This window comes from Vitis vinifera, chromosome 13 (assembly GCF_030704535.1).
Source record: "Vitis vinifera cultivar Pinot Noir 40024 chromosome 13, ASM3070453v1".
Classification (NCBI taxonomy): domain Eukaryota; kingdom Viridiplantae; phylum Streptophyta; class Magnoliopsida; order Vitales; family Vitaceae; genus Vitis; species Vitis vinifera.
Genome location: NC_081817.1, coordinates 24,256,530 through 24,400,708, shown reverse-complemented (window position 1 = coordinate 24,400,708; position 144,179 = coordinate 24,256,530). Strand labels below are relative to the sequence as shown.

General features: G+C 34.4%; 10 protein-coding genes and 1 pseudogene across 21 annotated transcripts in view; 3 read left to right on the top strand and 8 right to left on the bottom strand.

Moving 5' to 3' along the window:
• LOC100248068 (protein LNK2) overlaps window positions 1-48,722 on the top strand; it is a 56,699-nt gene extending 7,977 nt beyond the window's left edge. Inside the window, exons 2-9 of one of the 3 annotated variants that reach the window (XR_002031514.2) lie at window positions 26,398-26,704; window positions 26,837-26,966; window positions 27,425-27,734; window positions 27,837-27,926; window positions 29,435-30,163; window positions 30,250-30,407; window positions 31,329-31,795; window positions 47,922-48,030. Coding sequence is in view for 1 of the 3 variants with exons in the window: in XM_002269785.5 (XP_002269821.2) it covers window positions 26,398-26,704; window positions 26,837-26,966; window positions 27,425-27,734; window positions 27,837-27,926; window positions 29,435-30,163; window positions 30,250-30,407; window positions 47,922-48,288 (2,091 nt within the window). In the remaining 2 variants the exon portion in view is untranslated. Of the gene's footprint in view, window positions 1-26,397; window positions 26,705-26,836; window positions 26,967-27,424; window positions 27,735-27,836; window positions 27,927-29,434; window positions 30,164-30,249; window positions 30,408-31,322; window positions 31,796-47,921; window positions 48,314-48,409 lie in introns of those variants that run through there. The other 2 variants (XR_787324.3, XM_002269785.5) reach the window with 2 other exon arrangements.
• A 15,078-nt stretch (window positions 48,723-63,800) lies between these two features.
• On the bottom strand, window positions 63,801-67,415 carry LOC100253197 (putative disease resistance protein RGA3). Its single transcript, XM_002269743.5, has one exon. It carries the CDS (start codon window positions 67,260-67,262, stop codon window positions 63,987-63,989), a length of 3,276 nt encoding a protein of 1,091 aa, XP_002269779.2. The 5' UTR covers window positions 67,263-67,415; the 3' UTR covers window positions 63,801-63,986.
• A 4,395-nt stretch (window positions 67,416-71,810) lies between these two features.
• Window positions 71,811-75,609, bottom strand: LOC100853082 (putative disease resistance protein RGA3). Its single transcript, XM_010660873.3, has one exon. The coding sequence runs from the start codon at window positions 75,469-75,471 to the stop codon at window positions 72,307-72,309; it is 3,165 nt and encodes a 1,054-aa protein (XP_010659175.1). The 5' UTR covers window positions 75,472-75,609; the 3' UTR covers window positions 71,811-72,306.
• A 1,655-nt stretch (window positions 75,610-77,264) lies between these two features.
• On the bottom strand, window positions 77,265-84,505 carry LOC100258335 (DNA-directed RNA polymerase V subunit 5C). Of its 3 annotated transcripts, none has more exons than XM_059741530.1 (5): window positions 84,416-84,505; window positions 83,199-83,474; window positions 79,597-79,770; window positions 77,991-78,104; window positions 77,265-77,538 (listed from the first exon to the last, which is right to left on the bottom strand). In XM_059741530.1, exons 1-5 carry the CDS (start codon window positions 84,437-84,439, stop codon window positions 77,413-77,415), a joined length of 714 nt encoding a protein of 237 aa, XP_059597513.1. In that variant the 5' UTR covers window positions 84,440-84,505; the 3' UTR covers window positions 77,265-77,412. The 3 variants fall into 3 exon arrangements, with proteins under 3 accessions (XP_059597513.1, XP_059597515.1, XP_059597514.1); XM_059741532.1 differs by having other exon boundaries at window positions 79,597-79,704; XM_059741531.1 differs by having other exon boundaries at window positions 84,344-84,458.
• Window positions 84,267-88,744, bottom strand: LOC100263478 (putative disease resistance RPP13-like protein 1). The gene has a single exon (XM_010660870.3). It carries the CDS (start codon window positions 88,398-88,400, stop codon window positions 85,590-85,592), a length of 2,811 nt encoding a protein of 936 aa, XP_010659172.3. The 5' UTR covers window positions 88,401-88,744; the 3' UTR covers window positions 84,267-85,589.
• LOC132252605 (putative disease resistance protein At3g14460) lies at window positions 84,439-85,467 on the bottom strand. Its single transcript, XM_059741995.1, has one exon. The coding sequence runs from the start codon at window positions 85,465-85,467 to the stop codon at window positions 84,439-84,441; it is 1,029 nt and encodes a 342-aa protein (XP_059597978.1).
• A 4,771-nt stretch (window positions 88,745-93,515) lies between the features above and the next one.
• Window positions 93,516-102,956, top strand: LOC109123748 (uncharacterized; annotated as a pseudogene).
• LOC109123749 (putative disease resistance protein At3g14460) lies at window positions 102,847-106,152 on the bottom strand. Its single transcript, XM_059741528.1, has 2 exons — window positions 104,207-106,152; window positions 102,847-103,105 (listed from the first exon to the last, which is right to left on the bottom strand). Exon 1 carries the CDS (start codon window positions 106,015-106,017, stop codon window positions 104,230-104,232), a length of 1,788 nt encoding a protein of 595 aa, XP_059597511.1. The 5' UTR covers window positions 106,018-106,152; the 3' UTR covers window positions 102,847-103,105; window positions 104,207-104,229.
• On the bottom strand, window positions 106,152-108,266 carry LOC109123747 (putative disease resistance RPP13-like protein 1). Its single transcript, XM_059741529.1, has 2 exons — window positions 107,884-108,266; window positions 106,152-106,296 (listed from the first exon to the last, which is right to left on the bottom strand). The coding sequence occupies exons 1-2, from the start codon at window positions 108,193-108,195 to the stop codon at window positions 106,156-106,158; spliced, it is 453 nt and encodes a 150-aa protein (XP_059597512.1). The 5' UTR covers window positions 108,196-108,266; the 3' UTR covers window positions 106,152-106,155.
• Window positions 108,267-125,256: 16,990 nt separating this feature from the next.
• On the top strand, window positions 125,257-129,669 carry LOC100256604 (F-box protein SKIP5). Of its 3 annotated transcripts, none has more exons than XM_002269483.5 (5): window positions 125,257-125,512; window positions 127,286-127,430; window positions 127,515-127,593; window positions 128,664-128,722; window positions 129,165-129,669. In XM_002269483.5, exons 1-5 carry the CDS (start codon window positions 125,380-125,382, stop codon window positions 129,511-129,513), a joined length of 765 nt encoding a protein of 254 aa, XP_002269519.1. In that variant the 5' UTR covers window positions 125,257-125,379; the 3' UTR covers window positions 129,514-129,669. The 3 variants fall into 3 exon arrangements, with proteins under 3 accessions (XP_002269519.1, XP_010659170.1, XP_019080144.1); XM_010660868.3 differs by having other exon boundaries at window positions 127,255-127,430; XM_019224599.2 differs by having other exon boundaries at window positions 127,183-127,430.
• A 3,221-nt stretch (window positions 129,670-132,890) lies between these two features.
• On the bottom strand, window positions 132,891-143,652 carry LOC100256712 (uncharacterized). Of its 6 annotated transcripts, XM_059741773.1 has the most exons (12): window positions 143,552-143,607; window positions 143,316-143,366; window positions 142,393-142,464; window positions 142,135-142,289; window positions 139,869-140,156; window positions 139,465-139,594; window positions 136,465-136,572; window positions 136,244-136,346; window positions 136,033-136,158; window positions 134,413-134,606; window positions 133,847-133,974; window positions 132,891-133,254 (listed from the first exon to the last, which is right to left on the bottom strand). In XM_059741773.1, the coding sequence occupies exons 3-11, from the start codon at window positions 142,443-142,445 to the stop codon at window positions 133,878-133,880; spliced, it is 1,254 nt and encodes a 417-aa protein (XP_059597756.1). In that variant the 5' UTR covers window positions 142,446-142,464; window positions 143,316-143,366; window positions 143,552-143,607; the 3' UTR covers window positions 132,891-133,254; window positions 133,847-133,877. The 6 variants fall into 6 exon arrangements, with proteins under 6 accessions (XP_059597756.1, XP_002272876.2, XP_059597757.1 ...); XM_002272840.3 differs by lacking the exon at window positions 143,316-143,366 and having other exon boundaries at window positions 143,552-143,652; XM_059741774.1 differs by lacking the exon at window positions 143,316-143,366 and having other exon boundaries at window positions 133,858-133,974; window positions 143,552-143,652.
• Window positions 143,653-144,179: the final 527 nt, after the last annotated feature.

The window sequence follows — 144,179 nt, the reverse complement described above, 5'->3', positions numbered from 1 at the left end:
CCATTTGAGTGTGTCTCGTAGATGCTAAGAATGACTTGATGCCACAGAGCTGTACTCTCCCTAGGATACCTCCACAACCATTTCCCTAAAAGAGCGCGATTCCTTAAAGGAATATTCCCAATCCCCAAACCCCTTTTTACCCTTGGCTTACACACTGCATCCCAACTAACAAGATGATGTCTTTTACCTTCCCCAAGCCCTGACCAAAGAAAGTCCCTTTGCATCCTCTCAACTTTTGCAGCCATTAAAGCAGGAATCTTAAACAGAGAAAGAAAGTAGCTAGGGATATGGGATAGGCATGAGTGTAGGAGAGTTATCCTACCGCCTAAAGATAAGTAAGCCTTTTGCCACCCGTCTAATCTCCTAGAGATTCTCCCAATCACTGGATCCCAGAATCCACAAGCAGTTGGATTCCCTCCCAAAGGAAGACCCAGATAAAGTATAGTCCAATCTAAAGCCTTGCAGTCAAGCAACAAGGCTAACCTAAAGAGATGATTCTGATCAAGGTTGATGCCAAAAAGATTACTCTTGTCAAGATTGACCTTAAGCCCAGAAACTTGACCAAACACTAACAATAAACTCTTAAGAGTTTGCAATTCTTCCTCACTAGAGCTAGCAAAGAGGATGGTATCGTCTGCGAATTGCAGATGGGACACCCTACACCTATTTCTACCTACCCTGAAGCCCTCCAGCAAACTTCTTTCCTCAGCTTTCAACAACATTCTACTCAACACATCTGCAACAATAGTGAACAGGAAAGGGGATAAAGGGTCACCTTGCCTTAAACCTCTAGATGCCTTGACCCACCCTTTAGCATTACCATTCACTAGAATAGCATAAGAGACCGCTAAAGATAGTAATATGCCTTGGGGATTCTCCACAGCCATTTGCTAATAAGGCCCCCACAGCACCCAACAACTTTCCATCTCAATAGATGGTCTCTACTCTCTCTATCCCTTCTAGTATCCAAAAATTATGCAGTTTCAATGGGCAGACCACATTCTATCAGTTGTTTATTTGAAATCTCAGCACCTCTATGAAATCTAGCAATTATATCAGATCTAGGGTGATGGTCTCTATGCCCTTTATTCCTTTGAGCATCCAAAAAGTATGAAGTTTCCTTGGACAGACTACATTCTATCAGCAGTTTTTTTGAAATCTCAGCATCACTATGGAACCAATAGCAAGTGCATCAAATCTGAGATGACTAAAGCTTCTGTTCTATGCTTATTGGACTTCAGGAAAGTTTTTGGTGGCATGCACTGCATTACACATGAGCATTCTAGCTGTTCCTAACCTAAAACAAAATTCAGTGGCTCACTTTAATGGGAACTCAATGACACCAAAAAGGAGATAGGCCACATTCCATCAGCGGCTTATTAGAAATCTCAGGACTACTATGATAATGATTTCTTGTGTATCATATCTAAGATGATCAAATCTCCTGTTCTACACTTGCTGGACTTCTAGAAAGTGTTGGGTGGCAATCAATGCATCACAAACGAACATTGGAGCTATTATTAAGCTGAAAACTCAATGATACAACAAAGAGACGCTCCATATATAGTGCTAAGTTCTATGCAGCTGTGAAGGGCTCAAAAAATTTTACCTTGTCCACAGAAATTTTATATATATTCTCCTCAAGAATCTTTGTATTCAACTCCCGAGCACTTTATATCATACAAAGCATGGAGCTTGTGTTGTCTATCTGTTGTTCTAAATTACGAGTTATTTTGGAACATGCTGTGGGCTATGTTGGGTATGTGAATGAATATTCATATGCTCATCTCCAAACTGATGTTTATTGGAAGTTGTTAACCGTAGTCATGACACTCTCTTCCATGTGCCTTCTGAGTGACTCACCAGCAACTTGGGCCAACATCTTGGCATTGTTTTAATAACCATACTCCTGGTGGTTCTCCTTTTGAAATTGCATGTGGATTGAAGCTCATGATGCTTTGCTAATCTTGTGTTTTACTCTTTCTTGGTTAGTGATAGCTGTGATTATTTTGCCTTGCATGTACAAAGTGTACATGAGTGTGAACGCTTTTTACCAGTAGATCATTTTGATACTTAATGAGAAAGATTATGCCATGTGTTCAATTCACCAGGTCCTTTAAAATTGGGTGGAGTTAATGAGATTAATCCTTAATGTATAAATATATGGAAGGTGGCGCCTACTAGTGAGGGGTGTATTTATTAATTTATATTTTTATATCTTGTCATGGTTCAAAGTATCAATTGATTCTAAGAGGACTTGGCCTAGTCATATTTGAAATAATTGTACTTGATGCAAGTTTAAAAATTGATTTGAATTTTTCTACAAATTGATCAAGACAACCAATCAAGGTTGAGTCACACTGAGAGTTGCAACACCAAAACAAAACTGAGAAAATATAAGGATTTCTGTAGTTCTTAGAGATTTGCTGTAGTAATTAAAAAAAAAAAGGGGGGAAGTGTGATTGGATTATGATGGATAGTAAAGAAAGAAAATATTTGAGGGGAAACTCATTTTTCCTGACTTTTTAAAAACCATACTTGCTACTCGAGTTCCACCTACAACACTTCCATGATTAAAACATGAGATTTGGTGTTTGATGTTGCTACCAAAAGCTTGAAGCAGGAGTAAAAAAGTCTCCCTGTAGCACATCTCTTCTCAAATCTTCTCTTCTCAAACAAGTGAAATGAAAAAAAAAAAAAAAAAGGGAATGAATGTTTTAATAGTTGGATAGGTAGTGGCGAGTCGGTACGGATCTGGGTCTAAGTATTAGGTATTGGACATAGGAGATATTTAATAGAAAAAGAATAATGGATATGAGTTAGTGATAATGAGTACTTATGATATATTAATATAAAATGGGTAGTATATGTGTTTAATGTTTGATACAAAATGGATAATAAATATGCATAATTGTTATTAAGCTCAATTGGCTTTCCGTTTGTAATTTAAAAGGGTTGGACAACAATGAGTGGAGCTTTGTTCAGAATTGATGTATATCCTTAAGTAGACTAAACTTTTTGTATAGATCTCCTTGTATGGTGGAGTTTATTCATACTTTGATCAACTTCTTGTATTTTATGGGGAGGACCCCTCATCCTTCTTGTGTTCTTTTTATCTATAATTAATACATCTTCATTTGTTTATAAAAAAATAAAATAAGTTTGGATAATGTTTTAATACAAAATTAGTAATTGACTCATGTTTGGGTCCATTACATCTATTTAATAAATAATTGTAGGTTATTGTTTTCTAATTTTCTTATTTCTTAATATTTAAATTGTATTAAACTTAATTGAGTTGATTTTAGCATGAACTTCTACTTTGATGTTTTTAGCATAAATTTATGTTAGAAAGAGGACCCCTCATCCTTCTCGTGTTCTTTTTATTTATAATTAATACGTCTTTGTTTTTTATAAAAAAATAAAAATAAATTTGGATAATGTTTTAATACAAAATGGGTAATTGGCCCATGTTTGGGTTGATTATATTTATTTAAATAATTATAGGTTATTGTTTTCTAATTTTCTTATTCCTAAATATTTAAATTGTATTAAACTTAATTGAGTTGTTTTTAACATGAACTTTTACTTTGTTGTTTTTAGCATAAATTTATGTTAGAAATTCTACAATTATTTAAAAATTAAAACCAAAGTCATAATTAGTTTTAAAAGATTATGATTGGTTAATGTTAAAAATGGTTTGGTAACTTAGGTATTTTTGTATTTGGAGGATTCTTGATATCTCTCCTAATACATGAGATTCTTAATATTTTCTAATTATCTAGGATTCATGGTACTTCTAATATTCCATATTTCCTTTATATATATAGTTGTAAATCAAACACTTATAAAGGGAAGAAAAGTTGAATTTTGTTTGTTTCACAAGATAAGAATATCACTAGAACTTATTGCGGAAAGCTGTTAGAGATACATGTTCACAAGATAAGGATATTCCTACTACTTAAAATTTGTATACAAAGAATTTTAAAAACAAACATTATGGAAGATCTCTACATGAGTATTTCATTTTGCTTAGATAGATGTAGGAGAGGTTGAATATAAATCAACATCCCTTGAAGACTCAAAGAAGGGGATTACAATTTCAAGTTTTTCCATTGGTTGGCTAGTGGAAGGAGGAATAGGAAGTTCATCTAGTTCTTGGTGAATGTGGAAGGGACAACTTTAGATGATATTGAAAGTATCTTTGAGGAGATCTTGAGTTTTTTTAAAAAGTTAAATTCCAATCTCACTGATGATTTTTAAAGGTTAGAAGGACTGGATTGATCTCCAATTTCATGAGAGAGTGTTAATCGATTGAATGGGTTTGTGGTTGATTTTTTTTTTTTACCTAAAATGCTTGATTAGTTGATGGAAATGATTTGTAATTTAAGGCAGATGCAAAATGAATTATTGAAATATTGCACAAAAAATGGATTAAACAAAAACATACTTATTAGTTATATATTTACTTAGTAATGACATTAACATTGATACTACTAGTTGCAACTACTATTATAGATAGAATAATTATTTATTTATTTATTAATATTGTGATAAACTTGAGTGCAATTGAATGGATGAACAATTACTTGACATTGTTCATTGATAAAGACTTGTAATAACATTGATAATAAGGCGGCCATTGTGCAACACTTGAAAATATTGAAACTCATAAAGAATGGGTATAAATGTGTTTGATACAAGTAATATTTAAGTCTTTTTATTTGGTATTGCTTAAAATTTTTCTTCCATCAGCAAAAGTTTTGTTTTCTTTACCTTGAGATGATGTAGACATTTTATCATCTTCAAGTTTACAAGATTTTCTAGTTTATCCTAAAAAGGCAACAAATTGTAGGAAGATGCTTGAACATGAGTACGTTTGTGATTTTTTACATAGTTCAAATTTAAAGTGTGAGCAAGTCAGGACTTAAATACTAGGATATGGTCCTTTCATAGCACTTCAACATGCTTATTGTTACCTTAAAGAGGAAGAGAGTCGTCCTAAGGTTTTTTTTTTTCACTAAAAAGGCCTAATAGATCTTTTCATTAATTAAAAAGATCAAGAAAGAGGAGACATCCTTCCATAATGTACGAACTTAGATCAAGACAAGGGAATGGATACCTTTACATGGATCCATTCTCTTGAACAAACAAGAAAAATTATAAAAAATGAAACAACATTCAAAACAAACATTAGATAGACTTAAGGAGGAGCATGATCTCTAACAAAAGATACCAATTGCTTTGCTCCTTTTTCAACTAGCCCATCTACCACCTAATTAGCTAAGCAAGGAACCCATCAAATGGAGCATCCTAACCTTGTAAAGATGTTGAATATTTGGCACAACCACCCATCAAGTCTCCATAAACCTCCTTCTCTTTTAGCCACCTATGATATAACAGTAGCAAAATCCTCCTCCACCACAAAACTAGACAAACCCAAAGCTTTGCTTATATAAGGCTCTAGAAGTTCTATAACCTTGATGTTAATAGCAAAACTATCACCTTCAGGTTTAGAGTATGCTTTGATTACTGAACCTTGATGATCCCTAAGTAGATCACCAATCCCACATTGTCCTAAGGTGCCTAAAGAACATCCATCAAAGTTAAATTTAACTACTCCTTCAATTGATGCCAACCAAACTTGTGAGGTTTTTTTTACCAACCTCCTTAACTTGCATATAAACCACAAATCTAAGAATATAAGGCTCAAGTGGTGTCTCTGAAGACCCTACTAGTATAGGCAAAAACAAAGGAAGAAGAGTAAAATAAGTCCCAAACTACATCCGTTGTCCTTCTAGTATCTTATAAAATCCTCACATTCCTTTCCCCTTAAATTTGCCAAATCATACTAAGGCTTGCAATGCCCTATACAATCTTTTCTTTTGCATGATTCCCAAAACCTTTGAAGGAAAATGGTCATCATCTCCACTATCGAATATAGCGGTATCTAATCTATTCCTACAAGATTGAATAGTCTGTGCTTTCCTTGCACATAATAAACCACTCTACATTTAGAGTCCTAAGAGGCCTTTATTTATGGAGCATGTCATTAGTATTAATCCTCTTACTATCCACAAGCTAATGTAAAAGCCTTTACTTTAGAGGGGGTTATAGATTTCCAAATGAATATAGCTAGATTGAAAGGAATAAAAGAGTATGAATGTGAAAGGGCTTTGAAGAAAAACTAACTTAGAACAATCTTGATGAGATCAAAAGACCAAACCCTCACATTAGGGTAGGGAAGTGATAGATACACGTGCTTTAGAAGACATTAAACAAGCTAATTCCTCAAATTCATGATTCCTGAGAGTTCGGCGAAAGTTAAAATTTTAAGATGAGGGGAATGAAGGTACAAAAATTGTGGAAATAGAGAAGTCTCTTTACCTCACCATTGTAAAAAAGATTCAGGTATTGACTACAGAATGGTGAATGTTAGCATTTCATTGTAGCACACCTATGGATCACTTAGATCTATAATTTGTGTCCATTAAAGGTAATCAAAATGGGGATATTGGATATTGAGGTGTCAAGGAATATGTGCTTACTCGTGATAATCAAAATAAACTTGTGTTATGAACATTGGCTCGACCTAAGCATACAAGGATAAATGTTCGAATTTATATCTAGAGTTTCAACCTCTACATGCAACTCAACCTTCCAAAGGTACTTTTCCTTTGAGAACCAATTGCTAATGGTGTTTTTTCTTCCCTATCATTTGATCATAGATCTAAAAGGTTAGTCAATCTACCTTAGAGATTGTGTTATCTATAAAAGAGTATGAGCGACTCCATAGCTATCGTGCACAACTAGAATAAACCACTTCTACATCTTCCTTTGCACATTTAGGTATTAAACGTGTACTCTTAGTTCTTTTGTATTTTTTCAACCTATTGGATCATTAAGTGAAGAGCCACTTATCAATGATAAGTATGCTCTTATTTTCTTAGTGTTTTATTTGGTTTGTTTAGGGTGAACTTGGAGTTTGAAATGGTTCATTATTTTCGATTTTTGATTGGCCTCTTACCTACTTGGGTCTTCCTTTGAGGGGGTAATCCTGGAGTGGCTTCTTTTTGGGATCTAGAGTTAGATAGGATTTTGTGTCAGTTAGATGGATGGAAGAAAGCTTTTATATCTTTAGGAGGTGGAAAAACCCTTGTGCAATCATGTTTATCATTTATTCCCACTTTTTTCCTTTCGATTTTTAAGGTCCCAATTACATATAAGATTGATAAATTGTAAAGAGATTTTCTTTGGTTGGGTCTTGGGGAAAAGAAAAGAGATCACCTAGTTGGTTGGGATGATGTGTGCAAACCAAAAAATGATGGAGGATTTTTGTTATGGAGAATCTCCTTGAGGAATAAAGCCCTTTTAGGTAAGTGATTGTGGAGGTTTCCTAAAGAGAGTAATACTTTTTGGTGTAAGGTCATTTTAACTATTTATGAGTTGCACTCTAATGTTGGGGTGATGAAGTTTGAGACGATTCGCTAATACGATATGTACCCAACATGCTTTTTACGGGTTTGAGTTGAGTATAAATGGATTTGGGTCAAATTCATGTCAACCTACATAACCCTTTTAATAAGTAAGTGATTTTTGGGTCAACCTGCATAATAGGAATTTGACCGAATTGACCCATCTAATAATCTTGCTATTAACTTAATTATATTTTTAAACTATTTAACCTATATTTGACTCATTTTAAATTTGTTTTTAAATAAATAGATCGATTAAGTCATAAATATGTTTGGTTGAAACATTAGTCATATAGACATATATAAGACCTAAATCAACTTGATTATTAAATAGGAGGACCTGATTATTAAATGGGTTGAATGGGCTACACAACGTGTTGCCTATTTAATAATTAGGTAATATTTGGGTTTATGTTTTGACATTATTATTATTTGTGTTGGGTTTGGGCTGAGCAATGTAATAGAATACCTAGGCTTTGACATGACACAAACATGACCCATCAACATGAATTGCCACCCCTACTCCAATGGTTGGGATGCTAACACTATTGTTAGGTGGTTGCATCCCTACCCTTGGAAAACTATTTTTCAAGTTTTTAATGATTTTTCTATATTTACTTAGTACTTGTTGGGAGATGGTACTAAAATTTGTTTTTGGGAGGATATCAGTTGGGCGAATGACCTTTCAAGCTTCAATTTCCAAATCTTTTCTGAGTTGTAAGGTGTGGAAATGTGCATGTATCATCATCTGTAGATCGATCATCTACCCGTCCATCTTGGAATTTTAATTTTCATCAAAACTTTTCTGATTCAAAGATTGAGGACCTAAATAGCTTCTTCTCTTTTTGCTACATGTGTACCTATCACCTTTCTTTTTAGATGAAAGGGTTTGGTCTTTGACTCCCTCATAACTTTTCTTTATGAGCTTTTTCTATAAAAATCTCTCAATCTATCTAGTTTATCTTATCTTGACTCCTCTTGCTCTTACTAAGTTAATCTATAATTCAAAAGTTCCACTAAAGGTTAGAGCTTTGCTTGACTTGTGGCTAATAAGAAGGTTAATACCAACAACTTGCTTTAATTGAGGAGACCCTAAAAGCTATCAACCTGAACCAATGTGTTATGTGCTCAAAGAGTAGTGAATTGTCTGATTATCTTTTTCTACATTGTCCCATTGCACTAGAACTTTGGCATAAATTGTTCTACATAGTCAATCTTGAGTGTATTCCTCCTAGAGGCATAACAAAGATGTTGGGAATCTCCTTTAAGGGCATTGGCGGTCTACTCAAAGGAAAGACTCTTTGATAGGAGGTGGTCTTATGTTTGATATAGTTCATATGGTTGACAAATAATGCAAGGATATTTGAGGATAGATAGAGATTTATGGATGCCATTTGGGATCATATTTTTCTCTCCCTCTTGGTCCTTTGTTACCGAGCCTGTTGTGGATATTCCTCTGAATATTTTAATGCTAGATTGGAAGAGGACATGCTACTTGAATAATTCAAAGAAGAAAGTTATGACTCCCTTCAGTAGGTTCAATTAAGTTAAACTTTAATGAATGTTCTTTAGGTAATTTTGGACAGACAGGTATTGGAGGAGTGATTAGAGATTCTTCAAGTACAATGTTGAGAGCTTACTTTAAGCATGTAGGAGTAGGGTTGGCCATTGAGGCATAAATGGCATTAGTGGAGGGTTTACTGTAGACTAAAGCTTTATGTTGATCTAAGCTAATTATAGAGGGAGATTTTTTTGTTGTAATATCTTAGGTGTCTAATAAGGAGAGAAGCTCATGGAAGTTTTACAACTGGATGTACAAAATCATAGAGGTTGCTAGTGTAAAAATGTTGTTTCTTTAGGGTCTTAAGAGTTTTGTTACCTAATTAAAGGAAGGTAATATGTAAAAGCATGGTAGCTCTTGTATGGTAATTAGGAGTTGTTAAGGGACAATTTTTTTTTATTTTTTTTTATTTTTTTTAGTGTAGACAATTCTTGTCTAAGGTTGCATTTGATAATATGAATAACCTTCCACATTCAACTCATGATCCTATTGTAATGAAGATTGAGATTTCAAGTGCAAGTTCAACATTAAATCAACCTAAGCGTACAAGGATAAATGTTAGGATTTACATATAGAGTTTTGACCTCTATGTGTCCCTAAGCCTTCTAAGGACACTCATCCGTTGAGATCATAACACCATAACATGAGAAGATGCTAAAAAACTAATTGAATTTTCTTATGTGTTTGAAGGATGAGACATACCTTTTACAAATGGGCCCATTGCTTTCATATATGGAGAAAGATTAAGATAGGGTTCCTAACTTGATATGATCATGTAGTGATTGTCGTGGCCTTTGCAAACTATGAAACAAACATTTACAAGGAGTGAGCTAAGAAGAAAGTGAGTGAGCCCCATCGAGCGGTGTAGTTGTGAGTGCTAGGTGGTTTGGAGAATACTTAAAGGATGAGACCTTAGAATGAGAATTCGATCACACCCAAGTGAGTGAGCTTTAAATCCTAATAGCGGAGAATGCAATGTTGTGAAGAAGAATCGTATCAAACTTAGAACATACGAGGAAGTGTTGACCATCATTGGCATAAAAATAACAGGCATGACATTGAATCAACCTAAGTAAACAAGGGTAAATGTTAAGATTTACACCTAGAGTTTCGACCTCTATGTGTTGCTAAGCCTTTTAGGGGTGCTCATCCTTTGAGAACCTATTGTTGTTGTTTTTTTTTTTTTTTTTTGATAACCAAGGAACCTTCCTTGGGCAAACCCTTAGGACTCATTCTTTCCTATTACTTGATTCTAGATCCCAGGTTGATCAATCTACCTTAAAGATTATTCACAAAGTGAAGGGTCATTTAAGTTACAATTGATAACTTTTTATGCATATTTATTTTGTAATACATTGTTGTTGTGTTTAATGTGCATTTTTAGGTTCTTAATGCATAGTGTTTCAATATTGTAATATGAAATTGGGCATGAAACAAAAAAGATAAAACACTACAAAAACATAAACCATAAAATGGAGGTTGCTTATCTTATATTTTTTTCCTTCAATACAAGCAGATTTATAAGCTAAGTTTTGTAACCACAACCCTTTATTTTAGGAAAGAAATTATCTAAATTAAATAAAGAGAATCGAGGATATTCAAACCATATCACAACTAGCAATTAGAAATAAAACCAGGTGACAAAATATCCTATATTTAGAAAACAAACCAAATCTTGGATTTTATCCTTATCCTTTGAATAAGGAGGATATGCGATTCTCTACACTCCCCCCTAAGTTATACTAAACACATTGAATAGACCTAGCTTGTCAACCAACTTCTCAAATACTAGCTTGAATGATCCCTTAGTCATAAAATCCCCAGTTTGTTGTGATAAAGGCATATAAACAACACAAATGCTCCCTTCTTCGATCTTTTCCTTGATAAAGTGGAGGTCCACCTCTACATGTTTTGTTTAATTATGATGAATTGGGTTATGAGAGATGGCAATAACAACCTTATTGTCACAGTAAACTTTCATATGCTCATTTGTCATAAATTTCAATTCATCAAACAATATCTTCAACCAAAGTACCTCACAAATCCCATGTGCTAAAGCTCTAAATTTTGCCTCAACACTATTTTTAGCCACCACTATTTATTTCTTACTCCTCCAAGTCACTAAATTCCACACACAAAGGTGCAATATCCGATTGTTCACATCTTGTCTTTCATTGATCCTACCTAATCTGCATCTATAAAAGCCTCAACACTCCTCTCTTCACTTTTCTTGAAGAATAGACCTTGTCCTGGAGTCCTTTTGAGGTGTCTCAAAATCTAAGACATGGCTTCCATGTGTTCTTCACAAGGAGAATGCATATACTGGTTCATGAAACTTACTACAATGGCAATATCTAGTATGGGAAAGATAGATAAGGTTTCCTACTAAATGTTGGTATCGACCTTTATCAACTAGTGCACTTTTAGACTATTCCCTTAGCTTCAAATTAGGATTTATGGGGGCGTATCTGTAGGCTTAGACCCTAACATGCTTGTCTCCTTCAAGAGATCTAAGACATACGTCCTTTGAGAAATTGAAATACCGTTTCTATTTCTTGCTACTTGCACACTAAGAAAATATCTTAATAAGCCTAGATCTTTAATTTCAAATTCTACCGCAAGAATATTTTTGAGTCTTTCCATCTCAACAATGTCATCACTAGTCAAGATTATATCATGAACTAGATTATGAGTCTTACCCCCTTGCTGACAAATAGACTTCATGAATCTACCAAGCCAAACTCGTGGGGACTGTTTTAGTCCATAAAGAGATTTTTTGAGCTTGCAAACCTTTCCATGAATTCTAACCTCGTCGAATCCCGGTGGCAATTTATAGACTTCTTCCTCTAACTCACCATTCAAGACTGAATTTTTGACATCAAGTTGTTGGAGTTTCCCATCGAAATTTGTTGCCAAGGATAGGAGTACTTAAACAACATTTAGCTTTGCCATTGGTGCAAACGTCTCTTGATAGTCAACTCCATACGTTTGAGAAAAACCTTTCACCACTAGCCTCGTTTTATAGTGCTTAGTGGATTCATGACTTATATTTAACAGTGAAAACCCATTTGCAGCCAACGGGAGATTTTTCCCTCAACATCTCCACAACATCCCAAATTCTATTCTTCTCCAGACATAACATTTCTTCTCTTATTGCATTTCTCCATTTTGATATTGATAAAGCTTCCTATATAGTTTTTGAAACTTCTATTTTTGCTAGATTAGTTACAAGAGCTTGAATAGATGGTGACGAGTGATTGTAGACCACAAACTTGGAGCTTGGATGTTAAGTACAAGATCGGGTTCCTTTCCTGAGAGCTATAGGAACATTAAGATCATCACCTCGAGAAGTAACTCGTGGGTTAGAAGTTTGAGTGCCTGATATTGGTTTAAAATCATGGTTTTGTAAGAGGTTCATTAGGTGCTCCACTTTTTGGGTATTCTTTTGTCTTGAATAAACAAGTAGCTTGGGAGATTGGAGTTGCAAGTCTCCCGTCATTGAACCCTTGTTCATGGTCATAGTAGTTTCGACAAAGGGTGTTTGTGGTTGTTCAAACTTAGGTGGTAGTGTTTGCGGATGTTCAGGCTTAGGTGGTAGTGTTTGTGGTTGTTTAGGCTCGGGTAAAGCAACTATAGGAGCAATGATACCCCATATATTTCTGTTCTCACTAACTTCTCCCCCTAAGGGAAATTTTTGGTGAAAAAAGGTCGATTTTCAAAGAATGTCACATCCATAGAAGTGTAATATTTGCATGTTTCTGGTAACATTTATAACCTTTTTGTGTGGGAAAGTATCCTAAGAAAATACATTTTCAAGCTTTAGGGTCAAGTTTGCTCCTATCATTATCGTGGTTGTGTACAAAGGAAGTACAACCAAAGACTCTTAATGGAAGTGGAGAGATAAATTAGATGTGAGGATAGGTTTTGAGGAAACAAGTTAACAATGTTTCACAATTGAGGATCCAAGTTGGCATTTTATTTATTAGATAACAGGCAGTAAGAACAACATCCCTCTAAAGGTATTTTGGTACATTATTTGTGAACATAATGGCTCTAGCTATTTCTAGAAGCTGATGATTCTTTCTTTCACCAATACCATTTTGTTGTGGGGTTATTATGCAAGAGCTTTGATGAATAATGCATTTCTCATAGAGAAAACTTTTGAGAATAGATTTGATTTAAAATATTATTTTCTATTGCTTGTTATGAGAATTTTAATGTTTGCATTGTATTAAGTGTTAATCATGGAATAAAAATTTTTGAATGCTTGTTTTGCTTCTGAGTTTTTTTTCAAGAGACATATCTAACAAACCCGAGTGTGACAAACATGCTTGGCTAATTGACAAAATTCACATTGAAAGAAATCTCCATTATGAAATGGTGATGTAAACAAAGTTTGTAAATATGAAAAACTTGGGTGGCCTAGTCTACGATGCCATAAAATTATTTCTTGTTCTCTAGAAAGAGACTCACAACTCACAATTTGAGCTTGTTTATTCAATTCAGCTTCCTTCTCAAAATAGTATTGCCCCTCATGTTCTTTAGCATTGTCAATCGTCTTCCTTGAAGTCAGGTCTTGAAACACATAAGAACACTCAAAGAAATGAGCACCACACTTTAAATCTCTAGTCAACTTACTAATAGAGAGAAGGTTGCTAGACATATTTGGAACATGCAAAACAAAAGGTAGTTCAATTTTAGGACTAATTCTAATTGTTCTAGTTCTTGCCACTGATGAAAGAGATTCATCTGCTATTTTAACTTTGAAATTTCCTGAATAAGGACTGTATGAAGCTTATCATGTAATTTGTGACTCTAGAGTCTATCACCCACGGTTTCGGATCATTGTTGTAACTACTAAGGACTGAGAAAAAATTACCTCTCTGTGCTAGTAATGAAGTATTGGTGTCCTGTGATGGTTTGAGTAGCTTGTAAAGCTGCTCCATTTGCTCTTTAGTAAGCGAGAATTGTGTACCTTCTCTAGAAACATTCTGCTTTGAACTAGGACTAGATTGGTTGGAGATCTCGGCCGAAATTTGAAAACCAAACGGATCTTGAGTGGTGGAATAATACAGGTAAGATTCCTTAATATCTTCTTCCATTGAGTTAACAATCCAAACCATAACCATAGAGTTTTGTGCATCCCATGTCCCAAAAGAGGGATCTCTTGGATCGGGTTTTTTCATTGAACCATCTACATAGCCAAGGTGGCCTTGTCCTCTTATCACCATTAAAGCAGACCAAGACCATTGAAGGAAGTTTTGATTATTCATTTTTGTGGTTGTGATTTGAAGGGAAGAATTATTCAAACCATATTACAACTAGCAATTAGAAATAAAATTAGGTAACAAAATCTCCTATATTTAGAAAATAAACCAAATCTTGGATTTTATCCTTATTCAAGGAATAAGGAGGATTCGAGATTCTCTACATTATATATATATATGGTTTTTGGATGCATAAATGTGGGCTTTTTGTCAGTAGCAAAATCATACTTGTTTTGCATGAAAACATAGCTTCATTGATTGAGCCAATGTGTTTGGTCAATCGAAGTATGAAATTTGCAAAAGGTGGCTTTTAAAAGCTTGGTTGATCTAGATATAACCTTGGATTTATCAAGGTGAGTGTTTGTTCAAATCTAAAGTTTTTTTAAGCTTGAAAACATTGAAGTTCAATCTTAGATCGATCAAAGCTTAGGTTCTTTTTTGAAAAAATTGATCAAATTGTTGGATTTATCAAGCCCTACATTTGGATCTATTCAACCATGTGCTTTTTCAATAGTAAAATTCTTTTCAGGTCCTTTGTGGCATGGATCTTTTTTTCTTTTTCTTTTTTTTTTTTTTGTGAAAAATTAAGGTAGGTCATATCTTAGTGGTTTTTGAGTATAAAATGCTATTTTCTTGAAGAAAAGTTTAGAGATTTAATTTAGAGCATAGAGTTTCTTGTATTGTATTTTTGCTCTTATTCATCTTTGTCAAAACTAGCACAACATTCTCATTGTAAATGTATTGAAATCTTAATGACCCCAATTCTCTCAAGTTGCAACTGTTTATCATATTGATGTTGTGATCTATGTGGGGAGACCTTGTCCCTTGAAGGAATTCAATGATGCTGAAGCTACTTGCCTTAAGGAAGTTCAAGGTTTACCTACTAAAGTGCAGATAGGGAAAGATTCAGGCTTTGTCAAGGGTGACAAAGTGGTTGAGGTCTAGTGCAAGAACCATGAAAGGATCTAAGGATTGGATTGGGGAGTAGATTGTTTGGTAGATCTTTGTACTTGATATATATTTTAATGGATTTGTTCAGCAGCTTTAAGCTTGTGCTTTTTTGTCTTGTGAAGGTTTCCATGTAAAATCTAGCTTTAAATAGTTTAGTTAATTGTATTGGGATCAATATATTACACCAGACTAATAATTAAAAGTTGGTAGCTTTAAAATTTGGGGGCACTACCTATTTACCACCCTAGGTAGTTACATTTATCAAGAACTGGTTTTTTGGGAGTATTTTTTGGGCTAAACTGCAATGGTGGGATGTTAATACTTAGGCTATGTGGTCATATCATTATCCTTGGAAGGCTGTTGCACTAGTTTTTGCTTTTTATTTTCTTTGTCCCAATTTTTCTTGCTTTATGCACTTTTTTGTTGTTCATGGCACCAAGATTCATTTCAAGAAGATACTAGTGGGGAGATCAACCTTTGCTCTTTCAATTTCCTGATCTTTATCTGATTTCCAGATCAAGAATTTTGACTATTCCAGTTCTTAGGAATTTTAATTTCTATTATAACCTATTGGACCATTAAATTGATGATCTGTCCTTGTTGCTGCTCTTGTTGTTGCATGTTTATCTCTTGCCTTTTTTTCCTGAAAACTGTGTATGGTCCTTTTCCTCTTCTGGGTTATTTTCCTTTCATCCCCTTTTTCTAGCTTTGTCTAGTTTATTGACTCTAGTCTCATTTCACCTGGCACCATTCAGAGAGCTAAACCTTTGTCTAAAGCTAAGGCCTTCACATGATTGGTGGCAAGCAAAAAGGTCAACACCAAGGACATGTTGTAGCTTAGAAGGCCTTACAGGGGATTGAACTATGAGTGGCGTATTTGTCCTTCATTGCATAGTGGCATTAAGATTAGGGTTCCTCCTACATCTGCGATTGATATGTTGATGATTTCACTGCAGGGTTTTGGAAGGACTAGCAGGAGCAAAAGTTCTTTAGAGAGTACCTACATTTACATCCTGGTTTTGGTGATTTGGTTAGAGATAAATGGCAGAATGTTTGACAATAAGTGGAGACTAGATGAGTCATTATGGGGCTTCATTTACTTTCTTTCTTCTCTTTGGGTGTTATTTGAGTTTTGGGTACCTTGGTTGGTTTGATTATGTCAGATTGGAGGTCCAAGTGCCATTCCAGTAGAAAAATAGACTCAGTAGCTGTGTGGATACCTCATTCACCAGGTCATCTCAAGTTTAACATTGATGGAGTCATTTGGGACTATAGTAGGAGGCTGGTTAGTGCTTTTCCCAAACCTATAGGGGTAGGTTGGCTATTGGGGCAGAGTTGTTGACATTATTTACAGTCTCATCTTAGTTTCTTTGATAGGTTTTAATGATGTCTTAGTAGAAGATGATTTAATCTTGGTTTTCAACTGGGTTTCTCCGAAAAATGAAGTCTTTGGAAGTGGGATAACTGGATGCACAAATTTTTCTCTCTTTTCCAAGCTGAGTTGTTCTTTCAGTTGTATCTGTCACTGGGCCAACCAAACAGTGGATAGACTAGCTAAGCCAGGTGTGTATCATAAGATATACTTGAGGGAATTTTTACCTCCCCAAGCTCTGTATTATAGTTTTAGCATCAGTCTTCAGTTGGTTTTTCAGGTTGCAGTTGTCTTGTTTATGTTTCAATGGCATCTTGGGGTTTCAGTTGATACTCTTGGTTTTTGTTTCTGAAGGATTGCTTGTTCTTGTTCCTTTTGATCATGATTATGTGAATTTCTGTTTTTTCTATAAAGAAAAGGATGATAGCTCCTAAAATAAATTGGAACTTAGGAAAGGAACCAGAAGATTGCAATTGGGTGTTTAAAATGAAAAACAACTCATATGATGTTAGTAAGACATAAATTCAGATTGGTAGCTAGAGGGTCTATACAAACTTTTTTTTTTTTTTTTGATAAGTAAACAAGATATGCATTAGAAAAGGCTAAACGCCACAAAGCATACAGGGAGTATACAAGATAGCTAAAGCCTCAAAAAAGAAAAAGGACCACAAAGAAGCTACCTCCCCTTAAGTGGAAGCTATCCACTCCAAAAAACCTATGAGGGAGAAATACTCCTCACCTAAATACACTTTGGCCCAGTTCCACAAGTTACAGACAAAAGAATTCTTTAATTTCTGAATATTCAACTCACCCCCCCTAAAGGCTAACCTATTCCTCTCCTTCCAAACCGTCCAAAAAATACATAACGGAATGGATTTCCAAATCTTTTTCCTTTTCTTCCCTACAAATGAGCCCCTCCAGGATATTAAAGTCTCCTTTACAGTTTCTGGGAGGACCCACTTAACATCTATCAACCCAAAAATAATATCCCATAGGGCTCTAGTTACTATACAGTGTAAAAGAATATGATTTACATTCTCTTCTTCACAACCACACAAATAGCAGCAATTAGGGAGTTGCACCCCTCTTAACTGGAGTCTATCCAGAGTAAGCACCTTCCCCCACGTAGCCTCCCAAGCAAAAAAAACAGACTTTAGTTGGCACCCTATCCACCCATATTCTCCTTGCGGGAAATACTGTGGCATTAGGCTTGTCTAGCAGCCTGTAAGCTTCTTTGATTTTAAAATTACCATTTCTTCCCTGCCTCCACACAACTGAATCATCCTCCAAAGAGGGCCTTTGACCCCTCAAAGTATGAAGCAGCTCCCCAACCATATCCATCTCCCAATCATTGAAGTCCCTCACAAAAACAAGCTTCCAATCTCCTTGGCCCGAATCATGATCCCACATCTCCTCAATCGTAGCATCCCTATTCACGGCAAGGACAAAGAGTTGATTTTGGAACCCTTCCCAACTATAAATGCCAAATTTTCCCAGCACCAATCAGATTCCTTCATGATCTCCTTCCAAACCCCTACTCCAGCCGCCCCACGGGCCTTCTTTGGCCTCCAACCATAATCCTCTTGCCCATATTTTGTAGTGATCACTTGTTTCCAAAAGTTATTCTTTTCACAAGCAAACCTCCAAATCCACTTGCCTAGCAAGGCTCTATTTAGAGTGGCTATTCTCCTTAATCCTAGCCCTCCCTTGTGTTTTTCTGTACAGACCGCATCCCATTTAACTAGATGAACTTTTCCTTCCAAGTTTCCTCCCCCCCAAAGGAAATCTCTTTGGGTTTTTTCCACTCTTTTAGCAACAGACTTGGGCATTCGGAAAATGGACATTTGGTAAATTGGCAAGCTAGCCAAGGTGCTTTTTATGAGAGTGATTCTCCCCCCTTTGGATATGTACTGTCTCTTCCAAAGCGCAAGTCTCCTCCTAATCCTCTCTTCCACTCCATCCCACATAGAAGTAGCCCTATTGGGGACCCCTAAGGGGAGGCCCAAATAATGAGAGGGCAAAGACCCCACCCTGCACCCTAACTCAGCTGCCAACTCAAGAGTATCCTCCACTTCTCCAACTGGAATGATTTCGCTTTTGGCTAGATTAATCCGAAGACCCGAAGCCGCTTCAAACCAAAAGAGAATCCAGCTTAGGTGAGAAACTTGCTCTTTGCTCGCCTCACAAAACACAATTGTGTCATCAGCAAAAAATAGGTGGGAGATGTTCAAGGATGTTCTACTACCGCCCCGGATATTGCACCCTGAAAGATAACCCCCCTCCACCGCTCTCCTGATAAGGATGTCCAGAACCTCCATGCCCATAACAAAGAGGTAAGGGGATAGGGGGTCCCCTTGACGAAGCCCTCTAGTGCTAGGAAAGAACCCAGCTGGCACTCCATTAACAAGAATAGAAAATTTAGCAGAGGAGACGCAACTCCACATCCATCCCATCCACTTGGTCCCAAAGCCCATTTTTTGAAGGACCTTCATTAAGAAATTCCAATTGATGCTATCATAAGCTTTTTCTATATCCAATTTGCAAATAAGACCCTTTTCTTTCCTCTTCTGCCACGAGTCTATCACCTCATTAGCAATTAAAGACGCATCCAGAATTTGTCTTCCCATTACAAAGGCATTCTGAGCAATAGACACTACCTTACCAATCACTTTTTTAAGCCTATTAGCTAAGACTTTAGCCAAAAGTTTATAGAGCCCCCCCACCAGGCTGATAGGTCTAAAGTCTCCAAGATTCTCCGCCCCGCTTTTCTTAGGAATCAACACCAAGAAGGTGTTGTTAAGGCTCTTAACAAAGGAATTATGCTCATGAAATTCTTTAAACATCTCCATGATCTCCTCTTTGGTGAAATCCCATGCGTTTTGCCAAAAGGCAACAGTAAAACCATCCGGGCCAGGGGCTTTATCCCCATTCATCTCCATCAACGCCGAGTGAATCTCAATCTCTGCAAATGTTAAGAAACCTTTAGTCTAGTTGCCAAGATGACTTATATATGTGCTTTGTTATCATTGGCTACTGGTCTAGGTTGGCTTCCTTACTAGATGGATGTAAAAATGCTTTCCTACTTGGTAATCTTACGAGGAATTGCATGATATACTACCCTGGTCTGGTATCAATTTTGTACTTTCTTTTCCTTGTTTTATTTTTCTTGGTAGAAAATCTTTCCCTTTAAAAAGTTTCTGAAGGGATTTAGAATATTAGGCATCTCTATAGGAGAGTTGTAGGATTCTATTAATCAGTCGATAAATAATGAGAATTCTCTTACATTTTTGTGCCCTTGTTGTGGTGAGGCTTCATCTTTAGACAAGACTTGGAGAAGAGGATGAGAAACCTAATTAATTCCTCCATCAAAACCTGATGGACACCCTTTTTCTTCTTTTTTATTCTATTTTTTTTGCTACTTGCTCGTGTATAATCAGTCTTTCTTTAACCTTAGTCTTGAGCCTCTAAATCCTAACTTTTTATCAATAGCTTTTCAAGCTATTTGAGCAAAGATTTCTTTATCCCTCATCACAGACTCAAATACTCTACTGAGATATTCTTTATACCTCTCTGTGGTGCCATGAGAAGGATTAAAGAAAACCTATTTACCATCAATAACAATGGTGCTTTGCCCTGTATATCATTTTCTGAGAACTCATTCCTGCACATGTAGCTCCATCCCAGTAAGGAATTTCGAAGCTTATTTGTAGGAGAAATGTTAAAAAAAAGTGAGCATAACAATCAATGAATGAGAAACAAGCAAACTAAATTGGTCTGATCAAAAAAAAAAAAAAAAAAAAAAAAATTGATCTGCTTCTCCTAGGTTGGGGGACAGCTAGGGTAGGGTACCATATAGTGTGACCACACTAGCTCTACTGTGGGTTATTTGTTTGGTGATGAAATGCCAGTATCTTTGAGAATAGGTAAAAGGCCTTTTAAAGTTAGTATGGGATGTGATACATTCTCCTTATCTTTCTATACCAATTTCTTCAGAGTTGTTGGGCTCCCCATTGGGTTTATGTTGGATTAGGAGGCAACATGTTTAAGAGAATTGGAGATCTGTAGCAGTGCACTCTCATTGAGTTCCTCCTGAAGCTTAACTTTGATGGTTATTCTCTTGAGAATTAGAACAATTAGGTATCAGCTGAGTAATAAGGAAGGATTGGTTGAAGCTTTCTTCATGCCTGCTGGAATCTGAGGTATTAGATGGAAGGGTTGACCTAGGCAAATTCAATAAGCCTCACTAACATGTTCATGGAGAATGGGTCTTCAACAGTTATCTCCTAGGTAAGAGAAAAAAGGCCCTTGAGTTGTGTCATTGGTTTTGCCATTGCACAGGATTTCAGATCTGTCTACATATTTGGGGGGCTCGTTTTTGTGGGTTACATGTTTTGCCAATCAATCATCAGATTCTTTAGCTGCCTGTGGAGCTATTAGTTTACAAGCTTTTGCAGTGGATTTCAAGCCTCTCTGAGTTGTATCATTGCTGAAAGTATTGGGCTATCGTAAAGATTCCTTTAGGCAGTTCTTTCATGCATTCTTTTATTTTGGTTCGAAAGATAACTCATCATTCTTGTACTTTTCTGCTTTGATGCCATGAAAGTATTGTTTCTGATCAAGAAAGAGAAACAAATTCTATTGTTTGTAGATAACCCTGTCTTTATTGATGAATGTTGTGTTATAATTTAGTCATTTCTTTGTTGTTGATACACATGAATAAGTTTTTTCAATGGAGAAATAATCATATTTGGAGCATTAAGAAAAGTAGTTAACCAAGCAAGTTAAAGTTAAGGTAGGAGAATTCGGAAATGCCATTTTATGGAGGGGTATTGGCAAAAATCCAGGACCCAATAAAACCCTAGATGTGCTTGTGCAAATAAATTTTATTGTGAAAGAACAATTTTTTATTTTTTTAATCAGAAACTAACATTTTCATTCATTAATCAATTGATAGATATGAGAAGGATAAACAATCTTTCAAAGATGTATACAAGATGTTAGAAAGTAACCAAGAAATATAACCACAAAAACTAGCCACCCCTCCCGCATATATACTAGAGAAAAAACATTGGACACTCTCAAGGGGGAAGGAGATCTCCAACAAAGGAGGCCATAGGCTTTCCTCCTTGTTTGGCTAATTGATCTGCAACTTGGTTAGCTAAATGAGTAATCTAAGAGAAATAACAACCTAACTCATCTACAATATCTATGATTTTGCGCATCCAATTGTTAAACTTTCATGAAGAACCACTTTCCTTATTATTCACCAAAGATATTACAATAGCAAAGTCTCCCTCTATAATTAGATTGGATAGAGATAAAGCTTTTGCCTACATCAAACCCTGTATTCACAAGACTTAACAATGATTGGGAAATGGAAGAGGTGGAAACTTTTTTCAGTAGGTTACATGGTCATGCGCTTAGAAGGGGTGATGAGGATGTCATGTTTTGGAGGGTTTCAAAGAAAGGTTTCTTTACAGTTAAGTCTTTCTTCTCATCCCTAGTTCTATGCATCGGTAGAGAGTTCCCTTCAAGCTTAGTTTGGAATCCTTGGGTTCCAAAGAGAGTCAACTTTTTTGCTTGGGAGGCTATGTGGGGAAGAATTCTAACTATGGATCAACTAAAAAGGAGGGGTTGGGTCTTACCAAGTAGGTGCTATTTGTGTAAAGTGGATGAAGAATCAGCAAATCATGTGCTTATTCATTGTCCTAAGGTAGCTATGATTTGACACCTTATTTTTGCTCTTTTTGGTGTCCATTGGGTTTTGCCCAATTCTATCAAGGAAACCATTCTTGGTTGGAACGGCACCTTTGTTGGAAAGAAAAGAAAAAAGGCGTGGAATGCAACCCCTTTATATTTATTTTGGACTTTATGGAAGGAAAGAAATAGAAGAATCTTTGAAGATACTGAATTAGCGGATCAAGCTATTTTACGGTCTTTTTTGTATACGTTTTCAGATTGGGTTAGGGTGCATGTAGATTGTACTTCATGGTCCATTTTCGATTTCATTGATTGGTTGGGTTGTAAGTAAGGGTTTTCTTTTTCTTTTTTTTGCTTTTTTCTTCTCCCTTTGGCCTTGTTGCCTTGTATACTTCGTGTATACTTTCAGGTGTACTTCAGGCTTTCTTAATACAATTGCTTTTACTCATCAAAAAAAAAAAAAAAAAAAACCCTCCTATAATGCTAATATCTCTACCTTAATGGCTAACCCAATTTTAGCATGCTTAGAGAAAGCTCTCAATACTATACCAAAATGATTTCTAATCACACCACCAATACCTATTTGTCCAAGGCAACCCATCGGACATCCGTCAAGGTTTAACTTCATCAAACCTACTAGAGTGGGTAACCAGTCAATCATTACCTTTTGATTCAAACTGTTTGAGTAGCAAGGACTCTTTCAATCTAAAATTAAAAGATACAATGGAATATTTGCAAAAGGCTTGGTGATTGAGGCCCATAGGGAAGAGAAAAAGAAAATCAAGTCTCAAATAGCATCCACAAATCTCCATCTTTACAACCTTCATCTTGATCTTTGCAAAATTAACTTGAACATCAAACTTTCTCTTTGGACATTCTTTAGATCAATGCCCAAATTCTGCACATCTATAGCACTTTGTAAAAAATTTTCCTTGAGCATTGTTGTGTGTTTGAATTGTTTTTCCACATGTGCCATTTGTTCTTGCAGGGATTGTTCTCTATCCTCCTTGAGTAATATTATTTGTTTTACTAGCTATTGCACTAGTACATTTAGGTCTAGATTTCTGGGAAGAACCTCGATTAAATTGGGCTTCAACTTTGACAGCAAGTTGGTAAGCATCATTAACCTTGTATGGATACTAAAGTCTCACTTGATCCTGAATGGCCAATTTGAAATCATTGATGTAACAACTAACTTGTTGGGTTGTAGTTTCAACCATATTGCTTCTCAATGTCAATTTGATAGAAATCTTGCATATACTACTTCATAGTCTTGTAATGTTGCTACAAATTTTGCCCCCTTTGATACAATGGTTGCTCATAGTTTCACTGTAAAAAGTCCTTGAGGCCTGACTCAAGTGGTAAAAATGGTTGGGGAGGGCTTTTGGGAGGTTCCAAGTTCAAGTCCTAATGAGGACACAAATTTACCTATTTAAAAAAAAAAAGTCTCAAGGAAAAAATTGTGTTCTCAACTTATCCTTCATCTTGCTCCAATATCTGTTTTTTTCCATTACCCCTCATTTTTCTATCATTTTGATAATGTTTCCACCAAGTCGGAGCTGGTCCTTTCAACTTAGCTCTAAGAAGCTTAACTTTCCTCTCCTTTGTTACTTCTTTCCAGTCAAAATAGCTTTCAATGTTGTCAGGCTAGTCCACAAACTCTTCTGGTTCCATCTCCCCATCAAATTCTGAAATTTGAACTTGTACACCATATTCCTTTGAATTTTGTAGAGCTTGTATAATGCAATCTTTTGACTAAACTTCTCTAATTTACAAAAGTTGACTACTCCTATATGTACATATAATATAGCTAGGAAATCTCTAGAATCTCGACAATATTTCAGCCGAGATATTCAACTTTCCAACACATGTCATACAACACTATAATCATATCTATTTCCATTATAGTTCCTCACTCAACTATGAGTAATTTTTGGTGCTATAACACCTCATTCAATATGTTTTAGATGCTTTTTATAATCACAAGCTCATTAATAACGATTGACTTATCTTCATTATACTGTCAATGATAGCACTTGAATAATAATGAAAAATCATTAGTTTAGTCATTCTCATAATTATAAACTGAACACTAGACATCTATCAAAACATAATCAAAGTGCTGGAAAGCCAAGTATGTTTTGAATCCATTATTGCCACTTCAATCATGTCCTTTTGGGATTTGTTGTTTGTCTTTTAAATCTTCAATCTCACCATAGAGTGGAATCTCATAGGTATTTCTACTAATATTCTCTATATATGACTAAATTTACTTCTTCTTACCAACATTTTCGAAATAGAATTGGATTGGTTAATTAGATCGGTCAAACTATCAAGTGGTTAACCTTCTGGTTCGATTTGGTTATTGGGCCAGCAATGGACTAATTGATTGCCAGTCAAATCGATGAATCAACAGGCCCAGTCCGTTTTGAAAGAATCAAACAAACTCTTAAATTTTCTTTTTCACTAGGTGTTGGGGGGATTTGACAGTAGGACCTTTTTTTTATTGAAAAAAGAGGGAGAACCAACCAATGAGCTAAGCTATTGTTTTGTTATATTGCTAACTTAAGTTAATAAAATACAATGTTAGTTACTTGCTTCAGAATGACACTACTTATAAAAATTTAGAATAAAAGGCTATATATATTAATTTCTAATATAATAATTGATGGAAATAATATAGGTAAAATGTCATAAGAATTTTTAGGATAATAAAATAATTGAATGTATAACTATTAAAATGTGGATAAAGTTAAATAATAATTTTTTTTTTCATTCTTGGATATATGATATCTTTTCTTTACAATTAAATGTTATAGTTCTATTATTTAAGAAAATTAAAATATTAATATATTTATATTTTATCTTTATCGTGATTTAATCTATTAACGTTAAAGATAAATAAATCTTTAGTTATAAATATATATAAATAACTTCTTGAAATTATTTTTTAATAATACTAATATATAAATTATATATTTATAATGTCAAATTGATATCGCTATTTGATTGTGGTTGAGTCATTGATTCAACCAATCAACCATGATTAGGTAACTTTTCTAGTTCAATGATCCGTTTGGTTTTGAAAACAATGTTTCTTACTTATATCTTAGTTATTTCTGAATTTATAGAAACTGCAGCTACATTTATTGAAGACCTCTGATGATGCATCTTTGATATAAAACGTGTTTTGATTGCTTAGCCATTCGCTTTTTCAAGGTTAAAAAGGTCCATTTTCAGTTTGGGAAGAAGTTAACGACTTTCCTACTCCAGTTTAGATTTTTTCTTTTTTAAGCTTTTTAATATGCAATACGAAGAATGAATTCCGTATTCCTGAGTTATGATCTATTTGGAAACACTTTATGACTTTTGGCCTTTCCTCTCAAAGTAAGTAAAGTAGTAAGACTATGGAATTTTAAATAGGATCTATATACTATGGCACCACCTTAACTAAATATTTTGCAAATAAAATTTAAAATGTCAACTGTGACCCAAAATTTATGCCTGAACTAAAGTTTCTATATTCTTACTCCTGTCAATTTATTAAGGGCACATATGGGATGTTCTTTGGCATTAAATTGTGCCACATATTAAGTCATTTTGCATATAAATGCATCCAGAATAGGGTCATTACAAAGAATAGTCACATAATTAGAAACATTGAAATCAGGGATCCACATTTCCCTTACATCCTATGCCACCAGTTGCAGTGATGGTTCCCATTTTATTTATACATCAACTCTACATGATATATTTGAAAGTTGAAATGCATGTAAGACACAATGGAGCCATGAAAAATGGGAGTTTCTATCATTCCCTACACTTTTGCAATTGGTTTCTTTACTCTAATGCTCCTGTATAGCATGTTGTTCTGCTCTATCTTTTTCTATCATACACGCTCTCACACACATACACACGCTCACGCACATCCCAGGAACATAGGACTGAGTTGACAGGGTTATTATTTTGTGGACTTATTCTTGTTAACTGGTCAAAGATTCTCTATTTAATTGGTCTCTTTTCTTTTTATCTCATGTTATGGTGATGCTTCATATGTTGTTTTATTTTCAGCTTGCAAATATAATATGGGGTGATGCTGGCGAGAGTGATGACCATACTGTACCTTATCCTAATGAAAATGAAAAAAAACCTCCAGCTACATTTGGGGTTAATAACAAGGACTGGAATCAGGAAGTCACTGACGTTAAGCCCACTGAGCAGACAGCATCTGGGGCTAAAATCCAATTCCATGGGAACAAGCAGGAGCATAGTACCAACCTGGACATAAATGAAGGACTTCCTGGGACAGGATTTTCCATGGGCTCATGGTCTGATTTGTCTTCATCAAATGCTGCCAAAACTAATCAGGACTCCATGGGTACTAAAATCTCAAGCAATTTCATTGAAATTATTGAATATGATACATCAAGATGTGGCACAACTGCCAGATCATCAGGTAGTGTATTATGTTGAATATTGCTGTCAGTTCTAATGATAATTTTTGTTACAGCTGAGACAACTCAACTTGATAAAGATCCTGAGATTTTTCGAAACCAGCATGATGAAAATGAGCAAGGTGATTTTGTTGACTATGGCTGGGCTAACATTGGAAGCTTTGATGATCTTGATAGAATATTTAGGTAGTGCACGTTATCCATATCCTTCTCCCTACACCTACTTTAACATCATCTTGGCAAAACCCTTGTATTGAAACTTTCTATTTGTGTGATCATTCAGAAAAAGGTTAATTTAATCTTGTTCTCCATATGTTAGACCTTGTCATGAAAAGCACGAGGGACCTTTATAATTTGCACAATGTTTTATTTAAAACCAATTTACCCTTGAACATAACCCCTTAAAACAGAAACTTGGGACAGTAGCTTTTGGCCGTATAAATACTGCTGTCTATTTCTCATATTTTGTAAAATAATATTTAAACCTGAATAATAGAAGTTTCAACAGGATTAAATTTGTCAAGTTTGAGAGAGATTGTGTAACTTGTAAAAGTTTTGTCATCCTTTCCTGTCAATAAGTCTTGTTTAGCAATAAACAAAGGTATCCGTGTGAACTAATATCCTCACAAGTGATGATTTTGCAGCAATGATGCTCCAGTGTTTGGAAATGCTAGTCTTGGTAATGCAGATGAACTATGGTCATCTTCAACTAATAGCCCTGTGAAATCTTTTCCATTATCTGTGGACTCACCAAGTTTGGGCTTAGGAGCTCTGAGGAATACATCAGAGCATTTTGAAATCAAAACAGAGCATGTAGAACATGAAGATCAGTCCTCTACCCCTGCTTATGGGATAATGAATCATCCCTCATCTCATGGTCAACAAAATACATGTGCAACCATGGATCAAGTAGAATATGGTGGAGGTAAAAGTAAGCCCATAATGAAGGACCAGGTATGAACTGAAAATGTACTATATGATTAGTGCTTAAAGTTTCTTTCATGTATTTAAATCAGTAGAGCAAAGAAAATAATAAGTTTTTTATTGGTTCTACAGATAGCATTTGACATAGTTGGAAAGACCACAACATTAAACTCTCAGTATGCTGCTGAAAATGCTGCAACCCCGAATAAATTTGCAAACAAGGTACTTAATCTTTTTCAATCTCTAACCATCCAGTTACCCAACATACCAGAAACAGGTAATGGGCCTGGATTAATATTTTGATGAAAATGAATGATCTATTGTTGCCTCTTGCTCCCCAAAAAGAGTACCTGGGAAATTGGAAAATTCAGGATTCACACTATGGAAGTAAAGCTGTCTGTATATTGAGAATAATTTTTGATACCTAATAGGGATGATTTTATCAGGGTTTTTTTCTTTTTTGTTTCTGTGTATATCACAATAATCATGTTATCAATGAATTTATTTAAAATAGCTACAAATAACCATTTGGGAGGTCTTCCAATCAACTGGCAGAGAGACTAGCCAAATCAAGTGCTTCCTTTCAGAAACCTTTTAGGGGTCATTTCAATGACTTGAGAAACTTGTGTTGGTTTTTTCCTTTCTCTTTGTATCCATTGCCTTGTTGCTTGAAGGATTCATTCTCCCCCTTGCACTCTCTACCCTTGTAGCAGAGTTCATTTTTCATATTTAAAAGGGAAAAATGGCCTGCCAGGACAGGTCCTGATATGCTTTTTAAATAATGATAGGACCTGTTCCTGAACTACCACTACCTGGCATGTTGATGCACATGGCATATAGGACATGTTTTTTTCAAAGAAATATGAAATTTTCATCATCCAAACTGTTGGACCATTTATTGTGCCAATCATTTATGAAAGCATTGCCTCCTTAGTAACAAACAAGATATTCTCTAAACTGCATTGTTCCATTAAATGATTTTAACCATTTATGGAAACCTGATGCGAATCATTTTGAGGATAATATGTGTCAAAAGTAGTTGTACATGTCATATTTACTTACTCAAATGCTCTTGCATCTTAAAGCCTTGCCCTGGCATGGAAATGCCTTTTGTTTTCAAATAATATTGCATGGTTAACAAGGGACTGTTGCTTTAGATTATTTTTGAAGAAAAGCTAAATTCTGGATATTCAAGTACACTAATGGGATAGTCTCCAAATTAAACCTATAATAGTCTAAACTAACTTGGACTCTCTGCAAAGTGCATGTCTGTCACAATGATCTTGACTGCCTCAACCAGTCAGTATCTGGAATACTGTAAAAAAACAGGAAAAAACAACGGTGAGTTGGAGGGAAATGGAATGCAATTTTCTGTTTGAACTCCACCTGCAGATGATGTGTAATTCAATTTTGCATATCAAAAGTTCACAGATTGTTTCCAGTTTGGGATTAACATCCAAGAAAGAAATTAATTGTGCTTTCATTTGAAGCATATATACACACACCATATAAAATAAGGCTGTAAGAATTTTTGGACTGAATATGGTTTTATTTGTGATCGAGTATCAACTTTTTGGATATCAATTATCAGGCATATAATAAGGCTTAGGATTTCTTTTGCTTGAGCTTCGAATATATCTTTGCAGAAAAATGAAGTGAATAGGACATAATGTGTGAATTCTTTTTTGGAAGACCAGAGTATTGTTCTAGTTGTTTCTTTGTATGTACAGGCAAATGGGCAAAAGAAATTGTTGAAATCTCAGAAAAAATTGGAGGAAAAGAATGAAGGAAAGTTGTTGCAGAACTTGTATGGTACTTGGTGTCCACCTGGAAATCAATTCCAACAATATGAGATTCAATTTGCGCCTACTTCAGTGCAAACTTGTCCCTCTTCAGTCCTCAGTCAACAAAGGCAGCTTCAAGGGCATGAATCTTTGCATTATCAGCATATTTCCAGTCCATTCACAGCTTCTTCTGCTTATACGGATCTTTCAAATAAAACTCCTGTCATGCCTGCTTTGCCACATACCCATAGTGGACAGGATAAGCATCAACAACTGCTTTCTAGTTATGAAGTACCCCACGATAATGCAAATCCTCTAAATAAATCACTGGATGCTCCAGTAAAGCCTCTGACCATGACACCTCAGGAAAAAGTTGAAAAATTAAGGAGGCGGCAGCAAATCCGAGCAATGCTTGCTATTCAGAAACAGCAGCAGCAGTTTAACCATCAAGTGTCATGCACCAATCCTTCCATCACTCATAGATGTTCCCAGGAAAACCAAAATATGCATATGGAGAGTGCTGATGGTGAAATTGAGGAAAATCTAAGTGCTCTTTCTTCTCTTGATCCGAACTCACCTATGGGACAGGATGATTCCATTACAATCTCTATGAAAATTGATGCATATTCAGCAGAGGACACAATACTTAGCCGGCTTCAAGATATTGTCTTAAAGGTATGTTTGACTTGCAAGTGCAATCTCTCCATGGTGGAATATGTTCACTTCTACAATCTTACCTTCAAATCAATGTTTTTGTGCAGTTGGACATCAGAATAAGACTTTGTATTCGTGATAGTTTGTTTCGACTGTCTCAAAGTGCAATGCAAAGGCATTTTTCTTGTGACACAAGCAGCACCAACCAAAATAGCAGGGATGACCATGAGTTCGTGGCTAAAGAAGAAATCAATAGTCATAACAGGTTTGTAAACCTAACTGCACTTTTTCCTTACATTGTTTACATATGCAAATTAGACAATTTTTTTGTATCTTATGTATAAAAAAGTTCAGTGCAGAAACTGTTATAATTTCTCTTGGTAAAAATTACATTGTGATTAGATTGTCAATAGCTTAAAAAGTTAGTGCTGAGAATCCGAAATCAAATTTGATCATACAGTTTGGAGGAGTTTGTTGCCAAGCCTAAAATCCGGGGATTGATTAGCCTGATTTGTTCCTACATTTAGATTATTCTATAGCTGTAAATTGTATATAGGAGTTTCACAAATTTTTTCCCAGATTTATTACTAGTTTTTAGCCTTGATCCTAGCCTTTACACATGTATATATTTAACAACAATCATGTCACAATTGTGAGAGTCAAATTAATAGAATTTTTTTCATCTTTTCACTCATGGTATTTGTTAGATAGTGTACAGTTATTTAGGTTATTTACTTTTCCTTTTCCTTTTCTTTCCTTATTGTATTGTGGGTCCCACTAACATGTATATATATACCCAAGTCCAATGTGTATTATTTATAGTTTTTCAATAACAAAAATTAGGGATTCTCCCTTTTCTTTCTTTTCACAGTATTAAAGCCCCTTTTTTGGGTTCTAGATTATTTTAAAAGTGGCCTTTGTGGAAATCTGGAAGGTACAACTGTGTTAGAGCTGTGTCACAGTTGTATGCACAGCTGTGATATAGTTGTTTCCTATTCTATTTTTTATTTCTTTTATTTCCTGATTTTATGAGAGATTTTCTCCTAAAATCAAGGATTAGTTTTTCTTTTTCTAAGGTAGATGACCTCAGCCATTCATGTATAAATATTGATGCAAGAATTGATTTAAAATGTGTGAGAAAAATAAAAAGTTCTTTTTTCTTCCTCAAATTTCTTCATAGTATCAGAGCTAATTCTGAACCATTCAATCCGTCCATGACCAAATACGGAATGGCCACCAAGCACTCCTCAACCTCAGAAGTTGCCTCCACTTAAGAAGCTCCTATTCCAAGCAACAGTGGAGGATCAGATGGTACTGCTCTTCTCGTTACTAGACACAAACTGAATGGGCAAAACTATCTTCAGTGGTCCCATGCAGTCATGGTGTTCATACGTGGTAGAAGGAAGGATGACTACCTCACCAATGCAGTGCCTCAACTTACGAAAGAAGATCCGAAATTCAAAGGATGGAAGGCTGAGAATAATATGGTCAAGTCTTGGTTAATTAACTCAATGAGCAATGACATAGGGGAAAATTTCATACTCTATGGAACAATGCAAGAAATTAGGGAAGCAACAAGGAAGACTTATTTCGATGCAGAAGACACAACAAAGATATTTGAAATAGAAAGGATCCTCCATGCTTTATGCCAAGGTGAGTTGTATGTCACTTAATATTTCAATCTTTTAACTTGCCATTTGCAACAATTAGACATATTTGAAACCACTAAATGGAATAGCCCAATGGATGCAATCAAATATAAGAAGATCGTTGAGTAGAAACGAATCTACAAATTTTTATTGGGATTGAACAAAAATCTGGATGAAGTTTGAGGCAGAATATTAGGAACTAAACCTTTACCCAACATCTGAGAAGTTGCCTCAGAAGTGCGCTGGGAAGAAAATAGAAAGAAAGTCATGTTGGGGTCACAAACCAACCAACCAACCTATCATTGAGGGTTCTATCCTAGCGGCCCAGGGTCCTCTCAATCCTTCTAATGACAATTAACCAAGAAAAGGGAGACCTTGGTGTGATCACTACCAAAAATTAGGTCATACCAAGGACACGTGTTGGAAAATCCATGGGAAACAAATGAATTGGAAGTCGTTACGTCCTCAAAATGATAGAGAAATCCAAGGACACCATGTCACTATTGTAGACAACCCAACACCACCTAATTCCAGTCCATTCAGCAAATAGTAATTGGAATTGTTGCAAAAAGTGTTCAACTAGTCCCAACATGTGGAAAATTCCTCTAATTCTATCATCAGGTTCGGATACTTTGCTTGAAAAGGTAATTTTCTTGTTGCTCTGAAAATAAAAAAGGAAAATTTGAGTCCTTGGATTATTGACTCAAGAGCTTCTGATCACATGACTGGAGATGCCACAATTTTTCAAAATTATACACCTTATTTTGGGGATTGTACAATTCATATAGCTGATGGTTCTCTTTCAAAGGTGGATGGTATATGTTCTATTGTCATCTCTAAGGACCTAAACCTTGGCTCTGTTCTTTTGTTCCAAACTTGGATTGCAATTTGTTGTCCATTAGTAAACTCACTCGAGAAAAGAATTGTGTTATTAAATTTTTCCTAAACCATTATGTTTTTTAGGATTTGAATTCAAGGAGTTGTACTTATGCTCTTATGCTCTCCTCCTATGTCTTACAGAATTTTTGGGGAGAAGTTGTACTTATTGCAACCTATCTCATCAATAGAATGCCTTCTCATGTCTTGAGTTTCCAAACACGGTGCAAAGTCTTTCTCAAATCATAACCTAGGACTCGGCTCATTTCCTCCATTTCACTAAAGGTATTTGGTTGCTCAGCCTTTGTTCACATTCCCTAACAACATCAAAATAAGCTTGATGCTAGAGTATTTTGCTAGGATACTCTCCAAACCAGTAGGGCTATAAGTGTTACTCTCCTGTCACAAAAAGGTTCCACACCTCCATGGATGTGACATTCTTTGAAAATCAGTCTTATTACTCCAAAACCGATATTCAATGAGATAATAGAATTCAGGAATACCAGTTTTGGGAAACAGAAACCATGACTAAACCTCAAACACTTGAGTTTGTTATTGTTCACAACTCTAACCCTATCTTTCTTGCTCCAAATCTCCCACTCCAAACTACTAAATTTGTAGACACCGAGCTAAGTACTCCTCTTAGCCTAAACTAATCTCAGACTGTCAATAGCAATGAGTTTATTGTATACTCAAGGAAAAAGAAGTCTCAAGAAGATATAGAGCACTGAACACATCCCGAACTAGTACATGAAACTGAATTGAATTTAGTCCCAGAAGAGACACACTCAGGTAACATTGATTCTACTACTAATGAGTCAGAAGATGATGAGCTCAATTTGCAAATTGTCAAAAGGAAAAGAGTAAGATGTTGCCTAAATCATCAGATTTATAACTTTATCTCCTATAAGAGTTTGTCACCAAGTTATCGGATTTTTGTTACTAGTCTTATGGGTATTCGGATTCCCAACAATATCTAGGAAGTCCTACAAGTACCTAAATGGAAGACAACCATTGAGGAAGAGATCCGAGCTCTTGAAAAGAATAGGACATCGGAGCTTAGAGAACTTCTAGAAAGAAAGAATCCGATCGGGAGTAAGTAGATCTTCATAGTTAAGTGCAAAGCAGATGGGAGTGTTGATAGGTACAAAGCTCGACTAGTTGCTAAGGGATTTTCGTAGTCCTATGGAATTGACTACCAAGAAACCTTTGCTCCAGTTGCCAAATTGAATAGAATTCGTGTTTTGTTGTCGTTAGTTGTTAACTGAGATTGACCTCTTCATCAAATGGACATCGAGAATGTCTTCCTCAATGGTGACTTAGAAGAAGAAGTGTGCATTGAAATTCCTTCAGGTCTTGAGACTGAGACAAACATTAACAAAGCCTGTAGACTAAAAAACAAAATCCCTATATGGTCTCAAGCAATCTCCTCGATCTTGGTTTGATCGTTTCACCAAGGCCATAAAGAGGTTTGGTTACTCTAGTATCGGTCTAACCACACTCTATTTGTAAAACACACTGTTGAGGAAAGAACTGTCATTATCATTGTTTATGTGGATGACATAATCCTAACTGGAGATCATGAAGAAGAAATAGGCAAACTCAAGAGTTTTCCTGCCCCTGAGTTCAAAATTAAAGATCGAGGGAATCTTAAATATTTTCTTAGGATGAAAATTGCTAGATCAAAAATGGGTATGTGATATCCCAATGTAACTATGTCCTAAACTTGCTAAAGGAGACTGGGATGCTTAGGTGTAAACTTGCAGACACACCTATGGACTACACTTCTAAATTAGGAACAGTTAAAGGAAGTACAAACATAAGACTAGACATTGTTTTTTTAGTCAGTGTGGTTAGCCAATTCATGAACAATCTAACTAAAGAACATATAAAAGTTGTGTATCGTATTTTAAGATATCTCAAAATGACTCTAGGAAAGGAACTCTATTTCAAAAGTACATAGAAGAGAAACATTGAAATTTTTTCAAATGCAGACTGAGCTGGCTCCATAATTGACCAAAGATCAACCTCAAGATATTGCACCTATGTATGGGGGAATCTGATTACTTGGCGAAGCAAGAAACAATCTGTTGTAGCTTAGAGCAGTGCAAAAGCAGAATTTAGAGTTATTACACATAAAATTTGTGAAGGAATGTTAAAGAGACTCCTAAGCGAGATGAAAATTTCAGTAGAAGATTCTATGAAGATATTTTGTGACAATCAAGCTATCATAAGTATCGTTCAGGACCCTATTCATCATGATTGGACAAAGTATGTGAAAATAGATCGCCATTTTATTAAGGAGAAGATAGAAGAAGGGACGATTTCATTGGTTTACACGCCAACAACACTCCAGACAACAGACATTCTTACCAAGGCACTTTTTAGAACCAACTTTAAAGACTTGAGATCCAAGTTGGGAATGATTAACATTTACAACTTAGCTTGAGGGGGAGTGTGGAAATCAGAAGGAAATCCATAAGGTATAGTTGTATGCATAGTTGTGTTACATGCACAGTTGGGCCACAGTTGTGTTACAATTGTGTTAAAGTTGTGTCACAGCTATATGCACAACTGTGATATAGTTGTTGCCTATTCTATTTTTTATTTCTTTTATTTCCTGATTTTATAAGGGATTTTCTCCTAAAATCAAGGATTAGTTTTTCTTTATCTAAGGTAGATGATCTCAGCCATTCATATATAAATATCGATGCAAGAATCGATTTGAAAGGTGTAAGAAAAATAAAAAGTAGTTTATTTCTTCCTCAAATTTCTTCAGCCTTCATTGCTAGTGTTGCTAGAGGACTATGTCCGAAACTATATCTAAGTGGAAGGAAGTCACAATGGGACAAGTTTCTGGTTCTACAAAAGGTCCCACTATTGAAATTACAACTCATAGGCTCAATGGGCAAAATTTTTTTGCATTGGGCACAATCAGTAAAGTTCTTCATTAGAGGTCGAGGCAAAATGTGATATTTGGAAGGATAACAAAAGGCTCAAAGTGTGACTAATCTTGATTATGTTATTTGGGATGCTGAGAACTTCATGGTGATGTCATGGCTAGTCAATTCCATGGAGACTGAAATCAACTAGGGTTTTATGTTCTTGTCAGCTGCAAAAGAAGTATGGGATGCTATTAATATTGCGTTTTCAAATATAGACAATGACTCGATGTCGTACAATATGAAATGTAAAGATCTTGAAATCAAGCAAAGAAGCCAAACAGTAATGGGTTTTTTCAAGGCTACGAATCACTTTGGCAAGGGATGGGCCTTTATCAAGACCTTGATTAAAAGAATGTTGAGGATAGTGCATTGTATAAGAAGGTAATTGAAAAAGAATGAGTTTTTGATTTTTTTTTTTTGGTTTGAAAGCAAAATTTAACCAATTTAGGGGGAGACTTCCGAAGACAAAGCCCATTCCATCAATAAGAGAAGTTTACTCAGCAATAAGAATAAAAGAGAGTAGGCTAATGGTGTTGATGATAAAAGAAAATCCAGCAAGGGAAGGATCAATGCTAAAATTAGAAAGTGCACTTGTCAATAATCAACGGAGTTTCAGTAAGAAGAATGATGACAAGGATAAACTATGGTGTGATCATTGCAATAAATCATGCCACACCAGGGATATGTGCTGGAAACTCCATGGGAAGCCACAAAGATCGGGGTGAGGAAACAAACCAACAAGGGGAAATAGTAGAGGACTTCAAGTGGCTGACCAGCAAAAGATTGGACAGCCTACTGCATTTGAAGCCCCAGTTTTCAGTAAGGAACAATTGGAGTTTCTCCAAAAATTCATAGCCCCTTCTCCGTGTACAAGAAATGTAACTCAAGTTGGTAATTTTCTCTCTTCCCTACACTAAAAAATATCCAACCCTTGGATCACAGATTCAGAGGCTTTAGATCATATGACAGGTTTGTTAAATCTTTTCTCCACTTATACTACAAGTTCGGGACATCAAAAGGTTAAAATAGCATATGGGTCTCTCTTTTGTTGTTGGAAAAGGAGCTATTGTCCTCTCAAACAATCTTGTCCTAAAATCAGTCCTACATGTTTCCAATTTGTTTTGTAGTTTAATCTCCATCAGTAAACTTACTCGTCATCTAAATTGTTGTGCTAAATTCCCTCAAACTCATAGTGTATTTCAAGAGCTATGTTTGGGGACGAGGATTGACAATGCTAAGGAGTTGGAAGGCTTATTTATTTTGGAGGAAGAGGCTGAGAAAATTCCAAAGGCTTTACAATGTGAAAGATCCTTCAACAATGAAATTATGCTATGGCATTCTAGACTAGGGCATCCAATCTTTGCTTGCCTAAAGAAGTTGTTCCCTTCTTTATTTCTAAATAAAAATGTCACAAATTATCAATGTGAAGTGTGTTAACTATCAAAGCATCATCAAGCTAAGTTCCATACTCATGCTTATACTCCTTCTAATCCTTTTTCCATTATACATAGTGATGTGTGGGGTTCCTCTTGTGTAACCTCTCTATCCTGAGCTAGGTGGTTCATTACCTTTATTAATGATCATACTCGAGTGTGCTAGACTTATCTTTTAAAGAAAAAATTAGATGTTGTGACTGTTTTCCAAACCTTCCACAAAATTGTTCAAAACCAATTCCAAACCAAAATTAAGATCCTTAGAATCAACAATGGGACAAAATATTTTTCGAAGAGTTTTGGGAAATATCTTGATGTCGATGGGATTATACACCAATCATCATATGTCAAACACCTTAACAAAATGGAGTGGCTGAAAGAAAATATAAACATCTCCTTAAGGTTACTAGGGCCTTAATATTTCAAATGGGGGTTCCTAAACAATATTGGGGAGAAGCCATTTTGACAACCTTATATCTCACTAGTAGAATGCCATCCCGCACTCTTGCATTTGAAACCCCCATGAACATGCTTAAGAAATTCTTCCCTAGTGTTAGCCACATTTTTTCCTCCCTTACACCAAAGGTTTTTGGTTGTGTTGTTTTTGTTCATAACTATAACCATACTAAGAGTAGATTGGATCCAAAAGCCCTTAAGCATATCTTTGTAGGGTACTCACCAACCTAAACGGGATACAAATGCTTTCATCCAGAGTGTTGGAAATTCTATGTAACAATATTTGAAAACCAACCTTATTTTGATAGGAAACCACACTAGAATATATTGATAGAAAAGAAGTACAAAAGGAGGATGAGAAATCCTCCCTCCAAAAGAAAACTAGACAACAAGAAAAAATAACAAAGCACTAGACCGTCCCAATAAAACTGTTTGAACAACACACTGATAACCAATCAAGTTGTAGTACGTTAAGGGGGGTGCCCTTAAAACCCACTGAACAAAACGCCCAAAGGGACGCAAGGAAATGAATGGAATCCCAAAGATTCCCTGCATTCCTAGCCTTGTCCTCAAATATCCTAGTGTTTCTTTCACGCCACACAACCCAGATTAACGCTATACTCGCGTTTTGCCATAGAATTACCCCTCTCTTGGACTTGCCAAATCCTTTGTAATTGATGAACATCATGTCTGAAATGCTTTTCGGAGGAACCCAATCCATCTTGGCTAGCTGAAAAAGTCTGTGCCACAACCCCAACGTAACTGAGCAGTGAAGGAAGAGATGATCTGCTGATTCTCCTTGAAAACCAACCTTATTACTCCAAACGTTCTTTTCAGGGGGAGAGTTTTAGAGAGGAAGATCGGATTTGAGAAATCCTACCAGTTACTATTATTGAAAACTTCACCCCCATTGGCCTTAACATTCCCAACTTCATCTTAGATTATGAAATACCAAATGAGGAAGATCATATAAGAGGAGGAGATTTGGAAAACGGACCAGGAAAACAAATAAAGATAAAAGTGTATTCGAGAATGAATAAAGGAGCTACCAATTCTTCTCAGTGCCAATCCCCTTAACAGAACATGGAAAAACTTAAACAACACAAGTGAGTGCCTAAATTCCCCAACTTCTCCAAATTTACCAAGTTCTAGATCAGTTTGTAGGTCGTCATCTGATTTGAATATTCCCATTGCTCGATTCGAACTTGCACTCAACACCCTATCTCTAATTTTCTTTCCTATAGTCGGCTTAACCTATCCTTTAAAGTCTTTATCACTAATCTCTCTAGTGCGAGTATCCCAAATTCTATTTAGGAAGCTTTCTAGGATTAAAAATGGAGAGGAGCGGTTCAAGAAGAAATGAGAGCCCAACACAAAAATAGGACATGGGACTTGGTGAATCTCCTTATTGGAAAGCTCATAGGATGCAAGTGGGTTTTCAAGGTAAATTCAAATCAGATGGGAAAATTGATCGATGCAAGGCTAGGCTGGTTGCAAAAGGATTCACTCAAATTTACGGGCTTGACTATCAAGAAACATTTGCACCGGTTGTGAAGATGAATACAATTCAAGTTATACTCTCACTTGCTGCCACTCAATACTAGCCTCCACACAAATTAGATGTAAAGAATGCTTTTCTTCATAGAGATCTAAAGGAAGAAGTATACATAGAATTGAAACCTAACTTTGAGGAAAATTTTGGGAGAAGTAAAGTTGTAGATTAAGAAAATCTCTCTACAGATTAGAGCAGTGACCACACGCTTGGTTTGAAAAATTTACCAAATCAGTCCATGATAAAGTATATTTGCAAAGCTAAGTTGGCCACACAATGTTTTACAAACATGAAGGAGGTATGGTGACTATACTAATTGTATATGTGGATGATATAATTGTGACTAGAAATAACCTGACTGAAATTGGAAATCTGAAGGATTCCCTTGCTATAGAATTCAAAATTAAGAACTTGGGGAACTTGAGATACTTCCTAGGCATTGAGGTGGCTTAGATCCAAGAAGGGGATCTTCTTGTCACAAAGAAAGTATACACTAGATCTATTGAGGGAAACTAGAATGCTTGCATGCAAACTAGTGGACACCCTAATTGATGTCAATCACAAAGTAGGAACATTAGCAATAAGCTCAATCGTGAATTAAGAGAGTTACCAAAGGTTAGTAGGTAAGCTAATTTATTTGTCGCATACTAGACCAAACATTGCCTTTGCAGTTGGAATTGTTAGTCAATTTATGCATGAACCAAATGAAGAACATATGAATGCAATGGTGAGAATTCCGAGATATCTTATAGGAGCATCAGGGAAAGGACTCCTATTTTCAAAAATCAACAACCTAGAGGTGGAGTATACGGATGTTGACTGGGCAGGTTATATCAATGATAGACGATCTACTTCTGGGTATTGCACATTTGGTAGAAGCAATTTGGTGACATGGAGAAGCAAAAAACAATTAGTTGTGGCGAGATCTAGTACAGAAGCTGAATTTAAATCAATCACCTTGGGAATTTGTTAACTCTTATGGTTAAAATCCCTCCTAAAGGAACTAAAGATGGAGAATGATAGACCTATGAAGCTGTACTGCGACAACAAGGCTGCCATAAGTATAGCTCACAATTTGGTGCAATGTGATAAAACGAAGCACATTGAAGTTGATGGACATTTCATTAAAGAAAAGATAAGATAATGGGCTGATTTGTACACCATTCGTGTCGACTAGAAAACAATTAGCAGATGTGCTAATGAAGGGTCCACTGAAGCTACAGTTCCTAGGAATCCTTGGCAAGCTAGAATGATTGATGTCTACGAACTGGCTTGGGGGGAGTGTTGAGAATCTGAAATCCAATCAGATCATATAGCTTAAAGGAGTTTGTTGTCAAACCTAAAATATAGGGATTGATTAGCTTGATTTGTTCCTATATTTAGATTATTCTATAGCTATAAACTATATATTGGAGTTTTACAGATTTTTTCAGAGATTTCTTACTAGTTTTTAGCCTTGATCCTTGCCTTTACACATGTATATATTTAACAACAATCATGTACACAATTGTGAGAATCAAATTAATAGATATTTTTCCATCTTTCCCCTCAGTTAGCCCAATATGAAATAAGACATGCTGATCAAATAGATATTTTATGTGTTATCAAAAAAGTATAAAACAAATTTTGGAGATGATGGAGCTGTTACATCCTTTTCATAGTCAATCAAATGTGATTCAGAAATTTGGAAAAGGTTTTTGTGGATGAAAATCAATAAGGAAAGTGAAACACGATAACAAGATTAAACAAACTATCATAAGAAATTTCAGTATCTCTTATACCTTGACTAGAAGGAATTGGACTCTTAAGAGGGTAGGTTCATGTTCCTCACTTTACCCTTTTTTTTCACTACTAATGTATTACTTGTCTTTCTAGCACCTAATCTGCCTTAACGTCCATCTAATGATGATCAAATACCATTAGGTGACTCCAAACAACAATCCTTGGGTGCTTTAATGCATTGAAAAAGTTGTAGTTGCTAAAAGTTGTTGAACAATGATGGTGTAAGAAGACTTAGTACTGTGCCCTCATTGTTAGTGAAAACCAAGGCTAGAGAAAGTTTATCAAACATAAGTGTTTGATTGCATTAACATTTCCTCTCAAAATGGAAATAAGTTTAGACAAAATATGTCATGGCACCATCTTGTTTGGATATTGTCCACTTTGGGCGCACTACCCCTATGGCGTTTAGAATGTGTCCATGCATAGAAGCATCACTCCTTGTTAATGCAAGGAACTTGTCTTTCCCAAATAATGTGGGAGAGTGACTTGTGTCTGACATCCTTGTCGACCCATGATTCATGAGGTGCTTAAATCCACACACTTTTGACAAAGGGTTGGTTTTGATACCACCAGCAATGACATGCCCTCTTGTATGATTGTTTGCTTTGGGCTCACTAGCCTCACAAGTTTTAAAATGCATCCACACATTTCAGAGTTGTCAACCCTTATGAATGCTAAGACCTTCTCTCTTATTATTGTGGAATGTCATAAAATACATCCATATTGTGTGGATTCAAGGTTTTGTCTAGTTGAGGATCAAAGTTGATCACAGGTTCATTCTTTATGTTTACAATCTGGAACCAGTATTCATGGTCTTCCAGGAGCATATAGTATGTCAAAAGTGCAAGAGGAAAGCACACCCTGAATTTGCAACAGCATGTAAAATGAGCCTAACTTTAGATCTTGGTCAAGTTATGCAACAAGAAACTTATTGTTGGAATCCTCTTGATCAGTCAATAACTGATGTTGGGTTGTATTCAAACTTGAAAATAGGTCATTTTGGCTGTCAAAAATTACAGAATTTTTGGAAAATTTTCAGCCTTAGCAAATCCATTTTGATTCATACCCACAATTACATGAGTCTGAATTTTTTAGGCTTTACTAGTTTAATAAATTTGACTCGATCATATAGTTTTGGGCAATTTGAAAATAATTTTTACTTCTCATAATTTTAAGTATTTCTTGATGATTCGTTGTGGGAGTAAAATTTGGAGTCTTCATTATAGATAAGGCTATAATGGATGAAGCTTGTAAATTTTGATTAATTATGTTTTTTCTCTTAAGCTAAAATATCTCGTCCTTTTTTTTTCAATGGTCTTAGGCAAGTTTAGGGTTTGCCACACTCAATATGGTTTCTTCACCTGAAAGAGGCACTAGAGTGTTGCTGGCTATAGAAACTCCAATCAACTTAGAACCAGTGACCAGTTCACTGATTCAGCAGTCCAACCGGCGATCTGTCTGGTTTGTGCCTGGTTCAAAGCCTTTAGTGGTTCAAAAGTTGAATCGGACTAGGGTCTAGTCGATGGTTTGATCAGTTGAACCGGCTGGTCCGGTCCAATTTTTAAAACACTAGTTATTTGTAATTGTAACAAGTTTTTTTAGAGATCTTATTCTAAATAGAAGATGACTTATGTGGCCTCAACCACAAAATGGTGTCCATCTGACCTAGTATCGTCAATGTTTTTGGATCTTTCTTAACATTCCATTTTTTTATAGGCAAACAAAAACTTAGATTAAATGGGGCCTAACAAAACGGGAAAACTACATTTATTCTGGTGTGGATGGCAGGCAAGCCTATATTTCTTGGGGGAGGAGGGGGGGTGGTATAAAGAGGGTGCAAGCACTAAAGGAAAAAAAAAAAAGAAGATCTAGTACCCAAGAAGACCTATACAGCCTAAACTTCTCAATCTCTTAGTGAAATTCATAAAGGAAAAGTCAATAAACAATCTTTCAACACTTGATATGGATGCTCCTCTTAGCTAAAAATGTGAACTCATATGGTTGAAACATCTTCTTCGGGAGTTGAGATTTGGAAAGGATGAACAGATGAAGCTCATCTGTGACAACCAGGCCGTTTTGCATATTGCATCCAATCCAATCTTCCGTGAAAGGACCAAACACATTGAAGTTGACTGGCACTTCATTAGAGAGAAGATCGCATCAGGATGTGTGGCGACTAGTTTTGTCAATTCAAATGATCAACTAGCAGATATTTTTATTAAATCTCTCAGAGGTCCTAGAATTAAATACATTTGTAACAAGCTTGGTGCATATAACATATATGCTCCAGCTTGAGGGGGAGTGTTAGATAATGTATAGTTATTTAGGTTATTTACTTTTCCTTTTCCTTTTCTTTCCTTACTGTATTGTGGGTCCCACTAGCATGTATATATATACCCAAGTCCAATGTGTATTCTTTACAGTTTTTCAATAACAATAATTAGGGATTCTCCCTTTTTTCTCTCTCTCTTCACACTAACAAATTATATTCTAGAAACCATAAGAAAGTAGTTAAGGTCTAACATTATAAAAGGGAAGAACCTACTCACTGTAAAGTCTTTAATTTTTATTTTCCAAAAGAAATATATTGAGTGGTTATCTAGAAATTTTTTGTTTCAGTTAATGGAAAGATTTTTTCCCAGATTTCTCCTTTAGGAAATCTTAGTTTCGATAGTGTTTGAAGTAACTTGGTTGTAAACTACTTGGATAGAAACTGTATTGGTTATTTAGTTTTCATCAGGCATGCATAAACTAACTCACTGTAGTAACTGCACAGCTATTTTATGTGACAAGTAGATCAGTTTTCTGACCATTCATTGCCTTGGATTTGTCCAAAGTGTCATCAACTCTGGAATTGAGTGTAAAAATCCATTTGCAACCCACAGTTCTTTTTCCTTCTGGTAAATCAATAATTTCCCAAGTCTAATTTTTTTTCTAACGCTCTCATCTCCTTATTCATGGCCTCCTCCATGGTTTTGAGGTTAAAGCTTCTTGGACTGATATGAGAACTTGCTGAGAAAGAAAAGTTTGATATAGGGGTAATAATTTTTGCATGGATACAAAGTTAGACATAGGGTGTCGAGTACAGGTTTGAACCCTTTTCTAAGAGCAATGAGCATATGAAGTTATTAAACCAAAATTCCAAACTAGTACTAGAATTTGGATTATTTTCATAACCTATTTCGAGGTTGATAGTTGGAGCTAGTGAAGTGATGATGGACTTTTTCCTCCTAGAGTACATGTTGAAAGTTGGAATCTTAGATCTCTCAGCTTATGTTCCTTCATTTGTGGGAGGATTTTTTGGAGGTGCAGTAACAGGTTCAGTTTAGGGAATGGCACTAGGAAGGGAATGAGGAATAGCACTCAGGTTAGGGCCTTCCATAGTTTCACAACTCAATTATTTCCATCTACAATCTTCCCATTTGTTTCTCCAACATCTATGGTTCATGAATTTCCAAATTCCACCACTGGTCTTCCATTTCTAAATCATTCCCCCTTAAGAGAGGAGTCCCCAAAATAAGGTTGACTTTGTACAAATGTTGAAAAACCTTGCTAGTAAAACCCAGTGGGACAAAAATTGGACGAAGGGAAAAAGAATATAGTATACTAACACCCTTTTACAAGCATACTCCCCCTCATGTCGATATCCTTGAGTTAACGCATTCCAATCTTGTGTATTAACTTCTTGAATGTTGAGGTTGGCAATGACTTTGTGAATTAATTTGCTAGATTATCACTTGAGCGTATTTGTTGAACATCTATTTCACCACTCTTCTGGAATTCATGTATATAAAAGAATTTTGGTGAAATGTGTTTAGTTCTATCTCCTTTAATATAACCTTATTTTATCTATGCAATGCATGCAACATTATCTTCAAACAATATTTTGGGTCACTTCTAGAGTGACCTATTTCTTCCTTGTGGGGCATGATAGCACTTGTATCCTTTTTTGTGTGAAGTACCCTTAGATCATGCATCTTACAACTCTAGGACCTAACATTTCTTGTAAGTTCTGTTGAGCATACATATATGCAACACAACTAAAGGCTTTTAGTAATAATGATCCAACTTTGAAATTTGGAAATAAGGTGGTGAGCCTTTTTATTGTGTCTGAAATTCAAGAACTTTTGTTTGCAACCTATTGATGAGATATGTGGTTATTAGGACAGGGGAAACTTTCATTTGGAACAAGAGTGCTCAAGCTACTTCCAATAGATGCCTATTTTTTCTCTCAACCACCCAGTTTTCCACCTGGCCGGGGGGGGGGGGGGGGGGGGGGGGGGGTGGGTTGGGGGTTGCTAACACATGATGAATGGTGCAAGATACCCTCATGTTCCAAATAGCTTGTTAATTCTTGGTTGAAGTACTCCTTACCATTATTAGACCTAAATGTTAGCCCTAAATGAATTTGGAGCTGAGGTTGTGTTACTTTCCTCAAGTTGGTTCAGCATTTTCCTAAATCTTTCAACATCAGCTTTGCTAAATTTTGAAGTCTCCTGGTTTTGTTGAGGGGGGTGGGGGTTGTGTTGTGGGGTCGCTAACACATGATGAATGGTGCAAGATACCCTCATGTTCCAAATAGCTTGTTAATTCTTGGTTGAAGTAATCCTTACCATTATTAGACCTAAATGTTAGCCCTAAATGAATTTGGAGCTGAGGTTGTGTTACTTTCCTCAAGTTGGTTCAGCATTTTCCTAAATCTTTCAACATCAGCTTTGCTAAATTTTGAAGTCTCCTGGTTTTCTTCCATTGTGGTGGTTTGATTAGGATTTCCAGGTTTTTCTGCGTAATTCCCTCATTTTTTGCCAAGACTTTCAGGTTTTGAGGTTTCACATGTAGCTTCCATCACATTTCCCTCATATGTCTAGACTTGGCAGTACTCGCACCACTTCTCTTTGTCTAATGATTTTTTGCTTTCTGCTGTATTGGAGCCTGGTTTTGACACTCCAAGTGCAGAATTCTCAGACCTCTAGATTTGCCACCCATTAGTTCCCTACGACTCTCTTCCCTGGGATATGAGTGAAAGCTTCATCAAGGCTGGGAAAAGGATCTCTACCCAACACTTGACCACATGCCTGGTCGAATTTAGGATTTAGGTTCACAAAAAACTGGAATCCCACTCCATTTCCATCATGTATTTTATCTTCTTCATATCTGCAGCTGATTCCATCTCCATGTTTTGATAGAGATCCAATTCCATTAACAGCCTTTGAGAGCAGTGTAATACTCTGTGACAGGTGAAGAACCTTGATGAGTTATGATAATCTGCCTCTTTAGTTGAAATATTTGAGATGCAAAGCCTGCCTTGTAGTAGGTTCTTATGACTGCTTCCTAAATGTCCTTGGCAGTAGGCAGGAGTAGATACTTCTTGCTGATCTCTGGTTGCATTGAATGTAGTAGCCAAGACATCACTATGGAGTTCTCAGCTTCCCAACTTTTGTACTTCAGATCATCCTCTGCTGGGGGCTTTTCAGATCCTGTTATATGCTTCATTTTTCCCTTTAACTTCACTAGGAAATCTTGGCTGATTGAGACCACTCCATAAAGCTACTTCCATTTAACTTGGAAGTGGAGATCCACATGGATGGGTTTTCAGAGTGAATGGAAGTCTGGCTGTTGGAGGGTGACATCATGATTAGGCTGATCGGTTTGGGTGTTTCAGACATAAATGGACAGATTAATAAAATGTCTGGAAAAAAAAAAAATCGAACAGCCACACTCGGCGATGAGGGCCAGAAAGAAATGTGGAAACAACATTGAAGGGCAATGAAAGTTGTGTGGGAAAAAAAATGAAGGCCATCAAAAAAACTCCCAAAGAACCTAGATAGGTTCTGATACCATGTGAATTTGTGAAGAGCAAAAATATTGATTCTTCTTTTTCTGAAAGACTTACACAGCTATAAAAAAATACAAGAGTTGACCTATGTTAGACTAAACTAGGAAACATCCTAATCCCCTAAATTAAGAGCTAAAATATAGGATCTAAATTACAATCATATCTGTGCAGCCTATTTACAGACAAAAACAATAAGTCAACTATTCCAACAGAAAGTTATAACCTTAGGTACGGGTATCAATAGCTATCAACTTTTAGCTGTCCACCCTCACTTGAGGAGGTCATCACACTTTTTAGGCTTCTGCAATCCACAGTGGTAAGCCCTCTTTTCAGTACTTCATCTAGTCTCTTTAAGCCGGGTTACCTAAAAGTGGAGCAGGCCACTAGAACTTATCCGTATGGTTCATCCCCTTAAGCTCTGTACAAAGTGTCAATGCAGTTTGGAGTTTAGTTATCACCATGCTTTCCCAACCTTCTGCCTTTTATGGACCCTGTTTTTCTATTGCCCTTACTTCACTTTCCCAGCATTTTATATCTCAGTTCCCTAAATTCCAAGAGTTATAGGATGCATGTCAACTTATCATAACTAAGGCATCAAGGCTGCCAAATCTTCCCTTAACCCACATAAGTGATTGCTCTGCACCTCCTAGTTGACCACAATCTTGTCTGAGAATACTGGAAAAGATCCAAGGAAGTATGAAGCCTCTTTTTGAAAGTTATGAAATGAAAAACATCATTTCACCCGTCTATTTGGAGCATCTTATTGTCAAACTGGGTCACATAAGTTTTCTCATGTTGAATGGTAAATACTATTGCTTTTTCTGCTGAACCGCATATATATATATAGCAAGCTATGAGCTGTAGAAAGCTCTGAAAAGGATAAAACATGACTAAAATGGTCTTCCAAAACTCAATTGCTGAAGAAATTGTGAATGGAACTTTTCATAACTTAAACTATGACAATATTTCCTCTTTTGTTCCTATCCATTGTTTTTCCAATTGAGGATGAATATTAAGAACTCTATACTTGTAAGTTTTCTTTGGACCTTTTTATGCTTTTAGGCACCAATTGTAATTGCATATTGTCATTCCAGTAGCTTGCTATTTTCAAATTCATTTGCTTGAGTTACTATAACAATGCTTTATATGTGCAAGCAATGATTGCTTCTCTATTAGGGTTAAGCTCAACTATGTTCTATGACAAGCTTAAATTTTCTTCTACATTTTAGTTCAAATTTTTGGTGTTGCAGATATGTCAGAATGGGGGATATGGAAACAGAAACCAACCCCATAGACCGAACTGTTGCGCATTTGCTTTTTCACAGGCCATTAGAGCTACCAGGAAGACATCCAGAGGCACCTGAATCGCCCTTCTCTAGTAGGCTTCCTTGTGAACATAAAACTGCAGGCTTAGTTAACTCACCAATGGGGTGTTCACCTGAGGGTTCTAAGAATAAACAAAGTTTCTTTTACCAAGGACCAAAATCTCCTTGCCGGATAGCTGATTCCCAGCAGGGTGATCAGTTTAAAAACAGCCCTTGCATAGACACTTCGGAGAATGCATCAAACAATGAGACTGCCGAAGATGGGACTATGGAAGTCGAACCTTCTCAATGAAAGAGTTTCTAAAAACTATAGATGGGTAATTCCTTCCTTTATCTATTCCGTGCTATTTATTTGCTTATCTTACATGATTATATGGATCTACTGTAATGGGGAGATTTTCTTTCATTGTCAGCCCACTGGATCTTTATCAAGTATAGGTTAAGGAGACTTCAAGATCATAACCACAGGGAAGGTTTTTTGTATCTCAATATCTGCAAGAAGTTGCATCCATGCATGTTAGATGTATGAAATTAATGTAGCTATGTATCTTCTCCCAAAAGATTGACTCTTCTGTATCTATCGACTGTTCTGTATCTGTAACAAACTCAAGGTGCAACTGTAGTATGTGTGTATTAATCAGAAATCAGCTCTTACTGTTATGAGTTGCAGAATGATGCTGCTTCATATCAAACTTTAATAAGTCTTGGCGTTTTTCTATGTGCTAATTCTGTGAGTTCTTTGTCCTCTGCTTGTATCTTTCTTTTTTGAGTTACTGTTTTCAAGAAACTTTGGGCATCATGATGAAGTATGTGTCCTTTATATATATGTGTGTGTGTGTGTCTTGGCATTTTTCTATGTGCTAATTCTGTGAGTTCTTTGTCCTCTGCTTGTATTTTCCTTTTTTGAGTTACTGTTTTCAAGAAACTTTGGGCGTCATGATGAAGTATGTGTTCTTTTGTGGAGGTTTCTATATCCTTTATATATATATATGTATATATATATATGTGTGTGTGCACATGCGCATTTATGTATATTTTTAGTTATTCAAACTATCATTTCAATTCATCTTTCTTAATTTACATGTATTTAATGTCAAGCCCATGTGTTGTATAACTGTATGGATGGACAAATATAATGGAATTGACAGGTATGATAGTAGGTAGTTGGAGTAGAGGTTTACACTCTTCTATCAAGCAGCAAACCATTTGGAACTAAGTTCATTCAGATGAACATGCCTAGTTCTCATTGAAGTACCAAATACATAAGGTATGTGATATGATCTACAGTACATAATTAATCCTTTCTTTTCTATATCTTCTTTGTTCTCCATATTCTCGCTTATATTTCTCCTTGTTCTTTAATGTGGTAGTTAATCTCGCTTATTTGAGTGGAATGTATGCCCCATATAAATATGAGTTCCTGGGGATGCAACCTTCCAAAATAATATAGAACCTACTTTTTGCTGAGGTTGGAAAAAAGTATATATTATCAGGACTGGCGCCTTCCTTGCATATTGGGGCACCTAGTGTCAAAAGGAAAAGATTGTCGAAGAACTCGATGAAATAAAATAACAGACCCATTAAATGTTTAGGAAAGGTCAATAACTCACCTGCAAACATTGGGAAATATTGCATGGAGACTTTCCTCTTCCTATAGAAATTTTGAGAAAACATCAGTATGAAAATTGTACCACAGAATCTTGCACAGTTTATGATGATAAACAGTGAGAAGAACACTCCATCAGATTATAACATGAAATTTTAGTTCTTGAATAGCCAATTATGCCCTGCGAGTTCCATTTGGAAGGTTGAGTTATTGTTATTTTTAATAGTAGTGAAGAAAAAATTAGAATGCCGAAACATTAAACTTCTGAGTTTGCTGTAGCACTCATGCAATAGTTCTATATGATAGATGTGACATCAATTGGTTATTTGAATGTAGTATGTACACACCTTCCAGAAGAACCAGTATGTATGAGTCACCTAGAATATCACTTTGTAATTTTATATGCTTGCTGTGTCTAAATTTTGTGTCAGCAAAGAAGGGTCATATATATGAAGTGATCTGTTTCTTCATGTCCTTTCTTGTTGTATATATCTCTGATTTAATGAAGCAAATCTACTGTAGGGCTTTATGTTTGTCCCTCTTTTTAGAACTACTGACAGCTGTGTAGGTTAGTTAGTCACTGATTGAATAATAAGTATAATTTTGTAAGATCATCTTGAGATTTGAACTAATTTGTGAAGGAAAGTGCTTGAAAGAGATTTTAAATGCAAAATATCAATTACATGGATTTAGAGCCTGCAATAGGTTATAAAAAGCTACTAGAACCTTAATTCAAAAGTGGAAGATCAAGTTCTCATGTCCTGTGAGCAAAACTATACAAAATATAATAATTGTAAGCACCATGAACATGTGTCATATATTGACATGCGAATGTATTTAGTTGGACCCTAGTGTTGCATCCTTCACTGCCTTTCCTTTTTCTTATGCTTGAACCAGGGGGATTGATGTAGGATCACCTTAGGATAGTTGCTATAATCAAATAGTTGGATTAGGGTTTTTATCTTTGAGATTTTGAGAGGAAGAAGGGATAAAATTTATGGTAACAAAATAAAATATAAAAAAAGAAGATAAGAAGAAGAAGAGATAGAAACCTTAGAGTCTCACTAAGGCTTTCTAGGAGTTTCACTGAGAAGAAAATCAATAGAGTTTTAATTGAGAATTGCAACACTTGCACAAAAAATAAATAAATAAATAAAATTATTTAATCGCTAATTCATACTTTGGTTTACATTAATTAACCTTATTTCTAAGTTTCTATAAGAAATCCGAATTCTACTAGGATTCTAATAATATATTACGACTTTAATTCTAATTTTCCTATAACCTAATTAGCTAATACTAATTTGATTCCAATAAATATTAATCCAAATTTAATTTCAACTAGTACTAATCCTACGTAGAGTTTATTTCTTTTCTTCTCTTTCTTAAGTAGATATTGGAGATTTAACCTTATCAATTCCTTCTAAATTGGAAAAAAACTCAACCTCAAGTTTAGTGATTTCTCATGGCTAATTGAAATCCTGAGCAATGCCTTCCACCCTTACTTTCTTCGTCAACTCTTTACCATGGTAAGATAAGATTTCAAGATCCCTTGAACTTGTTCAATTTCATACAAGGTAAGTACCAAATTTCAAAAAAATTTCCAATGTTTTGACTGATAATTCTCGAAATAATTATATGTCATCAATAAGCTTATGATAAGTTATATGTCATGCATATGAGGAAGTTTATTAGGTAATTATGTAGGCCACAAGTAAGAAAAACCATCAACAATATTCAGTACTTTTGTTGGATACTCCTTATCTTTCTCTTTCAATTCATCCACTTCTTAAGCCATTAGAGCAAAAATAATTTTAGTTTTTATGCTCGCCTTTTCAAATCGACACATAGTAAGCACCTTTTTTTGTTGTGCCTTGTCTGGCTTCTTAAATGGTAGAACTTCTTTCATTCAATGAAGAATCTTCTTACGCCCATTGTGTATGAGAGTATATGTATTTTTGTGGTCATCATGTTGAATGCTTTAATAAAAAAGTCAAGGTCTTTCAAGAAAAATATGACTCACTTTTATTGATGAGACTTCACACCATACAAACTCTTCAAAGTTCTTACTAAAACGGAATGCGATGAAACAACGAAAATTTATTGGAATAAAGGTGTCATTAACCCATGCCATTTGGAATGAATTTGGACGTTTCTCTATTTTAAGCTTTAGTCAACAAGCTCTTGTGAAGCTATGTTCAAGCTACTACCTACATCAATGATCATGGTATATAACCTCCCTTGACAAGGGATGTGTGTACGAAAAATGCTAGTATGTCGCCAATTTTATTCTCTCACCCTTGGGACAACTAATAAATGTCGCATTACAAGATTATAGCCTTCTGTCATACCATCAAAGTAATCACATTCTTTACTAAGTTCATCTTCATTGTGGGTCTCTTCTTCCTTTGAATAACTCTCAAATTTAAATTTTGGTTCTTCAACACAAAAGTTTAAATCTTTGGTTGCTCATGCAACAACATAATGACCATGCCCACCATACTTAAATCATAAAAGAGTCACGCCTACCTTTTTATCTCCAATACTAATTAAAGTTTTACCTTTACTAACATTTCTATTAGACACATTTGAAGCTTTTTGATTGTTGCCCCGACCATTCACATGACTAGAAGTTTTAAAGCTTGTTACGCTTAAAGGTTTGCTTACTTTCTAGTTGGAGAAAGTGCTCCCAATTTGTGAACTTAGACGTCTAGAAGCTAAAAAATTAAGCCTTTCTTCTATTTGAAGGGCTAGATGATAAATATCATCCACGGTATAAGTATGCATAACTATCATCTCAAGCTAAATCTCCATTCAAAGTTCAACTTTATACATAGGCTATAAGTTGAGCCTTATTTTCCTGCACTTGATTCCAAGCATTCAACTTGTGGAATTTTTTTGTATGTTCTTCAATTGACTTAATACCTTATTTGAGAGGAAATAATTTTGTGTATATGAGTCATTCAAAGTCAATTGGGAGAAAGTGCTCCATCTTCAAGTTCATTTTGTTCGATGTGTCTATAAGTGATTGTCTAGTTCTACAAAGTTGATTCTTAATATTATGTCACCATAGTTGTGCTATTCCTTTCAACTTTCCCTTCACGAAACGAGCTTTTCTATTTTTGGGCATAGCTTACCAATCAAAGTAATCTCTCATTGACATAATCCAATAAAATAAAAAAATAAAAAACACCGTTGGATATAATTTTCCATAAAATTAAGCTACTTTAAGGCATACCTTTTTTGTCACATCATCATCTTGCTCTATGATTTTGCTCCTTCTTAATTTGATTTCCATCATAAAATTGTCTTATTCTTCATGTGGAAATTTCCTTATTCTTCACATTGTCTACAAGCGATTGTCTGAATTGATTGCTTGTAGTCTCATATTCAATTGGTCGTTTTTCTACTCATTTCATGATCTCATCAAGTTTGTCATTTAATTGTATTATAGCATCTCGATGGGATTGTTATGTGGCAAAAATTTCCTCTAAGCATCTTGTAGTAGCATCTTGTAGTAGCATCTTGATTGTTAGAAGTATTTTTTAAACTAATGTTTGCATAAGTTGCTTCGCTCCTCAATTGCATATACCTTCAAGTCAAGAACTTTTGGCTCTAGTGCCATAATTGATGTAGGACAACCTTAGAATAGTTGCTACAATAAAATAGATGGGTTAGAGGTTTCATCTTTTAGGTTTTAAGGAGAGGAATAAGGGATAAGGTTTATGGTAGCAAAATAAAATATAAAGAAAGAAGATAAAAAGAAGAGATAGAAATAGTCTTACCAAGCCTTCTAGGAGTCTCACTTAGAAGAAAATGACCCCTCTATGCAAATCATCAAATGCCTTCTAACTCATACCATTGGGAAAAGGACCCCTCTATGCAATTGAAAGGCACTAAACTGTTGCAAGCTTTTAGATGCCTTGTTTCTTCCATAATTAGATTGGTTGAAACCATTATCATTACTGCCTTTGTTGTGTTGCTTTTCAATCGATTCTGCTCTTGCATATGCTTAGGAAGCATTCAAAACATCTTAGAGATTAGAACATCCTGCAGGTTTAGTCATGTTGAGAGAGAGAGAGAGAAAGGAGAAAAACCTTATTCACATTCATTGTAATCTCTACTTACAATTGAGAGATATATATATACAAGGCTAGGAGTCCTAACTACCATACATGTGACCTATATTAACAAGGAAAGATAGTATACTATACATACATTATATTCAACACTCCCCCTCAAGCTGGAGCATATACGTCATATGCACCAAGCTTGTTACAAATATATTTAATCCTAGGACCTCTGAGAGATTTAGTGAAGATGTCTGCTAGTTGATCATTTGAATTGACAAAACTTGTAGCAACACATCCTGATGCGATCTTCTCTCTAATGAAATGACAGTCAACTTCAATATGCTTGGTCCTTTCATGAAAGACTGGATTGGATGCAATATGTAATGCGGCCTGGTTATCACAGATGAGTTTCATCTGTTCATCCTTTCCAAATCTCAACTCCTGAAGAAGATGTCTCAACCATATGAGTTCACATGTTGCCAAAGTCATAGCTCGATACTCGGCTTCAGCGCTAGATCTGGCCACTACATCTTGTTTCTTACTCTTCCAAGATATTAGATTACCTCCAATAAAAACACAGTACCCTGAAGTGGAACGTCTATCTGTGGGTGAACCAGCCCAATCTGCATCTGTGTAACCAACAACTTGAGTATGACCTCTGTTCTCGTACAATACACCTTGGCCTGGTGTACTTTTGATATATCGAAGAATACGGATTACGGCATCCCAATGGCTATCACATGGTGACTGTAGGAATTGACTAACAACACTCACAGGAAAAGAAATGTCTGGACGAGTAATGGTGAGATAGTTCAATTTACCTACGAGCCGTCGATATCTCCCGGGGTCTCCTAAAGGCTCCCCCTGTCCTGGTACAAGTTTGACATTCGGATCCATAGGTGTGTCTACCGGTTTACAGTCTAACATACCGGTTTCTTCCAGGATGTCTAAAGCATACTTCCTTTGGGAAAGGACCACACCAGAACTGGATTGAGCTATCTCAATTCCCAAGAAATACTTGAGTTTCCCCAAGTCTTTGGTCTGAAAGTGGGTAAAAAGATGTTGCTTTAGTTTCTGAATACCATCCTGATCACTGCCTGTAATGACGATGTCGTCCACATAAACAACCAGATAAATACACTGCCCCAAGGAGTTATGATGATAAAAAACTGAATGGTCTGTTGTACTGCGAAGCATGCCAAACTCTTGAACAACAGAACTAAAACGGCTAAACCATGCTCGAGGAGATTGTTTCAAGCCATATAGAGAGCGACGTAACCTGCACACTAAACCAGACTCCCCCTGAGCAACAAAACCAGGAGGTTGCTCCATATAAACTTCCTCAGCAAGATCACCATGAAGGAAGGCATTTTTAATATCCAACTGATAAAGAGGCCAAGAACACATAGCAGCCATGGACAGAAGCAAGCGGACAGAAGCAATCTTGGCAACAGGGGAGAATGTGTCACCATAATCAGAACCATAAACTTGAGTATAGCCTTTAGCAACTAAGCGGGCCTTAAGGCGATCAACCTGACCATCAGGACCAACCTTAACTGCATAGACCCAACGACAACCAACTGTAGATTTACCAGAGGGTAAAACAACAAGATCCCAAGTGCCATTAGAGTGCAGAGCAGCCATTTCATCCACCATTGCCTGTCGCCAGCCTGGATGGGAAAGAGCTTCATGGGTACTCTTTGGAAGAGAAACAGAGGATATAGCAGAAACAAAAGCAGAATAGGGTGAAGATAATCGATGATAACTCAAAAAATTGTAAATAGGATGAGGATTACGAGTAGAGCGAGTACCTTTCCGAACAGCAATGGGTAAGTCATTAGGAGAAGGCAGAGCCAGGGCAGGTGAAGCCGAAGGGATAGGAAGTGAGTCAGCAGGTGCCTCAGGAAAAGGGAGAGGAGCAACGACACGAGGGCGACGATGATAAACCTGAAGTGGTCGAGGGAGCATAGCATCAGGTGGGGAGACAATGGGAATGGGCAAGACTTCAGAAACAGGAAGAGACTTAGAAGTGGTGGAAAAGAATGGTGAGTCCTCAAAGAAGGTGACATCAGCGGAGATAAAGTACCGATGAGTCTCAAGGGAATAACAACGATAACCCTTCTGAAGTCTGGAATATCCCAAGAAGAGGCACTTCATGGCTTTGGCGGAAAGCTTGTCCTGTCCAGGAGTGAGAATATGAACAAAGCAAGTACAACCAAAGACACGAGGAGGAAGAAAATAAAGTGGTTGGTCAGGGAAAAAAAGGGAGTGAGGAATCTGATCGTGTAAGACAGAGGAGGGCATACGATTAATCAAATAATAAGCGGTAAGAACAGCGTCCCCCCAAAAACGAAAAGGAACATGATTATGGAGGAGGAGAGTACGAGCTGTCTCAACAAGATGTTGATTCTTGCGTTCAGCTACCCCATTTTGTTGAGGAGTATGAGCACAAGAAGACTGATGAAGAATCCCATGATGAGACATAAACGAAGTAAATTGGGCTGAAAAATATTCCCTGGCATTGTCACTGCGTAACACACGAATAGAAATATTGAACTGGGTTTGGATTTCAGTATAAAATTTCTGGAAAATAGAGAATAACTCAGCTCGATTTTTCATTAAGAATAACCAAGTACATCGAGAATAGTCATCAATGAAAGTGACAAAATACTGAAATCCTAAAGTAGACGCAGTCCGACAATGACCCCAAACATCAGTGTGGACAAGCTCAAAAGGAGACTTTGCCCGATTATTCAAACGCTTTGGGAACGAGACACGAGTATGTTTCCCAAGCTGACATGACTCACACGGAAGCGACGACAAAGTGGAAAAACGAGGAACCATCTTCTGGAACTTGGAGAGACTAGGGTGGCCCAGACGATTGTGAATGAGGAGAGGAGCATCAGTGGAAATGCAAACTGCAAGAGATGAATCTGAGGTGAGGTGATAGAGGCCTTGAGACTCACGTCCTATGCCAATCGTCTTCCCCGTACTCCGGTCCTGCAAGGTCACAAATTTATCAGAAAAGGTAATAGAGCAATTAAGAGTACGAGTGATTTTGCTGATGGAAATAAGATTAAAAGGACATTCAGGAGTATAAAGGACAGAAGTGAGAGGTAGAGAAGGCAAAGGAAGGGCCAAACCAATACCTTTAGCCACAGTTTGAGAACCATTAGCTAAGGTAACAGTAGGTAAATCAGAGGTAGTAGTAATAGAGGAGAAAAGATCCTTATTACTAGATAGGTGATCAGATGCTCCAGAATCTAGAATCCAGGGTCCAAGAGAAGATGTGTGGGTAAGGCAAGCAGAGGCATTACCAGGCTGGGCAACAGAGGCAATAGAAGCCTGAGATGTCTGAGATGCGGAGGAGCTCGGAGGCTGAGGCAGCGGAGAATCAGAGGACTGGGCCATATGGGCAGTGCGAGGAGGTCTTCCATGTAACTGATAGCAACGATCGCGAGTGTGGCCAAGTTTATTGCAATAGGTGCAATGAGGACGTTGGCCTCTACCTCGGGTACCACTGCGTCCTCCTCGAGAGGTAGTTTGAGAAACTAACACAGAAGAATCTGAAGCGCTATCAGATGGCAAAGTCTGAGTGGACGAGATACGGAGGAGGCGAGCAAACACATCATCCAATGACGGAACTGATGAACTACCAAGAATCTGATCACGAATAGGCTCAAGATCCGGACGGAGGCCGATAAGAGTAAGGACCATGAAGAACTTGTCAAGCTGTGTTTGTTGAGCCCCAACATCAGGAGTAAGAGGCATCACAGTTAAGAACTGCTCCTTAAGAGAGGCAATCTGGCCAATATAAGTAGATAGATACAAGTCCTGTTGGCTGAGATGGACAATAGCAGAAGCCACCTTATAAAGACGCTGGATATCATTCGTGTATAATCCTTTGGCCTGAGTCCAAAATTTAAAACAAGTTTTATAGGCCTGAAGATGAAGAAGAATTCAGGGATCAACCGATTGCCATAATACACTACACAACTGTGCATCTATCTTCCTCCACTGTACGCGGTCGACCTCAGGGATATCTGCCTCCTGTGTAATCAAGTGATCCTCATATCCTTGACCCATAAACCAAAGTTCAACAGAGGCAAACCAGGAAAGATAATTTTCACTCCCAACTAATTTCTCCGAAGTAATCATAGGAGATCCAGATATGACAGAGGAAAAAATGGAAGCTTTAGTAGCTATATCCACTTATCTGGAGAATGAAGTATGTTTGGATCGAAGAGAGCCCTAATACGGCTTCAAATTGCAGCGTGGCACCACCGAAAAAGGGAGACGGCCTCAGATCGCGGTGTGGTACCACCAGAAAGGGAGAAGAACACTTCCCAAGGCACGTGCAGGGATTGGAGTGGAGAAAAAGTGGTCGGAGCTTCGCCGGAAAGACTGTTTGGAGGGCTAACGGAGACAAAAATCCCCAAAAGAGGTACGTGCAGGGCTCGGATGGGAGAACCAGGGAGGTGGGAAGGCTGATCGGCGTCAGGCAAAGCTGGAGGAGGAGGTGCGTCGCCGGAAAAGCTCTCACGCGCCCCCACGCGCCGGCGCGTGAGATTCAACCGCCGGCCGGAAAATTGCGCGTGGCCGGCGTGTGGCTGCTCTTTTGGTGCTGGTGCCTTCACAAAAGTTGGAGATCTCCTCCAGGCGCTCCTTCTGGTATGGTCGGTGTCGGAAAAATAGGTCGCCGGGAAATTTCGCCGAAATTTCGCCGGAAAATTTCGCCGGAAAGTTCACCGGAAAATTTGCCAGCGGTGAGTGGTTTCTAACGACGATCCGACTGACCGGAAAGTATTGGGAGATGGGGAAGGTGACCGGAAAGAAACACGGTCACCGGAAGGTTTCCCGGAGTTGATGACACGGAAAACAGGAAAGAATTAGGTTTTCTTCCTTGGCTCTGATACCATGTTGAGAGAGAGAGAGAGAAAGGAGAAAAACCTTATTCACATTCATTGTAATCTCTACTTACAATTGAGAGATATATATATACAAGGCTAGGAGTCCTAACTACCATACATGTGACCTATATTAACAAGGAAAGATAGTATACTATACATACATTATATTCAACAAGTCACAATCCTCCAATGTACCTACACCTCTTACATCTATTTATGTAGAATGAGACTTGTTTGAAGAACAATCTAGCTTTTATTCATTATACTGTAACATGTATACAATTTCTAAATATAGTGTCATACCCTAGATTTTAGACTTACTAATTAATACTCAAATACAAAATTAGTGCTCTCAAAACTTGGGAGACAAAAATAAATGTTGAATTTAAGGTAAATCTTTGTGCAAAATGAGGATATAGAAACTATTATAAAGAAGTATGTACCCCGTAATAAACCTTTAGAACCATTAATTAACAAAATATAATTTGTTTCACATAAAAAAAAAACCCGTACAATATTACTTTGTACATATATCAAAACCCCATGGTTCACTAAGAGTAGCCCATACCACAAGTGTACAAAACAAGCATAAATTACATCATTTCTTCAAATTGATTTTGTCTTCCCATAATACAAAAGCAAAAGCCTCAAAACACTGTCAACATGAGCAAAACAACATCCCATCAACAACATATGCAAAGCTCAAGCATTAAACCTAGCAAGTGTCTTCTGACCTACATTTAAAAGTGAAAGGGATAGGGTGAGTTCACAACTCAAACGGAAAGTTTATAATTATCTTATGCATATCCTTAAAAACCTTGAATTAAACATCTATTAGCATGCATCATAAATATTTTATTACCATTAACAAATATGTAATAATGTCAAATATGCATGCATGTTGTTGATGGTTTCATCCCTGCTTTGCCTCATCCATTCTCTCACACATGATCAATTGCTAATGCCCACCAATGTACATATCAACCATCAATGTTGCAAAGATGTCATAAATAATTACTATTCTAGGACTATTACCCATGGATAAGTCATATCCCATGTCTTTTGGGACTCATACCCAAGAATAGGACCAACCTCGTGTTTAAGACTACAACCCAAGGGCAAGACTAACCTCATGTCTTTAGGAAGTAATTTCAATAATTTTCCTTTTTACTAATTTCAATAATTTAATGTTGATAACTTTAATTTCTACTTTCTCTAATCTATATGCCTGCAAGTTTTTAAGTTAAATTTAAGGTGAATTAAACAATCTTTCCCATGCATACATATATCCCCCTATTAATTAGTATACTATAAATATTTTAATTCTCTTAAACTCTATCCATTAACATGCTCCAAGTGTATAGATAAGTCTAATTAATCACATGATTCATCAATCTATTTTCCAATTAAAGCAAACTAAATAAACAAGCATGCTGAATTTTCTCACTAAGTAAATTGAGTGAGATATAATTAATTGTTTTAATTCTTTGATGATTTTTTAATTTTTAAGAATAATTTAGGATTCAAAAAACCAACCCATGCTTTTCTAGCATATACAAAATAGTTTATATATATATATATATCAAACAAATATAATTTATGATTTTATTATAAATAGAATAATAAAGTACCTCATTACCCAAACCTAAAAGAATAGTATTGTATGCTTTCTTCATAACTTCATTATTCTCTTCACCAAGCATCATTGTTGTTAGAGTCTTCTTTTAGACAATCCTTGTTGAACCAACAAAGTACGTATCTTAGTACGTCATAAATTAAAATCCTTTCTTCTATCGAACTTCTCAACCTCAAACTTTGTCATCATTTCAAATTTGACAACCTAAACTCTAACACCAGTTTGTTGTGGAAAACCATGACAAAGAACGATAATACGGGAAAGAAAATAAAAGAACGAAAAACAAAACACACAAAGCACACAACAATTTATGTGATTTGACTTAAAGTTTACATCCATGGGTGAAGATGAAAAAGAACTTCTACATTGTTTAAGAAAATTATAATCCAAGAACTTTTAAACCTTAGAGTCTAAATTACACCCAAACAGACTCCATCAAAACCTCTTCCTATGTTTTTCCTAATTACATAGGAATATTCCTTATGGGAAACTAATCACATAACCATCAAAAACATATTCTTAAAAGAAAATCTCATAATAGGCTTTTTTCATAATAATCAAAAAGTCTCTTATAGGAATATGTCTTATTGGGAAAATATTAATGGCGTACAAATTGGCTTAAAAAAGAATTTGAAACACTTTTCAATAGAATTTGTAAATCTCACTAATGGCTTAAAGTGTTAAGTCTCTGCTTGTTTTTATATGTCAGAAACATCTGAAAATTAGTAATTAAATGTCTTTTAGCTATTGTATGAACATTTTTTTAGAAAAGTTATTTTTCTAGATCAAGGCAAAAGTTGAAAATTTTCTTTGTTTTTTTTTTTTTCTTTTCCATTTAGACAATTGTCTTAGAAAAAAAAAGTGATAAATTAAAATGTTAATGCAACTAGAAACCTAAAAGATAAGTTCCTTTCAAACTTCAGTAAAAAAAATAAAATAAAATAAAAAAATGACAAAAGGGAGGAAAAAAATCAATGCCTAAGTCATTAGAAAGTAGTTTTTTTAACCAAAATTAGAAACTTCCAAAATCGAGTTTTCAATTAAATATAACAAATTTTTGTCAAACCGACTCTTGATTCGTGGAAGTATCCCTCTAGGAGTTTTAATTAAAATAAAATGCCTTACAAATGTTAGCAAGATGCACCATTTATTGATCTGGCTACTCCTTGGTCAATCAAAGTAAATTTTACAACAAAAGGTCAATCAAGAAAGTGCCTCAACAGATAAAAGGTATTTCTCATTTTACATCAAATAATCTTTTAGTGAAGTAATGCAATTTTTCAAAAACAAGCAAATATCTTTTTTCTTTTTCTTTTTTTCTATTTTTCTTTTTTCTAGTTGGGTGTACGGCTTAACGGTAGCCATTAAGTTGTTTATCAACTTAGATGTATTGTATGACCTCTCGAAAAGTGTCTCAAGTTATGAAAATTCCTTTTCATGGAGAATTTTGTATCATAAATTTATTTCATTGAACTTATAGGAATAAATCCCCTTAAGATGGAGGTGTTCTTATATCAAACGTATAGAGATGTGAGGGAGAGATAGGGGACATATAGTGGATGCAAAAACATAAAATCATTTCAAGACTTGGTTTTCTATTTTTGTTTTTTATTTCCTCATAATATTTTCTATGGTACGATGAAGTGATTCTATCTCATGATCATGGTTGACCAAACTCTTTATGCATGGATTCACTTTATCTTTATTCTTATTGTAGGACCTGTAAGTTCACAAGTTCCTCTACCACAATGAGACTGAATAATGTGGTTTTTATTCATGTGTTTTTCGACCGCCAATCTCTTCTCTAATCAGTCGTTCGATGAATGGACAAAATCTTTACCAACAAGGTAGCTGCGAAAAAATGGCGCTATATCCCAGCTCTAAAATTATTAGTCCTCCACTGTTTATTGTTTTTTGCTTCAGAATATGGAGCTTCCTGAATAGGCAAGCACCATCATGTTTTCTTCCTTATATAATCGATAATCATTGCTTGAGTCCATTCTAGGTTCTTCATGCTGGTATCCAACTCAACATAGCAATCTTACACGATACTCTTATATGCTACCGTTGTATATTTGAATGTTTTCATTGTTCTTAATGATAGAACATTAAGTCAATTGTTAACTTGTTTTATTAAAAAACAAAAACGAAAATAGAAATTCAATTTACATCCCAACTTACTTCATGTCACTATTTATATCCTTCTCCCCATTGACTTCTTTTAAGCGAAATTTTTTCATAGAAAACAATGTATGGAAGTTGACATATTTGACTCCATGTAAAGCATATGGAAGTCGACATATTTGGCTCCATGTAAAGAAGATGTTGGGTGTCCTTGAACATAGAAAATGCAATCCTCATAGTCCAATACATCTGTTTAAGGCAGTTAGTGGCCAAGGATTACTCACGAACATTTGTTGTTGATTAGTCTAATATGTTCTTTCCCATGGAGTACATTATTATCTTGTTGGAAGAGATTAATATCTTAGGCCTCAAGGCCATTGTCTTTCCCATGGACAAATTCTGGAGATTCTAAAATTTACAAACAAACAGGAAAAAAAAAAAAAGGTTGAGGATGTAATTTCATGCAGAGCACTGTCTAACAGCTCAAAGTCATAATGCAACAGCTTCAAGGAAATACTGTTCTCACAGTTGCTTATGAATTTGATGACTGGATTAGGATTTATAAATCTGTATACCATCCAAGTAGACACGTGTGCATACTCACAAACACACACAAACAAAGTTGAATGAGAGGGGATATGAGGCTGGGTTTAGCCTCAAGGAGATGCTCTTACTTTGAGTGTTGTTTGTTAGTTAATCATAACTAGAAGTCTAAAACCAAATTTTATGACTTAGCTCCTGAGTTGGTTTCTATGTTTACTGCTCTAGATTGCTCTTAATTAGGTTAGAAAACTTAGGTTCCTCCTTAGTGTCATAAGCTAACATTGTCACTCTTACATCGAGGAAGCAATTTGCCTGGTCCAGCCAGATACTCTTTGGTTACATTCACTATGGGCTGAAAGAAATGCAACCTGGATGCCACTTGATAATAGTTGAGAAATGTCGACCCAGACACAATCTAGTCAGGTCCCATCCAACCCAGCAATTCAGAAAGAAAAAGGTTCTCAGAAACAGAATGGAACAAATTGAGAACTAATTATGAGACATTGGAATGTAAAATTTAAGGAATACTCAAAAGAAACTCGTAACGATCAGATAAAGGGTCAGGCTGGAAGGAGTAGAGAGAGAGAGAAAGGGAGGAGGAAATAGATAAAAGTTTGAAGGGCTAATGATATGACCTAGAAAGCACTTGAATATGACCAATTTTGTAGGCCTAACTGGTGGGTATTCAGCATTTACATGTCAGAACTTAATTTCTTCCAAGATGAAGGAGGAACAGATGGAAAATGCCGTTCTCCAGCAGCTTCCCCAACTTTTCCAAATGCTTAACAAAGAAATAACCCAAGAGTTTCTTGAACATTTTCGATGTATTTCCTCAAAATTTCCCAAAATCTCTGAAAATTTTAATCCAAGATCCGAACAATGATTTCCCGTTTAAAATAAAGTTCCCCAACATGACTTGAACCAACAAAAAGCAGTTACTTATAAAAAAAAGTTCCTTTTCATGTCAAATTTTCAAGGAAAAAAGGATAAAAAGAAAAAATATACAGCATGGATAATGAATTGAAGGAAACCTTGATACCGTGTCACTCTTGGAGCTTTAGTTTTCTAGCGCAGCTCCATTTCAGATCTTGAGTTGATTTAAAATCTTGTAATGTATCTGTCAGGGATATGAGCTATCTTATTCCAGTCTTCACCGCCTTCTTCGCACCTTTTCTCCAACAATTGAGATCTTTGAATAGATAATGATCGAACTGAGGCTGGCAATCCTTCCTCTGGCAAGGATCTTAGTGCGTGGCAGGAGTCTATTGCCAAATGTTGAAGAACTGAGAGTTCATTAAGTCTCTTAGGTAGTGATACCAGGTTGGCACAAGCTGAAATTCTCAACAGTTTGAGTGAGCTTGGTAACTTTTCTTCAGGGAAAGTCACAAGCTTAGGACACTTGGAAATGCTCAATTCTTCAAGAGAGGACAGATTCTCGAGTCCTTTTGGCAGGGACTGCAAACTGTTGCATACACAGAGGGAGAGATATCGAAGTGCAGATGATAACCCTTCTTCTGGAAGCGACACTAGCTTGGGACACGATAAAATTTCAAAACGTTGGAGAGACACGAGATCCTGTAAGCCTACCTCCTTTTTCAACGCCTCAAGCCTGTAAAAATTCTGAATTCTTAGTTCTTTTAGTGAATTTAGATGCTGTAGAAGGCCCTCAGGTAATAAAGCCAGTCTTCGGAAATTCGAAATTTTCAATGAGGATAGAGATGAGAGGAACTGCACTGACCCCAAAATCATCTCATTGCATTCATCTAAAACCAAGTCACAAAGTGATGGAAACTTTGGAAGGCTAGCAAAATTGGGGGAGTTTTTAATGGTAAGTTCGTGAAGGCGAGGGAAGTCACCTTCCTCTATCTCGTGCCATTCCTTCAAATTCTTCATGTCTTCAAGCTTCATTTTCTCTAAGGAAGGAAACCCTCGAATCTGACCTTCACCACAAAACTCACAACTAATGCTTTCCAATTCACTCATTGTATCAATGCTGAGATACTTAAGAAGCGGTAGCTGTCCAAGGGGCGGGAGGATTCTGCTGTAGGTACATTGGGAGAGTTCAATCCTTTCTAAGCGAGATAGCAAGGAGTATCCCATCCAATTTGGAAACTTAGCACCATGATAGACATCTATCTTCAATTCTTTGAGGTTCCCATGAGGTTCAAGACATTCAAGAAGCTCCTCACCAATTGCATGCGGCATATGATGTCCAGGGCTCCATTTCAATTCCAACCTACGAAGATATTGTTTGTTCTTCAAATTCGCCTCTCTGCCCTCTGAAACCATGGAAACATCCTCAAGCCTATCGATTATGAGTGTTGCTCGAAGCTCTGTCATGCCCTTCAATTCGCCAATCCCACAACCCTTCTCTTTTGCCACAACAAATCTATGCAATGTTCGTAAACAAGTAAGCTCCCCAATCTGTGGAGGCATGCATATGAGATGCCAACATCCAGTTAAATTAAGATGCCGCAGATTTAGAAGTTTTTTCATGTCATTAGGCAACCCCTTAAGGTTGTTGCAATTCATAAGAATCAGCGATTGGAGATTATAAAGGGTGCAAACTGATGGAGGCAGCATCTTAATACGAGTACTGGAGAGGTTGAGATACCTTAAATGTTTCAGTCTTCCTACCATATCTGGTATTTCTTCCACAGCAATGTGACTCAAATCCAATACACGTAAGCATCTCAAGGTTGGCAGCAAATCATGTAGGACTATTGCCTTAGGGGTCTCACTCCTTTCATTACCGTGCAACAGTATAACCGTACGTAAATTTGTTGTGGTACCCAAGGCCTCAAATGTGACCCCTGACTTGAACGTGTTGTGTAGCACTGCAGCATGCCTAGCCCTTTCCGAGATGCTTTGCGACTTACCCTCCTCCAATCTGAAGCATAAATCCCCTGCTAGATATTGTGCCAAATCATGAACCAAGTCATGCATAACAAAGAACTTGGAAGAATTGAATTTGGAGCGTTGAAAGAAAGACCTCAACAACAGCTCATCAAAATAGTCCGAACCCAAATCTTCCAGGTGTTTCCTTCCCTTTGCAAGAACAAAACCCTCTGCAATCCATAGCAAGACTAAAGTTTCCTTTTCAAAGTTGTAGTCTTTTGGGAATACAGAGCAAAAGACAAAACACTGTTTGAGATGTTCTGGTAGATGATTATAGCTCAGCCTTAGAGCTGGCAAAATTCCATTTTCATCCTCTTCGAAGTCCCATAAATCACTTTTCAGGATCATTTCCCATTCATATTCATCCGTCTCCAAATACAGCAGCCCCCCAATTGTCTTCACTGCTAAAGGCAAACCTCGACACTTCTTCAGAATTTCCTCTCCTATTCGTACCAGCTCTGGATGTGCATCAGCATTCCTATTCTCAAACGCTATTTGCTTAAAAAGTGACCAACAGTCATCATCTGATAATCCCTCCAAATGACGAGGGGGCATCGTGCCCATAACCGATGAAACCCTTCCACTTCTGGTAGTTACTATGATTTTACTTCCGGTTGCCCCTGCTCTTAGAGGAAGACGCAAACGATCCCAATCACTCTTCTTCTCAGTCCACACATCGTCTAGAACAAGCAGATACCTCTTCCCCTTTAATATGTCCCGGAGTTTACTTTGGAGTATGTCCAAATCCATGAGATCAAAATTTTTCCCGGTAGCAGAATCTAGGACTGATTTTGTAGCTCTACGAACATCAAAATCATCAGATACACAAACCCACATTTTCAGCTCAAAATGTTTGGTCACCTTCTCATCATTGTAGACAAGTTGGGCAAGTGTTGTCTTGCCCAGGCCTCCCATGCCCACTATGGGAATAACACAAACATCACTTCCACCATATTCATCCGATACCAATAATTCTACTATCTCCTCTTTCTCAACCTCCCTCCCTAAAACCCTAGATTCTTCAACTAGAGAACTACTCTGTGGTCTTTTATTATTCCTTTTCTCTCCGCTTATCTCCCTCAACCCCAGCCCATCTCTTTCCTTTTCTATTTCATCCAACCTCTCATTAATCTTCTCCAATTTAGACCTAATTTCAAGCTGAAAATCCCTTGACAAAGAGGACAAGTAGCTTACTGGGTTTTGTAGCTTGAGTCGAGAAGCTTCGGTCATGACCTCCTCCAGCACGTCCTCCGCGTCATATGCTACTTCTTCAACATCACCTAGCCACAGTTTCACAGCTGCGTTGGTGATCTGCCTTGCCTCAGCATCACTGAGCACAGCCTGGATTTTGGACAAAGTCCTGGTCAGTTTTTTTAGATCTCCAAAACGCTTTTCCAACTCTTTTGACATTGGGGAAGCCAATTTTTCAAGAGTAATTTGAAAGGCAGCAGATAGAAATATCTCCCCCACTGCCATTGTTTCTTTCTGAGAGAAGCAAAACTCAAGAACAAGATCTAGTTTTCTGTGTAATCTAATGAATTTCAACTTGTCCTGGTGGTTGTAGAGTTGTAGGTGCAAGGAATAGAAGTCAATGCCGACAGGAGAGGTGGGGTATGTCCACGGAAAAGAGCAAACAAGGCTGGCTGAAAGGTGAGGATAAGCCCAAAGCCACAAACCACCAACCCCATCCGTTACTTTATGAATTTGACGATGGAAACCAAATTATGAAACGTAAGGAAGAAATTAAGCTGAAAAGTGCATATTACCGCACTTTTAACCCTTTACTTTATTTATGAATTTGAGTGAATTCAGATGTCTATATTTGGACCTGATTAACCAAAGTCAATGGAGTTTTTATGTGCCCCGTGGGAAAAGAAATAGAGATAAAAGGAAAAGGACATTTTTTTTAAACTACCCAAATTTTAAAAAACAGGTTTTAAAATACCTCGCTTTTAAAAATATTTTCAAATCTATGACACAAACATAAAATTTTGGTGTATTTTATTAAAGTCATCACTAGAAGACATGATTTAAGTGCATTTTGTGGAAGTTGTAATTTGAAGACACGAGTTTGTTATATTTTATTGAAATCATATATTCAAAAATTTCAATATAAAAATTGAAGATTTCATTAAAATTGAAAATAATAATAATAATACACAACTTTTAGGAAATAATAATAATAAATTTATTAAAAAAAGTTAAAAAAATAGTTGATATCTCCTTGTTAGAAGTTATAATGGTTATTTTCTTATTCACAATTATTAGTAATATGATAGATCATTTATAACTACTATATATATGTAATTTGATATTATATCCTAACCTCATAGAGCTTGTTTCATCACATGATTTAAAAGCAGTTATCACATAGTGAATTAAAGAACAGTTTTTAGTGAACAAGAAAAAATTATTTTCACTAGTTTTTTAAAACAAAAAAAAAGGAAAAAGAAATGTAAAAAATCATAAAATAAAATAAAAACATTATATCATTCTTCTTCTCTCTTCATAATCCAATATTGTAACCGAAAATATTCAAATAAGATATTCCTTTAAGATATATATATATATATATATATATTCTAATCTTAAAAGAGTTTGGTTGATTTTCACTAGTTTTTTAAAATAAAAGGAAAACATAGAGAAATTTAAAAAAATCATAAAAAAATAAAATTATACATATTATATATATATATATATATATATTATTTAATATTATGTTCTAACCTTAAAGAGCTTGTGTTGGTTATGTGATTAAAAAGCAATTATCACAAAGTGAAACAAAAAACAGTTTTTAGTGAACAAGAAAAAATTGTTTTAACAAGTTTTTTAAAACAATAGGAAAATATAAATAAATTAAAAAAAATCATAAAAAATAAAATAAAATTAAGCATTATCTCTATGATCCAGTATTGAAACTGAAAATATTCAAATATGGTATTCCTTTAAATTACATGTGTGTGTTTTTTTCAATTTTTTTTTAACTTTTCTAAATTTTTTTATCAAACAAATAAATTTCAAATCAAATTAAACTTCATACATAAAATTTATTAATTTTTAAAAATAATTTGAAACAAAAAAAAATCGAGTTAATTAATATTAGAAAGTCAAGAAACTTAATAACATTAGAAAGTCATTGATCAAAACTTAATATCACATTTTTATAAATTTTTTCACTAGGCAAATAAATTTGAAATTAAACAAACACTTAACACATTGATTCATTAAAGAATCTAGTAATAATAAGTAAAAACTCAAATAAGGATCAAATTGGTTTCAAACAATTCTGTTGTTTCTCTTTTGCATAGAATCATATTTTTCCAAATTTTTCACTAAGTAAACAAACTCCAAATTAAATAAAACTTAATTTGTTGAATTCATTAACTAGTTTGATAATTTTTAAAATAAATTTGAAAGTCAAATAGTGAAATCATTAATACCAGTATGTTATGGATAAAAATTGGATTACAATGACTCCATTATTTCTTTTTTGCACAAAATTATATTTTTATAAATTTTTTTACTAAAGAAATAAACTTAAAATCAAACAACACTTTATATTGAATTCATTAATAGACTTAACCATTTTTAAAAATAATTTAAAATTCAAAAAATTAATCTAATGACTACAAAAAGTAATAAACTAAAACTAATAAATTATGAGTCATAACTTTACTGTTTCTCTTATATACAAATATATTTTTTGAATTTTTTTCATTAGGTAAATAGATTTTAAATTAAATGAGACATAATTAATAATTTCAAATTTTTAATGAATTTAAAATTTTTAAGAATAATTTGGAATTCAAAAAACCCAATCCAATTAAATGCATATTAAATCAAAACACTTCCGATTACTATGTTCATAATTTAGTGCTAAATATGTGCACGTAATGAAAACCTTGGTTGATTTGCATGTTAATTTATTTGTTATTCATTTTAAATAAAATATTATTAACAATTATTATTATTCTTTTTAACAAAAAAAATCTTTTACTAAAATGTTAATATCTATATTTTTTCTAACTTATACTAAATATTTTTTCAATAAAAAAATATAATTTATATTTTATTATAATATCATTATTATTATTTATATTTTAGTAAAAATTATTTATTTTTAAAAAATAATTATTCTTTTTCACAAAAAAAAATACTTTTACTAAAATGTTAATATCCATATTTTTTCTAACATATACTAAATAGTTTTTTAATAAAAAATAATGTATATATTTATTATAATATTATTATTTTTAAATTTGTTTATAATTATATGAGCCAATTGTGTGGACTCAAAATGAGTTGGAGAAAAGAGATATCAAACATGAGAGATTAGGTTACCTATCTTTGATTTTGGAAAGTAATAAGTAAAGAAAAAAGGTGTTGAGAAAAATATTTTTTTATATTTGATTTTACTCTAAAAAATGTGAAATATAATTAACATTATTTAAAAAATTATACTATAAATTATTTAATATTTATATAGAAGAGTTAAATAAATGAAATAAATAAGAAATAATATATAAAAATAATTTATTAACTTTAAATCTATTTGTTTATTTTCCTTTGTTTTTTTTTTTCATTCTGTTTTTTTTTTCTCCCATTTTCCAAGAACCAAACATAATCTTTACATTTCAAAACTAATCTAGTCTCATTTCCACCAGAAAGATGTAATCTTTCATTAATGTCACTGTAAAAATAGGTTAATATAATGAAGATCTGTTAAATATGTGTAGAACAAAACAATTTCCAGCATGTCAACCCCGACAAAAATGTGTAAGCATGTTTGTGGAGGCATCAAGAAACGCAGCGGAAGGTAACCAAAGAATCACTCATTCCACCTTTGTATGTAATTTTCACCACCTGCCACTTCTCTTGACCATAGCAACACGCAGTGGCATCGTTCTCCTACATTATAGGAAACTGAACAAAGAAAACAAATAAAATGAAAACATAAAAGATCTTGTTTTTGAAAACAATCTTCTCATCTCCATGTATAAAAAAAAAAAAATATTGACAATTAGAAAACATAAAACAGTTTTCTGTTTTTAAGTTTTATGTTTTAAAAACAGAAAATAAGGGCTTTATTTTGGAAATGTTTTCAAAAACAGTTCTAAAAAACATGGTATTTTTGGAGGATATAAACTTGTTCCCTAAAAATATAATGTTTCTGTTTTTAAGAACAAAAGAATGTTTTTCTATTTTTTAGTTACCAAATATGTTTTCCCATTTTTTTTTGTTCTGAAAAACAAAAAAACTAATTTAAAAAATAGTTTTCAAATAAGGCCAAGATGTCTTTTAAGAATATTTTTAGTTGTTTTCCAAGGACGGTTTTAAAAGTTAATTGTACATATACGGAGAATGATTAAAAATAAATCACTATATATAAAAGTAATTTTAAAAAATATTTAAAAATACTGAAAACATGTTAAAAACATTTTAAGTTTTCAAACATACTTTTATTCAACAAAACACTAAAAACTGTTATTTAGAATTGTTTTCAAACGGAACGTAAGTTTTTGTTAGCTTGATGGATTAATCAAAAGATGTTCAGGCATAATAGAAGTGATGATAAAATTTTTTATCATAGTTTGGCGGTAGTTTCAATGTAATGAAAACATCATCCTTCATAAGAATGTGAAAATTTTTCACCCAAAAGAACAAGCATGCCTCATCTCTAGATGGTCAGAGAGTTGTTTTTCTTAATAGAGATAAAACAAATATCTTCTTTTATTAGAAGTTTGGGTTCCTAAACAAGGGAAAGTAATTTTCTTACCTGCTTATCTTCCAGCTTTCTCTTTTCTTGAGCACTCAGAATCTCTTGCTTTGGCACCTGAGCTGGTTTCTATATTTGCTGCTCCAGATAGCTCTTAATGAGAAGACCTAGAAAGCGCTAGATTATAACCAATTTTGTAGGCCTAAATGGGGTATTGAGCATTTCACATGTGAGAACTCAAGTTCTTCCAAGATGAAGGAGGAAGAGATGGACTTTTCCAAAATGCTTACAAAGAAATATCCTGAGAGTTTCTTGAACATTTCCAATGTCTTTCCTCAAAATTTCCCAAGAACTCAGAAAATTCTAGTCCAAGATAGAACAATGATTTCCCATTTAAAACAAAGTTCCCCAACATGACTTGAACCAATAAAAAGCTGTTACTTATAAAAGAAGTTCCTTTATCATGTCAAATTTTCTGAGCTCACGACTCGAAGTTGTTCATGTCATCCACAACATTGAGCAGTTCATAGCATCTAAAGACTTGAGCTTATGACACAAAATCATTCGTATTAAGGAAAAAAGGATAAAAAGAAAAAATATACAGCATGGATAACGAATTGAAGGAAAACCTTGATACCGTGTCACTCTTGGAGCTTTAGTTTTCTAGCACAGCTCCATTTCAGATCTTGAGTTGATTTAAAATCGAGCAATCCTTTTGTGAGGGATATGAGCTATCTTATTCCAATCTTCACCACCTTCTTCACACCTTTTCTCCAACAATTGAGATCTTTGAATATATAATGATCAAACTGAGGCTGGCAATCCTTCCTCTGGCAAGGATCTTAGTGCGTGGCAGGAGTCTATTGCCAAATGTTGAAGAACTGAGAGTTCATTAAGTCTCTTAGGTAGTGATACCAGGTTGGAAGCTGAAATTCTCAACAGTTTGAGTGAGCTTGGTAACTTTTCTTCAGGGAAAGTCACAAGCTTAGGACACTTGGAAATGCTCAATTCTTCAAGGGAGGACAGATTCTCGAGTCCTTTTGGCAGGGACTGCAAACTGTTGCATACACAGAGGGAGAGATATCGAAGTGCAGATGATAACCCTTCTTCTGGAAGCGACACTAGCTTTGGACACGATAAAATTTCAAAACGTTGGAGAGACACGAGATCCTGTAAGCCTACCTCCTTTTTCAACGCCTCAAGCCCGTAAAAATTCTGAATTCTTAGTTCTTTTAGTGAATTTAGATGCTGTAGAAGGCCTTCAGGTAATAAAGCCAGTCTTCGGAAATTTGAAATTTTCAATGAGGATAGAGATGAGAGGAACTGCACTGACCCCAAAATCATCTCATTGCATTCATCTAAAACCAAGTCACAAAGTGATGGAAACTTTGGAAGGCTAGCAAAATTGGGGGAGTTTTTAATGGTAAGTTCGTGAAGGCGAGGGAAGTCACCATCCTCTATCTCATGCCATTCCTTCAAATTCTTCATGTCTTCAAGCTTCATTTTCTCTAAGGAAGGAAACCCTCGAATCTGACCTTCACCACAAAACTCACAACTAATGCTTTCCAATTCACTCATTGTATCAATGCTGAGATACTTAAGAAGCGGTAGCTGTCCAAGGGGCGGGAGGATTCTGCTGTAGGTACATTGGGAGAGTTCGATCCTTTCTAAGCGAGGTAGCAAGGAGTATCCCATCCAATTTGGAAACTTAGCACCATGATAGACATCGATCTTCAATTCTTTGAGGTTCCCATGAGGTTCAAGACATTCAAGAAGCTCCTCACCAGTTGCATGCGGCATATGATGTCCAGGGCTCCATTTCAATTCCAACCTACGAAGATATTGTTTGTTCTTCAAATTCGCCTCCCTGCCCTCTGAAACCATGGAAACATCCTCAAGCCTATCGATTATGAGTGTTGCTCGAAGCTCTGTCATGCCCTTCAATTCGCCAATCCCACAACCCTTCTCTTTTGCCACAAAAAATCTATGCAATGTTCGTAAACAAGTAAGCTCCCCAATCTGTGGAGGCATGCATATGAGATGCCAACATCCAGTTAAATTAAGATGCCGCAGATTTAGAAGTTTTTTCATGTCAATAGGCAACCCCTTAAGGTTGTTGCAATTCATAAGAATCAGCGATTGGAGATTATAAAGGGTGCAAACTGATGGAGGCAGCATCTTAATACGAGTACTGGAGAGGTTGAGATACCTTAAATGTTTCAGTCTTCCTACCATATCTGGTATTTCTTCAACAGCAATGTGACTCAAATCCAATACACGTAAGCATCTCAAGCTTGGCAGCAAATCATGTAGGACTATTGCCTTAGGGGTCTCACTCCTTTCATTACCGTGCAGCAGTATAACCGTACGTAAATTTGTTGTGGTACCCAAGGCCTCAAATGTGACCCCTGACTTGAACGTGTTGTGTAGCACTGCAGCATGCCTAGCCCTTTCCGAGATGCTTTGCGACTTACCCTCCTCCAATCTGAAGCACAAATCCCCTGCTAGATATTGTGCCAAATCATGAACCAAGTCATGCATAACAAAGAACTTGGAAGAATTGATTTTGGAGCGTTGAAAGAAAGACCTCAACAACAGCTCATCAAAATAGTCCGAACCCAAATCTTCCAGGTGTTTCCTTCCCTTTGCAAGGACAAAACCCTCCGCAATCCATAGCAAGACTAAAGTTTCCTTTTCAAAGTTGTAGTCTTTTGGGAATACAGAGCAAAAGACAAAACACTGTTTGAGATGTTCTGGGAGATGATTATAGCTCAGCCTTAGAGCTGGCAAAATTTCATTTTCATCCTCTTCGAAGTCCCATAAATCACTTTTCAAGATCATTTCCCATTCATATTCTTCCGTCTCCAAATACAGCAGCCCCCCAATTGTCTTCACTGCTAAAGGCAAACCTCGACACTTCTTCAGAATTTCCTTTCCTATTCGTACCAGTTCTGGATGTGCATCAGCATTCCCATTCTCAAACGCTATTTGCTTAAAAAGTGACCAACAGTCATCGTCTGATAATCCCTCCAAATGACGAGGGGGCATCGTGCCCATAACCGATGAAACCCTTCCACTTCTGGTAGTTACTATGATTTTACTTCCGGTTGCCCCTGCTCTTAGAGGAAGACGCAAGCGATCCCAATCACTCTTCTTCTCAGTCCACACATCGTCTAGAACAAGCAGATACCTCTTCCCCTTTAATATGTCACGGAGTTTACTTTGGAGTATGTCCAAATCCATGAGATCAAAATTTTTCCCGGTAGCAGAATCTAGGACTGATTTTGTAGCTCTACGAACATCAAAATCATCAGATACACAAACCCACATTTTCAGCTCAAAATGTTTGGTCACCTTCTCATCATTGTAGACAAGTTGGGCAAGTGTTGTCTTGCCCAGGCCTCCCATGCCTACTATGGGAATAACACAAACATCACTTCCACCATATTCATCAGATACCAATAATTCTAGTATCTCCTCTTTCTCAACCTCCCTGCCAAAAACACTAGATTCATCAACTAGAGAACTACTCGGTGGTCTTGCATTATGCCCTTTCTCTCCGCTTCTCTCCTTCAACCCCAGCTCATCTCCTTTCTTTGCTATTTCATCCAACCTCATATTAATCTTCTCCAATTTAGACCCAATTTCAAAATGAAAATCCCTTGACAAAGAGGAAAAATTGCCTACTGGGTTTTGTTGCTTGAATCGAAAAGCTTCGGTCATGACCTCATCCAGCACGTCCTCCGCGTCATCTGCTACTTCTTCAACATCACTTAGCCACAGCTTCACAGCTGCGTTGGTGATCTGCCTTGCCTCAGCATCACGGAGCACAGCCTGGATTTTGGACAAAGTCCAGGTCAATTTTTTTAGATCTCCGAAACTCTTTTCCAACTCTTTTGACATTGGGGAAGCCAATTTTTCAAGAGTAATCTGAAAGGCAGCGGATAGAAATATCTCCCCCACTGCCATTGTTTCTTTCAGAGAGAAGCAAAACTCAAGAACAAGATCTTAATTTCTGTATAATCTAATGAATGGTGGGAGACTTGTAGGTTCATGGAATAGAAGTCAATGCCGACAAGAGATATGATTTTAGTGCATTTTGTTGATGTTGTAACTTGAAGACTTGATTTTGGTATATTTTACTGAAATCATATCTTCAAAATACGATTTCATTGAAATTAAAAATAATAACAATAATAATACACAATTTTTAAACTTTATACATAAGATTTATTAATTTTTAAAAATAATTTGAAATTAAAAAATTTGAATTGATTAATATTATAATGTCAGAAAACTCAATAACATTTGAAAAAAATAAATCAAAAGTTATTTTAAATGATTTGGTTCGTGTCTTTTATATATATATATATATATATATCACATTTTTACAAATTTTTTAACAAGCAAATAAATTTCAAATCAAGTAAAGACTTAAATACATTAGGTTCGTTAAAGAGTTTAATAATTTTTAAACATAACTTAAAATTTAAGTAATAATCAAATTAATAGCAAAAATTCATAGATAAAAATTGATTTATAACAATTTTATTGTTTCTCTTTTGTATAAAATCATTTTTTTTTCACTAAGTAAATAAAGTTCAATTAAATAAGAGTTAATTTTGGATTCATCAACCAGTTTGATAATAATTTGAAAGTCAAATAGTGAGATTGTTAATACTCATAATTTATTGATAAAAAATGGTTTATAATGACTCTATTATTATTATTTTTTTGTACATAATTATATAGATTTAATCACTATAAAAAATAATAAGTCAAAACTAATAAATTATGAGTCATAACTTTACTATTTCTCTTATATACAATTGTATTTTTTGAATTTTCTCACTAGATAAATAGATTCTAAATTAAATGAGAAGTAATTAATAGTTTTAATTCTTTAATGATTTTTAAAATTCTTAAGAATAATTTAAAATTCAAAAAACTAATTCAACTAATTATATATTAAATCAAAACACTTCCGAAATGACATATTCATGATTTAGTACTAAATATATGCATAGCAATTATTATTATTCTTTTTTAACAAAAAGGAAATGTTTTTACTAAAATGTTAATATCCATATTTTTCTAACATATTATAAATAGTTTTTTTATAAAAAAAATATATATGATTTTATTATAACATTATTATTATTCATTTTTTACTAAAACCTATTAATTTTTTAATTTATTTATAATTATAAAATTATTTTCATTTTTAATAAGAATTGAATTAAAAATTAATTAATATTATATAAATTGAATTTACAATATTTAAAAAAAATCAAAATAGAAAAATAATTTTTAAAAACAACTCATCCAATCATGTTTCTAGTTTTTTTAATCTTAAAAAAAGTTTGGAAAACATGATCAAATGAGCTCAAAGTTCTCAAAAACATGTATGGTTACATAATTTTCCCAATTACAAAAATGAAAAGAAGAAATTGCATGTTACCATACTTTTATTGTTTGAATTTGACTCGCTTGCCATGCCTATATTTGGACCTGAGAAAAATAAAAATAGAACAAAGGGAGAGCATACTCCCTCGATGTTAAGTTAGATCAAATATGATGAGATAATATCAGGTCCACTCCCCTATGAACTTCTTATCAACCCAAAAACTCAGCTCTCCAAGTAGAATTAGCAAAGTTGGATGCTCATTGAATTGAGTCACAAGCTATGCTGCAGCAGAGTATATCAGCCAATGGGGTGGACTCAAAATGCCTAATGAGTAGGAGAAAAGAGAGATCAAGCATGAGTAATTAGGTAGTAAGCCTTTAGGTTTCATTAATATCAGTGTAAAAATATGTTAACATAATGAATATCTGTTAAATTTGTGCAGAATAAAAGGATTTCCAGCATGTCAATCCCCACACAAATGTGGAAGCATGTTTGTGGAGGCATCAAGAAACGCAGCGGTAGGTAACCAAAGAATCAGTCATTCCACCTTTGTATGTAATTTTCACCACCTGCCCCTTCTCTAGACCATAGTAGCGTGCAATGGCATCGTCTTTCTGCATAATAGGGAACTGAACAGGAAAATAAATAAAATGAAAACATGAAAGGTCTTGTTTTTTAAAACAATCTTGTAATCTCCATAACAAAAAAATAGAAAAATATTTTTGACAATTAGAAAACATATAACAGTTCTGCTCTTAAAAACATAAAACAAGGGCTCTACTTGGGAAGTGTTTCCAACAGAGCCTAAGTTTATGTTAGCTTGATCATTTAATCAAAAGATATTCAGGCATAATAGAAGTGATGTCAAAATTTTTTATCATGGTTTAGCAGTAGTTTCAATGTAATGATGCCAATGTAATGAAAGCATCATCCTTCATAAGAATGTGAAAAATTTTCACCCAAAAGAACAAGCATGCCTCATCTCTAGATGGTCAGAGGGTTGGTTTTCTTAATTAGATAAAATAAATATCTTCTTTTGTTAAAAGTTTGGGATCCTCAACAAGGAAAAGCAATTTCTTACCTGCTTATCTTCCAGCTTGTATTTGTTTACCAGCTTTCTCTTTTCTTGAGCGCTCAGAATCTCATGCTTTGGCACCGAAACATGCTTTGTAATATTAATCAAAAGTTCCGTGATCTGAAGGCAAAGTAAGCCAACATGAAACTTTAGTAACTTGAAACAGAATTTAGAATCTACAATAATATCAATCCACAAAGTTCCCAGATGAACAGAAGTTAGATAGAGACATTCTCCAATTTTAGAGTTAAAAAGTTATATGAAGGAGAGGTAAGAATCTGTCAGTGTTGCTCAGCATTCATAAGCATAAATTTATGGAGAAACAACTGATATTTTCAAATGTGTTACTTGTGAAATTTGGCACGTCCAGTATCATTTGAGATCTTGATCTCAGTAACTGAAATCTTCAATTGACGTTGCCTCATGAATTCCAATAAAGCACATCACAACATATATTCACAGAAATCAAATATATATTAATAGAAATTTGTATAAATTACTATTGAAAAGTAAAGAACTATTTCTATAGCCTGTGTAATGCCCGGTATTGAATGAGCCTAATAGTTTTAGCCCAGCCCAGCCAACAGACCCAAAAGCCTTGTTCAAGCCTGCCCTGACACCTCAACCTTAGAAAAACCTCCCAAATAATGTCATAGAATTCCACCTAGTAACTTACCAACATTCATTAAAAATAATAAGGAAATAAAATCCTTGTCTTGATTGGCAATCATTTAGGACGTGAAATCCACCTATACTTTCAATAAATAACTTCAAAATTTTGGAGATATTGGGCCTTAATTCTTATCATCCCACAATTTCTTTTCTTAACTTATTTCTGTTCTCTCGATCTTACTCCTCGTAAGCAAGTGATGAGTGAAATCTAGGAAGACACGAGAGGAGTTTGTCAACATGAAGAAGACTAAAAGAATTGCAAACATTGTCATTGATCCATTTTTAGAAATGCAATTAAAAACTGTTTAAAATAGCAATAAAAAAACATTTCTCATGTTTAAAAGAACTGCAGAGGGCTATAAAGACAAGGAAAAGCCCAACAGAACATGCACCAAGGTAATGAAATGAAGACACCCAAGGTCTCAATATGAAGTAAATTTGTCACCCATGTGGCCATGAAATAACCTGAAGTAACCTCTCTAAAGCAAAAATGATCTCTAAACTAATTCTCCATGTTAAGGCATCTAGGCTTTGTTTTTGGCTCCAATCATCATCTCTTGCATTTAGACTCCTTTACCATTTCCATCACTGTGACTTCTTCTCATTAAACCATGCTAATCAGTTAGAATTTTCCCCAGAGTATTCTTATATGTATATCCACCCATAGGCTAGAAAGTAGACAGCCAAAGTATTCAATGCCAATCTAGATCCTCTAAGGATGAATGATGATGCAGAATTGCATTTCATTTCAGCACGGGCATAGTCATAGTAGCAACCTATTTTCTTGCTCAAGAAAAACTAAACAGATTTTTCTGTTATCACAATCACAGAGTTTAAAAGAAAAATGCCTAGTTGATGCCATATATTCCCTTAAGAAACCTGGTCAAAACTAAAGTAAACATGAGAAGATGAAAATGTTGCATAATTATAAGTGACTTACTTGGAAAAACTCAACTTTAATTGGATATTCATCCACTACTTTTCGAGCGTGGGAATTCATCTTACTTTGCAAGACTAATATAAGCCGGTGCAAACCCTCTCTGTTAATCTGTTGGAAAATGACACGAATTACAGCCTTTCTTATTTCATCTGTTCCACAAAAAACAACTAGAATCTGCAAAATAGAAGTAAAAGAAAATGAAGTTACATTATTACAAGAGGCACAAAAGATTTCCAAAATGGTGCTTTGTCTAGGCAGGATATTTATAAATAAATAAAAAAAAATTAAAAATTATGAAGAATCTATATGAGCGACTTATGAGAAACATACTCTGTAAAAGATAAATAAAAGCATTATATGAGGACAAAAGGGATGTTTTCATCATTAAATAACTTAAATTTCTCAACAAGTAGCACGTACCAGCACAAACTGTTGGTCAGTTATGTTTATGTCCAGTTAATATACTAAAGAAAGAAATCTGAACCGATAGAGAATTAAAGGACATACAGCATCCTCCACTTCTATTATGAGATCACTAAAAAGAATGGTTCGTTTTCAATTGCTAGTCACTACAAAGGACTGTTTATTTTCACCTTCTAGGTCTATTCATACTCTTAACATTTGCAATCAGTATCTTTTATTGTCAACCTACATTTATAGCAGTGCTCAAAGAAAACAAATTTCAACATCATGGAAATTTAAGATGTGGAAATTGTTAGAGCAAAAGAAGACTTTGTAAACAAAAAATGAGTATATGAAGCTCCAATAAAATAGCCACTAGTGTCATGACCCTGTTCTTCTAAAATTTTCCCATTTGTTTAATTGTCCTTACTGCTCAATGCATATTTCCCTAATCAAATGAGGTGCAGGACTTCATAATCTTTTCCCTACACTAGACCTCTGCACTCTGAAGATGCCTGGCTTGAAATGAATTATAACAATAACTTCAGCAATGTGTAAATCTGAAAATAATTCAATCAGCTAGGCATATGAAGTTCTGCTTGTGAAGAAAATCCAAAGAAAGAAAGAAAGATAGATTGGGGAGGGATCAAATGTAGATGAAGGCCATGGTACTCACCCAATCACATTGAAAAACGATGATAATATTGAATAATAATGATTAATATCCTTGAAAATGAGAAGAACAAAAATCATTTTTTTTTCAAGTTGTTAATAGCTATGAGTAGAACATAAATTGGTTCTTTAGAAGAACGCATTATTGACTATGGAAGTAGAAAGTGCAATATTTGGAAAACAATGTGTCACTGTTGATGTCGAAATTTGTGCAATCACGTGGACATATGCATATACCATGTGTAATTTTGTAATCTCATGACTCCAACTACTTGCACTGCCACATGCATGCTCTGCACTAATGCGCCCCATGTTAGGCTAGAATTTACATTTGGCACAAATGTCTAGCCCCTTTAGTGGATGTCTACATTGTTGATGCATACCAGTGGTGGATGACAAGGGAGTGTGCCTCTCACCTTTAAGTGGGGATACTTGTTGAATGAGGTACCACAACTCTCTTCCAACACAAAAACGAGGGAGGAAGGTCATCCCCTTTCAATTCACAAAGTGTCTGCCATCGAGGGGGCAGTGTCGACTCAACCTCTTAAATGGGCTATGTAGAGATGACCCTTCCCCCTCATAGGATGGTGTCCACTTAACCTTTCACATTGATGGTTCTGATACAAACAACCTCATTCTATAAGGGTCACTTCCTCCACATTTGTATCACTCCATGGCCTCTCCACTTGGTTTTCAAACTTCTTTAAAGAAGTCACACTTAGGACGTGGCATCCTGATGCATTAGCCTTGCCTGAATCAGTGCCAAGCTTGGGGATTCTTACATAGACTAGGTGCACCTTGATGGACTTAGTCTACCTATCATCAAGCTCTTATGATGGATTGGGGGTCATGGTTTAGAGGATGGAGTTAGAGGCTTGTCAAGACAAGATAGGTTATACCCTACATCAAACCGAATTCAACCTACCACTAAGGGCTCCATCATTATGCATTGTCATGTATCACCATAAGCATGAGGGTACAGTTACATGGGTTGGTTGAGACAAGTCTATACAAACCTCCTATTCATCAAGTCTTACCAACCAATGTGGTTCAACCTTGGACTGCTATATAAAGGGCCCAAAGATATTCATTTATAAAGAAAGGGAACAACATACGGGAACAGCAAACCAAAATCATTCTTTGGGTATATGTTTCCTTAGAGCTCTTGAGCCTATCTCCAAGAATCCCCTCCTAGGCGCTCCGTCCCACCTTGGGATTATTGCCACTTGCTCCTCCACACCCCACAACCCAACCCCTCATCAAGCTTGACATCTTACTAGTCCCATGGCTTATCTCCTATTCCACCAAGAACCCCTATCATCAGATAAAAAAAAAACCCTTACAATTTGCTTTTCTGCATTATGATTTAGCCTTTTTTTTTTTTTGCTTCACATAACCAATCTTCTATTTTACAGAATTGACATTACAAATTAAGGGAGCTTTTGCTTAAAGGAAATTTCAAAAATTGTAACAACAGAGCTTCAAATTGCCATAGCCTCAAAAACACAAATTCTGCTTGTTCCTACTTACATGAAAAGGTGAGACTTACATTCCATGAAGAAATTTACTATGACTCAACGATAGTCAGAATTTTCCACAAAACAAAATTACGAAACTAATACTTTGGCCTTTGTCAGAATACAAATCAAAATAGACAATTTCTGAACTACGATGATTCAACTGTAAAAAAAGGATTTTTTAAATCAGAAAATGATAGTAACTTCTATGTCAAATGCAAGAATTCTTTGAGCCTTACCTTAAAAAGTTAATCACTTTCAAAAAATGTTTTGAAAAATTGAGACATTAAAAATATTTTCCTATCTCAAATTTTAAAAAATTTTAGAAGAAATTTTTAAAGATATAATTTGTCATATGAAACCCAAGAAAACAAAAACCTGAACCAAAACACCCTCCTCTTTTTCTCAGCTTTCTCAGTAACCAAACAAAACCTAAAAAGGTAAACCAAAAAAAAAAAAAAATCAACACGCAAAACTCTGCCGTCGACCAAAACCTCTCAAACCCTTGTTGGGTCAGTGAAAAAATATGTATAAGAAGAAACCGAAACAAAAGAAACCAAAGTTCTGGAAATCAAAATTTTCCAACATTTCAGTACAGCTGCCTAAAGAGATCTTCAACAAATATAAGAACACCTGAAAGGAAGAAAGAAAAACAAAATAATAATAATAATAATAATAATAATTATTATTATAGTAATAAAAGAAAACAAAAACGTTGGGGAAATTCGAGCAGTACATCGGAAGCCCTAGAACTGATGTATGCCTTCTATGTAGAAAAAAATGGTAAGCCTTGGGGCTACTACTACGCTAACTGTTACATTGTATGTGCACTCTGAACCTGAAGCAACTCCGATACCAAAGGATAACAACGACAAGTCTAAGATGGAGTCAAACATCGTTTTCCAAAAAAAAAAAAAATCAAAATCACCAATAATGCAACTTTTATTTCATTTTTTTCTTTTAATTTCCTCCTTTTTCTCAGCCACCAAACAAAACTGATTATTTACATACCTTTTTGGAGGGACTGGAGATGAGAGGAAGGCAAATGCGGAGACGGCTAGGGTCGGGGTTGTGACCGAAGGAGGCACGGAAGTCGGAGAGGGAGCGGGTGAGTTCGGAGTGGGGGACGTTGTAGCCGCGGTCGGAGAGCATCTGGAAGAGGGTTCTCCGAGAGAGGTAGTATCTGTAACTCTCTATGCTGCCTTGCTCCATATCGGCTGTGATGCAACTTCCATTGCCATGGCTTCCGGCTTGGCTCTCCATCTTCCCCGACTCCCACTCGAGAGACTGATTTGGAGGGAGGGAATGCGTTAAGGATCGTTTTGGTGTTTTTTTGTTATACTCGTGAGACTGCCTCAATTATTTCTACTCGCTTCTTTCCTTTAATCGCCCAACTCTCATTTTTCCACCTTTTCCCACTTCCTTTTTCAATTAGATTAATGTTTTTTTTCTTAATTTAGATGTTTTCAAAAAGGAAAATAAAATATTAAGTGATTTTTGTTTTTTTCCCTTAATAGAAAAAATCAAATATTTTGATTTTTTTTATTCACCTAAAAATAATTAAAAATAACATATTAATATCAATTAACTTAATTAAACCGAAACTATTAATAACAAGTTTACTTTCATTATATTGGTAGATAATAAATTATTTTTTAACTAAATAAAAAAAAAATTAATTTTTTCTATTCAATTAAAAAACAAATACTACTAGTTTGGACACAATGCTTTACTTTTTATTTTTAAAATTTAAGAAAAAAAATTCTTCACTTCCTTGAATTTTTAAAATTTTGAGAAAAGTTAATGAATTTTTATTTTCTATTTACTTAAATTTATATATTAAAAACATATGTAAAATTAATTATTTTATTATTTTTAAATTTATTTTAATAATTTGAAAAGAATAATTTAACATATTTATAAATATCACAAAATATAAGGATTTGCTACCTTAATAAAAATTTTACTTTATATTAGATTTGAATTTATAGTTTATATTGATAGGTTTTTTAGGTGGGATATACTCACTTTCTACTAATACAAAGTATATGTTTCTTTATCAACTTTTAAATAAATAAATTTTAGTATCATTCTCTTCAATTTATTATCTCTATTTATATCATTCCAATTTCTATAAATAATAAATATGCCCTCACCTTTCTAATCATAACAAATCTCTCTCTAATTCAACACTTCAATTCTTCAAATTTTAGACTCAAGTCAACTACCTGATTCAAACTTGCCATCCTCATCAGTCATCGAGATCCACCATTTCTATGCTGGGGATATGAGCAATCTTGCGCCATTCTTTCCCTTTATCCCTTTGGCACCGTTTTTTCAGCAGAGGACATCTATAAATCTCGAGAACAGAGAGGGAGGCGGGCAGCCCCTGTTTCGGAAAGGACTTCAACTTATCGCAGTTCCAAATCACGAGACGTTCGAGAGATGTGAGGTTCTCAAGCCCCAGATTGTCCAGGGATTTCAGATCTGGAAAATCCGAAATGTCGAGAGAGAAGAGAGTGGAGGGCAGCAGCAGCCACTCCTCGGAAAATGACTCCAACCCTCCTTCTGTACCTCCAACGATAACCAATCGTCTAAGGGAGGGAAGTGTTTGTAAGCCCCATTCCTTCCGAGATTCCATAAGCTTGTAGCAAGACCCGATGTGAAGTGAGGATAGATTAGTCGGCAAACCCCCTTCCGGAAATGAAACAATTTCTGGACAATCACTTATCCACAACTTGTCAAGCGATGTAAGGAGGGTGTGCATCCGTTGGGGCAGTGACTTAAGCTTCTTGCAATTGCTGATAAAAAGTTCTCTCAGGTTGGAAGCTCGCAATCCTCCTTGTGGAAAAGACACCAGATTCGGGCAATCATCGATTTTGATTTTGTGGAGAGATGTGAGATCCATGTTGCGAAGTCCATCTGGAATGTAAAAGGACTCCAGATTTTCACAATTCCAGATATGAAGTGTCTTAAGCTTTGTGAAGAAGGCTAATGGAAAGGACGTGAGAGAATCACAACTTCTATTTATACGTAAATAGGCAAGCCAAGGGTAGTAGTTTTGCGTGGTCTCCTCAGGAAGGGGTAACTCTACTTTCCGACACTGCTTGATTTCAAGTGATTTCAATGAAGAGATGATGGGCAAAGACGTAAGAGAATCACAATCTTCTATGTACAAGCTCTGGAGACTGGTATTATTTTGAGTCATTCCCTCCGGTAGGGTCTCTAGAATGTGGCACTTTTCTATTTCAAGGGTTTCAAGCATGGGGGGCAGCCCCATCTCTGGAAGAGAGGAAAGACTCTGACATTCCTTGATAACCAACTTCCGGAGAGATGTGAGCTTAAGCAAAATCGCTGGCAATTCCACTTGTATGGAACAAATATTACTCACTTCCAACTCAGTTATTGAAGGCAGGTGGACAACACTACCTCATCACATTCTTTTAAATTCAGTTTCTGAATGGACGGTGCCTCTGGAAGCTGACACACCAATTGCCCACATTCTAAAATTACCAGACTTGTTAAAACAGGAAGGTGCTTGGGCAAATCCCCTTTCAGCTTTGGACAACTCTCAATACGGAGCTCATTGAGATGAGGGAACTCCCCCCCTTCCACTCCAAAACAATCCCATTCCTCCCACTCTGATATCTCCTCAAACACCAGAGTCTGCAGGCTTCCAAATGGCTTAAATGAAGAAGGCCCATTCCCATAAAACTCCTGCCCCACCTTTTGCAGAACATCATTCTTCACAATGGAGAGGTTCTGGAGAGACCGTAGCTGTCCAAGAGGTGGCAAGGATGCACAATTTTTACAGTTAAAGAGTTGTAGACTCACCATGTTGATGAATGAAGGTTCCCCTAACCAGCTTGGAAATTTTGCACCATAGTAGCATCCAATGGAGAGTTCTTTCAGGTTGCTATGAGGCTGCAGCTTTTCCAGCACACTTGCTGCATCATGTGAATCACCGGCAATTGCATTATCATCTTCCCAATTCAATTCTAACTTGTCAAGGCACTCCTTACCCTTCATATTACTCTCAAAGGCATCCCTAGCATCCATCACATTCTGCAACTTGAAAATGGTAAGTGTACCACTAAGGTGTGAAAGGTCCCTCAACTCCCCAACTCTTGATCCTGTATGCTTACCGACAACAAAAGTAGTCAACGTTCGAAGATTTTTCATTCTACTCATTTCCATTGGCATCCTTTCTAGCTTAGTCCCATCGATTTTGAGATGACGTAAGTTGATTAGTCTTCCCATTTTTGTTGGCAAATCAACAAGATATCTACACTCTGATAGCATCAACGTTTGCAAGTTGAAAAGAGTAGTTATTGATTCAGGCAGTGTTATAATTGAAGTATGAGAGAGGTCCAGATAGCGTAGGTGTTTCAAATTTTTAATCGAGTGGGGCAATTCTTCAATGTCATAGTGACTCAAAGACAAAACCCGCAAACACCTCAATGTTGACAACAAACAATGTGAGACCTCCTTGCTTAAATAGAAATTACGAGCAGCATCAGAATAAGGAGGCAGTGCTAGGAAGGTCCGTAGACTATAGATGTCAAGAAATGATTTAACTTTCTTGAAGACTTTGGAATATTGCCAAATGTACGAAGAATGTCGAATCTCTTTATAAATTTGAATTTGATTTTGTTGTTCGCCCACCAATCTAAAACAAAATTTTCCTGATGTAAATTGTGTCAAATCATGAATCAGATCATGCATCACAAATTGAGAATCATTGTTATGGTATCTTTGAAAGAATGACCTTGACAATAGATTATCGAAACACATGCTACCAAACTCTTCTATAGTTTCCCCTCTTTTGGAGCCATCTAAGAAGCCTTCAGCCATCCATAACAATACTAACTTCTCCTTTTCAAACACATAGTCCTTGGGGAATATGGAACAGTATGCAAAACATCGCTTTAATGTTGTAGGGAGATAATAATAACTCAAATTCAAAGCGGGAAGAATACTATTTTGCTCATTTGGCAAATCCCATACATCATTGTTTAACACTTCATTCCAAGCAGTGCTATCCTGTTTAGAGCGTAATAAACCTGCAAGAGTCTTCACCGCCAAAGGCAAACCTTTGCATTTTTTTGCTATCTTCCTACCAATCGATTCCAAGTTTTGGCATGCATCTGAATTTAGATTTTTGAAGGCCTGCTGTGAGAACAATAACCAACATTCTTCATCAGTTAGATGACCAAGCTGATAAGAAGGCCTTGTTCGCATAATTGATGCCACATTCTCATTGCGAGTTGTTACTAAGACCACGCTGCCTTGTGCTCCGACGTAAAAAGGAGCTTGTAGGACATCCCAATGGTTGAGATTCTCGTTCCATACGTCATCTAGAACAAGGAAAAATCTTTTCTCCTTCATTTCATTCTTCAATTTTTCTTGAAGCAATTCCAAGTTTTTAGATTCACATTGACTTTGTGTGAAGGACTCAAGAATTTTTTTTGTTATCCCTACAACATCAAAATCATCCGAAACACAAACCCAAGCTCTCTTTTCAAAACGATTCTCCACCCTGCAGTCATTGTAGATGATCTGAGCCAGGGTTGTCTTGCCGATCCCGCCCATGCCAACTATGGAAAAGACAGAAACTCTATCACCCCCGGTTGCTTCATTTGACAGCATCAATTCAACGATCTTCTCCTTATCAGCATCCCTACCATGAATACGAGACTCAACTACTGAAGAAGTAGTCTGTAACCTTTCTTCCATTCCAAACGACACCCCTCCAACACCCTCTCTCAAAGGAAGGTCAAGTCTCCGTTTGGCAATCGCATCTAACTCCCTTGTGATTTTCTTTATTTTTTCACCCATCTTTTTGTTAAATGACAGAGCTCTAGGATCCAAAGCACCATAAGTTGGGATGAGCTTGCGTACCTTGCTTGTGCTGGCTTGAGGGCCTTCTGTCAAACTCCTTTGCCTGGCTTTAGTATCAAACTCATCCACCACATCTTCAATGTCATAAGCCAAAGATTTGAGGTCATCCAGCCAAACTTTCACTGCTTTCTCCCTGATCTGCTTGTTCTCAGCATCATGCAGCACTGCTTCAATATGGGTCAACGTCCTCCTCCATTCTTCGAGTGTTGTGTCAACTTTTTTCCGGCGAGCGTACTCTAACAGCGGGGAGGCGATCAACTTGTCAATCAACACACCAAGGAAGGAAGATCCAACTGCCTCAGCCACAAACATACTTTCAGTAAATGGGAGAGAGGAGAGAGCAAAAGAGATAGGAGAAGGGAAAGTTTCCACAGGTTGTAAGATTGTTGTTGTAGCGACCGGTTCAACTCACAAGAAGATATGGACACAAACACCCACTATACGAAATTAAAAAGAAAAAGAAAATAAGGGAAGGGTCATCTTATTCTACAGAGAAAGGCAGTTTGATCCTACTGTAAAGGGGCTTTGGCTTTGGCTATGTATCATACAGAGCAGTTAAGAGGGATTTTGAAGGGCAATTCATGTGACTCTTGGACTCTTTGAAATTATTTTTGGAAGTGTTGAAATAATAAAGTCCCATAATTCAGATAAATTTATTTTCATCTAAATTTAATTTGTTTGTAGTTATTTTCCGTCATTCTACCTCAATTTTATTGTTAGATATTTTGATTGACTGGTCTTGACTTGGTATAATACTTGTCAACAGGTTTGAGGTTAGCTAAAATGCTTGTCCAATAATAAAGCATTTTCCAAAAGAAAAGGTCAAAAACTAATATAAGTGCATCGAGTCTCATGTCCATAGAAAAAGCATCTTTAAAAGTATATTGATTCCATTCTCAGTAGAAAAAGCAACTTTTGACAGTGACTCTCACATGGGTATGTCAGGTTGATGATGGTCCTACTGCCTTTCAACACTTCGAAAATATGGAAAAGCAAATAACCTACTTCTTTGAGGTTCCCACTTTCCCATTTTCCTTTGTACCTATGTCATTTCACTGGGTTTATAGGTATAGGGCAATGCCCTCTCTACAAGATCCATGGAGCACTCTCTACGCTCTTCACTCACAGATGTTTAAGTACGTACATGTATTAAGCAGGAGAAAAGGAAGTACCCGACCTGTTTGATACGACTCAATCCAACAACTAAAACATGAGTCGGGGCAGTTTGGCCCCAATATGAGAACTCCCTTTTGTTTTTGGGGTGGGATGGGGTCGGCATAAAGGTTACTGCTTGAACCTACTTCATTGATATTTGTATTAAGACCGTTTTAATTATGATTAATAATGGTTTATATCCCCCGTATTTATAATTGAGATGAGAATTAGACCTTTCGTGTGAATTAACTTACCAATTCATGTTAGAAAATAATACTTGTTAATTGAACTCTACCAATTACCCTTTCAATAAAATAAAATGACAATCTTTATGGTCATTATCGTTGTATTCATCATCCTCATCATTTCCATAATTCATTATTATAGAGCTCGTTTACATATATTACTTGCTTTTTGTTTTTAAAATAAAAAACTCTTAAAGGACTTTTATAGAAAAAGTAAGGGTTTGTTTGATCATATTTTATGAAATTTGTTTTTAAGTTAAAGAATAAAAAATGATTTTTCGGTATTTTATAAAAGTATGGATGTTTGACATTAGAAATATTTTTTAAAAAAAGATTTAGAAAAATATGTGTAATTTAAAAAATAATAATAATATTTGAAGATTTTTTGTATTGATATTAGATCGGAAGAATGAAAGAGGTTGATATCATGTTTAATTTTATTTGGTTTTTTATGGTTTTTTTTAATTCTCTATGTTTTCATTTTATTTTTAAAAAATTGATGAAAATAACTTCTATTTGTTATCTAAAAATAGTTTTTATTTCACTTTGTTTCTACAAATATTTTCAAAGAATAACGGTCAAACAATATTAAGAATATTTAAAGAAACTTTTGATTTTTTTTTAAAAGTGATTTTTGAAGAAAAATAGAAAAATGGGAAGTGTATCCAATATCTAGGAGATAACCCTTGGATTCCTATAAATGAAAACACATTCGTCACAAAGTGGATATAGTAGTCACGATTTAATTCAACCTATCTAAAAAAATAATAATAAGAATTAAAGGAAGAAATAATTTATGAAAGGAAATGGATAAATAATGTTAGATTCATGAGTGGTAATAACATAATCTACATTTTAGAAAGATTAATAGAAAAGGCAACTACAAAATCAGATTTAAAATAAAAATGAAAATTGAGTATGCCCTCATCTAGAGCTATCACTATAGTTCATAGAGAAATAGCAAAAATAGATGTCTTTCAAGATGTTTTAAGAGTGTTCAAGATGCTTTGAGAGTTGTAACACACTGAACAAAATGATCCCTTTTTATTTTTTGAATTAATTGATTAAAATGATGAAAAGATGTCAAATTTGTAAATCTAACATTTTCCATTTTTGAACTTGAAGAGTAACTCATTTTCGACATGGATATCCTTTAATATTTTGATTATTTACATATGTTTTAAAAGAAAAGATTATTTTTGCAAGAAAAAAGTAAGAGCATTTTTATCTAAAATGAGTATTTTTCAGGGTGAAAGAAAAAAGTGAAGGTTTTACAAATTAGGGATGATTTCATCTATTTTAAATTGAACATGCTAGAATTTTTGCATCTCTTTAAGTCTTATACCCACTTAGAATAAATAATTCAAACTTTAAAGTTATGTTTAGTTCCTAAAAAGCACGAGAAAGAAAAAAAAATTTGTTAAGAAAAATAATTTTCTTATATTTTGTTGTATTATGAAAAAAAATTAAATATAATTAAAACTATGTAGAAATGTATATGCTTTTAAATTATCTAATCTTTATATTGAAAAGTTAAATTAAGCGAAATGAGTTTGAAATAGTATATAAAAATAGTTTGTTGACTTTACATCTATTTTTTATTTTTTTTTCTTCTCTATTTTTTCTTTTACAGCTTTCTTTAAAGCCGTGTTTGGTTTCTGGAAAGTTTGAGGGAAAATGTAATGGAAAGAAAATAAAGAGGAAAAGTAAAAAGAAAAAAAAATAGTTAAGGAAAATAAAAAATGGATTTAAAGTAAATAAATTATTTTTATATACTACTTCAAATTTTTATTTATTTATTTATTTAACTCTTCTATATAAAGATTAAATAATTTAAAAATATACAAATCTCTTCATAATTTTAATTATATTTAACTTTCTTTCCTATTTTTCATAAGAAAATCAAATATGAGAAAATCATTTTCCTTAACATTTTTTTTTCTTTCCTTAATACTTTCTGGGAATCAAACATAGCCTAAATTTTCTAGTAACCAACATAGCCTAACATTTTGAACTTCCAAGTGATGATGTTCCTTGTAAATATGCTATGTTTAGGTTTTAGTGAAGACATCTAGATCAACTACTCAATTAATTACTTACTTTGGAGATCCCATTTAAACAATGTTGGTCAATGCTCAAGACACTGTTGGAACTTTTTATGTTTGCTTTTTTTATATGTGAAAGGAAATTACAAAAGAACTTTCTCTGATATCTAAAATCCAAATCTCTAAAACTATGTATCTCTCTATGTAACTTCCCTAACTCCCTTCAAATGACTAGATAGCAAGCCATTTATAGGCAATTGATTACTCTCTAGCCCAATCACAACTTGTGAAGAACTCAATATTAATCATAAAAAAATCTAACAACTAAATCTTCAATTTTGATCCCTATGATCACGGTTCATGAACAAGTTTTGATACTTCCTAAAAATATTGATATTAACTGTGATATAAAATATGCATTTTGTTCTCGTATCAGTATTCAATTAGTAAAAATGATACATTCTAATGCATTGCAATAAAAGAACCTTGATGTTATCATGTATTGACATCATATCGTATATCAAAATTAATCATCCAATCTTCTAGTGGTTTCTTAATTGAAGTCAATACCAGGTGATAGTGTGCGATACAATAGTTCTCATATCAAAATATGATTTTGCACATCAAATTATTATTCTCAAGATTCTAGTGAGTTTGTTTCTTTGTCGAGCTTTTCTTCGATACCAACCACCACCAAGAAATACCAACCTACTTGTATCCTAGTATATTGAAATGTGAATCCGATAAAATCATTGTCCAAAACTATGAATATAGTCTCGGTATAGAAGTATCTAAACTAATACAATTGAGAAATCGAAATTTGCCTGGCTTCATCAAATTGATACATCCTTATTTATTGCATTCCATATCAAAAATTCTTTCTTGTTTCATCCCCAAATATCAAAATGTGCTCTTAGTATCAAATTGTTGATCAATCTCTGAACTTGTCTTATTCAAATACTTGTAATTAAGCCTTAATCTTGTTTTCCATGTTTTAGATTAATGTGAAAGTTATAGAATACTTCAATTTTGCATAAAATCTTACCAACTTCCAACATTAATTCTAAAAGAGATAATTAGCACAATTATAGGTTAAAGTAATTAAATTGTACGCAAATATCCCGAACATATCACGAGTTAAGCTTCTCAAACTATGCATTTTACACACAAATACAATATCTTTAATGTTTTTCCATTGATATGGTAGTAAACCTCATAATTTGTTCTAGTCCCTTTTGTTAAGAATTTCGAACCCACCCACTTTTATTTTTATTTTAAAGTCCATTGCATTTGAGTTTTCAGCATACTTTTAGGGCCCATATTCATATCCATTAGGAAAATTAAATTCTAGCCCTTCAGTTTTTACTTTTTAGTCTCATCCCCTACCCATTAAAAAATAAAAAAAATAAAAAATCTAAGAGAGCATTCTACTTTTCTTTTTCGTTTTTTCACCTTACAACCAACCCTTTCTTCTTTCCCTCTCTTGTTCTTTTTTTCTTTTTTCTTCTTTTTTCCTTTGCCTTTCTTTCCTTTATTTTCCTCCCTTCCACAGCTGGCGCCACCTCCATCTCCGGCAGCATCCTCTGCCACCTGTCCCCGCCATCTACCATCGACAATACTGCATTGTCCTACAACCTATAGCCATTGTCAGTCATGCCGCCTCTCTCTCTCTCTCCGTCCCTCCCTCTCTTCTTTCCTTTCCCCTATTACCAACCCACTAGTCGTTGCCATTCCTCTGTCTCCACACAGTAGTCATGGGTTGCCCGTAATACCACCTTCTCCACTCACCACCATTAGCCACGCCACACTATAACCAGCTGTAACACCATGGCCACACCCTAAGCTCCATGGAAACCCTCGTGCCATCACCTCTATCTCCATCCACAATGTCGTCGCTCCTCTCACTACCACTGCCCATGGTTGCCACTCCATCTTCTCACCATTGATCACCATCTTCGTCCATTGTGCCACCCATCTCTGACATGGCATCATTCTCCCTTGGCTACCTTTTCCTCATTTTCGGCTCTTCAAGAGACATGGGTAAGTCTCATTGATTCCTACAATGCATGTTTCTGGGCTTTGTTTCTTTGGGCTTGATTAATTTGATCCATGAGTGGGCCTAGATATTGGGCTTATTCCATTTGGGCATTGGACTTGGTTTTTTATAATTTGGGCTTATTGGGCTTTAGTTTATTATATTTTCATTTGGGCTTGTATTGTTAGATGTCCTTGTAGGCTTGCTTTTGATTTGGGCTCGAGCCTAATTGAATTTATTTGATCTGAATTTCATATATTACTTTGGGTTTAGTCTTTAGATTCACTTTGGGTTTGCATTATTGCCTTGAGCTATTATTGTTTAGTTTTGGGCTTTGAATTCTGACTTAGGTGGTGTTTGTTTTTTGGCTGAATAGAAAAAGCCAAATATTTTAGCTTTTTCTATTCAGCTAAAATTACCTTATTGATACTAACTAACATAATTAAAGTGAACTTATTATCAATAAGTTTAGTTTAATGATATTGGTTGATGTCAATGAGTTACTTTTAGCTGAATAGAAAAAGCTAAAATATTTGGTTTTTTCTATTAAGCTAAAAAACAAACACAACCTTAGTCTTACTTTTTTTGGCACTATATTGCATGATTATGTAGGCTAATCACGGTAAAAGATGATAAAAATGTAAAATAAATATATGAACTTAAAAATAAGTTAATTGTTTTTACTTATTACTTAAAGTAATATCATTAAGTTTTTTACTTTATGTGTTATAATTTAGTTTTTTTATTAAATATATTTAATTTACTTAATGACTTAAATTTAGTTATTAAGTCAATTTAAATTATTAAGTTGGTTTATTAAACATAAAACTTAATATTTATTACTTAATGACTTAGGTTGATTTTAAGTTAAATTATACTTAAGTTATTAACTTAAAACTTATTACTTAATTTTTACTTTAACTATTAAAGTTATTTGATAAAATTAATTTAAAATTTATTTTAAATCATCAAATTAATATATTTATTTCATCAATTATAACTAGAGCAAAGAAGGTCAAATAATAATAGAGGCCATAGAGTAGCAAAAGGGATCGTGAAGGTAATTAGGGCAGATGAGGATAAAAAGGTAAAATAAAGATATGAAGTTTAAAATAAGTTAATTATTATTTTTACTTATTACTTAATGTTGCTTTTAATTTTAAGTCATGTCATTAAGTTTGTTTTACCAAACATACTTAATTTATTTAACGACTTAAATTAAGTTATTAAGTTAATTTAAGTTATAAAGTTGGTTTATCAAACACTCATTTAGGGAGTGTTCGATAAAATTTAATATTTATTTCTTAATAACTTAAATTGACTTTAAGTTAAATAATACTTAAGTTATTAACTTAAAACTTACCACTTAATTTTTACTTTTAAGTATTAAAGTTGTTTGATAAAATTAACTTAAAATTTACTTTAATTTATTAAATTGATATATTTATCCTCATAAATTATAATTATAACAAAAGAGGTTGAGTAACAATAGAGGTCGTTGAATAGTAAAGGTAATTAGGGCAAACGATGTAAAAATGTAAAATGAAAATTTAAAAAATAAGTTAACTGCTTTTATTTATTACTTAAAGTTATTTTTTACTTTATATCATATCATTAAGTTATTTTATCAAATATGCTTAATTTACTTAGTGTGAATTTGTGAGTGATTTTAGAAAACGTTTCTAGTATTTTTAACACTTGAATGATAAATTTTTTCAAGTATTACAAATATTAAAAGCACTTCTTAAAATCACTATCAAATGAGTTCTTAATAACTTAAATTAAGTTATTGTGTCACTTTTAAGTTATTAAGGTTATTTACCAAACACCTACTTATTCTTTACTATTCTTTTGTTAGGATTGTGAGAAAAATCTACCACCAAGAGAAGGTCAACAAGAAAATTTTTGAAAAAATCAACTTCTCCAAATGAGTTGTTTGTCATGTGCTTCATGTGAAATATAGAAGATTAAAAAAATCCCATATATGTAAAACCATAATTGTAACAGACAAATAATGAAAGAAAAAGACAGAAAACTATAAAGGAAGGAAATTTACAATTAAAATGTTTGAAAGTGCAGATAACGTAATCAAGCTCTTAATTTTCCCAACACCCCCACAGATTCCCTCTCTTTCTATATGTAGATTTATATATACGCACCTCTTCCTTGTAACCCTGTCTGAATATTTCTCGGGAAACAAACAGAGATGGGGCTTGGGGTTCAGGGGTGGTCCTGCATTCTGGTGGGTGTTGCTGCGTTCAGGGTTCAGGGGTGATAACATCAATTGCATGTTATGAAAGGTATTCAATTTTTACGTTTAGCAGAAGAAAAAAAAAATTAAAAAAGAAAACCGACATTGGTGTGTGATTATTTTCTTTTTATTTGAGAAATTTATTTATTTATTTAATTTTCATATTTTAATTAAAAAAAACATGTCATATATAAGATAGATAAATCAGGTTGGAAACTTCCAAGACCACGTTTAGTATCATAGAGCTTTTCTTTATAATGTTTTGATTTAATATTTATTTATTATTTTATTTTAGGTATATTATATAATATATTGGAAAAATATCTTAAAAATAATTTAGATTCTTTAACCCAATCAAACAAAAGAATACATAGTATCTCCAAAATTAATGCCTCTAATATACATAGTATTTCAAAAAAAATTTGTCTCAAATTATTAAAAAAATAAAAATAAAATTATTCATTTTAAAGCAAGAAATAATTATTAATTGAAATTAAGAGTTGAGTTTTGAATAGAGAGTTTTCTTAGGTACAATAAATAGTAGTGGGTATGGCTTGACTTAGAAAAGTTTTGATGACAAGATTTCTTGGAGTTGAAAACTAAATTTAAAAAAAAAAAATGAAATATGGAAAAAATGAAAAAAAAAAAAATATAGAGACATCTTGATCCTAATGCTTTTGCAACGGCTAGGTATGGGGACATTGCGGTCTACAATCATTTTCCGTTTTCAAAAGTTGTTATAATTGCTAAGTTGAATAAAAATAGTTGCAACATTATTGATTTGATACTTAGTAATTCATTTTATTTTGAGTAACATTATAATATTCTATTTGTTTGGTGTCGGAAAATATTAAAGAAAAAAAAATTCTTTGTTATAGCATGGATAACAATATATATAAAATTAAAATTATTTAAAAAATTATTATTTTTAAATTATTTAATTTTTGTAGAGAAAAAATAAATGAAAAAGTTTGGACAAATATACAAAATTAATTTATTAATTTAATTTTTTTATTTTTTTATTATTTTTTCTTTTTTTCTTTCCTTATTTGAATCATCAACTTTGGAAATACTCTCTGTATAAGCAAAATGCATATCACTTATCTTAGTTGAGAGGTTGAAACAAGTGTTGAATTCTTTGATTTGTGAGGTAGACACTCATACATTTAAAGCTTAAATTTCATTTAATGTTCATGGCTTGTCATTTGAAGGTTTTTTTTCCCCTTTTTAATCCATTTCTAATGGAAATTAAATGTGTGGAGTTGTAAAGTTTAACACTATTTGTCAACACCACACTAACTTAACACACTTTTTATGGATTTGGTTAGAATATAAATGAGTTTGAGTTAAATTCATGTTGACCTACATAACATGTTTAATAAATAAGTAATTTTAAATTTGTTTTTAAATAAATAGATTAATTGAGTTATAAACATATTGATAGAAATATTAATTATATAAAAATATATAAATAGATTAATTTTAATTTAGTTTTTAAATAAATAGATTAATTGAGTTTTAAACATGTTGGTTGAAACATTAATCATGTAGAAATATATAAATAGATTAATTTTAAATTTGTTTTTAAATAAATAGATTTGGTTGGTGTAACTCAATTTGATAATTAAATAGGTTAAATGGATTAGACGATGTGTTATTTGTTTAATAATTAGATAGTTTTTTTTGTTTAGGTTTTTAATATGATTATTATTCATATTGGGTTTGGGTTGAGTTATGTAGTATAATACCTAGGCTTTGACACGATATCAACATGAACCATCAACATGAATTGCCACCTCTAGAAAATGCTAACATATATAGGTGTTTTTTTCCCATCCATTTAAAATTAATATTACTTTAAGAAAAATTTACAAACTAGACTAAGACAAGGTAAAAATTTAAAGGCAATTTTCGTGACTTAGAATTTGATTTTTTTTTTCAAGCTTTTGAAATTTAATATTTTTCCAAGAAAATAAAGTTAAAAAAAATATTTTTTTTCTAATTTGTTTAGTAATAAGCTAGGCCTTCTGAACAAGTTAAATAATTTTATAAAGTTTACATGATATATTGTCATTATATTTGGCTACTGGTTACATGGTGGAGATGATGAAATTGCAGATTTGATGGACAAGATTTCTTGAGGAGATTCAAGGGGAAGAAGATTATGTACATAGGGGATTCAATGAGTCTAAACCAATGGCAATCAATGGTCTGCCTTCTTCATGCTACTGTTCCTGATCAATCCAGAATTTTTCAGAATGCAAATGATCCCATTACTTCAATTATTTTCCAGGTTAGTCAACTTTGTCACCCACCCACGGACCCACTCTAAATTACAAAAATCTCCTCTATATTTTCACCTTTCTTAAGGTTAATATAGTAATCTCATAAGAAGCCATATTTATTTTTACAATCTTTTTATTTTTATTCATTTATATATTTTCACTCCACATTTTTTAAAACTACATATTGAATGATGTTGTAGGATTATGACTTGTCGATTATGATATTTCACTCTCCATACTTAGTAGATATTGAAATCGAAGAAATTGGTTGAGTTTTGAAACTTGATCACTCCAACATGGTAATTTTGTAGCTTTGGTGGTATGGTAGTGGACGTACCCATCTGTACGTATTATTGTAGCTTCTGCACTTCTTTTTTATTATTCAATAATTTTGAGATAAACGAAAAACTTATAATGGATAATAATAAATTAAATTGGCAATAGTGTTACAATTATTTTCTCCTACCAGTGATTTCAATGAGCTAGCTGTATAACTCAGTTGTATGCAGAAATCACTGAGCCTGTATAACTTAGTTGTATGCATATTTCTGTAATTTTTTGGTTCCCCACATCCATGAATAATTAATTTCTTATACTTTCCTACATATTTAACAACCAACTGGAATTACATCTATAAAGAACTCAACTTTTTTGATAAGAAGACAGACAGGGGACTGCTGGCTGGGTTGGTTCCAGTCTCAGACCCCTTTCCAGAAGGGGACTTGCCCGAGGTGGAGTTGATTGTTGAGGACACCAGCAAGTTTGAGGATACAACTTCTTCAAATCCCAAGCCAACCCAAGATGATAACTCGGATTTGTACAAGCTGAAGGTTTCTACATGGGGGGTTTTTCCTAGACCCAGCAACATCTCAAAAACAGTATGATATTTTCTGTTTCTACATTTTACTTGAGAAATTGATGCATCTTGGTTCATGTTGCTGATTTTGTTTCTAGGATTAAGCTACTGATTGGAGGGGGTGGGGCCTGTTGGCGGATTTGGTTTAATATTGAGCTACTGATTGGATGAAATGAATATGACCAGGGTTGGAAACAAAATTGGACTGCCAAAGTTTCCAACTACAGAAGCAAACTAATCATCTAAATTGAGTGCAGCAAGCCCAAGTTAGTGCCAACACTTTGGGAAAAAAGATTGGAGCTAGAGAAAGAAAAGAGAAGAATAAAGTAAAGAAACATCTGAAAGTTAGTCTCTGCTTGTCCCTTAGGAGGAGGCTTTAACCTTTTTCTTTGTAAATCGCTTTTATCAAAACTGTCCTGTCAGTGATACTACCATAGTAGTTAATTCATGTACAAGATCATGTATTATTTTCTGATATGGTGAGAAAGAAATGAAACTTTTACCTTTTTCTTTGTAAATTGTTTTTATCAGAACTGTCCTGTCAGTAATACTAACCATATTAGTTAATTCATGTACGTGATCATGTATTATTTTCTGATAAGGCAACAATGGAACTTAATCCATATATAACTAGGTTAAGAAAAGATACTAAGGCCAAAAGAGACAAAAACATCATCCATCAGCATCGATGCATCATATATATGTGGACAACGAAGACTATTTATTTTTGTGAAAAATAAATGTAACAAATGTAACAAATTTTCAAACATAACAAATTTTTGTCTAAGATGTGAAAAAACATAACAAATTTTCAAACCTTGTAACAAATGTAACACATCACTTCTCTATCAATGTTAAAGATAAATAAGTAGAAGAATAAAAGGAAAAAAAGAAAAGAATTGGTTGGAGAGTCTAAGATGGTGATATTGAAATTGCGAATGACAAAGCTGCTAAAGAAGCACACACTAGATAGTTACTTGCTACATACAAAACTAAGATTGGATTAAATATCGATCCAAAGCTAAAGTCTGAATGTGACCAGGTTTGATTCAATCAAAGTACTACCTTCTTTACATAAAACATAGAAGAAAAATCAAACTCAAAATTGAACTTTGCTTTTAACTTCTCCTACCATTCATCATGGATTAAACACAACATAGAAAATATTAGATAAAAGGTGCCTGTACCTAATCTTGGAAGAGATTTTTTTTTATTCTTCTACTCCGAGTTATAAATTTTTGCTGAGTCAATGTTCCAATCTAACAAAAAAAAAGTAAAAAAAAGAAAAAGAAAAAGGAAAAGCAAAGTCAACAATTTGTGTGTTGTATGTCTGTTTGGCAGCATAACATAAGTGTTTCTATATGTAGGCATTGAAAGATGGTGACTCCTTGATGAATATTGGAAAACTCAAGGAAGCATTGCCTTATTATGAGAAAGTCATGGATAAGTTGGCATTTCAGGTATTTTCTGGAAGGAATGTAAACTGGCTGTTTATACAATTTGAGCTTCTTGCTATTAAAAAAAGAGACAATATGAAAATGCTTCAAGGGGTTTTCTACTTCTTTTCTGTGTTAAACTTTATCTTGGCCATGTAAACTTGTTTATTTGTCACTGCACCAGGAGCTGATACAATGTATCACTTCATGGGAACACCCAGTATCGCAAGTTTTTGTGATTCATGTCATGGAAGTGTGACTACAAAACCCAAGTGCTCTTATGTGTGACCAGATTAATCCAACACCTTTGTTCTGTTTGCATATGTGCAGGTAGAATGTTGAAGCATTGCATTTATAATTTTGGTAATTCAAAAAACCCAGGCTAATCCAACACCTGTATGTTCCATTCCAGTTGGACAATGAAAGCAGCAAACAGGTGGCCACGAGTGGCCAGTAGTTTTACTGTTATAACCATTGTTTTTATTAAAAATCCCCGGTCCTTAAATCTACTTCCAAGAGCTTCAAATTTCTCTGCACCATTGCACCTAAGTAGTCTTTTCAGACTTTCTCCAATCGCCCCTAGGGTGGATTTAGTTAAGTTTACATTAGGTGTGTAGTACTTGATGGGGTTGTTATTATACAAATTTTTCTTTAGTGTAGAGAATAATTACACAAGATTTTTGCTCTTTTATTTATTTCATTTCATATGTTTGTTTTTTGTGTAGAGTGAACTTCATGGATTAGCTGCTTTGCAGTGGTCTATTTGTCTAGATTCACTCAGCGGGTATTTTTTTTTCCTTGACTTAACAAGTCCATTGTTCTTTTACATAGAATTTGAAACAAGTAGATTGTCTTTTGATGAATGTAAGACTTTTGTTTTAGCTCCTGTTTATGATAAAGGCAATTTAGGATTTCAATTGATCAACTCATTTCTATCCACGTAGGGGCTATGGTGAATCCTCTTGGCCAGTTACCAACATGCAGGTTCAAATGCTATCAAGAACATAATGGATTGATTCAATTTGAATGCTTGTACACCTTTTGTTTAGTACAACATTTGGCCTCATTTTGTTTAGGATTGCAAATGAACTGAGCTGCTCATAAATTGCTCATGCCTGATGAGAAGTCTATGGGCATTATCAGGTATAGCTACTCATAAAGATCAACACAATATCTCTGGTTACTTGGAATACGAAAATTCTAACCACATTGACCCTTTTATTTCAACTAGATGACAGAATGAATTGTTTAGTTATCAACACTTTATCTTACATGTAATGTTAGAAAGACAAGATTCTTGTTCCAGATCAACCCTTTGGGCAACATTTGTCTAGATATGAGTGTTCTCATTTTCAGGGTCTAACAAGTAGGCAAGTTTGTGTTATGTGCTAGAATTGCATGGATTGAGATAAATTTGGAATGAAACAATTTCAAGCCATGTGTTTATGTGCTGTTTAGAGTTGGAGAAAGATATTGGGTCTAACTCATAGGAAAGGAAGAACAAATGTGATACTATTATGAACATTTGTTGTCCTAGATAATTTGGGAAGTTTGCAAATAATCATTGAATCACTGTCCTGATCTACAGTACTCAAGTAATTCATGAACATTTGATTCTGTCAAATTATTTTAGATTTCACATGTTGAATTGAGTTTGTTTTAGAATTGGGGCCTCTTGACTAGAAATTGAAAACTGCTAAGTAATATTAAATTTCTGTTGTCTAGTTATTGGAAGGATACGAAATAGATGCAATGGTTGACAAGCCAGATGAGGCTCGAGTTATGTATGAGAGGCTTCAGACTCACCCAAATGCCCTAGTGAGCAAGAAAGCCATACAGTTCATGTTCGGATTCCAGGTAACTAAGCAGGGACTGCACAAAATAATGTAGTGCCTGTTTGTATGGCCTCAAGGCTCAGGAGTCAAAAAAAAATTTTGAACTTATAGTAACAAAGAAAAGTAAAAAAAAAATGCACACATTTTTGTATCAGACAAGTGAAAAACGTTGCATTGGAGGGTGTACTTTTTACATAGGTTTGAACTACTCTTGAAGTAAATGGAAAAAAACAGAAAAGGAATATAGTTCATAAGCTAAATGGGATGTGTTGCTTGATTTGGAAGACTCAAAAATATGTTGCATATATCCTGCTTTGTCCCAATAATTTGTCATTGACATTTTGAAGTTGACTAATTTCATCATGCTTATTCTTCTGCGTTGCTTTCATTTTTGGTAGGCCATGGAAATGATGAAGGTTACAAGTCAACTTCCTTCAAAGAACACAGGCTACCAGAATTTTTTTGAAGCATTTATTGAAGATAAAGCAGATTACTCTCTAAAGGACAATGAAGTTGAAGTTGAAGTTGAACTTGGCCAAGCTCTCCCATATATTATTTTTCTTGTATCTCCCATTTTTATTGTGCTACTCATTGCTTTACAAAAGGCAACATAGATAGGAAGTTGAGAACATGCAAATTGCAATTGGGTTGTAAGTAACAAATGTTATCCTTCCAAATGTACATTCACCTCAGTTACTCTTTTTACACACAATACTATTGATCAAGTGATAGATCGAAATAATACCAAGAGCCATGTTCATACTTACAAGAAAATTTGGGATTATTCTCAGCAGGTGATGAACAGGTGAGCATAGATTGTGATTTTCCGGAACAGAGGTGTAGATCGAGATCCAATTCCAATTCCATTCATTTTCTGCAGACCATTGTTGAACCTCTTAGTGTCAATACCAATAAAAGTCTACATAAAAGCAAAGCATATAAGTTTTAAGTATTGGAAACTTATAGATAAAAGAACATATCAAAGTATGCAAGAAATAAAGGGTATGTTTGGAATCTATTTTTAACAACAACTCTCTAATCTTAAGAACCAAAACAAAAAAAAAACAAAAAAAAATAAAATTTGTTAGCATTTTTGTAGAAAATAATTTTTCTATTCTAAAAAACAAAACAAAAAAAAATTTAAATAGAAACCATGGTATTTTTCTAAGAACCTATTTCAGTTGTTTATATTTTTGTTCTTTTTTTTTAAATTATTTTTATAAGTTTTCAAATGTATTAGTTTGAAAAATGATTAAAAATAAAGCACTACAAATAAAATTTAATTTTAAAAACATAAAAATAGGTGACGAACATTTTAAGTTCCCAACATAATTTTGTTTCAAAAAACAACATAAATTTGCTTGGAAAATATTTTTGAAAATAGTTTTTGAGAATTGTTTTTAAAAAATATTGTATAATATTTTATAGAATAAAAGTATATTTGAGAATTTAAAATATTTTTAAAACATTTTTGAAAAATAAATTTTATTTGTAGTGTTTTATTTTTTAAGCCATTTTTTAAAAAACAAGTGAAAATAATTAAATATGTTTTAAAAATACACCACATTTTTTGTTTTCTACATGTTTTCATGTTTTTTTTGGTCCTTAAAAATAAATTTTCTTTATTTCTTTTTTTTAAAACAACTTCCAAACATACCCAAAGTTACTTGTCTCTATGTAATCTCTAAAATTACAAGATCATAATGGATGCGTGATGATTCATTCTCACTAAAATTAAATAAATCATAGTGTTATGGTATTTATGGTGTATATTAGACTTGAATTTATAGTTTATATTGATAGGTGTTTTAAGGTGGGATATACTCACTTTCTACTAATAAGTATATGTTTCTTTATCAACTTTTAAATAAATAAATTTTATATCATTCCAATTTCTATAAATAATAAATATGCCCTCAAATCTCTCTCTAATTCAACACTTAAATTCTTCAAATTTTAGACTCAACTCAAGTACCTGATTCAAACTTGGCATCCTCATCACTCCATGACTTCGCCATCCATTTCTATGCGGGGGATATGAGCAATCTTGCGCCATTCTTTCCCTTTATCCCTTGGGCACCGTTTTCTCAGCACAGGACATCTATAAATCTCGAGAACAGAGAGGGAGGAGGGCAGCCCCTGTTTCGGAAAGGACTTTAACTTAACGCACTTACCAATCTCGAAACGTCCCAGAGATGTGAGGTTTTGAAGCCCCAGATTGTCCAGGGATTTCAGATATGGAAAACTACGAATCTCGAGAGAGAAGAGAGTGGAGGGCAGCAGCCACTCCTCGGAAAATGACTCCAACTCTTCTTCTATACCTCCACTGATAATCAAATATCTAAGGGAGGGAAGCGTTTGTAAGCCCCATTCCTTCCGAGATTCCATAAGCTTGTAGCAGTCCGATATATGAAGTGAAGATAGATTAGTCGGCAAACCCCCTTCCGGAAATGAAACAATTTCTGGACATTCACTTATCCACAACTCGTCAAGCGATGTAAGGAGGGTGTGCATCCGTTGGGGCAGTGACTTAAGCTTCATGCAACTGCAGATCCAAAGGGATCTCAGGTTGGAAGCTGGCAATCCTCCTTGTGGAAAAGACACCAGATTCGGGCAATCCCAGATCTGTATCCTTCGGAGAGATGTGAGATCCATGTTGCGAAGTCCATCTGGAATGTAAAAGGACTCCAGATTTTCACAATTCCAGATATGAAGTGTCTTAAGCTTTGTGAAGAAGGCTAATGGAAAGGACGTGAGAGAATCACAACTTTTATACATACATAAATAGGTAAGCCAAGGGTAGTAGTTGTGCGTGGTCTCCTCAGGAAGGGGTAACTTTACTTTCCCACACTGCCTGATTTCAAGTGATTTCAATGAAGAGATGATGGGCAAAGACGCAAGAGAATCACAATCTTCTATGTACAGGCTCTGGAGACTGATATTATTTTGAGTCATTCTCTCTGGTAGGGTCTCTAGAATGCGGCACTTTTCTATTCGAAGGGTTTCAAGCATGGGGGGCAGCCCCATCTCTGGAAGAGAGGAAAGACTCTGACATTCCTTGATAACCAACTTCCGGAGGGATGTGAGCTTAAGCAAAATCGCTGGCAATTCCACTTGTATGGAACAAATATCACTCACTTCCAACTCAGTTATTGAAGGCAGGTGGACAACACTTCTCAACACTACCTCATCACATTCTTTTAAATTCAGTTTCTGAATGGAGGGTGCCTCTGGAAGCTGACACACCAATTGCCCACATTCTAAAATTACCAGACTTGTTAAAACAGGAAGGTGCTTGGGCAAATCCCCTTTCAGCTTTGGACAACTCTCAATACGGAGCTCATTGAGACTAGGGAACTCCCCCCCTTCGACTCCAAAACAATCCCATTCCTCCCACACTGATATCTCCTTGAACACCAGAGTATGCAGGCTTCCAAATGGCTTAAATGAAGAAGGCCCATTCCCATAAAACTCCTGCCCCACCTTTTGCAGAACATCATTCTTCACAATGGAGAGGTTCTGGAGAGACGGTAGCTGTCCAAGCGGTGGCAAGGATGCACAACTTTTACAGTTAGAGAATTGTAGACGCACCATGTTGATGAATGAAGGTTCCCCTAACCAGCTTGGAAATTTTGCACCATAGTAGCATCCAATGGAGAGTTCTTTCAGGTTGCTATGAGGTTGCAGCTTTTCCAGCACACTTGCTGCATCCTGTGAATCACCGGCAATTGCATTATCATCTTCCCAATCCAATCTTAACTTGTCAAGGCACTCCTTACCCTTCATATTACTCTTCAAGGCATCCCTAGCATCCACCACATTCTGCAACTTCAAAATGGCAAGTGTACCACTAAGGTGTGAAAGGTCCCTCAATTCCCCAACTCTTGATCCTGTATGCTTACCGACAACAAAAGTAGTCAAAGTTCAAAGATTTTTCATTCTACTCATTTCCCTTGGCATCCTTTCTAGCTCAGTCCCATCGATTTTGAGATGACGTAAGTTGATTAGTCTTCCCATTTTTGTTGGCAAATCAACAAGATATCTACACTCTGATAGTATCAACGTCTGCAAGTTGAAAAGAGTAGTTATTGATCCAGGTAGTGTTCTAATTGGAGTATGAGAGAGGTCAAGATAGCGTAGGTGTTTCAAATTTTCAATTGAGTGGGGCAATTCTTCAATGTCATAGTAAGTCAAAGACAAAACCCGCAAACACCTCAATGTTGACAACAAACAATGTGAGACCTCCTTGCTTAAATAGAAATTAGGAAATGGATCAGAATAAGGAGCCAGTGCTAGCAAGGTCCGTAGACTATAGATGTCAAGAAATGATTTAACTTCCTTGAAGACTTTGAAATATTGCCAAATATACGAAGAATGTCGAATCTCCTTAGAAATTTGATTTTGCTGTTGAACCTCCAATCTAAAACAAAATTTTTCTGATATAAATTGTGCCAAATCATGAATCAGATCATGCATCACAAATTGAGAATCATTGTCATGGTATTGTTGAAAGAACGACCTTGACAATAGATTATCGAAACATATGCTACCGAACTCTTCTACAGTTTCCCCTCTTTTGGAGCCATCTAAGAAGCCTTCAGCCATCCATAACAATACTAACTTCTCTCTTTCAAACACATAGTCCTTGGGGAATATGGAACAATACGCAAAACATCGCTTCAATGTTGTAGGGAGATAATAATAACTCAAATTCAAAGCAGGAAGAATACTATTTCGCTCATTTGGCAAATCCCATATTTCATTGTTTAACACTTCATTCCAAGCAGTGTTATCTTGTTTAGAGCGTAATAAACCTGCAAGAGTCTTCACTGCCAAAGGCAAACCTTTGCATTTTTTTGCTATCTTCCTACCAATCGATTCCAAGTTTTGGCATGCATCTGAATTTAGATTTTTGAAGGCCTGCTGTGAGAACAATAACCAACATTGTTCATCAGTTAGTTGACCAAGCTGATAAGAAGGCCTTGTTCGCATAATTGAGGCCACATTTTCATTGCGAGTTGTTACTAAGACCACGCTGCCTTGTGCTCCGACATAAAAAGGAGCTTGTAGGACATCCCAGTGGTTGAGATTCTCGTTCCATACGTCATCTAGAACAAGGAAAAATCTTTTCTCCTTCATTTCATTCTTCAATTTTTCTTGAAGCGATTCCAAGGTTTTAAATTCACATGGACATTTTGTGATGGACTCGAGAATTGCTTTAGTTATCCCTACAACATCAAAATCATCCGAAACACAAACCCAAACTCTCTTTTCAAAACGATTCTCCACCCTGCCGTCATTGTAGATGATCTGAGCGAGGGTTGTCTTGCCAATCCCGCCCATGCCGACTATGGAAATGATAGAAACTTTATCGACCTGGGTTGCTTCATCTGACAGCATCAATTCAATGATCTTCTCCTTGTCAGCATCCCTACCATGAATACGAGACTCATCTACTAAAGAAGTAGTCGGTAGCCTTTCTTCAATTCCAAACGACACCCCTCCAACACCCTCCCTCAGATGAACGTCAAGTCTCCGTTTGGCAATCGCATCTAACTACCTTGTGATTTTGTTTATTTTTTCACCCATCTTTTTGTTAAAGGACATAGCTCTAGGATCCAAAGCACCAAAAGTTGGGATGAGCTTGCGTACCTTACTTGTGCTGGCTTGAGAGCCTTCTGTCAAACTCCTTTGCCTGGCTTTAGTATCAAACTCATCCACCACATCTTCAATGTCATAAGCCAAAGATTTGAGGTCATCCAGCCAAACTTTCACTGCTTTCTCCCTGATCTGCTTGTTCTCAGCATCATCCACCACTGCTTCAATATGGGTCAACGTCTTCCTCCAGTCTTCGAGTGTTCTGTCAACTATTTTCCGGCGAGCGTACTCTAATAGGGGGAAGGCGATCAACTTGTCAATCAACACACCAAGGAAGGAAGATCCAACTGCCTCAGCCACAAACATACTTTCAGTAAATGGGGGAGAGCAAAAGAGATAGGAGAAGGGAAAGTTTCCACAGATTGTAAGATTGTTGTTGTAGTGATTTAATACATTTAATTACACAATTCCTGCAATTCCTCTTTTATTAATAGTTTAATAGTGGACCACATGCTGTGCTATTCATGTTTTGAGCAAGTGGCGCTTTCTCTTATAAGGAATCTCCGGTGAATTTTTTGATGTGTTTGCAAATTTTTGTATTAGAAGGGAATAGCTACCCTTTTCCCATCTACATTAAGAATCTTGCCGGCCACATTACTTTTAAAAAGAGGAAAAACATACAGACTGCTTCGCTTCCCGGAAAAAAAAAAATGAAATTATTTAAAATTGATTATTTGGACAAAAATTTGTTTACATCCAACTCATTTCACCCAATTTCAACTAAAATTTATTAGTCGCTAACTCACACCAATAAATATATTAAAGCCCCATATGCAATCTTACTTTCTTAATTTTTCAGTAGTAAGGAACAGTATGATAGTGTATTAGGTCACAAATTGAACAAAAAAAATATGTACGAAAAAAGATGTAAAGATGTATATGATTAGTTCAATTTTCATCAATTTAAACAAAATTGATGTAACGACCCACTCCCAATTATATAGATATTGTCCGCTCTTGGCTCAAAGGGGTTCTCATAAATGTTACCATATATATTTTTCTTTGTAGTGTTCCCTATCCCATATGGGATATCACAAGCACCTTCCAATATAGATACAATGTTCTTGTTGTGTCCCACAGAATTACAGGTTGAAAATAAACTCTAATACCATTTTTTATAATATGTTATCAATTTTGTAGATATTGTTTACTCTAAATCTAAAGGAGTCCTCATGACTTTAAAACGTATCTACATTATTAAGAGGAGTTTATACATATATAATCATAATAACTTTCTTTCATATCCAATGTGGAATATCACAATTGAAATTTTTGATTTTATATGAAATCAATTTAATAAATTTTATTTATTTATTTTTTTTTTTTGAGCAACTTGACTTAGTTTAGCTTTTTGGAGTTCACCAATTCGTCGGTTGTGAGGCGTTTAATAAAATATTCTCCCACTTGTTGGTATCAATATGGAGTTGCTCTTATTGGTAATGGTGAGTGACCAAACAGGATGTACAGGAAATTTTGCGTTATTGGTAGTGGACAGGTATGCCTTATTTAAAATAAAAGAAAATGTTTTTTAATAATGAAGTCGTGAAGGCAGAAAGTGAAAATTAAAAATGAGCTCACAGTTTTTACATAGCAATTTATCTTTGATTTTCCTTGAGGGATCACAATCATAAAAGCTCAGCACTGACATCCTCTGAGTTGCACTCTGTTTGAAGTGCCATATGTCCTAGAATTCCCCTGATTTTTATGCTACCAACTGGTAAAGAAGTCATCATATGGCACATGTTGAAGCTCATCCATTTTAGATATGGCCATGAATCTTCAACCTCCAATAAACCATACTTCATGACTCCATTGAAATTATAACTAGGAAGCAATTGTGTTGATGGTGGAAACACAATGGAATTAAAATTACAGTCTACACAGTAGAAAAAACCTATCAAGTTTACTCAACAATCAAAAAGGAAAACCATCTCTTGGTTCTTGGTAGCATTCACTTGTGAGAAGAAATTAGGGCTTGGGACTCCCCTAAACCCAACCTCATCCATTAATAAATTCGGCTAGAAGATTGCCCAATCACTTGTCCTTTCTTCCTTGGTTTAATTCAATCATTCCGAGGAGAATCTTATCCTAAACTTCCTTATTTTATTACCACCCACCAAGACCACTCCCTCCCATTTTTTTTTCCAAGCTCAAATAATAATAATAATGAGTGGGTATTTGTTTAACTAGAATTGGTTCAGGTACCCTGTTTTTAGGGCCATCAGCTTCTTTCCACACTCTAAATAGTATTGGGTTTTTCTGTATTTTTCTTAAGAGGAATCTGTTATCCATATGCCCAAACAGTGTAATACTATGCAAATTCAATGAGAAAAAATATATATATATAAAAATATAAAAATAAAAAGTGCCCATTAAGAATTCAATGATAAATCCAACCATTCCACTAGAGCTGAATGATTATAAAAATGTGGCATTAACCAATGACAATATCCATACCCACATCTTTTGGCCTTTGCTTTTGTTTTCTCTCTTCAAACCAAAAAAATAATAGTAAATGGGGATAACAAATATTCCACACTGGTTTCATTTTTGCTGCACAATTCTTAAATCTTCTCTCATTGCCCACGAAGGACAAATAATAATGATAGACTTCCAACACCATATCTCTTGGGTTCTAAATCAAGCAAGCAATTGTAAGAACCCTTTAAAAATTCAAAGATAAAAAGTAGAAAATGGAAAAACCTCGAGTAGTGCATATTTTGATTTAGAACCCTTTAATTTGTGTTAAAAGGTTGCATTTATAGCTGATGAGTTTTGAAATGAACCTTTTTTCATTTTCTTTCTACATGTATCAAAAACTACAATAGCTTCGAGTAGAAACTGGGTTTTAGGATAATAAGAGTTTTGATGTGAATGGCACTATGGGAGTACCTTAATAGTGGGATGATCTTTGCTTCCATTTATGTGATGGAAAATTGATTCATATGTGAAAAGCCTATTTATACATTTCCCACCATCTTTGTCCTTTAAAGATCATGCAACTATGACCAACCTTTTTGCACTTATATAATATATTTGTTATTAATTATGAAAGACTCATTTTGATAAAAAAAAAATTTTTAAAAAGTACCTGACTTGCTTGATAAGACTCAACCCAACAACAAAAACATATGAGTTGGGATGGTTTGGCTCCAATATAGTGTTGGACAGTAATTAGTATGGATTCCTTTTTATAAGAAATATTGTATAGAATATCTCCTTAGTTGATATATCATTATAATATTACATTTCCTTATAAAATAAGGAAAATTATTAGGAATATCTCTATAAATATTCTAGATCATAAGGGGAAAAAGTTATAAGATGAAGATGAGTTTGTAGATACTATACGAAGAGGATAGAGATATGAGGAAGAATGAGAGATATCCGGTGGTGCAAGAAGGCTTGTGGTTAAGGGTGCGGATACAAGAAGTGGGGAAACATAAGATGTTTCGGAAACCCAATATTTGTATCTAGTCCTGCCCTCTATAATGCTCTCTATTATATAGTATCAAATTCTTCCTTCATCCGTGGATGTAGGCATGACTAGTTGAACCACATTACAACCTTGTGTATCATTGTGTTGATTGTTTTATCTTTGTGTTTTTTGATTAACCTTGTTTACATTAAAGCTTATGTTGGCACAACAAACTGGTATTAGAGCTTCTGCTCGCACAACATATAGAAACTCCCTTTTTCTATTGGGTTGGGGTGGGATCAGCATTGCCTTATTGACATTTGTAATAAATATAGTGTGATGAGAATCAAAAGTAACATACCAATTCATATTAGAACATAGTACTTGTCAATTGAACTCTACCAATTTTCAATAGTCATCATGATTCATTATTATCTTAGCCGTTGTTTACATATATTACTTGTTTTTTGCTTTTAAAATAAGAAATTGTAATAACTTTTATATAAAATACAAAACTCTTAAAGACTTAAGAAGAAAAAGTAGTAGTTTTAAACTGGTTTTAAAAAGTTATGGTACTTTTTAAAAGCGATTTTTAGAGACATGATTGCTTTTATATAAAGCTTTTGATCTTAAAAATAGAAATATGGGAAGTTTATGCAACCCTTGGATTCCTATAGATGAAAACATAGTCCTCACAAAGTGGATCTAGCAGTAACAATTTAATTCAACCTATCTAAAAGAAATAACAATAAGCATTAAATGAAGAAATAGCTTATGAACGAAAATGGATAAATAATGTTAGATTCATGAGTGGCAAGAATATGACCTACATTTCATAAAGATTAATAGAGAAGGCAACTACAAAATCTTAGATATATATATAATTGAGCTTGTCCTCATCTAGAACCATCATTAGTATGTGAGTACTTTTTAAAGTTAAAACATGAGAATAGAATTATAGCTCATAGTGAAATAGTTAAAAATAGATGTCTTTCAAGAAGTTTTAAGAGTTGTAACAAACTATTCTTCACTTGTTAGCACAAATACGTTTTTTATGCTTGGCATCCAAATTAATTTGGACTTTCTCTGGCTAAAAATCAAACAAGCTAGAATTTTTGCATCTCTTTAAATCTTATAGTGCCTTAGAATAAATAATCCAGACTTTAAAGTTATGTTTAGTTTTTAAAAAGCATAGAAAAGAAAAAATTGTTAAGAAAAATGATTTTCTCATATTTGATTGTATTATGAAAAATACCAATGAAAATCAAATATAATTAAAACTAGGTAGAAATTCATGCATTTTCAAATTATTTAATTTTTATATCCAAAAGTTAAAATGAGTGAAATGAGTTTGAAGTAACATAAAAAATAATTTATTGACTTTGACGCTATTTTTTATTTTCTTTCCTTCTACTTTCTTTTCCTTGCATTTTCCTTTTATTTTCTTGGGAACCAAACATATCTTAACATTTTTGAACTTCTAAGTGATGATGTTCCTCATAGATATGATATGTTAAGTTTTAGTAAAGACGTTTGGATAATGTTGGTCAATGCTCAAGATAGGGAAGAAACTTTTTTTTTTTTTTTTATGTTTACCTTTTTATAAGAGAAAGTTGGATTTTTTTTTTTTTTTTTTTATAATGAGCAGCAAGTGATTTGTTCACTAATATAAAATTATTATGAATATTATTAATATAAAAAAATTAAATTGAAAAATTATAAAATAAAGTTAATATGATTATTATTTTAAAAAAAAAGGTATATAATGATTAAATAATTCAATAAAAAGAAAATAGATTTTGCTAGTTTCCCCTCTACACTAGAATGAAAATTCTTAAACATGAAAATAAATGATCTAGTATATTATATTATAATGTTATTTAATTATCTATTAATTTATAGTTCAAAGTGCTTAAATAATGGATTACACTTGAATTTTTATGTTAAATCATTATTTCAAATCCTGGGTTGTGACAATTATAGGTTTTTTTTTTTTTTTTTTTAAATTTGGAATGTGAATGTCATAATGAATTGATTGAGAAATATGAATGATAAAAATAAAAAAAATCATATAATAAGTATATTTTAAGGAAAATAAAGGTCTCATCGTCAATTAAAAACACTAAAGAAAATGAAATGTACCACAAAAGCATAGAAGATAAGAGATGCTATTTATTTATTGCTTCAAATTTATATTCTTTTTTCATTAGGAAGCTCATCACTTTGACACATAATTTACTATCTTTTTGAAAACAAATTGATGATTAAAAGATTTATTGATAATCAACCATAACTACCTTACCCACACCTTTTAAGGACAACATTGAAACACATATATTATTGTCATATAATTATCATTTTTTTTTGCAATAATTTAGTTTTAAATTAATAATTTTATTTTATTTTTTATTTTCAAGTGTAATAATAGTATATTGAGAATAAATTAACTTAGTACATTTTTAAATTAGTATAGTATTAAATTTAAATTAATACATTTTTACAATTAATTAATAAATTTTAAATAGAGGTAAGTAAATTAACTTAACATAGTAATATATGTGAATCACATAATTAGTATATTTGTAATAATTTAACTTCATAATGAGTATACATTTACAAAATTCACATTTCTTATCAACTGACTCTATATAATTAAATTTAATATTGCAAATCATATCATACATATATCAATTTCTTCAACAAAACAACTTTAAAATGTCTATTATAATTTTAATTTCATTTTTAAGAGTTTTTTCTTACATTTTCATAAGTTTTGATCAATTTTTGGTCTATTAATATTTTGTGTCAAAATATCCGCCGATATATCTCCGATATATCCATAAAATCCAAGTACTGATATATCCGTGATTACTGATATTTTCATCTTTAGGTGTTAGTGGATCTACATTTACATCGATTCTCACTAGCAACTCAAGGATAATAAGAGTTCTAATGTGAATGACACTATGGGAGAACTTTAATAGTGAGGTGATCTCTGCTTCCATTTATGTGATGGAAAAATAAAATTCAATGTAAAATTGATTCATATGTGAAAAGCCTATTTATGCATTTCCCACCATCTTTGTCCTTTAAAGATCCTGCAATGACCAGCCTTTTCACGCTTATATAATATGTTTGTTATTAATTATGAAAGACTCATTTTGATAAATTTTAAAAAAGAGTACTTGACTTGCTTGATAAGACTCAACCCAACAACAAAAACATATGAGTTGGGATGGTTTGACTCCAATATAGTGTTGGACAGTATCGCAATTTCCTAATTAGTATAGATTTCTTTTTATAAGAAATATTGTGTAGAATATCTCCTTAGTTGATATATCATTGTAATATTACATTTCCTTATAGAATAAAGAAAGTTATTAGCAATATCTCTATAAATATTTTAGGTCATGCGGGGAAAAAGTTATGAGATGAAGATGGGCTTGTAGAGACTATACGAGGAGGATAGAGATATGAGGAAGAACCGGAGATATCCGGTGGTGCAAGAAGTCTTGTGGTTTAGAGTATGGATACAAGAAGTAGAAAAACATAAGATATTTTGGAAACCCAATATTTGCATTTGGTTCTACCCTCTTTAATGTTCTATATTGTATAGTGAAAAAAATTTCCTTTATCTATGGATGTAGGCATGACTAGTTGAACCACATTACAACCTTGTATATCATTGTGTTTATTGTTTTATCTTTGTATTTTTGGATTAACCTTGTTTACATTAAAGCTTTTGACTCAACAAATTGGTAAAAACTCCCTTTTGTCATTGGGTTGGGTTGGGGTGGGATCAATATTGCCTTAATGACATTTGTAATAAACTACTTCAATTAATTAATGTTTTATTAAATCTAAAAATCTAAATATTTGAAAAACTCTTAGAATCAAAACAATAACAAAACTACTAGTAAAAAAAAATATTTTATAAAATATCAAATATTTAAATGAATTTTAGTTTTATCAATAATTAAATAACATATGATTTAAATAAATATATACTAATTTATAAATTAGTAAATACTTCATTTAAATAATTATATAGTTATTCATAACCAACAATTCATTCTTTTATACGTAGTATTAGTATATATAGATAAATATTCACTTATCAATACATTAGTAATTTATTCATTTATTAATAAATAAATAACTCTATTAAAATAATAATTTCTCTCAATCATATTAGTATTATTTTATAAAGGTTTTATTGATTTAAAGTTTTTTATTTTTCCATTTTAATACATATAAAATAATAAAAAAATATTTTCTAGAAAATAAGTTATAAAAATTATAATCTTTTACTTATTTATTAAATATTTTTATTCTTAATATAATTAATAAAAATTAAAAATTAAACCGGTGTGAGAAATTCTCACACCCACATGCCTCCTTTCAAATTTATGGGGCCTAGTCACTTATGATGTTGTCCCTTCAAACTTATATTATTTCTCATATATATTAAACAATTTTTAAACACCTCTGTGGACCCCGCATTTCGGCTCATGCGTTTCCCACTCGATGGCGAGCTCGATTTTTATTTGAAAAATTGATTTTAATTGATTATTAAGAAAATGACTTGGAGTCGCCACTTATTTTTGTTTTATTTTTAAAGGATAAACAAAATAAGAAAGAAAAACCCTAAGTGTGACTCCTTATTTTGGAAAAGGTGGTCTGTGAAAAACCGGATCGGATTCGGGGGTCAGGTTACTGATTGGGAAGGTACGGTAAAGACCGTAACACCCCTCTAAGCCCCTAAAGTCGGGTCTCTACTAATAAAATGAAGCAATCATGGCAAATGATGAGGAAAACAATGAATACCCGGAATAAATCATCCACACGTGAGAATCAAAATATGCTTGGACAATTACCAGAGTGAAAGTAGGTGCGTACCTGGGCGACGAGCCACCATGCGCTATCAAGAGAGAGGTTAGTGCACAATTAAGAAATAATAGCATACATGTCGGAGAGCAGGATAAATAAATCGTGCGTGACAAACAAAACAATCAATCATAAAATCACGTATGTGGGGGCCCCCACCAAAGCCCGATTGATCTTGCATGAATTAATCTCACAAATTCCATTGTTCTGAAATTATGAAAATGATATTCATGCTTATATAAAGTTAAGAGAAAAATAAGATTATTTGAAAACCAAAGTGGAATTAAAACTGTTCGAGTGAAAACTGGATTTTTGAAATTCGCTTTGAAAATCAGAGTCTTAGAGATTATTTTGAAAATTGGATTTTTAGAAATTAAATTTAAGAATTGGAATTTTAGGGATTAAATTCGAATGAAAACATAATTTTGAAAATTATTTGGGAAGTAGAAACTATGAAAGTTAAATTATGAAAAATGGGACTTTAGAAATTAAATTTTGAAAGAAATTAGAATAGGAAATTATTTAAGAATTAGAAATCATGAAAATTAAATTACATAAATTGGAATTTTGGAAATTATTTGAAGGTGGAATTTTTCTAAAGATAAATAACTAAAATGATGATGATAATAATATTAATAACAATAAATAAATAAATAAATAAGTGGAATAATAATAATAATAATAATGAAAACAATAATTAAATAGATGAACGTAAATAGTGAATTTTTTGAAATTGGAAATTAAATTTGAAAATTGGAAAATTGGAATTTTAGAAATTGGGAATTTAATTTGGAAATCGTAATTTTTAAAGGATTATTTAAAGATGAAAACTTGTAAGATAAAATTATTTGGGTGCTAGATTTCCATAAATCAACTTTTAAAATTTGAGGGCTTTGGAAATGGGCCAAGGGTGATAACCAAGCAAATGGGAGCATTTAGGAATGGGCCAAGGTGGAGAGAAAATTTAAAATGATGCTCATGGGCCTGGGCTTCAAAATGCACTTTGAGATGACCCTAAAATGGAGAAAGGCCTTCAAAATGCACTCACGGGCCTTGGGCTTCTCCAATCCATCGTGCAAGAAAATAAGTTTAGTGGGCTTTGGAAGTGGGCCAAGAAAGGTGGCCATGCAAAGGTGGGTTGATGGGTATTTGGAAAATGGGTATGTGGTGTAGAGAGATAACCGGGTAGGGAGTAGAAAGTGAGTGAGTTAGTGAGAAAATGAGGGTTGGTAGTGGTGGTGGTGTAGAGAGAGAAAACAGTGCATGAAGGGTATGTGGTGTAGAGAGAGAAAGGTGGTAAGAAGAAGAAAAATGGGTAAGTGGAGGATAGTTATGCATGGGAGGGTGGTGATATACATGAGGGCATGGAGGATACGGGTATGGAGGTTAGCATGGGTATGTGTTGATGAATGGCAACCATGGGGGGTGGCCATGCATGCACGATTCCCATGCATGTAGGTGGGTGGCTTTGGGATTCCTATGGGGATGAGCATGGCATGGGTATGGTGGGCAGCCGGGTATGAAAAGGGATGGTTTGCATGGGTATGAGGGGTGATGGCTATGGGTGCATGCATGGGATGAGTGATATGGAACGAGCTAGTGAGAGAAAGGGTGATGGGAAGGAAAATGGGTATGAAACAATGGGTTTGATGGCTATGGGTGCATGCATGGGATGAGTGATATGGAACGAGCTAGTGAGAGAAAGGGTGATGGGAAGGGAAATGGGTATGAAACAATGGGTTTGATGGCTATGGGTGTATGCATGGGATGAGTGACATGGAACGAGCTAGTGAGAGAAAGGTGGCGACATGCATGGGTAAGGTGGGCATAGAAGGGTGGTGGCATGCATGGCTTCATGCATGTGGATAGGAAGTGGGCATGAAGAACGTGGTGTAGAGAGAGAAAGGTGGCGACATGCATGGGGGGGAATATGCACCGAATAGTGAGAGGGAATGGGTTTGGTGACGTTCAAGAAGAAATGGAGGTGTGTATGAGAGCTATGGATGGGTATGAGAGCAATGGGAATGCATGAGGGATAGGTTGATGGGCATGGTGGATGGCAATGGGGAAACGGGCAGTGGGTTTCATGCGCACAAGGAGTGAGAAAAGGTGGCGGCGGGTAGCAAAACAGTTCAAACGAGACAACAACAATTAACATCTCCACATAGAGCAAAATGAAGCAACAAAACTTCTCCAGGTTAAAAACAATACTAAGAGGGATCATGAATGAAACGATCAGCAAGCATATGAAGAAACCAGAAATTGATGCTACTCAAATATAAATCTTGTTATTCCTAAACAAGCATAAAAGCGGAACTCGAACAACTCTAGGAGAAAGAGAAAACAGTAGTGGTAAAAAAATAAAGCAAAGGATACATGATGAGCTTACCTGGATGCTCCCTCGAGCAAAAATATTTGGATCTCACAAAACCTCCACCTCTGTTTAGCCTCCTCTCCGAGAAAAAGAAACTCCTCTAGCCTGCGTCTCCCTCCCGAGCTCCCAGAACCCCCTTCAACTCAAACGGCGATCACCCCTCCCTCAAAAAATGTCCCCCTTTTCATTCCTCTGTTGGTGTCTTCTTCAGCAAGCCAACCCTCCATTTCCTGTTCATCACGTCAGCAAGCATGGGCTTGCAACTACTCTCCTCACTGCCCACGTCTCTTGTCGTGTCTATGAAGCTGTTCCCTCTTTAGAAAAGGGGTCCCCCCATCCTACCAAAAAAAGAAAAAAACACCCTTCTCTCGAGTGGTGGCAGCCAAAATAAAAATAATCCCCTTGGTCTTGCAAGGAGGGGTCTACAACCTCGTAAAATATTAATATTCTTTATTTGTTCTAACTTGCAAATTAGACATCAAATTTTATTTTTTTTAAAACTTATATAATATATATAATAAATAATTTTTAAATACCTTAGCAATTTTTTTTTTTGTTTCTTACTTACAAAATAATAAACATGTTGTATATTATTTCTCATATATATTAAATAATTTTTAAATACCTTATAAAATATTATTATTATTATTATTATTATTATTATTTCTAACTTGCAAATTAGACCTATGATGTTTATTATTTCTCATATTATTTTAGAAATAATGTAAACACTCACATGCATATATATAAGAAGACAATATTTCTAGTAATGGGCATAATTAAAGTCTTCAAGATATTCAAAATTTTTCAATTCCAAAATTACCTAATTGTTTCCCACACTAATCCTAAATATTTTTAAATAAAGATTTAAATATTGAAAACTATTAAAATAATATTTTCTTATTAAAGCGATTTTTTAAAAGTAATAAGATAAAAATCATGAAATCTTCAAACCTCTAATTACAATAAATATTTTTAATTTTAAAACTAATTTCATAATTTAAATTAATGATTTAAAAAAATAAAAATGTTACGAAAATAATTTTTGTTTATTTTAATTCCATTTTAATATAATTTTTAATCTCTATTGATAACAATGAAATTATGTTTATAAAAACAAAATAGTAAAAATATATATTTCATTTAGTTTACTTATAATGAACAATTCAAACATGATTGATTTTAATTTTATTTCCTATGTATTAATTTTTGTGGGAAGGTGTTAATGGCATAGTTTGGTAAAAAAAAAAAAAAATTCTATCAATAATTATCTTAATATCAAACTCAAGTTGTTTAAAAATCGTACAAAACCTATTAGGAATTTTGTACACCATTGTATACTTGACACATTTCCCTTATACAATTAGTGTAATACTCTTATATAGTGGCACAAATTTCATATCCTTCCTAAATTATGTGTCCATGCAGATGTGTTAACTATATTTTCAATGATTTGGTTGAAAAAATGATGGATGACTTAGGGTAAAAAAAAATTCCCTGAATATTATTATTGCGGAAAATATTGAAATTTTCATGTGAAAGTTAAACAAAGTGCATGACATAAATGTACGACCCTTGAGTGACAAGAAAAATAAAGGAGTTGTTCAAAATCAATTGAAATCTTTTACAAATGATGGTCTTGTATGCTCTTGTACACTTAGTACATTTCCCTTGTACAGTTAGTGTAATACCCTTGTACAATGGCACAAATTTCATATCCCTTGTAAATTATGTGTCCATATAGTGTGTTTAATCATATTTCCAATGGTTTAGTTGAGAAAATTGTGGATGATTTATGATCAAATTTTTTTCCCCAAATATCATTTAGGGAAAATATTGGACATGTGTGTTTAATTATATTTCCAATGGTTTAGTCGAGAAAATGGTGGATGACTTAGGATCAATTTTTTTTCCTTAAATATGAGGAAAGTATTGAAATTTTCATGTGTTTAATTATATTTCCAATGGTTTAGTTGAGAAAATGATGGATGACTTAGGATCAAATTTTTTTCCCCAAATATCATTATTGTAAAAGTTATTGGAATTTCCATATGAGAATTAAATAAAGTGCATAACATATGTGTACAATTCGTGGATGATAAGAAAAATAAAAGAATGGTTTAGAATCGATTGAAATCTTTCATAAAGAGTAGTCTTATATACCCTTGTACACTTATTACATTTTCCTTGTACGGTTAGTGTAATACTATTGTACAATAACACAATAAAAAAATAAATGAAATTTAATTCTTTTTATTAATTTCATATAAAAAAATAATACTAAACAAGGTTTTCATTTTTTAATTAAATGTATTTTCAAAAAGAGACAATATAAAAATAAAAATTATTTTAAAAAATAAATAAAAAATAAAAACTAGAAAAATATTTTCAAACCAAACTCAAATATAATCTATATAATTTTTAACTACTTGTTTTCATCTAAAATAAGGGTCTCCAAAAAGCCCGCGGCCCAAGCCTGGCCCGAGCCCATTTCTGGATGGGTCGGGCCACAGGCCCCAAATTAGGCCCGCCACTTTAAAATATATATATATATATATATATATATATATTAAAAAAATATTCAAGAAATAGAAAATGTTACATTAATAAAAATATTCATTATTAACTATTTTATTCATTAAATGTATACATTACATTTGAAAATGTGGGAAAAGTTTACATTACTATAAAATAAATACATCCCAACTAGGTTGACACCTACTTATTTGTCAATCATTTGTACTTTTCAACCATAAAAATAAAAATAAAAATATGACATACATTTAGTAAAATATTTTAATCATTATCTCTTGGCGGTGATGGCGAACTAGTGAAATTGAAAGGTTGTTCTGCTCTTATTATATAACCAATCATTTCTTCACGACAATAAGATTCATCATAAGAAAATGTTTTTAAATTTTCACTTTCATCTTTACCTAATTGCATATAATTTCTAATATCTACATTATTTTTAATTTTACAATTTTCATGATGTCTTTTTAAATGACTTGTACTTGCATTTGAGCCACCACTAAGAAGTTTGTTACAAATTTTACATTTTGCTTTTATTTATTTTTTATTATTTTCTAAATTTATTTCTATTCTATCAAAAAAATTTCATATATTTGAAGTAAATTTTTTGCTATCACATGCATTAGATGAAGAACAAGAACCACTTGCCATAATTATAATTATTGATAAAATATTATGCTAAAAATAATAAATGTAAAATTAAAATGTAACAAATAAATAAAAGAAAATGTGAAGTATGTTACTAAATTGGAAAACCGAAGCAGAAATTCCTTCAAATTTGAACTATTTGAACCACCAATGCTTGTTTTTCACCACCAATAATATTGAATAATTTGAGACAAAATGCAATAATCGGAAATATTGTGGAATAGGAGAGAGCTTAAGAGTTGAGAGAATAGAAAAAAATTGAGGATATTTAATATTTATAGGGATTTAAATATTAGGATTTAATTTTTTTTTTTTAAATTTCAAGACCGTTTAACGGTCATATATTTGAAATTGAATTATGAGTGGCATGTTCAACGGTCATGTAACCGTTGAACAACCAACTCACTTTTATTTTTTTTCAAAAATCATATAACATTTCTAATATATATATATAATTAATGCAAAATAGTTACACAAAAGAGGGCTAGCTCAGTTGGTGGCTAGCTCCAAGGGTTCGAATCCCATTCCCTTCAAAATTAAAAATTATTTTAATTTTTACCTCGGCCCGCCCGCCAGCCCGCCCAACTTGAGGGCCCACGGGCCGGCTCGCGGGCCTTAGATATAGGAAGGGCCCGGCCTGTTGACTAGTCAACGGGCTCAGTGGCCCGGCCCGTTGGAGACCCTTAATCTAAAATGAGTAAATATACCTTAACATTTTAATTGGGTATCTAAAATAAAAACTATTCATCCATCATTTTTCTTTCTTTTTATTTTTCTTATTTTAATAAATTTTCAAGTAATTCAAATCATTAAAAAAATATTTAGTAAACAAATTTGCAACATTTCATATAACTTATTATTAAAAGTCATGCTAAAAAAGTTATTAAAATAAGGAAGAAAGAAGATTAAAAAAAAAACTTTTTATTTTATAATAGTAAAAAAAAACTTTAAAATACTTTTTAGTATAAAACAAAAGAAAATAGTGAATATATTTATTTTAAATAGTGTTTTAATCATTAAATTATTTATTTCTAAAATGTAAAATATAACTTTTATTTATTTAAATTAATATTTTTTTAAAATGTATTTTCCAAAATAGTATTTGAATCATTAGTATAATTTTTGTTTATTTATAATTTAAAAATAGAAAATAATATTGATTTTTCAATTATTTATGAAAGAGTTTAAAAAAATAACAAAAAAATTAAAAATGGCTAAATAAAAGAGAATTTGCTAGTAGTGGCATGTGAGGAGGGGTAGAATAAAGACAAAAATGAGTCAAAGGGTATTTTAGTCAATTACTATCTCATATCATTGTAATCAATTATGGGTAGTTGGAGAACCTTACCTTAATTATCAAACCTAAGTGGGTTGAAAACATAATTCTCCCTAGAAAAAATACAATCACTCATTGTATATAAATCATATTTTATATGTAAAAAAAAAATTAAAATTAGTTTTCATACACTCATATAAAATTAATCATAAAATAAAAAAAATTAAAAATAATTCAAGTTCTATATATTCACTAAATAAAATATAGTGCATTTAATATCATCAAAGGTAATACATATATCATTATAAGATGGTATGTGATGGTTAAATATACTGTATTTAATTAAAATAAAATATATGAAATACTAATTATTTTTAAATTATAGTATGAAATTTGTATTTTATGAATTTGAGTTTTCAAAAATAATATTGAAATGCTAATTATTTTTAGATTATTACGAAAATTTTATTTTATAAATTTTAGTTTTCATTTTATGATTTTTTTTTTTTGAGTGTATAGAAAGGCACCATTCCCAAAAAAATTGGTTGGCATGTGATTAGCCCTAACCCTAAAAAAAATTTGGAAAGAAAAATATTTTCCTTTATTATCAAGGGAAAGTTGTGTTTTGGCCCACCAATTTGGACTTAATAGCTTTTTAGGAACCCAACTCTCCGTAATCCAAAATATGTCCACTGTTGGCCCAAAAAATATCCTTTCTATGCAGTCTCCACTGTTTATAAATTCATTTCCAGAATTACCCCTTCAGCCTCCCATGCCAGCAGCCATCTTCCTCTTCATGTCACTACGGGAAGTTATGCTTTTAGCCTCCCATGTCAGCAACCATCTTCCTCTCCATGTCACCACGGGAAGTTATGCTTTTAAGCACCCATGGTTATCATACCTGTACGAGCCTATATCATCTTGAACAACCTCAAGATTTCTTGGTGGAGAAGACTACATGCTGCAAGTGCCCTCGTATGCTTGGATTTGGGTGTCTTGGTGAGAGGGAAAGAACCCTGGTTGATTCTTGATTGAAATGGGTAATATCTAGGGAAAGTGATCTTCAATGGCGGGTTCACCCCTTAACACGCCTGCATAATGCATTGGAAGGTGTGTTGGTTTTGTTGGTGAAATCTATCTTTTCTCCCCCCTTCTTGAGTTGTACTGCAATTATAAATTGGGAAAAACTAACAAAGAGAGATTCTAAGATGCTCAACCATAAGGGACCCTAGGTACTACCTTAAGGTAACCTCTCCTAAGCCTCGGGTCTTCCTTTGTGACCCTTACACCATCCCATCATGTGGTTCTCTTCAGTGTTGAAATGATCCACCAATGGTTTCTCGGGACTGTAGCTTAGGTACTACCTTAAGAGCCCTTAGGTACTACCTTAGTAGCCTTGAGGTACTACCTTAAGGGACCCTAGGTACTACCTTAAGTTAAACTTGAACTCAACCTCTCACAAGCATCGGGTCTTCCTTGGTGACCCTTAGACCATTCAATTATGTGGTTCTCTTCATCCCTCAAGTGCTCCACCAATGGTTTCTTGGGACTATAGCTTAGGTACTACCTTAAGGGCCCTTACGTACTACCTTAGTGGCCTTAAGGTACTACCTTAAGGGACCCTAGGTACTACCTTAAGTTAAACTTCAACTCAACCTCTCCAAAGCCTCGAGTCTTCCTTGGTGACTCTTAGACCATCCAATTATGTGGTTCTCTTCATTCTCCAAGTGGTCCACCAATGGTTTCTTGGGACTGTAGCTTAGGTACTACCTTAAGGGCCCTTAGGTACTACCTTAGTGGCCTTGAGGTACTTCCTTAAGGGACCCTAGGTACTACCTTAAGGTAAACTTGAACTCAACCTCTCCCAAGCATCGGGTCTTCCTTGGTGACCCTTAGACCATCCAATTATGTGGTTATCTTCATCCCTCAAGTGGTCCCCAAATTTCAGAGTTTATAGGTCGGGTGTTGCGTGGGTTTTCCTAATTTCCTAACTTCAAAGTTCAAGATTGTTGTGTTTATTTATTAAAAGCACACTTTCGACATGGAGAAGGAAATGGCTACTGACATGGAAATGGAGGGGTAATTTCGGAAATGAAATTATAAAACAGTGGATAGTGCATGAAAAGGATAATTATTTTGCAACAGTGGATATATTTTGGGTTATACAAAGTTGGGTTCTGAAAAGGCTATTTTGTCCAAATTGGTAGGCCAAAACACAACTTTCCCTATTATCAATCTATGGTATCAGATATTGAGGTAAAATAAAAGAAGGCGTTTCCCTTGGAAGGGTGATGATATCGTATGATAACATTCATATTGCACAGAGAAACAGAGACCAGGGAGGAGTGAAGAAGAATGGAAGAGAAGAGAAAGTGGAAGCATAGAAAATCATCCACTTCTTCAATTCCAAATTCAAATTCTTCTTCCATACACAATCTTGATGATGGTTGTCTCATGCACATCTTCAGCTTCTTATCCCCTATTCCAGGTACTTCCTTCTAACCTAATCCCAACCCTAATTCTGATTCCTTCTTTTTTTTTTTTTTTTCTTTCTTCTTGCGGGGAAATTGTGTTTCCGTTGTGAATTTCTCGTTTTATGTGAAGCTGTACATGGGTTCAGCGACTCTGAGGCTTAGTTGAGGTGAAAATGGGGTTTTGGTTTCTGTTGTCTTTTGTTTTATGCAGTTTCTCAGCAACCCAAGGGAAAATTCTTAGGGTGGAAGAAGAATGTTTTGAGTGGAAGTGTCAATTACTGTGTTGTGCCGTTTGGATGGGAAGAAATTTGGGGAAATTTTATGAAATTCTGGAACTTTTTGTTTCTCTATTTTGTTTCTGAATGCCCAATTTTGTTAGAATTTCAAAACTTTAATGGGTCTTAGTGAAATTTAGGAACCCTAGATATTATGGGGGATGGGAGTGGAAAGAGGGGAGAACTGATATTTTGTATCTTGTGTGTTCTGGATTTGATTATCTTACTGAAGAAACATGTATATGGTGATATGTTCTTGCGAAGTGTCAAGATGGACGTTAGGATGATAGGTGTTGAAACAGAGACTAGGGTAACACTAAAATGTAAGAGAGATAACTGGAGCTGCCATCAAGTATTCTTTGACTTATAATCATAATCTAATGTTAATTATTAAATTGAATTTGGTTGAATCTGTAAATCAGCTAATGTAATTGCATTATGCACACCTTTAGTCAAGGAGTGTATCTTGCTTATGTTAATAATAGTCCTGACCATGTGCTTCTGTGGTGATAAAGCTCTGCTAGTTCGCATCTAAGCATTTTCCTGTCACATATAAGTTTTATGCACTTTTTTTCTTGAGATGATTGGGGACTAAATATTATCCATAAATAGCAGTGTGATGTTCAATATTTATGGTCTCAAATATTAGGTAATTGGGATTTTGAAGAGTGGATGTATGGCCCTTATAAGGGGGGAATATAATGTATAAAAGTGGATCTGTAACATTTTAAGTATAAGCCAACTAACTACATTGATCACTTTTAATTATAGATTTGCCTCTTTTCTTGAAGAATAGGCACTTAGGTTGGGGAGAGAGGGGTGGTGTTAAGGGGTTTGGGGGTGAGTGGTTGTTGTTGGTTGTGATTGGTTGGTTTGAATAAAGCCAAGATTGGCTCCTATGTCGTAAAATACCTCTAATGAATAATGATTTCTATATCCCCTTAAATATCACCATAATTACATTACAAAAATCATGCAGTCCTACATCAGATCAATTTTAAAAAAGATTTCAGCGTAATCAGATCATTTTACTGTCTAATTGCATATATATTATTTAATTGTTTATAATTTTTAAGATTTGATGAAAATCTACTTGATAAATTCCATCAATTATTCTTCTTACCCATTGGTTAGGTTGATTAACTAAATGGGTTCTCTTTGTCTTAAATGGTGTGTTCTTTCCTTCTATTGATGATACTATGTTTAAATTAGAGTGATACTGTTAATTTATGGGTTTCTTTTCTTAAAATTGTAGAGTTACCTTGTTCAATAAGACCTGTGGAAATAGACAATTTGACCATAACACTTTGGGATACCTTTTATTATTTCTGTCTCTTTCAAATTTTTATGTGCTTTAGTTGTTTAAATTTTCAATGTCAGTTTGATCCCAATGATTTTGTAACTTTTAGATGAGTTCATTCTCGATACTGCTGTTGCATCTGAGAGATGTTGTTGCCCCATGCATATATGATATCATACAGTCTCTGTCATGGATTGCCATTGAGTTTGCAGATCGGTATAACACCGCCCTCGTTTGCCACAGATGGCATTACCTGGCATGTCACCCACGTCTATGGCTGCGAGTAGATCGGTCTGTGAAAGATTCATCTGAGCCTGGAGTTTTCCCAAGCATTGAAATGGCTGTTTCTGCTGCTAGGTTAGTAAATTACATTTGCACATATCTGATTCCCTTTATCATATGGTAGGCAATATAAACTGATTGAGGGTTTGTTCCATGTAGGCCTGGTGATACCATTCTTATTGCAGCAGGTGGGAGTCATCTGGCCTCTAATATTCAGATAAAAAAGCCCCTTTGCCTGGTATGTCAATGTTTTCTTTTCCATGAGATGTTTCAGTTCCAGGTGTTGCCCATGCAAAGCTATCTATAAACACTAAGGGAAACGCACTCAAGTTTAATATGGCCATTGGTGTTTGAGGCCTGCCTCAAGTGGCAAGGGATTGGGATGGGGCTGTGGGGGCTTTCAGGTTTGAGTCTCAACAGGGACCCAAAAAAAAAAATTTCTAATCTTGATGAGGGGAATACTCCTATTAGACATTGTTGTGGAGGGTGCAAGTTACCCTTTATTTTATAAATATGGCTAGCGAGAGGGTATATTTTTACATTTTGATGTCCGGGTTCAAGTGGCAAGGGGTTACTTAATTTCGTGTGCATAGTTAAGACCAACAAATGATTTGGTCTAGGTAATTTTCCAATGTTCAATTTATGTATTTGTTTATGTATTTATTTTTATTTATTTTTTATATAAGATGCATTTTAATTTTACTTTGCTGATTAAAAGAAAAGTAATGTCTTCACTTTGTCTACATTTTATTTTAATTTCTTTCCCATATTGAGTTTATACCTATTCTTGCCAATTGCTACTACCTGACCTTTCTACTTTCATTATAGGTTTATTATTTTTATATGGGTAACGACAAAAATTATTCTGATTCTACTTGCATATCAATTGCAATCCTGTTGAAGTCAATTTTCCAAGTTTATTTAATGAATCTTTAGGAAATTGTAGAAAACGATATTGCATTTGCCCTGAATATTTAGCGCTGAAAAAACCTTTCCTATTAATTCTGTGGATATTAAAATGAATTTAGAGAGTTAACTGCAGTAATTTATTTTATTCTATTTTGTTTTGATAAGAAGTTAACCTCCAGTCCGAACCTACAAAATTGCTTTTAGCATTGGTGAGTTGAACAAAAGCAACACATGTGCTGGCATTCTGGTTTTGTGTCCATACCAAACATGCTAATGGTAGATTGCTATTCAGATTAGGATATCTGACCTAATCTCACGAGTCATTTTACTAACGAATAAAAAATCTATTTTAATGGCAGTCAACGTTTGCCTTTTTCTATTTAAACTTCTTTTCTTCAGATTGGTGGAGGTGAGCTGCCAGATGATACCACCCTCCTCTGTTCTCGGGGTTCAGACAGGTTTGCAAAAATTTCAATATGTTACCTTTTAGAGTTGGTGATTTTATGGGAGTCCTCTTTACAATAATTTTTTTCTTTTGATAATAAACAAGGATTTCATTGTATTAAATATTGCATCACCTAAATTAAGAGGCTTCTATAACTGTGTTTCTTGAAAAATAAGAAGGCGTCCAATTGAAATGAAATTATAATATATAGTTTTAACATGTTGCTATCCATGGCTAAACTCCTGGAGCACCTTATTTGGTGCACAATGGCTGTAGAGGCCTGATCTCTCAGTTTCAAAGTTTTCCTTCAAATTTGAAATTGAATTGATCTCCATTTCAATCCAATCATAGAAATAGCCATCCACATTGTAGAGTGGACTCCTAGAAAATAACCATCCCAGCTTTTCACCACAAAACAAGTAGTTTGTAATGCCTTTTTCCTTGTCTTTGAGCAGTGCACTGGAGTTCCTGTCCACCTGCAAAGTAGCAAACTTAACGGTGAAGGCCGAGCTTGGTTGCTGCTTGCTGCATAGGAGCGGAAGGCTGACTATAGATGGGTGCATACTTCAGTGTGAGTCAAACCCCTTGGACTATTTATCATGCCCAATTGTGAGTACAGCAGCTGGCCCTGAGATACTAACTTCATCTGTGAAGAGTCATGGTGATAGTGTTTCTGTTTCTCGAACTCGGATTGAAGGAGGTGCAAAGGCTGTTGTGACAAGTGGATCTCTGGCATTGCAACGAGTCCGAGTCATTTATGCTCGAACTTCCATCTTTTTCTGGTTTGATGTGGATCGTAGATGATTATTAATATTTGTCCTAAAATTGTAGAGTTGTGAACTACCTAGACCAATTTACCTGTGTTTCTTCTTGTTAATGTTGTATTGGTTCTCTCATGGTTGAAAATTTATGGATTTTTATGAGTTTATAAGCATGGATCCAAGTGATTATCACTGCAAACCTAATGTCTGTTTTCATGGGTGGCGGCTTCAAGTCAGTTCTGATGAAGAAGGGGGTAATTCATGTTGATGAGCCATATCCGTTTCACATTTGATTAAATAAGTTAATTCAAACACGATATGAATAATAATCCAGTTAAAAATATAAATCTAAATGTTGTCCAATTATTAAATAGATAACACATCTTGTAATTTATTTAACATATTCAATAATAAGGTTCTCTTATTTAATAATTGGATTAAGTATTGTATAAGTTTATGTGATTAATTTTTTAATTTGAAATGTTTATGATTCAATTGACGTATTTATTCAAAAGTAAATTTAAAATAAGTTAAATACGAGTTCAATATTTTATAATTGTAATTAGGTTAATTAACGTGATTATTAAATAGGTCAATTTAGGTCAAATTCGTATTATACATATAGATGCAAAAATAACCTATTTATTAAAAGGGTTATGTAGGTTGATACGAATTTGATCCAAATATAATTATACTCTACCCGAATTCTATAAAAATATGTTGGGTTTGAGTATGAATTGTATCAAACTTAGGAAGTGATACAGACTCAAAAAGTATTAGTGGGCAATCACAACTCTAATTTTCATATGATGGGTTAGGTATTTTTCTATGGATTACATGATATGGTAACACCCATTTAGGTTTTATGTATTGCATGAAAACAAGGAAAACTAAGATACTTATGTGTGTGCAAGAGATGATATCGGATAGGAGGCAAGGGATATGTATAGTTATGCAGGTTGACATGAATTTGGCTCAAATATAATTATACTTCATTCAAATCCAATAAAAGTGCATTGGGTTTGAGTATGAATTATATCAAACTTTGTCATACCAATGAGAAAAGGATAGAAATTCAAAACTCAAAAGTAACAGTAGACAATCACACCCTTAATCTTCATATAGTGGGTTGGGTATGTTTCTGTGGATTACATGATATGATGATACCTATTTTATATGTTTTATATACTGCGTGAAAATAGGGAAAATTGAGATGCTTGTCTTCATGCAAGAGATGATGTTGGATGTGAAGCAAGGGGTTTGTATAGATTATGCAATTCAATAAGAATTTACCCATGTACAATTATACTCAACTCCAACATCATGAAAATAGATGGGTTTGAGTGTAAATTGTATCAAACTTTGTTACCCCACTAGAAAGTAATATAAACTAAAAGTATCAGTGGGTATTCACACCCCTAATCTTCATATAATGGGTTAGGTATGTTTATGTGAATTACATAATATGTTGACACCCATTTTGTACATTTTATGTATTGTGAGAAAACATGGAAAATTGAGATGTCTGTCTATGTGCAAGAGATATAAGATGGGAAGCAATGGGTATGTACAGTTATGCAAGTCAACATGAATTTGGCCTAAATACAATTATATTCAATCCAAATAGAATAAAAGTGTGTTGGGTTTGAGTATGAATTATATTAAACTTTGCCACCCCCACCAGAAAGTGATACAAACTATCAATGAACAATCACACCCTTAATCTTCATATGATGGGTTAAGTATATTTATGTGAATTATATGATATGGTGACCACTATCTTGTACGTTTTATGCATTACATGGAAATAGGGAAAACTAGGATGTTTGACTATGTGCAAGAGATGATGTTGGACAGGAAGCAAGGAGTCGATATGAATTATGGAAGTGAATGCAAATTTGACTCATATAATTATACTCAACTTAAACTTGATAAAAGTACGTTAGGTTTGAGTGAATTATATCAAACATTGCTACACCAATGAGAAAGTGATACAAGCTCAAAAGTATTGATAGGTAGTCACATCCCTAATCTTCATATGATGGGTTAGGTATGGTTCTATGGATTACATTTGTACGTTTTATGTACTGTGTGGAAATAGGGAAAATGACAATGCTTGTCTATGTGCAAGAGATGATGTTGGATGGAAAGCAAGGGGTATGTATGATTTATGTAGGTCGATATGAATTTGACCCAAATACAATCATACTTAACCCAAACCTGATAAAAGTGTCTTGGGGTTTAGGAATGAATTATATCAAACTTTTCCATCCCTATGAGAAAGTGATAAAAACTCAAAACTCAAAAGTATTAGTAGGCAATCACACCTCTAATCTTCATATGATGGGTTAGGTATGTTTTTGTGGATTACATGATATGGTGACACCCATTTTGTATGTTTTATGTACTACATGGAAACAAGGAAAATGGAGATGCTTGTCTACATGCAAGAGATGATGTTGGATGGGAAGAGCAAGGGGTATGCATGTACAGTTATAAAAGTCAACATGAATTTGACCCAATTACAACTATATTCAACCAAAACCCAATAAAAGTGCATTGAGTTTGAGTATGGATTATATCAAACTTTACCATCCCCATAAGAAAGTGATACAAACTCAAAACTCAAAAGTATGAGTAGACAATCACACCCCTATTCTTTATATGATGGGTTAAGTATATCTTTATGGATTACATTTACACGTTTTATGTACTATGTGGAAACAAGGAAAACTTAGATGCTTGTCTATGTGTAAGAGATGATATAGGATAGGAAGCAAGGGGTGTGTACGATTATGCAAATTGACATGAATTTGATCCAAATACAATTATACTCAACCCAAACTGAATAAAAGTGCGTTGATTTTGAGAATGAATTATATCAAACTTTGTCATCCCCAACAAAAAGTAATGCAAACTAAAAAATATTACTAAGCAGTCACACCCCTAATCTTTGTAGGATGGGTTAGGTATGTTTTTGTGGATTACATGATATGGTGAAACCTATTTTGTACATTTTATGTACTACGCGAAACTGGGAAAACTAAGATGTCTTCCCATGTGCAAGAGATGATGTTGGATTAGAAGCAAGGGCCTCTTTGGTCGATTGGCCATATGATTAGAAAAAATTTTGGGTTTTAAAAACTAAAAGACCATTTCCTTCGATTTACTTTCATGCTCGGTTGTTGTTTTCTGCAGGAAATTTCTAAAAACAAAATGAAAAAACTGATAATAATTTAAAATTATTTTCGGACTGTTTTTTGTTGCAGACAAAGGGACATGTTCAACCAAGAGTTGAAAACAGGGATAATTATATTCACTTCAAACATTGGTATCCGTTTTTGAAAGTAATTTTGAAGCATATAAACTATACATACTAAATCTATACTTTAAAAAAAAAAAATGCAACAAACATAGCAATAAGTTCCAATCAGATGCGAACTGTTATTAATTTCACTGCTAGGGTATATAATGAAATAGTCCATTAACATCAAAGAGTGCTTTGTATCATAGTTTTGCTACAGGATACAGCTCTTGGCCTCTTTCCTCTACACAATTAAAGAATTCACTTGGCTGTCGTTTCTTTTCTTCCTTTGATCACTGCTTTGCCTTTTTACTTCATCACAATCACAGAAACCACTTGCACCATTTGTTTCTTCCCATCGAACCATAGTTTTCCCTGAGTCACTTCTACCCTCAAAACAGTCGATGCAGTCCAATACACTAATATTTGAATCCATTTTTCCCTGCCAGCATTTTCTTCTGTGGTGTATTCCTGAACTATCTGAAAATTGAGCAATCACATGAAAATGTCAGTAGACAATCGTTTATCATAACAACCATATGATGTGAAAACAGGACGTGTAGATCATGGCTGGTGCATTACCCAGAATAATCCACACATGGAAATTTATTGCTTGGTGCATGGTATGGTGCATTACAACGATTATCAAAAGTACAAAATAGAAAATGATAGGGCAACAATTATCAAAGGAAATGACAGAAAGATGCTTAATGGGGCCAGGCAGAACATGGTCATCTGCAATTTATGGATTAATTTGTTCAAAAAAATGCAGTGCCTTCTAGTAAAGCCTTCATTTGTTTGTTAATAAGAGCAAGACTTTCCACCATCGTCAAATTTTATTATATTAAGGAAAAGTAAAGAATTTCCCAGTGTAACTTTCACAGAAAAAACCCTTATCCACAGTTTAGATATGAGTTTCATTTTTGTTTTATTGGATTTTCATCTCTCTCGTGTCCACAGGTTTGTTGCATGCATCAATGTAACATATTGATGATTCATCTTCTAGTAATTTAAGAAATTGGGCGCAAACAGTTCCAATATGATTTAAAATCAAATAATAGGAATGACTTACTTGAAACATACTAGAAATAGGGGAACTAAAGTCAATTTCCAGATGCAGGTCTCCGCTGCACCACCAGATCATCAGCAGAGTAATAGTCCGCAATGAGCCGGTACATGTATGATGGGTTATGTCCCCCTCTGAAGGAAGTAAAGAATGTCAGAAATTGCAGGAATACAAAACTACAAAAATAAATACTATAGGTTAAGTCAAAATATCAAGCAAAAATGACACTGTTCTAAATTTTGCCAAAATGAACAAAATAACAAGATTTAAGGAAAAATGACATCCAAAGAGTGTACTAAAACCAGATAGATCCCTCTAGTAAAGGGAAAATGGTTTTATTTATTAATTCATTCGTGTGCATAGTATCTCATAGACCTAGTAAGACTTTTGAGAAAGTTAGGCTAAATATGTAATACAGGATTGAATCTATTGACTTTTCCTTAGTCTGTCTTCTAATTTCCACTAACTAGAGAAAAAAATATTTCGAGTATTTTTTCAGAATAACATCAACACTTCCACAAATTTAAAATGAGCATGAGAGTTGAAATTCTGGAATTCTAATGCAAACTTACGTGTCAGTGATAAATAGACTAACAAGCTTTGGTGGCACATAATCAAATGCAGGATTGACAACATGAAGAAGAGGGGAACCATTGCCACTTCCAAAGTCCATACAATCTGAGAATTCTCCAAAATCCAGCAGCTCAGATGGGGATTTCAATTCATTCAATAAGACCTCTGGATTGTGTGGATACAAAGGGCACAACTGTCATGTATACAAAAGAAGATTAACAGAAGTGCCAAAGCAAGAAGTTCATCATTAAATATCTGCAATCTGCACTTACCTACAAGTTAAAATTAGCATGTCAGACACTGTTCATGAAGTATGAATGTCTAGTTTTAAGTTAAGACTTCTACATTAAATTAAAAGGTTAATTTTATGGCAACTTTGTTTTTCTTTCCTTTTCCCTTTATTTGATAGGAAATGGATTCTTGACCACATTCATCAGTGCCACTGGATTTGTACTTCTGTAAATATGTTCCAAAAGAAGAGATTGCAAATTACTTCCTGCTATCTTCCTAGTTGGTTACTGACTTATCAAAAAAAAAAATAGATCTTCCTAGTTGGTTACTGGTTTTATGTTCACCAGAAATTTTTTAGAACTTATTCTTTAATCAGGTGGAATATACAAGGGAAGTTTGCAAAGATCACACTTGTTTATTAAGCTTCGAGCGTAAACTTACTTCGCTAAAGAGATCAGAAAGGTAGAAAATTTATTCATTCTGAAGTCATGGAATTTTAAGATGCAGTTTAAACTACCTAGAATATCTTTACTCAAAGCCTGGGCTGAAGCTTGAACTTCAACTTTGTCAGTCTTTTTCACATTTGGATGAGAAGGGATATGGCAAGAACACATGTGCTTGGCCCACCCAATGTAAAACAAAAATGCAATTTGCCAGTAACTAGCTAGGGTTATGCTTGAGGAGAGTAAAATAGGTCAGTTGGTAAAAAGAAGTCATGTGGATGGTCCACAAAATTAACTCTTAGCAGATCTCATTTTTGACAAAGTTTAACCTGACTAAAAAATAATATGCAGTGAAAATACGAAGCTTTTACAAGCATCACTTGTTCATTATTCCACAAAATTTTTCCATGACTTATAAAATTCAGCTGAAATTTAGCACCCACCACCCACCCAAAAAAAAAAAAAAAAATTGTGGTAAAAAAAGGTGTTAATTTTTCCTCATTTTGGCAGAACATTTAAATAAAAAACTCAAAATAATGGGTAAAATCTGATTGATTTCTGATTATCCAAAGCCACTTATAACTTAGGCTCTTTGAATTGGTTCTGGGTGAAATTCTGCTCATTGATCAAGTTCAAAACTGTGTTACCACCGAAAGCACAAAACTAAATATAAGCAAACACATGAATTGTATTGCAAGATTTATCAATTAGAAAAAACCAAAAAGAAGTGGACTGCAAAAGGTGCTTATAGATGACCTTAAGCTAGCATGCCGGTGATATTTTCTTGTGACCTATTTAGACACTCCATGAGCTTGAGCAAAGATCCCATATTCACACCCATGGCATGTCAAACTTATGGAAGCTGTTAGCAGGTAATAGAATTGGCTTCTTGACTTTCCTCCTAAAAGTTATAGTGAAACAAGAGCAGTTATTGTGATAAAATACCTTGTGAGTGCCAGCAAGTACAACAAAAGGGACAGCATGCCTCTGAGCAGCTAGTGCAACCATATTTAACCCAACAGGTGCTATAACCCCACCATTCGCCATTACAGCATGAGCTCCAACTATAACCTTTACATAAAATGTTTCAAGATGAAGGCAAAAGCAGTCCAGGAAATTGATCACCAAAAGGAACATGGTTAAGGTTCTCACATACCATGTTCACACGAGAAATCATGGCAAAAACTGCAGAATCAGTGATCAGAGTGGTCTGTAAACCTCTTGCAACCAATTCTTTTGCAAGCACATGCCCCTGGTACCTAATCAAGTAGCAATTCATAACAAAAGAAATGGAGTTAGAAAGATGAACAGCAAAAATTAAATCAAGCTAAAAAGAGACCCTTGGGCTTCCAACAAACACTAGCTACAAGTAGAAACCTTGGAGCGCCCTCTGCAACAAATACCCGGAATGATCTTTTTTTCTCCTTTGCGGCACAAAGAAATTCCATTACTGTTCTCGACCGGCCTAAAGTTAATATAACCTCACTGACAACAAAAATTGATAGTTAAAATTCATGCAACCAACAGATGCTACAAAAATTAAGAGGAAACACCAAAAATACTAAATAATCCAAATAAAAAATTAAGACAATATAGATAAAGCATGACAGATGGATGAAGAAATTCAAATATGCTCTTGCTTGTTAAATGTTTATATTCTATCATATTACTGGTGCAATAAGTGGGCCATATCATGTTAATAGTGTAACAAACAAATTGTGTTCATGTCAAAAGGATTATAGCACAATCATTGAATGAGTATAGTTGTATTTGGATTAAGAAAATCTCATAGTACTTACCTTAATATGAAGGAATTCAACATTTTGCGACTCCAACAAATTGCCATACCTAACCATGACATTTATTCCACTACTATTAATCAAATTGCCAACCTAATACTAGCTACATTACGGGTGCTCACTTGGATACAAAATATTTGTGCTCAAAAAGGTGATTATGGGTAATGATTTCACATGCTATCCAAAGACAAGGCAGATGCTAAGCTAAACTGGACCAGAAAACTAAGGAAACAGAACTCCTTTTATGCTTCAAGTTTACTAATTCTTGCACTAGAAAAAAAAAAAAAAAAATCAGAAAGAAAGAAAAGACATGGAAAAAAAAATCAGAAGAAACAAGTTCAACCTCAATCCTTCAACTGAAGAACTGTCTTTATTTGAAGAGAAACTTTCTTCAGAAGTAGTCTCTCATGACATCCCATCACAAATGCCCATGGCTAACTTAATTGGCTGATTTAATTGCCACCTCTAAATCTTCAGTTTTCCCCCACAACTCAAATCCTAGAACCATGTGAGGAAGTTGGAGAAACAGAACCTTGTGACCTCTAAAGACATTTCTAGATCACCAACAACTAATTAAACAGCACTAAATTAAACCATCAAAAGAACTCAAGGGCTGATATCAAATCTAAATGCATGAACAAGGAATCAAATGAACTAATGTGCACATGAAAAGAAATTAGTATGAGCATTAACCTGATAATTCATAAACTCAATATGCATAATCAAACTAAAACAATGAATCAATTTTTATAATCTAACGTAGCCTATTTCTGAAGATAAATGGCTTGTTTGGTAGCAGAGGTAAAAACGGTTCTTTCAGATTTTTTATTTTATTTTATTTTTTATATTTGGGAAGAGTGAGAAATTCTTCAAACAGGGAAAAAGAAAGTGTACAAGAGAAAAGTAACAAAAAATCTTGTCAATTGAAAGCCTTTGGCTTCCCACACCTAAATAAAGTATCAAAAAACAAGACTCAAGGGGGCAAGAGATCCCAAAAAAACTCAACTAGGGATGAGGCACCTCTTGTCACCATCCTATTCAATCCAGGCTTCTCAAAGAAAGAGCAACCTAGTCCCTTGACCACATTAATAATCTTCCACATTTAATGATCATATCTCCAAGGCCATCTATGGTGGTTGGATACCCAAGACAAGACTGCAACTGAATCCCCCTCTACCAGAAAATCAGTTATGCCTAACTGCATTGCACCTTTGAGACCCTTGAGTAAAGCAAGTATCTGATCTCCACTTCTATAGCTAGCCCAAATCTGGCTCTTCGATAAAACTCAAATAATCTCGCTCCTAAGTTCCCAATTAAGTCCTCCAATAACAATCTGAACTGGATTGCCCAAGGATCAACCATCAAAAATGGGCTTCAAGACACTAACTAGTGGAGGATCCCACCCAGCCCTGCATGTCTAACATTCTCCTAATAGGGAGACAAGCATAACCGGATCCCCAAAAATGCTGCTCAAAGGAATTCTTGAGAAGTCCTAGATAGCCTACAACTGAAGAGGAGTGAGATAGCATATACTATCCTATATCTTTCCCCACTCTAAAAGATCCTAGCATTTCCATCCAATCAGATAATCCCAAGATTACTTGAACAGTCCTTCTCCACAAGGTCTTACTTCTAGGCTTCCACGAAAACCTCCAAAAGACACAAACCACGTATCAGAAATGCCTCTAGCAGCTACCCAAGCTAACCCTGCTTCTAAAGAGACTCTCTATCGCAACTCTAAAGCAAAAGGATAATGTAAGAAAAGACAGCCAGTAGTTTTCTCGCTTCTCAAGCACAAAGCACAGCAATTTGAGCTCAATGCTTTATGGGATCTCCTTAGCTGAAGCATGTTATTAATATTTACCTTTCTACCAGTTATTAACCAAGCAAAGGGCCAAATTTATGGTGGAGTTTTGAATTTCTGAATGAGTTTGCTTTGGAAAAAGAAAGGAGAATCATTTTTTGAAAAAGCTAAGAGAAATATTTGGAGAAAGAACATTAGATCCAAGTTCCAAAACCTTTGATTGGAATAGAAGAAGAAAGACATACATTTTGCAGGGACAAAAAATGGTTGAGATCCTTTAGTTTCTTGACCTGAAAGATTTCTCCTAAAATCAAAGTTCCAAGATCTGGAGTTAGGATTTACTGCAGGGCTGGTCCTGTTTAAGGACAAATTCCAGGTATGATACATCCTGGTGAACTGTGAAACACTATTGCTCCGTCTCTACCAACCTGGAAGCCCTCCACTAGATCATTGTCCTCAGCCTACAATATGTCCCCTATTTTTTAATCATTTTTATTTCTTAATGTGCTTTCATTTTTAAAATGTAGAAAACACTATTGTACAGTTTCCTCAAAATAAGCCATGTTCTGAGATGTATTTGAAAACAGTTTCTGAACAAGTGTTGTCAATTATGATTTTCTGCAGCATTTTCATTTATTTTTCCCTTTTGAAAATGGAAAACAGTTTTTATTTCACTATCAAACAGATCCATAATGTATTTATCAATATGTCACATACTATATAAAGGTTTGTGCAAATGAAATAAAAGTATGTTCAAGTTTAAGAAAAAGGTACTTTTGATGAATGTGCTCCACTGCTTGCTCAGAAATCTGTTCATGGCAAGTGGCGATATCTTGAATAAGTTCATTAACTGCCTCAATAATGTCATGCTTCAGCTTCCGGCTCCTTGAACTTTTATCAGCAGCTGTGAGGGAAAATATATTATTGACTATCAGAACTCATAAGCCACCTGAGTCTGAAACTATGCCTCCATATTTAACACTGTTGCTTCCATTACCTTAGCGATTCCCACCGTTTAATAACCAATTTTTCAAATTAACTAACATCCATGCAAAAGTTAGCCATATTCATCTCCAGAGGATATTAATGACCTAATTCTAATCCAATTCTAATTTCATTAGACACACATAAAATCAAGTTGAAAGAATTTCTAAAAGATAGAAGAAGAAAGAGCTCACATTTGCTTTTTCCTTCAGAATCACCACCAGAAGAAGAACTTTGAGGAACAGCTGCTGAGTCAGGCATGTCCTCAAGAAGGGTTTGTAAAGAAGGGGGACGCAGAGTGCTTCTGGCAGCAGCAGCAACAGCAGCAGCTGATAAAACAGGGTGGTCCTCTCGCTCGCCATCATCTTCATCATCACTTACAGCTGATAAATTCAGCCCAGCCACAGCGGCAGTTGCAAGAGAAAGGTCCTCCTCCCTAATAATATGCAAAACCCGCCGCACAATATTACCAACAGCAAGCTCTGCAATCCCATCCATACAATATTGTCACGAAAGCAAAAGGATAAGCCTAAACAGTCCTCATAAGATAAAGCATAAACATGGAAAATAGTTGAAGAGAAATAATTTTTAGAAAAAGGACAAAGAAACCTGCAACACAGGTCATGAAGCCCATAAAACTACAAAATGCCCAAAAATGATATATTGATACCCATGTATAGAACAAGCAAACCAAAGCAAAAATACAGATATGAAAGAGCCTCTTATCACGACCTGAAAGAGTAGCCAATAGAACAAGCAAAAATACAACTCAAGAAGGCATTAAATCCCCTGTAGAACCTCTTAGCTAACAGTACCATGCCTGGCCAAAGGATATGCTCAATAGATGACCAAGTGTGGAAGCCACTGAAGAGAACCATCAATTCCATAGACAGCCTATATCCTGTACAACAATAATCCAACTCCCTATAACCTTTCTTTTTTTAAAGTTGCTAAGGCTCAAAATATTTGCCTGGATCAAGCCCCTTCGACAGGGCTACCACTTTTGCCTCTATGACCAATTCCTACGATGGAGTCTAACACATTTTACCATCACCAAACCATTCTTTTTCTTTTCTGGTTTCTTCTTTCAGTAAGAAGGATTAGATATGACATACTAGAATATATAATTAATAATATAAGATTACATCATTTCAATTAAACATAATGACAAAGATCATTTATAATCTGAGTAGGAGTTGAGCTTACTTCATGAAGCAAGTCTAAGCTATACATGTGCCAGCATTGGTATGGAGGCTAAACGGGTTTTACAATCAGCAAACCAAAATGCAGATTTTCTGGCTAAGGAGCTCCAGCTGGACTCCGCCATCGGAAACATTTTCAGCTCCATTGATTAGAGGTACTTTTCTTGGAAGAATTATCCAATCTTTTTAATGAAGCAAAATGAGTATGTTCAGAGCATCTTATCCCAATAAAAAAAGAATGGATAGGACTAAACCAGAACTCATAAAACTGTATAATCATTGGGGATTAATTGCCTTTCAGAATTTGACTCTTGCAGTCTTATGACCTATTGGTATAACCCACAAATACACAACAAAAAAAAATGTTAAAACATGTAAACAGATATAACTTGATTTTTTTTTTTTCCATTTTTCAGATACAGAGATTTCATCTAATATTTTTCTTCAAGAGCTTTGATTCGAGATTCTAAGAACTTGGACAGCATGCATCTAGGACCACTATTGAGATTTCCAATTTAAGTTGAAAAGATGACTGTTTGTGTATCTTTGCAAAGAAACACTTTTACGTCTTCTTGCACAGTCTTCAAGTGTCAGTACCCATTCACCCAAAACTTGTCATCCAGAGAGCTTTTTTGAGACACATGGCAACTATAGCAATACAAAAAACAAATGATTGCATACTGGTGTACGGGAAAAATAAAAATATGAAAAAACAAACACAACATAAGCCATAGGCCATTATATTCACCAGACTGAAGAAAACAAACTTCTCTTTTCATATTAGCACTTTTTTTTTTTTTTGATAAGTGCAGTTTTACCTAGAAAATAAAACTCAAACAGTAGAAAAACTAATTGGGAAAAATACTGATTCCAACAAGAGAGGGTGTCCATCCTACCAATGTCACAATTCACATAAACATCAAACTACACTGCTGTTATTTCTACCCCATGAATTTCAAATTGTTGCAATTGAGAAATATGAGAGCATTATGGATCACACAAGGGAATTAATGGTAGTACTCCAAAATCATCAATTATAACCTCTAATGAAATAGATATTCTCGCTGGCTTTATTTTGCAAAAAATATGGTCCTTAGAAGCAATATAAGCACCTTGTTTAAAATTTGGAATTGGTTCAAAGTCCAGTCATGTAAATCACAATGAATCCCATATTGATGATAAAAATATTCTCAAACAAACAAATGATGCTGCTTAATTTTTTACAGGTAACTAGGAAAACCAATAAAAAATGGTTTACCAACAGGATTGGCAGCAATCAGCTGCTCTCCAACAGCCTTTATGGCGTCGATCAGAGCCCCAGCCTGGTTATTGTAGGGAACTCGCTGCTGTGAAATGACTGAGCGGAGCAATTCAGCAGTCATCCTTGCTGTTGCCTGTGAGCCCTCAACCTTACTGCCAGGAAAAGGAGATAAAAAAAATTATGAAATAGTCAGATGATAAGAACACAGCTTTGTACACCATGTGATAATCCTATGAACAATGAAAAGGAATTCACCGTTTTTTTAGCTTGATTATGAATTCATTCACAAGGACCTGCACGTCTGGCATGATTATTACTTAACTTTACCTGAAAACATCAAACATATGAATTCAGTCAATCATCCTCTATTTCGTTATAGAAAAACAAGGGGAAATAAAAAATAATAACAATAATAAAATCAAATAAACACCAAATTCAAAATATTTCTCTTTTCATTAAACCCCCCAGCTACAAAATAAGAAAACTACAACCCATACTAAACTAAGCCCAACACAATTACAAGGACTAGTTGAAGCACTTGGTGGTGAATACAAAAGGAGGGAAAAAAAAAATCCCAAATCATTCTGAATCTCATAAGATAAGAGGCTCTTTTTCTCATCTTTTCCATGATTCCCTTGGTTTCCAAATGGAGGGAAAAAATTCCACTAAATTTCTTTCTGAGTACCAACAAATTTTGTCAAGCAAAACATGGTGGCAATCATTTCATGACCACTATGTCTTGTTGGTTCCTAATACAAGTAAAATGAATCAAGATTACATCCTAGCAAGAGTAAAAGATTTGTTTTCTTTCATTTTCCATACTCAGCAACCAGACATGGAAACTAATTCCATGACTGCTTCACCTGAAAACATATAATACAAAATTAATTCCGAGCCTCAGATTTCATTTTTTTTTTTTCATTATTTGAGATTGCCTAAAAGAGGCGACTACAACTGAGCCTGAAAAAAAAAATTATTTAATTTGGCTTTCCTAAGTTCTCTCAGCAACCAAACGGAGGCTAAAATAATCAAACAAATCTCACCTAAAAAAAAAAACAATTAGGAACTTCTGTCCTCCGCTTAGTTGCCATGAAAATGCGAGAAAAGAAAAAAGAAAAAAAAAAAAACCAAAACTTTAACTCCAATACTTTCCAATTGGCAACCGAGAAATCACAAACCTTCAGTGAACTGAACCTAACATAACTGCATACCTGGGCCTTTAGTTCCTTCTTCAATAAATAAATAATAACAACAACAAAAACACAGAACGATTAGATTCGAAATTTCCAAATCCTTCCTTTTATTTTCCCTTATTTTGATGTGTTTTCTCAGCAACCAAACAGATAAGAGATGATTGGTGAGGATGATGAGGAGGAATTGAAGGACAATTGATGGGAAAATGAAGAGCACTTACAGAAGAGAATGAAGAAGCAAGCGAGGGACTGGCGAGAAGGGCTTTGGCGTGTCGAGGGTTCAGCGTTCGGACCCTCACTCCATGCCCTTTTTTGGGTTTGGGTTTCTCTCTGGACATTTGGGTCGGGTTGATTCTCTGTTCAGATTTTGGGCCTGAATCCCAACTTCTCTTGCCCACGAATGCTTGGCCCAACCCAAAATTGGGTCATTCATTTGGGTAATTTTGATATGACGGAAATTTTATTAAATATGAAATAATTTTTTTTTATATAAGTTAGAGGGCTAAAATGAGATGTAATTATTATTATTATTTTTATTATTAAATTTTTCTAAATAATAAAATTTCGCTTAAAATATGGGTTATTTGATTAAAAGGGGATAAAATAAAATATTAAATATAATTTTTTTGGACAAGAAATATTTTTCATTTTATCCCCATCTCACATATAAATGCTTTTTCAAAAAACAAAATTATGGGGATAAAAATGTCAAATTAGATAATTTTTAATAAATAGAAATTATTTTTTTACCCTCAGCAGAAATGCTTCCGAGAAATATCAATATATATTTATATATGTATGTATGTCACTCTTATTAGACTAATTTTGTCATTTCCTTCTCGGGTTTGG

Coding starts and splice junctions, on each gene's coding strand:
- LOC100253197 (XM_002269743.5), bottom strand. CDS start 67,262: ATGGCAGTGGGGGAGATATTTCTATCTGCTGCCTTTCAAATTACTCTT.
- LOC100853082 (XM_010660873.3), bottom strand. CDS start 75,471: ATGGCAGTGGGGGAGATATTTCTATCCGCTGCCTTTCAGATTACTCTT.
- LOC100258335 (XM_059741530.1), bottom strand. CDS start 84,439: ATGAGGATGGCAAGTTTGAATCAG. Junction 79,771..83,198: donor TCTCCAGTCCCTCCAAAAAG/GTATGTAAATAA, acceptor TCTATTTTGCAG/ATTCTAGTTGTTTTTTGTGG. Junction 77,539..77,990: donor ACAAGCTGGAAGATAAGCAG/GTAAGAAATTGC, acceptor TTTCCTGTTCAG/TTCCCTATTATGCAGAAAGA.
- LOC132252605 (XM_059741995.1), bottom strand. CDS start 85,467: ATGGGGCTGCCCCCCATGCTTGAAACCCTTGAAATAGAAAAGTGCCAC.
- LOC100263478 (XM_010660870.3), bottom strand. CDS start 88,400: ATGTTTGTGGCTGAGGCAGTTGGATCTTCCTTCCTTGGTGTGTTGATT.
- LOC109123749 (XM_059741528.1), bottom strand. CDS start 106,017: ATGAAGGGTAAGGAGTGCCTTGACAAGTTAAGATTGGATTGGGAAGAT.
- LOC109123747 (XM_059741529.1), bottom strand. CDS start 108,195: ATGTTTGTGGCTGAGGCAGTTGGATCTTCCTTCCTTGGTGTGTTGATT. Junction 106,297..107,883: donor CTCAAGCCAGCACAAGTAAG/GTACGCAAGCTC, acceptor TTCAACTTGCAG/ACGTTGATACTATCAGAGTG.
- LOC100256604 (XM_019224599.2), top strand. CDS start 125,465: ATGATGGTTGTCTCATGCACATCTTCAGCTTCTTATCCCCTATTCCAG. Junction 125,513..127,182: donor CTTCTTATCCCCTATTCCAG/GTACTTCCTTCT, acceptor TGTAACTTTTAG/ATGAGTTCATTCTCGATACT. Junction 127,594..128,663: donor TAAAAAAGCCCCTTTGCCTG/GTATGTCAATGT, acceptor TCTTTTCTTCAG/ATTGGTGGAGGTGAGCTGCC.
- LOC100256712 (XM_002272840.3), bottom strand. CDS start 142,445: ATGCCAGACGTGCAGGTCCTTGTGAATGAATTCATAATCAAGCTAAAA. Junction 140,157..142,134: donor GATTGCTGCCAATCCTGTTG/GTAAACCATTTT, acceptor ATGGGATTGCAG/AGCTTGCTGTTGGTAATATT. Junction 136,573..139,464: donor GTGGAGCACATTCATCAAAA/GTACCTTTTTCT, acceptor TTTTGTTGTCAG/TGAGGTTATATTAACTTTAG.